At 42.8% G+C, this 121,896-nt stretch overlaps 2 protein-coding genes across 4 annotated transcripts; both read left to right on the top strand.

The window, feature by feature from the left end:
• Positions 1-1,763: 1,763 nt before the first annotated feature.
• On the top strand, positions 1,764-87,453 carry MYZAP (myocardial zonula adherens protein). Of its 3 annotated transcripts, XM_069459441.1 has the most exons (13): positions 1,764-1,945; positions 14,355-14,441; positions 26,923-27,078; positions 30,149-30,241; positions 33,571-33,684; positions 36,723-36,875; positions 39,140-39,265; positions 40,633-40,761; positions 44,684-44,763; positions 46,193-46,298; positions 66,473-66,556; positions 79,508-79,608; positions 86,497-87,453. In XM_069459441.1, exons 1-13 carry the CDS (start codon positions 1,871-1,873, stop codon positions 86,591-86,593), a joined length of 1,401 nt encoding a protein of 466 aa, XP_069315542.1. In that variant the 5' UTR covers positions 1,764-1,870; the 3' UTR covers positions 86,594-87,453. The 3 variants fall into 3 exon arrangements, with proteins under 3 accessions (XP_069315542.1, XP_069315550.1, XP_069315559.1); XM_069459449.1 differs by lacking the exon at positions 66,473-66,556; XM_069459458.1 differs by lacking the exons at positions 66,473-66,556; positions 79,508-79,608; positions 86,497-87,453 and adding an exon at positions 53,119-53,172 and having other exon boundaries at positions 1,871-1,945.
• Positions 87,454-100,014: 12,561 nt separating this feature from the next.
• On the top strand, positions 100,015-108,779 carry POLR2M (RNA polymerase II subunit M). The gene is made up of 4 exons (XM_069459471.1): positions 100,015-100,178; positions 101,976-102,626; positions 105,504-105,708; positions 107,600-108,779. The coding sequence occupies exons 1-4, from the start codon at positions 100,066-100,068 to the stop codon at positions 107,744-107,746; spliced, it is 1,116 nt and encodes a 371-aa protein (XP_069315572.1). The 5' UTR covers positions 100,015-100,065; the 3' UTR covers positions 107,747-108,779.
• The last annotated feature ends 13,117 nt before the right edge of the window (positions 108,780-121,896 follow it).

Below are 121,896 nucleotides of genomic sequence, written 5' to 3'. Positions count from 1 at the left end.
GGGGCTGTGTGGAATCAAATGGGAAGGCACCTCTCAGGAACGACCTCTTTTTGGAAGCGGTGGGTGGATGGAAGGATGCAGAGACAGATGTAGTAAAAAGCAGAAGGCCCGGAGTTAGACGACTAGACATCTGGTCCCAGCTGTTCACCACTTTGCCTAATGTCGCTGGCCTTAGTTTCCTCATTTGCAAAATGGGGGTGATAACAGCATCCACCTTATAGTGTCATCGTGAGAACTGGATGAGAAAATGCACATAAAATGCTTAGAGCACAGGCACAGCTGCAGGGAGAATGATGATGGGGATGGTGAAGAGCAGGCTCTGTGACGTTAGGAAAGTCACTTATATATACCGGTCTCAGTTTCCTCATCTGCAAAAGGAGTGGGTTTCACAGGATCATTTGTAATTCTGTGCTGCACCATTTCTTCAGCATCTTCCTTGTTGGTGACACCTAGGCATTCAGAGAAGGGTGAGGTCCAGACCCTGCTCTCCAGAAGGAAAGGGGACAGGCACACACAGATGACTCTAACAGATGATGTGGTCCCAATGAGCTGCTAAATTCCTGAGCCAGAGCATTTAGGGTGGAGGTCCTGGAGAGCTCAGAGGGGACACAGTGCTTGACCTGGGCTTTGAAGGACCAGTAGACAGAGACTGTGTCTTCCTTTGTGGAAAAACACTTTGTCCTCAGGATAAAGGCCACATCCTTTAGCTAAGCACACAGGTTCCTCATGACCTGGCCCCAGCTCTTTTCTGCTGCTTCTCCACCATTTGTGCCACGTGCTGTGATACTTCCAGTTCCTGAAAAATGTATCATGCTTTCCCCTGCCTCCCTCCCATCTCTGCATATGCCAGTTCTTTTGGCCTGGAACTCCCTCTTCCTTCTGCTAGGCCACAGCAGAGGGGACAAGCAAGGCACTAGGGTCAGACTGGGGGGTTCACATCCTACCTTTGCCCCAGAGTGGCCAGTGCGGCCCTGCTGTGTTACTCAATGCCTTGGTGAGTCAATGTCCTCATCTACAAACTGGGGATACAGGATGATAGTAGCACCTACTTCAAAGGATGCTTGTGAGGATTAAATGAAGTAACACATGCAAGGTGCCGGCCGGCCATGGCCTACGGTAATCACTGAATAAATACAAGAAGTTGTGAACACCTTTATGTCTGGCCTACTCGTACCTACCTGCATTCCAGGTCTTAGCTTAGTCATCACCTCCTCACCAACTTTTCTGGCTCCCGAGGCCGCCGTGTGCTCCTTTAGTGCCCGGTATCCCCTTTTCTATTAATACACAGTGCCAGCCAGCCCACCAGACTGCAAACTCCACGTGGCCAAGAGCCAGTCGACTGTGTTGGCTGCAGGAAGAGACATATGATAGGCACTCAGTAAATACTGAGTGAATGACATGGGGTGAGGGTCCCACTGATTCGAAGGTGCAGCAAGTGACTGTTGGGGGCAGCCAGGGGTGGGGGTGGCCCGCGAGGCTGAACGGACAGGTGGACTTCGACTCTGTGGGCGACCGAGGGAACCTGGGCGTCGAGGGTGTCCAGGGCCCCTTGCCGGCCCGGGACTGAGCCTGGGAGGGCGCAGCGCGGTGGGAGAGGATGGCGCTCAACTTTGGCCGGGTCTGCGCCCGGGGGAGAAAATGCAGCCTGACGGGTCGGACCAGCACGCTCGGCCCCGCCCTCACCCCGCCCCGGCCCGGCCCTGCCCGGCCCCGGCCCCGCCCCCGCCGACCGCCCCCTCCAGCGCCCGTCGCCGCAGCAGCTTGTGGCCCGAGCCGTCTTCGCGTCGCCCCCGCGCAGGGCGGGCCCCGCGCGCTTATTCGGCCCCCGAGGAGCGCCGGTGCCCAGCCTGCTGCAGGCCGCCGCTGCGGGATGCTGCGCTCCACGTCCACGGTCACCCTGCTCTCGGGCGGCAGCGCCAGGTCGCCTGGGGCGCCCAGCAGGAGGGTGAGTAGCTGGGGGCGGGAGTCGCCGCCGTGCTGGTGCGGTTCTCCCATCCTGGCTGCCCCCTCTGTAGGGGGTCTGCGGATGGGGACGCGCGGGAGCCAGCCCCTGTCCCCGACGACGTCTTACCCTGTAGGCTCAACTTTCCGGTCCCCTAGCTCGGGCTGCGACCCTCCCTCTCAAGGTTTCAGGGGCGCCCCACCGGCTGGAAGGAGAGGGCTTAGGGAATTTTATGGAATTCCCAGAAATTTCCTCTTCTTCCTGCCTCCTCTGTCTAGCCAAGTTTATTGGTGGCGCCAGTTTAAAAAGCAAGGAAGACATTTCGACAATGTCCTTACCTTGAGACCCAAAAGTAATGAAGGTATTTAAAACTCAGTCTGTCCTTCTTCCATTGATAACAGAAAGAAGGGGTCACTTGTGTCCACTGGTGATAGAATAACGCTGATTCTGTAGGGGGGTTTAGCCAAGGTGGGGCACCACTTTGCAAACTAGAGGTCAGCAGCTGGCCACGCAGGAGCCCAGTTGTGTAGGACTCTGGTTTAGGCAAACCACTTTCTTCTTTCTGATTTAAATATTAGCACAGGGGCAGCGGTGGCAGCCTCGAAAGCCCCGGCACCGTTTCCAGGGAAGGTTGCCCTTTGGAAGCACTGTTTCCCTGCCATCTTTGGTGCATCTTTTCTCACCGCTCCAGATGCTCTGTGAAAGAAATGCTAGGCACATGCAGGGTGTGCCTTTCACGCTCCGTGTTTTCTCCAGCACACTGCTAGAGGCTTGGTTTGCAGCTTTTTGATTCTTCCATTTATCACAATATTCAGTGCTTATCATTTTGGCACCTCTTCACTGTGATTGAGACTTCTGTAATCATGTTTCCCCAAGGTTTAGCCAAACAGGTGGTTAAGTCCAAATCAAAACCCCCTTTGGTACTCCTATCTGTTGGCTGGCCTTGGGCATACTTAGTTGCTTTTGCATACCTCAAGCAAGTGATGGTGGTCACCCCATAAGCTGTCTTTCTTTAGCTCTAGTAGAAAGGTGTTGTGTTACTCTTGGGTGTGGGCCAAGTGAAGGGTTGCTGTGTGTGTATGTGTGTGTGTGCACGCACACAGCAGACACTTAAGGTTGATGGAACTCCAGCTGTCCAGTCCTTAGCTTCATAGATCCACATTAGGTCCAAGTGGGTTTTCAGCCACAGTCCCGGCCTTACTCCAAGCTGGGTATTTGCATTTTTCTGTAGAAATCTTTCTCCATTTGCATTTTTCTATAGAAGTCTTTCTCCATTGGAACACAATCTCGACTGAGAAAGCATGAAGTCACTGAAAAGGTAGCCCTGAGCTATATGTGACCAGATTGCTTGAATTGCATGAAATTCTGTTAAGTTCCCCTCCAGAGGTGGGGACTGTTTGGGGTGGCTAACGTGATGTTGTGGGTGGGTACAAATGTGACTAGTATACCAGGTAACATTTCTGAAGATTCCTCAAATGTTTACTTTGGAGTAATTCTTTGGTTTATGAGTGTTTTGGTGTCTGGCACATAGTGACACACTATTGAAAAGGCCTTGCCTTTTGAATAAGATGGCAGAAATAGTTTGGACTGGAGGACTCAGGGCTCTGAATCAGACCATGCAGGGATGTCCACGTGTTCTGGAAAGAAGACATCTAAAGGTTCTAGGGTTCTCGCTATCTTTACAGTTTCCAACTCTGCTTATGATCTGCGGATGTCATAGCTATCTCTGTGCGTGTAGAGGGAGGCATGGTGGGAAGCCATGATCCGTTGATGAACTGGTTTATTAAACATTCATAGATCTTCTGTGTGGGGCAGGGCTGGGCATTGGAGTCCACTCTACTTGTGGAGGCAGACATTGTCCCAAACTACCATCATACAAAGTGATAGTGGTTGTAGTGGGCTGGAGGGTTTACAAGGTTCTGTAGAAGCTGAAAGGAAGGTCCTTCCTGAGGCATCTGAGGAAGGCCCCTCACTGCAGGTGGTGTTTGAGTGTAATCTTGCAGGATGAGTAGAATTTGTAGGGGAATTGACATTTATTGGTACTGAAAGGAGGAAATACTCATCTAAACGGAATCCTTGGCATATAGTCATGTGCTCCCTAACAACATTTTGGCCAACAGCAGACTGCATATATGACAGCGGTCAGAACAATCGGCTGTACCATACAGCCTAGGTATATAGTAGACTATACCATCTAGGTCTGTGTAAGTTTGCTCTGTGATGTTGGCACAACGGCAAAATCGCCTAACAATGCATTTCTCAGAACATATCCCCATTGTTAAGCAACACATGACTACTGTATGATGATGGCACATTGGATCTGCTTTGGGACAAAAATAGTTGTTTTTTAGAAAAACAAGAACAAGATGTCTTGAAAATAAAATCGTAGACCAAACAAGCAATCATAAAAAGTGTTCCTGAAGTTAAAAAGTTTTTCAATAAAGACTGTACTGTTCTGTTGTTCCTCTCTGATGATGGACAAGTGATGGTTTTGAACAGTAACATGTTAGCCATTAAAACTGTATTTCTGTTCATCCAAAGAGCTTATCAAATTAGGGACTGCAGGGGAAACCAGGCTACGTGGCTCTGGATGTTCCAGCCAACCAGAAACAGTGGTGACAGCTGACACTGAGCAGGGAGTTCTCTGGGTCAGCTGCCAAGGGCAGTGTGTCCAATCAGGTGGTCAACAGTTATCCTTTGTTCAATGGCTGCCACCTGCAATTTGTACTTTCTTCTTATCTGAAATCATCTCTCAAGGAAAAAAAAAAAACCAGTGGAGAGAGTAATTTCTGTCAGCTGATAAACAAAGCTCTGAGAGGCATTTGTGGATATCAACCAACAGGAGTTGTGAAATGTAAAAAAAAAAAATCTGCCTGCAAACCAGTTGTGCACTCACTAAAAATAGTTTTATCTATGGCAACAGCAGGAAGATAAATTGGCTGGAGAATACCACAGCCAGAATGGTGACCTTGGGGAATGGGGAAGCGTTTTTTAAAATATTGACATTGTTTCATGTGTTCGAAAGGAATTTAATAAATGCCAGTTCATTTGCTGGATGAGCCTTCAAAATGAAAGGCCACTTGTGTGGCCAGGTTGTGTGCTTTGGGGGAGGCACGTGTTGCTTTGTGGAGCCGGATGTTTTTGGCTGAGCTGTCGGGCCAGGGTGGTGTGAGACATGGACCTGACGAGGATTTTCTCCGGCACCAGGCTTTCTTGATAAGACCATGGGCTGGTGTTGCTGGTATCGCGGCCCCAGGGTGGCATATAAAAAAACAAAACAAAACCAACAAGGCACATGATAGGATTATCTCCTAGCCTGCCCTTGCTGATATTTCCTTCTATTTGGCAAAGGCTTCCTCTGTTAAAAACTGGAATGGGCCTGCCAGTCATTGCTCCCTGTTCCTGTGTCCCATTTCTGTCCAATGGCTCAAAAGCAAGAATTCTCGTTGGCTGGCCCGTGAATGGGTCCGACAGGTGTTTATCTCACTTCCCTTTCCCAGTAGACAGAAGCATCTGTACACATAAGCTCTGTATCATCCTCTGGGCTCTGAGGAAGGGACACAGGATGTTGTGGGACCTTGGCGTGTGGTGGAAGGAAGCTGGCTGCAGCATCCCCTCAGGGAGGGGGGAGGCGGGTCCCCAGAAAACAGACTGGCCGCTCACCAGGGCCCTCCTGAGCCAGCCCCCGACAGGCCACGTGGTGAGGTTTTGGAACCATGGCATCCCTAAGGCTTAGCCAAAAGTCTCTGCCACTAAAAAACGACAGTTGTAGGTTCAGAAAAAAGTGTCCCAAGCTCTATCCTTTTGTTCTTCCACCTGGCCATGTCCGATGTAGGATGAACAGACCTGAGCTCTGGGGACTGTTTAGGAAACTTGATTTCCCCAAGACATGAATGGAGATCCCACGGTTGTTTTACAAAGGGTGGGGAATGTGATTTTGACCCATTTCGTGTCTCCAGGGCACTGGGTCCCTGCTGTAGTTTACCTATCCTGAGCATCCGCATCTGAACGAGAGAACTGGAGACTGGTGTCGCCACCAAGCTTCTGGGTACTGGGGAAACCCTTTCCAGTGAGTAAGCCTCAAAAGTTGTTGTCTAATCAAGTTCGAGGAGCTGTGGAGCCAGGGCTGACTAACTGGAGACCGTGTTGAAATGTTTCCCCCTAAGATACTTTCAGCAGTTATGTGTGTTATGGCCTTAGAGTCCCCCTACTTCTCCAATGCACGGAAAAGTAATATGGCGGTGTTTACCTCTTTCCCTACATGTCGATCACACTCCTGACTCTTATTCATTCTTAAAGGCCAGACTGATCTTTCTAAAACACAAAATCTAGTCACCTGACGCCTCTGCTTCAAGAGCCTCCTCAGTACTGATGGGGAAAAGCTCAAACTCCTTAGGTTTGCACTGAGGCCCTCTGATCTGACCCGTGCCTGCCCAGTCCCCACTCCCCCTACACATACTCTTCTCAGCCTTTCCAATTGCTTGCCAGCACCCAAGCTTCCAATGCCGCTCCTCACCTCTTTGCCTGCCTTTGTGCTTCTCCTCTGATGAGGGTTTCCTCCTCCAGGAAGCCCTCCCTGAACCCTCCTTCCCGTGTTCCCCTAGGGGCCTGTGCACCGTACAATAGCTTGCTGCACCTATGATTGACTACTTGAGGAGTTGAGGGACCCTCCTTCCCCAGGCCTGGTGGGATAGGTGCTTAGAAGGAGGAGGCTCTCCAAGGTCTTAAAGAAGCCACATTAACATCGAAATGGCAAATGGGAAAACAGGAAGAGAAGCCTTGGGATAAAGCCAGCTCATCACCTCTGACCCACCTGGGCAGGAAACAGGTGACACATGCATGGGACTGCTGGCCCAGGTGAAGAGTTTGACAGTTCTGGGAAGTCCTCCAAATATTCCAGTTGCCTCATCCTGCTGCACAGTTGGAGTTTCATTCCTTTGGTTAAGTCAGTGGTTGTCAACCGTGGTTGCACATAGAATCGCTGGGAAGCTTAAAGTAGCATGTCCAGGCCCCACCACAGAACCCTTAAAGGAGAACCTCTGGAAGTAGAGAATAACATGAATATCGTCTACGAAGCTTCCCAGGTGATTCTAATGTGTAGACAAAGATAAGAATACTTCTTTAAGCATTGCACCCTCCTTACAGCTTTCTTGTAAAGGCAGCACTCCTGGGACAGGGTTCTAGAAAGGTCCCTTGGGCCTTGTGGGATGCAGGGCAAGGTGGTGGTGAGGGCAGCCTGGGGGAGTCGTAACACCCCAAGTCGCACTGGTATCTTTGTGTGCCCTCATGGACCTGTGTTTTCTCTCTGGATCTTGGCATTTCAGGCACATTGTGTGCCTGGTACAGACTTGAGCCAGAGAGAGCAGGAAGGAGAAGTTGCAATCCTCCTATTTATGAATTTTGTCCAAACACAGGAAAGAGGGTGCTTGGATGCTTTCTACCACCTGGAAAAAAATGTCCAAGTATGCAGATGGCGGCAGCCAGTTGCTGCCCCTGGGCCACATCTTGCCCTTGGCCTGCTTTATATGCCTCTGAGCTGAGAATGTTTTTTACAGTGGCCTGCAAAACCTAAATATTTACCGTCTGGCTCTTTACAGAATAAGTTTGCCCTACCCTGATGTAGATAATTGGGCTGCAATTTCAGGGCTACAGCAGAGCTAAGAAGCCTAATCTAGATGGCGCATGCTCCATTCTGTTGCCTGCTGCAGATCCCGGAGATTGGATACTTGTGCTGAGCAGAGAGAGTGTGGGGTCTGTTCATTCTGTCACACCCACGGGGGCCACACCTTCTGTCCTTAGGAGGAGTAGGGCAGGAATCCACAGTCACAAAGTGGACCAGGCCCCAGAGAAATGTAAATGCATTTGGCTAATTTCCTTAGGGAAATCTGATTGGCAAAGTGATTAGCAAGTCCCTGTCATATCCCTGGGTCATCTTCTCCCCTCTTTTTTTCTGAGATGGTTATTTTCCCCTTGGGCAAGACCCAAGCTAAGAGCCTGATGGTACTGGATCCCCAAGAGCACTCGTAGGTGAGAGACCCAGGTCCTCTGCCTCCACAAAGGGGATCAGAAACAAGGCCCCAGAGGACGCACTTTGCTCCCCAGATACCCTGAGTTGCAAACAAGGGCTTCGTTGTGCTTTTTCTCATGGAGGAAGCCTGAATGCTGCCTGCTCCTGCCTTGCTGTCCGTCCCAAGGGGTTGGTTTGCAGAAAGTGGAAGGCTCTCTAGGGAGTTTCAGGTATATTCTCCTTACTTTGTTTTAGTTCAACCTAAAAAAAAAAACAAACACAAAAACCCACCCGACATTATTGAGCAAACGCCCATTATGTGTTGATATCACACTGAGCACTGTAAGGGCTATAAAAGCCATTGCGGTACAAAGCTTGCTTGTTCTCTCCCCTGTGTCTTTCCTTCCATCCACTTTGTGGTGCATGGAACATAAAAAGTGCTTAATAACTATCAGCTGAATTATGGAACTCAGATTTGAATGTTTGTCTCTTCCTCTGGAGGTTTGAATGGCTCCTCTCGTCTTCTGACCAGAGTCTGTGCTTCTCCATCAGGCATTTGTAGATTGGTAGAGTTGGGTACGCACCTAATTGTCCATTTTCTTCTTCTGCTCTGGCTTTGGCTACTGGCCTGTAAAAAAAAAAAGAGAAAAATCTCAGGACCCACCAAACACCTTATGCGAAAGGGAAGGTCAAGCCTAGAGGCTGAGTCATGCAACACCCTCTTCCAAAAGAGTAGCTGTTACTAACATTATGCATTAGCCAGATCTCCATGGAAAGGTAAAAGGCCTCAGGCATCTACAAAAGACTGCCCTCTCGGACCATTCATAAGGAAATTCTTTGCTGGCCTCCTATGAACAAGTACATGCCAGTTGTAACTTTTGGTCTGCGGTCTAAGTCTAGCTCCTAAAACTAAAATCTGTCCACACTGATAATGTTGATTACAAGCTTATCTTCTCAGGTGCAGAACATAGACAAGAGAAGAGCAATCATTCCTTCACCTACCCGAGGACATCTGCAAAATTGATTCTTCCTTTACCCCTCTTTTCGGTTCAAATATTCACCTTATCTTATGTAAAATGTGGATTTCCTGGGCACTAAGTAAAGTCTCACAAGAATGTAACCATTTCACCTTACCGTCTACCTGCCCCTCTTCCCGCCCCTCTTCCCTACATGTCTTTCCCCCCTTTAAGGAAATGTATAAATACTAAACCTCCTAAAAACCTCTTTAAGAAAACAGCCACAGACGTGACTATGGCTTGTGTTTTCCCTAAATGTGCTCTAAAACTGGCTTAATAAACCTCAAATGATTGAGATCTTTGCCTTAGTGACTCATTTTACATGCTAACATCTGGACAGCATGGAACATCTTGCCTGATAGCTATCTATTGTTATGGTGATGGATTCTCCAAACCTCACTGACCTAAGAAGTCCTTTGTGTCTTTCTATACCCAGCTCAAAGGTCATCTCTAGGAGTCTTCCTATTGGCTCCCACTTCCAATTAAGATTAGTGTTCTCCTTCCTATATATATACATGATAACAAAGAACACTTACAAAGTGCTTAATATGTGACAGAAACTGTTCTAAGCCCTTTGCACATATTAGCTCTTTTAATCTTCACAACAGTCCTAAGAGGATATAGTATCATTGGCCCTGTTTTACAACTAAGATAACTGAAGCACTGAAGCATAAGTAGATTTCCAAAGGCTTTATAGCGAGTAGGTGTCAGAACAAATATTGAAACCTAGGAAGTGCAGTTCCACCATGCTTTAACCACCAAGCTACCCTGTCTCTCAGTACGACAAGTGTTCTTGATTGACTTGTTTGGGAGTATTTCTAGATAATGAGCTCCTGGGGGCACAGCTGTTTCTTTGTCATCATGGTACCTTCACAGCTCTTAAAATGTATTTTACAAGTAGTGGATGCTCAGTAACTGAGTAATGAAATACACTGAGTCCGGCTTCCTGCTTCGATCTGTTGGAAGGGACCCTTGCTTCGGGGACAGGTGGTCCAATAGCAGTGGTGTTTGGAGTAAGGTGCAGTTCTTCCTTTGCCTTGCTCAGAACACAAGGCCTGAACCAGCTGCTGTGGAAACCCCCAGGGATAAGTGCCTCTCAGGTACTTCCCAGTCTGGGAGAGCTCTCAGTTTTGTGTATCTGAGTTTCAGGAAATCGTGGAGACCAGCATCATAAAAATCTTAGCGGTAAGCAGCACTGTCTTGGTCTTACTCAGTGGGAGGTTTTCCCACAGGGAGGTTGCTCCAGCTGAATGAATGGATGGAGGTCGACTGTACCAGCTCAGCCTTGTGGGTGGGTGCAGGGGTTACTTTCCCTAGTGCTTCTATTGGGAATTCAGAGTACCTTCTAGACCTTCGGGATAGTCTCTTTGCTGCTCCTGAAATGGTCCTGTGGCTTTGGAAAGGATTCGTCCCCTTCTCTCTCTGTCTCTTTCTCTTTCTGACACATTCTCTTTCAATCTTTATTATTTTTCTAATTATACTACTATTATTCCTCTAATTATAAAACTCACACTTACTTGAAACAGTTGGAAGCAACACAAAAATATTTTCTTGAGATAAACACCATCAACAGTTGGTTGTGTTTCCTTAAGGATATTTTTCCCCCTAAATCTACACAAGTGTATTTAAAAAATAAAATGGGATTATTCTTAACATTGTCTTCTGCAGCTTTCTGTTTTCCCCATGGAAGTACATTTGGCCATCTTGTAAGGAAGATGTGTGATCCTGTTCCAAGATGGGTTTAAAGTGCTCCTAAACAGCCAGTCCACCACTGGGTCAGCATTTGCTAAAGAAAAACTAGCTGTGCTCCTTAAGGTTTCCATCAGAGCACCTCTATTGGCAAGAGTAAAGTTAGAACAGGGCCCTGGGGTGTATCCTCAAGCACCTGCTGCAACTGCCAAATATCTTTGAAGTCAAATATTTTATTTTACAAGTTCATTTTATTTTATGTGTTCTGTTTACCCTGTGGCTTTATATACCCCAGGGTATAAGTGGCTCAGTGTGAGAGCTTTATGTATAAGGTGCGCCCAGCTCTCCAGCTAGCGTGTCGAGGAATATCAAATTCTGGGTGGGCAGATGTAGAATGGGCTCAAACAGGAGGAGGGACCATCTCATTTTGGGTCATAGAACCCATGGGGTACCCTTTCTGAAAATTTTACCCCTCTAGAGTAATCAGCCAACCAATAGGCATCCCTTACAGTGCTAATGTCCCAGATCCATTGACCAAATTGTCATTTTTATGGAAACAGGGCTGTGAATTCAAGTAGGTCTGTTTCATTTTGGAGCATATAGGATGACAGGATGATGATAATACACAGATAATAATAAAAATATCCAACATTCATAGAGGCTTACTATATATGCCAGGCACCCTCCTGTTATCCCATTTTACTCCTGAGATTCAGAGAGATAAAGTAACTTGCCCATGGTCACACAGCTGGAGCCTGTGCGTGTGCATGCATGTGCATATGCATGTATGTATGTGCATGTGTGCACACACACACATGTATGTATAGGGGATATGGTGCCAGGAAAAAAGCACTTCCTTTTCCCAGTGGAATTATGCCATAGATTAGACCCAGCCTAATAGAGAAGATTGTTGAGCATTGCAGATTTGGATCGCCTACCTGGTGTGAGTTACACATGGATGTTTGTGCAAATGCCATGAATTCCCATCAGTGTTGCTGCCTGCAGGATAGAGCTACCTGGTGGTATGGCTTGGTTTCTTTCCGGCCAACGTGCCTGGTGGTGAGCTTTGAAGGTTGGTTGTAAAGTTGGCTTCACAAGAGGTGTTGATAGCTTTGGGGGATAGGCCATATCTGACCCTGAGGTCACTGGGGGATGAGGCTTACCCAGAGGAGAAAGAAGATGGGGTGGGGGTCTTGAAACCAAGTCATGTGACTTAAAGAACATGGCTAGTCCAGGATAAAGGAGGTTCAAGGGACAGGAGGACTGTCTAGAGAAAGGGGAATTCTGCTGCAGTCCGAGGACAACCGTGGGCCTCTTAAGTAGAAATTCTGAAGAAGAACCTGTAAACTCAGTGTCAGGAAGTTAGAGGTGCCTGGTAGCCTAATGGGATGCCTTGGAGGGAGGCAATGGTATATGTGGAAGTGTTAACCTGGATCTCAAACTTGGCTTCTCTAACCTGTTCATTGAAAATGAATAGGCTGGTTCTCACCTTGTTCCCACCTAGTTCCCACCTGGTTCCCAGGTACATCGTTGGGTGTGGGGTTCCTTCATGGGTGGGCAGGTTGGACTTAAAAGGTCTTTTACAATCCTGTCCAGCCCTGGGCTTCTAGGCGGCAGGGTAGTTTTGCTCAGAGGCCACCCTGTAGACCAGTGTAGATCTGTGACCCTGCAAACCAGGTCGGGGCGGGGCTGGCGAGGATTAGTTTGCTAGGGCTGCCATAAAAACTACCAGAAAGCTGGTGGCTTGAACGACAGACATGTATTGTCTTACAGTTTAGGAGACTAGAAGTTCAAAATTAAGGTGTTGGCAAGGTTGGTTCCTTCTGAGGACTGTGAGGAAATGATCTATTCTAGGCCTTTCTCCTTGGCTTTTGGATGGCTGTCTTGATGTTCGCATGGCGTTCTCTCTGTATGTGTGTCTGTCTCCAAATTTCCCACTTTTGTAAGGACACCAGTCATTTTGGATTAGGACCACCCTTATGATCTCATTTTTACTGAATTACCTCTGGAAAGATCTTATCTCCAAATCAGGTCACATTCTGAGATACTGAAGGTTAGCACTTCAGTGTATGAATTTTAGGGGGACACAATTCAACCTGTAATTGGGGGCAAGCATGTGGCATTTCAGAGAGCACAGGCCCTGGAGACTGCCTGGGTTCAAATCTCAGCTCTGCCATTTCCTAGCCATGTGACCCTTCGGAGACTTAGCTTCATCATCTGCAAAATGGGGCTGGTAAGAGGACCTGTTACCACAGGGTGGTGGCGAGAATTAGGTGAATAAATACATGTAAACACTTAGAACGTGCCTGGCATACAGCAAGTGCTAAATGCATGGTTAGCTATTGTTATTGCCCCCTTATACTGCAGATTATAGTAGTCTTTTTTTTTTCTGCTCTATTGAGTAGGAAAATGACTTTGTTTATACTCACCCTTTGTCGATAGGATATTCATAAATCATGCAAGTTGGAGCTTCTCTCAATGTGTAATTTTTTTTTTATTTTAAGAGAAATGGTACAGTTTAGACTTTTAATAATCATTTAGGAGCCTTTATTCCAATATTTCAGTGAACTTTGTGGCAGCCTTTAATAAACTGACATGAGAGTCTCTGTGATTGGTGACAAATATTCATGGTGGTGTAGTTAATCAAGGAGTCAGATGTTTTATTAATCATAATTACTGTGTTCTTATATGCTTATATGCTTTGCCAGCTAGCTGTCTTACTTTTAGTCTGTATTAAGCAAACACGAGCAGCTTTGGTTTTGTTTTTAAATTGTAGCAAAATACTTATGAAATTGACCATTCTAACCGTTTTTATGCGTATGGCTCAGTGGCATTAAGTGCATTCACGTTGTTGTGCAGTCAGCACCACCATCCATCTCTAGAACTTTCTTCATCTTCTGAAACTGAAATTCCATGCCCATTAAACACTAACCTCCCAATCCCCCATCTCCTTACCCCTGGCAACCGCCATTCTACTTTCTGTCTCTGTGATTTAAACTACTCCAGGTACCTCATATGAGTGGAATCGTATAGTATTTGTCTTTTTATGACTGGTTTATTCCAGTTAGCATAATATCCACAAGCTTCATCCATGTTGTAGCATGTATCAGCATTTCCTTCCTTTTTAAGGCTGAATCCCTTTCCATTGACTGTGTAAGTCACATTTTCATCTGTCAGTGGACATCTGGGTTGCTTTTACCTTTTGGCTATTGTGAATAATGCTGCTATAAACATGGGTGTTCTTTAAAAAAAAATCTTGTGTTAATCATGTACATGTCTGTTGTAGAAAAATTAAATATATAGCCAAGTAGAAAGTACTTTCCTCCCCCAATCAACTGAAGTCTAACCGCTTTAGAGAGAACCACTGTGTGTATTTAGGCCTCTATTGCCTCTAACAGTTTTGGACTATACTTGTAAGATGAGATTGTTTTGTACATATTCTTATGGAACCTGAGCTATTGTTATACAAAGTTTGAAATCTATGAAGTTATTCGGGAGTTCCCTTGTTTTGAGTGGCCGGTGGTGGGTGCCTGTGCTGGGCCCAGCAGAGGCACAGGCTGGCCTTGTCACAGTCTCCTGTGTGCTCGGTACATGACCCCATCGGAAGTTGGGGAACAGGCTGTGAAAAGCCCAGGGTCACCTGGCTCTTCCTGCCCCAAAAGCTGGCTCCTGCCTGACCTCTCCTCTCCACCTCTTCCAGGCCAATGTCTGCAGACTGCGGCTGACCGTTCCTCCTGAGAGTCCAGTTCCCGAGCAAAGCGAAAAGAAGGTTGAGAGAAAAGAGCAGGTAAGGCATGTCCGAGCCAAGGCTTCCACAGGTTCCGGTCCTTGTCCTCTTAACCGGCTCTGCCTGCTGTGCCCTAGCCGGGCTGTTCACACAGGCTCCTGTCAGCAGCCCTGATGAGGAGAAAGGCCCTCTTCACCTTCCCGCCTCATCTCCCGTCTTCCCAGCACACAGACTACTCTCCCCAGCTGGCTCTGCCGGCGGCGTGCCCTGCTCTTGTTTCTCGGTGAACACTGTGGCTCTGTGTTGCCTCTAAGCTGCAGGGACACTGGCCTTAGTGACAGGTGCTGTGGCAGGGTATGTGGGTTTTCCTGAAACAGCCCAGTCCACTTGAGTCAAAGGGCCCATTGTGCCCGCTGGCGGGGCCAGAGTCCTTCCCAGCAGCTTGGAGCAGCAGCCGGGCCCAGCTCCCAGGGGGCAGAGGAAGGCGCGGCGGGGCTGTGGCGTGGGGAAAGGGCACCTTCTCGGCTGGGGGGGGAGACGTTCAGCAAACATGTTTGTGCCAGCTTGTGTGCTAGTGCTGGGGCCATGACGATAAGTATGTCCTTGCCCTAGAGGAACTTGCACTTTTCCAGGTGAGACAGGTTTATTTATTTATTGTATAAATACACAGTGATGATGTGATATTTCAAGTGTTGGGATCCAGCGGTGTAATGAGGGCTCTGGGAACACGGAGATGGGAATAACTGCTTGGGAGGTCACATTGGAGCCGGGGGTTAAAGGGTAAAGAGGAAGTCCTGTTTACTTCTAGGCCTCTGGTCCTGGCCAAGCCATTTTACTCATTCACAAGCAATTATGAGGCACCTACTGTATTCCAGGCACTGTTCTAGGCAGAAGGAGTAGAGTAGTGAACAAAGCAGTAAACAAACAAACAAAAAATCTGTCATCCATGGAACTTGCATTTTGGTGAGATAAGAATGAAAATAAAGTAATTAAGTACATTTTATAGCAGTTAGGAGGTAGTAAGTGCTGATGGAGAGAAGAGGACAGGAGTGCCAGGGACTAGGCGTAGGCGTATTTTTTCTTGTGCATATATATTATGTGGATATAAAATAAAACAAAATAAAATGATATGATAGAATATAAATTTCGTAAATGAAATCATGAGATAGTGACCTCCTGAAATACAAGCCTTGCTTTAGAGTTAACCAATAATGTGGTCAACTATACAAAAGGAAGTTTCTTGTTGACTGCTAGGCGATTGATAATGCCCCTGGGTTTCCAGTAGGTCTCTGTGTCCCCTTCCGTCTCCTACATCCTTCCTCTCCCCGCTTCCTACCAAGGACAAAGAGCTGCCTGTGCTAGTGCAGATGATGAATGACAGGGACAGGAAGGAAAATGAAGTTATGATGAGAGAAAGGTGAGAGAATGTAAAGTTGCTGATCTGCCTAAAAAGAGAGGATGAGTCCCTCTAAAAGGATCCAGAGAAACGGCTGAGCATGGAGAGCACGAGGTGGGCCCGGGACACCTGGGGCTAGGAAGCAAGCTGGTGCTCAGAGATGAGTGGGGTCACAGCAAGGGACCCAGAAGCCGGTTTGAAAGGGCTCTCACTGGCCAAAATTGGAGCAACCTGAGCATGGAAAAGAATAATGACAGTAGTGTGTTATGACACATAGAATCATTTTAAAAAAATCCATATGCATATAGTGATAACTGGGAAAGGGGAGGTGTTGGAAAAGAGAAGGCTCTTCTTCATAGAACACAAGCTAATCCATTTAGAAAGTCTCTATTTTGCAACCCCCAGGTAGATTCATCAATAGAGGCAAAAACTAGTTGGTGACAGGTTATTGTGGGATGGGATGCTCACGTGGTCTTAGGGTACTAATTACCTCAACAGATTACTCCCTGATTCTTGAGAGACATGTTCCTTCACAGTGGAGTGGGCTGGCGGGCCACGTTTTCCATCACGTGATCCAGCCTAGCATCACCAGTCGTGGGGCAGCTGACGTTCCGGGACCTGAGGTGATGTGATGGAGAGGTGCACAGTATGACCTATGTAACGTTCATGCCAAACTTGGTTAATGGACTCTAATAATAAGGAAACAGAAGAGCCCAAAATATGGGACATTCTACGGAACAATTGGCTTTAACCCCTTCATAAATTTAATGTTATTAGAAAAAAAGATGAGAATCTGTTGTAGGTAAGAGAGACTAAAAGAGACTTAACATTAAATGCAGTGAGTCAACCTTGATTAGATCTTGGTCCAAAAAATCTCTAAAAGACATATTGGGATAAATTATATACTTTCAAATATGAACCCTACATCAAATATTATTAAATGTTAACTTTCTTGTGATAATGGTACTGCGGTCTTTTGGCTTCTCTGTAGATTTGAACATTCTCCAAAGAAAAAGTTTGGAGGTGAAGCTCATCCCCAAGCAGAAAGTGGGAATGGTCTGGCTTCTGCCACTGGACACTTGTTGATGAGTAGGATTGAGGGGCCCTCTGTTGCTGTGGGGGTGTCCCCTTCTGCCCTCACTGCTCCTTTCTCCCCTCCCTTTGAGAGCTGATGGCTTGCTCAGAGAAGTGGGCCTGGGCTGTATCCAGGGCGCACGGCTGCTTAGAACACTTTTTGAAGAAGGGGCCCAAGCTGGAGTGAGGGGCAGGACGAGGGTGCTGGCTGTGCCCGTCCGTATGCACGGGGAGGGAGTTGGGGAGCTCGGTCTCTTGGAGTCAGACCCGAGCTGCGTGACTGGGCAGATGTTTGTGAGGGGTTTCTGAGTGCCAGAACTGGGGTGGTAGGTGCCCTGGAGGGCCTGTCACCACTGAAGAAGAATCAAGTGCTCCCAAGGAAAGAGACGCATGTGTTTAGCTATGTCAAGTGGGGCTGATAACCAAGTTGTGTGCCAGTTTGCTTACTGGCCTTGAACAGAGCTTTTCAAACTTGTTAAAGCAAAAGGAGCCCTCTTTTTTTTTTTTTTTTTTTGGATCACAATGTTATACTGAATCCTCACGTGTAAACCAGGCAAAAGTGGCACTGGTGGGGGCCCAAGTCCTCCCAGCCTCTCTTTGCCCTTCGACCCCCAGGCACCCTCGTGTGGGTGCCCGAGAACTCCAAGGCTCTGAGGAGCACAGGACAGAAACCCCTGGGGTTTCGTGCACCAGATGCTTCTTACACAGGTGCACAGTCAAAGTGCCTGCCTGTGACGTGTTGGTGACTCACTGCAGAAGAACTAGGGTAGAGAGGAGGAGGGTGGGACGGCTGTTTCTCTGGGACTGAAGTCCTTGGGTGGTGGCAGCCCTTGTAGGTCCTGGTGGCAACTAGGAGGCTGTTCTGGGTGATTTTGTCACCATGTCCTGGCCAGGTTCCTGGCATGAGTCATTGGGAGCCAGAGGCCACGCACCAGCTAGGACACTCTGGAGGGGCCACTTCACCTGATGTGGTCTCAATGTGGCTGCCCCTCCTGGGACACACAGAATTGCAAGGTGCCAAAAGTGTTTTTTTTTAAGAGAGGGTCTCTTTCTGTCACCTGGGCTAGAGAGTGCAGTGACACTCTCATCATAGCTCGCTGTAACCTCAAACTCCTGGGCCCAAGTGGTCCTACTGCCTCAACCTGGCCAGCTACAGGCACAAGCCACCATGCCCAGCTAAGTTTTCTATTTTTTGTAGAGTTGGGGTCCTCATTCTTGCTCAGATTGGTCTCAAACTCCTGACCTCAAGCGATCCCCCTGCCTTGGCCTCCCAGAGTGCTAGGATTACAGGCGTGAGCCACTGGGCGTGGCCTCCATTCCTTTTCTGTTGCAGAGCTTCCCAAGGTGTCTTATTGATATCAATAAGGATCACCAGTGAGAACAAGTGTCCTTTTTAAGGTTTATGGTCTGTATTTCTCCTAGAGCCAGTTTGGGTCCCATTCACTTCCAGGGAACCTGTTGCAGTCATCTTGGACATGGGGCAGGGACATTAAGGGGAATACGTGGAGGGTAGGGGTGGGTGGGGGGAGAGCAGGAAGGGAATGGGGGAAGGAGCTGTTGGCACCCAATCCCCCGCCCTTCTCTGGGAGTCTGAACACCCTCTTCCCAGAGCAGATTCCCTCTGCCCCTCTCCCCTTATTTCCTCCAGAGCTGAGTCCCTTGTCTCTTAGAGCCTGATCTCTCCCTCTCTAAGATAATTTATTTTTACTAGAACCTTCTTCCTCAAACAACCCACCTGAGATTCAGTCCTGGGCCTTGACCCTCTCTCAGATTTTGCAATGGCAAATAAAGACAAAGGGTAAAAGAAAATGATGATATCTTTCCTTTTAAGTAAAATAACTATATTTTATTATAACAAAATAAATATCGAAATATTGGTATTGTGATTTTGTTCCAGTGTGACATCCTGCTTGGGCTGCAGGACTCAGACCCTGCTGGCCGGCTCCTCTTGGGTGAACTCATTTACCCCAGCCTCAGCCCATCTAAAACCAACTCAGTAATCTCTTGTTCACTTTTTTTGTTGGTTGGTTTGCCTGTATCAGACAGGTCCACTTACTATCTCCCAACATGGGGCATCTCTTCCATCCTCAAAGCCTTGCTGAGGCCCTCGCCCATGCTTGGGGTCTCTTCCCTGCTGTCTCTCAGTTTATCCAAGTCTACTCTGTCCTTCGAGGCTCAGCCAAAGGCCCACTTGTCCCCTCTGACAACTTCCCTGACTGCGGTGGGCTGCCATGACGACCCCTCCCTGGAACTACAGGATATGCTACCACTGCTGTCCCTAGCTGTCTACTGGCCATCTACTGCTAAGCACTCTACGTGTGCATAGATATGTTTTTCTGTGAAATCTGAATGTAATATGTGCTTAGCCATATCCGTACATGTAGAGAAATGAAGCTGTCTTTTTATTGTCTTCTCAGAGTCTAGTTCCCTGCTTGCACGTAGTAGGTGCTTCATGAATGGTCGTTGATTATGATGATTGCATTTTATATTAGCTCGCTAGGGCTGCCATAACAAAGCACGAAAACCTGGATTGCTTAAACAACAGAAGTGTGTTCTCTCACAGTTCGGGAGTCCGGACGTCTGGGGTCAAGGTGTTAGCAGGTGCTTCCCCAGAGACTCTGCAGGAGAGTCCTTTGCCTCTTCCAGCTGCTGGTGGCTCTTGGCAATTCTTGGCTTGTGGCAGCATAACTTTGGTCTTCACGTGGCATTCCCCTGTGCCTGTCTCTGTGTCCAAATTTTCCTCCTTTCATACGGACACTAATAAGATTAGATTAGGGTCCACTGTAATGGCCTCATTTTAACTGGACCCTATCTCCAAGTAAGGTCAAATTCTGGGGTACTGAGGCTTATCTTTTTTGGGGATATAATTCAACCCATAATAAGTTTCTTTGAGGGATATAGTCACCTTGAATTGTATTAGCAACTCAGATGAATTATCTATGGCTTTTATTTGTATATTAAAAATCATTAATAATACAAGAGAGGGAATGCTGATTAGTTTGCAGGCCCAAATTACATGTTGAGAAATTGATAAATGTGGAATATGATGTTTATAAAATTGTTGCACATTAGAATTAAAGTTAGTAGTAGATAATTTTGAATTAAATACCTGTCATTTTCAAAGAACTTTGTGAATGTGTGTATCCATATTCCTATGCAAATCCATATGCAAAGTATTGCTATGTGCATATGCAGGTATACACACACACACACACACACACACACACAGAGGAACAAGAGACAGAGCCCACGCCAGCTATTACAGATTTATCACGTTGAATGAGGGTTTCACTGCATAGCTGAATTTTAGGGAATCTGATTTGAGCTGGTTCTGAGTCTTAGTGATGGTGAAGTCCTTTGCAAATCAAAAAATAGCTGAAGCAGGTAATATTTTCAATAGCAATTAACATCCCAGCTTTGGAGGTGTCCTTTAGTGACCAGTTTTGTTTTTTTTTTTAAAGAAGCTATTGCTCTCTAAATCTTTGGGAACCCCGAGTGAGAAAGAACAGATATATGAGTATGGATGTAGAGTCGGGGACTTTCATAGCCCAATAAAATGTTGAAAAGGAGGAAACCCATGCCAGTAGGTTTTATAGTCCCCCTTCCTTTAAAAGCCCTGATGAGTAAGCCTGCTAAGTTCACGTCCTTGGCGCAACTGTTTATACAACATCTCGGCTGTTGCCAGGTACGGAACGTGCTGCCCTGATTCAGGGCTCCAGCTGGGAGCCGGCTGCCCTTCGTGATAGCATGCAGGGACTCTGAGTGCCTCTTAGACAGAACAGCCCCAGGAGGTCACAGCGAGGCCTGGGGGTCTGGTCCCAGCTCCCTCACTAGCCACTGCAGTAGCCAGGACAGTCAAGTCATCTCTGGGAGCCTCAGTTTCCTCTTCCAGTGAATGGAAATGTTAGCCTAGAGCCAGTGTTTTCCCTAACGTTTCTCTAGCTGTGGAACTCTAGTCACACTGCTGTGTGTGGAAGTGCCACTGGGACATCATCAAAGTGCAGTGGCTGTGGTTCAAAGTGAAGGTCACGGCTATGTTGGCTGCCTCCAGCAGCCCCCACCCCTCCACCCTACAGCCTCGTCAGACCCTGAGGAATATTGTGTACAAACCCACGGGCCTGTACACCTCTTCAATTTTTCTAACCTTGTGAGACTTCGTGATTCTCTCCCCAAGAACAGAAACCAAAGTCAATCTGGGGATGAGCATTTCACTGTCAGCCAATTTGCTGACTGTAATGAGAACAACAAAAAGACATAAGAAAAGAGGGGTGGACAGACACACAGAATCACCCTGATGGACATGTAGCGTTTACTTGAAACCCAGATACTCAGAAGTATAAAGAAACTACAACACCGATACTAGAAACTGCAGCATCTACCAGTACGCCATCAGCACACTAGGTGTTTGTGTGTGTTACTCCATGTGTTCCTTAGACTGGCCCCTGAAATTGGTGGTAGTATCCGCATTTTACTGTTCAGGACCCTGCAGCTCGGTGATGTACAGTAAATGACTTTGCACAGGCCACACGGCTAGTAGATAGTGCATTTGCAGTTCCAACTCAGGTTGGCCTGGCCATGTTGCCATGGGAACATCAGCTTGCGTGCTTTCTCCTATCAGGGAAAGTCTCTTTAGAATATTTACATTTTATCAGTCAAGGTTACCCAAGGTGTGTACTGTACCCCAGGTTCTAGAAAAGCAGTTCCTGATTTTTTTCCCCTCCCATGTATCTCCCCTTTTTCACTGGAGTTGTTGGGCCCATGCAGGTATCATCCACACACAAGCCGTAAAGTCGTAACTTGAAATTACCTCCTGTCAAGGCTGTCGTGACAACTGCCACTCTTTTTGGGACTTCTACTTGGCTGAAAGCTTTTCTTTTCCTTCTCAGGTATTCTAAGTGATATTTTTTCTCAGCATGAGTTTATTTAGGAAGTAGGTACTATTCACTCTGTGAGATAATCAGAAATAACAAATTAAAAAAATTTTTTTTTTTTTTTTTTAAAGAAATGAAGTCTTGCTATGTCACTCAGGCTGGAGAGCAGTGGCTATTCACAGACGCTGTCGTAGCTCGACTGCAGCCCTGAGCTCCTGGGCCCCAGCGATCCTCCTGCCTCAGCCTCCAGAGTAGCTGGGACTGTAGGCTCGAGCCACTGTGCCTGGCCAAGCATTTTTAATAAGCCAAAGGTTTTGATTTCTCTGACAATATGGGGCTGCCCATCTCCTCCCTATTTCTCTCCCAGGCTGTGGGGAGAAATTCATTTTTGTCACAAGAAGGCAAAACAATGTCAAGTGTAAATAACGACCTGGGATGAGTAATTTGCTAAGATGGACACGCAGGTCAGACAGGCCAGAGCACATTCCTGACAGTGCGGGCTCTGCCTGCAGGAGGGACAGGGTGCACGGGGTGGTGCCGCTGTCACACAGTCCCCTGGGCTGGCTGCTGCCCTCTGGCTGGAGAGAAGAGGTGCAGAGCAAGAAGTTTTGGAAATAACTTGACTTCTATTTTGCAAGGCATTCAAGTCATGTTCTGGTCCTTTTAAGTCACGTTGGCAGCCCGGACGTGTGACCGGCTGCCCGTCCTAGCCTCTGGGGCTGGGCTTGGCTGTGGCAGTCTCCCACTGTCAGTTCTGATCTATGTTGAGCTGTGTTTCTGCTGTTATTTATGCCCTGACAGCCCCGCTGACCAGAGGATTTTCTTCTTTGCACAGATGGATCCTCAGTGTCTGGGATGATCAAATACTCCACATATCCTGTCTTTCTTTTTTCCTTCAAAATGTATTTGTGGAGCATCTATTTATGCCGAGTACCCGGGACATAACACTGAATATGGCAGATACAGCCCCTGTCTTTGTGGAGCTTGTTGCATTGTAGGATCATATACTCTGATGTAGGATTGAGTAATGTCACTGGCCTTGTTAACCTAAGCTCTCCAGGGGCCAGTAAATCCCTTATACTAGGCATTTAGGCTGAGTTACTTTTCTGTAGTTTCTCTTTCTTTCTAAGGCAGTTGCTGCTAAGTGTATCTTTAGGGAAAACAGCCATAGACCCTGTAGGTAAATTTTGAGCTGTGAGCACTCGCAAGGAATAGCTTAATTGGGAGATTCTCTGTGTGTGTTACTGATTACACCTGTTGCTAATGCTGGTGCATTTCTCTTAGGGAATATGGAATGGCCTTTCACTTGGTCGTTTCCTTTTCTCTTCCTTGGTAATAATTTTCTTTTTATCCTATGCATTTATTAGGGCTTTTGTTTTCAAGGTGATTTTGCCTAGCATTGTTTCATGCCCGGGAGGCTTTCAGTAGGTTTGCTATACATTTTTAAAAATTTTATTTTTTCATACCAAGCAGCATTAAATTTAAAAAAATTTAATTTTGGAGGGTTTCAAACATATACGAAATGAGACAGACTAGTATAAATGAGCCACTGACCCTTCCCCCTTCCCCAACAGCCCTCAGCCCACGGCCAGTCCCGCCTCGTCTACACACCCATCTGCTTCCTCCACCCTGTGCAAAGAAATAAATAGATGTCATAAATATTGCAGCATGTTTCTCTAAACGATAAAGACTGTTTCTCAATATTACCACAATGCCATTATCATGCCTAAAAAAATTGAAAATTATCTTGTAGGGAGATATTTTAAGGGATATAAGAGGAGAAAAATTGAGTCACAAACACCTTATCCAGAATACCAGCTCTTTTCTTTTTTTCCCCATGTTCTCCAGTTTTTGACCAAAAGCACACTGACATTTTTTTCAAAGTGATAGCAGTCTCTGCTCCTTAGCAACTTTTCTGGGTATACATGTTGTGATTGGGGTAAAGATCAGCAATGTGTTCCTCCATCTAAGAAGAACCGAGGGTGTTCCCTGCAGCTGGACCATGTTTATGTACTCTGGGTAATTGCCCAGAGCCTCTTCCAACTTCTAAAGCTCCCTGTTCATTCAGCAATTAGGTATTGAGAATCTCGTGTGTCAGTCGCTGTTAGATGGTGGTAATTATAGTGGTAATTATAGTGGAAAAGATGACGAAGAAGGCCCTAGATCTGTTGGAACTCACAGTCGGTAGGGAAGCAGCCTCACGTACGTAAGGATACCAGCAGTCACTCAGCTGTGGCTGGGGTGGGTGTCGTGGAGCAGTGTGAGAATAGACCAAGGAGCCCTGCCAGGGCCAAAGGGTCAGGGAAGGCATTCTGGACGAAGGGGCCTTTCAGATTGGCCCCTAGAGGAACAGAAAGAAGGCAGAGAGTCAGGAGGGGGCTAGGGGTAGGGTGGGGATGTGGAGAAAAGCCCCCCATCCTGGGCCTGCCTCTTCCAAATGCCCCTGGGACCTGAGGGCCAGGCTCTCGGCTTCCCTACCCCTTGAGACTCTGAGATGCCACATGGAAATGTGGGTTCCAGTTCTGCTCCTGACTCTTAGCTGTTTGGGGATGTTGTAGTCCAGGAAAGAGCTTCTATTTGCAAAGACATTTGGAAAGCACTTGTAGGCTGCCACCTTGGAAGAACTAATAATATTTACATAGTAGGGTTATTGTGAGGATTAAAGAAAATATAATTTATAATAAATATATAATGAAATAATATATAGTAAAATTGCTAGCAAATATCTTTTCTTCTCTCTCACGGTAAGCGTGCCTTCCCTCTCCCTGTTGTGGCCGGGCAGCTCTGCAGGCTGCCTCAGGAGTCCTCTCCTGGAGTGGCCCATGCCATGGCTGTGGCCCTGCTCCTGAGCAAAGTCCTGGGGCTGTGTCCTTCCCAGGGGCCTTTTATTTAGATTCTGACACATAAAAATGACCAATTCAAACATAATGTTTTTAAAAATTTTTTTTTCCAAAAAAAACCTCAAAGGGTACAAAAGAGCATAAAGGAAGAAATAGAATCCCATTTTTAATGAGGAAACTGGTGAAAGGTTTGGATTCTATCTTTTTAGATGTTTTACACACATAAACACAAACATTCTTAAAACAAAAAATGGGAATATGAAATTTATTTTTTTTCACTTAATGCATCTTGGATATCTTTCCAGGGGCACAGCTTTTAGATCCAGGACCTCTCAGGCAGTGTTCCACAGACCCTCCTCCTTGCTTTGTTTGTGTTTTCCTCCCTCGGTGATGGGCCTCATTGCCCTAGGCAGGATCCTCTGTATCCAGCCACCTGAGTTTTCCTGCAAGCCAGACCACCCCTGAGAGTCTTTGCTTTGCAGAAATGCATGTCACCAAAGCCTTATGTCCTCCTCACCGTCAGCTTGTTTTTCAGGAACTGGGTGGAGTCTGTGACTGAAAGAACATGCTTTTGTTTCCTGGTATGTGGGGAGTTTCAATGGAACCCTTCCTCTTCCTAGTTTTATTTCTAGTAAATTGGGGATAACTTAATGCCAGCTTGTCACTCTACTGAGAACCATTAACAGCTCAGTTACCCAGACTGACACACAAATTTCCGAGGTAGCATCAGTGCCTGTGAAGCCCAGGGGTGAGGGACTCAGGTGGAAGCATTTACCAGAATCAAGTACAAAGTGTCACAGCCTCTTGCATCCCTTCTTTTCCCAAGTATGTGGAGAAGGGTGGGAAGCAATGGATATTTTGTTTTCTCACTTTTTAAAAAGCTCGCATTGTAAAAACAAAAACAAAAACAAAACAAAAAGCAATACAAAAGGGAAGAAAGACAAAAGTGAAAGTCATCCCAATCCTAGCACCCCTGCACCACAGCACAGTCCCCTCCTGAGAGAGCTCTACTACGAATAATGGAACATGTATCTTTCTTGACTTTCCTTTGATTTTATAAACCTTGAATGAATGGGGTCATAAAGTACTTACTGCTCTGCCATAATGAATGATTTTAAAATACAAACACAGTTTTGTATGTCAACAAATACTTTGTGAACACATGGAAAGAATTGATGCAAAGGTGGTTGAAAAGTTAGCTGGAGAGCGGTTACCATGACGGAACTGGGGCTTCTGCGCTGTGGGTTGTTGAGGTTCAGGGTCAGCCACAGGGAAAGTGGGGAGAAGGCCAGTTTGCCTGTGAGGTCTCAGTCCTTGGTGTTGGTTTGTTCCTCGCTTCTGTCCCCTCTGTGTTGTGGAAGCCCCTGCTCTGGCCCCTACATAGGACGTCACCTGCGGTGTGGGAGGTAGACCTACTGTCAGACGGAACCACAGAGCCAGGCTTGAGTCTAGCTGTGTGACTGCAAGCAAGTTACTTAACCTCTTCCAACTTCAGTTTTCTCAGCTATGAAGTGGAGAGGACAATTGCTATGTCATAGAGTCCTTGTGAACATTAAATGTGCTTAGGAACATTTCCAGCTTATAGTAAGTGCTCAACAAATCTTAATTTCACGTTCGCCTGCTTCCTGAGTCTTCATTCTATAAAGGGCTGTTAAGACTTGGACATCTTACCTTTTCTCAAGGGTATTTGCATTTAACAATGACCAAAGCTTTACCTGGAGGAATTAAAGGTTATCCAGCAAGAGCAGGGGGATTCTTTTGGGCTGAAGTCACACTGCCTCTGCCTGGCTTTACAGAAATATTTCATGAATGGTCACAGCCGGTTGTGTGCTAACCCCACTTCCTTTTCTCAGAACTTGGCCACAGGGTCAGCCCTATCCTCAGAGGACAGTTTGGCTGCCAGATGACTGCCAACCTCCACCTTATGCATTTCGGGCCACGTGTTTAATGATGAGGTTGAAGCCACACAGAGGAACTGGTATAAGGGGAAAGACAGCATTACTAAGAGCGTGAGAGTTCAAACACTGGTTCTTGTTGCCAGGGACAACGTAAGTCCATCCGGCACCTTTGTGAGAATTAGGAAAGAGTGCCCCCTCTGGGAAGATGGGGCCGTCCACTACTAGGTCAGTGGACGGGGTCTTATAGAAATTAATGAGAGGTGCTCTTCCTCCAGGGTGAATGCAGCCCCAGCCTATGTCAGGTGTGACTTGGCTGAATTTCTGCACGACTCTGTCCCCACTGCCAGGCACCCAGTGCTGGGCACAACTTGCATAATCACACACAGTGAGCCCATTATTACAGCTGTTTTCATGAGGCCTCAAGAGTCATTATGCTTTTTCTCTTTTCCTACCTTCTTTTAGCATGCTGAGCCAAGCAAGGGAGAACCTACCAGGAAACTTCCTCAGGGTGTTGTTTATGGCGTGGTACGAAGATCAGATCAAAACCAGCACAAAGAAATGGTGGTGTACGGCTGGACCACCAACCAGCTGAAAGAAGAGATGAACTACATCAAAGATGTGAGTCATTTAAGGATTTTTTCCCCCTGGTTTGTATTGTTCTTGTAGCATGTAAGAAGATGGAGTTGGAAGCATGGAGTCAGCATAATAAGGCATTTTGAAAGCATTCTTTGTGTTGCCATTTTAGATAGAAATGTTTCTATGTATCTTCATGGTAAAGTTAAAAAGTGTAGATACAATTCTGCAAGGAGAGATAGGTTGAACGTCTACAGGATGGATGTTACTAAGCAGGTGTACCCAGGAGACCAGTGGCTTCCTTCTTCTGGTACAGTATGGAGGCTCTTAAGTAGTTTTGCTTATTACACTGGACACACCTATTGTAGAAGTTTGGACAACTGTATACATTTGGATGCTTTTGGCTGCAAATAACAGAAAAGCCAATTCCAAAAGGAAATTTATCTCATATGGGGGCAAGTTTAGAGGTGTGTGGGCTCCAGGCAGGGCCCATCCAGGGTCTAGTTCTATTTCTCTGTGTTTACATGTCTCCTTCCTCCTGCAGCCTCAGGCTCAAGGTGTCATCTGAAAATGTGACAGTGTCTGGAGGAAGAAGAGAGGCCACCCACCTCTGGGTACTTTTCAGAGGCCCACCCTCCACGCCCACTAAATTACCCTTATGTCTTTGTGGCCAGCACTGGTGGAATGGGAAGGCTCTGGCTGGTTCAGGGCGAGAAGCCGGGTTGGAACTAATGCTGTGAAGTCAACTACAATAGCTGTTGTTCAACCAAGCCAATCAGTGCCATTTCTTTGCATTCAATATTGTATCACTTATTTTTTAACTACATATTCTTTTGAGAGAATTTGGGAAATATAAAAATATATGAAGGAGGACACAAAATCACCCATAATCTCACCATTCAACCAGAACAGTTGTGAACATTTTGGAGCATGGCCTTCAAATCTTTATCCATCTCCATTTCTTTTTGCTCCACCCAGTGTCACCCCAGATTGTCTAATGCCCCTGTTGCTCAAATCAGGTTGATTAGATGACAGAGGAAATGGCATGCCCTGACACTGACAGGCCCAGAACTCGGACCTGCGGCTTGGAAGGTGCTTGTGAGAAGCAGAGGCAGCGTGGGGCAGCTCTGTGAACTCGTAGGCCTTGCTTCAGGGCCCAGCTCTGTCTTGGCCCAGCCTGTCACTTGGCCCCATGTAGGCTTCAGTTTTCTCATGTGTAGATTGTGGGGACAGGGCTTAACTTCTAAGGTCAAAACCTCCAGCTCTGTGAGCCCCGTTTTAGTAACATTTGGTGGGCTTGTGGAGAAGAGGCAAAGCTACGCTGTCTTAGCTTTTGCATGAGTTGTTAAAAGGAACATTTCTTATTGAATTTAGACAATAACGATTAGCAGAACATATGAAGAAAAGCCAGAAAAGCTACACACACACACACACACACACACACAATGTGTGTGACAAACACCAGCCTCAAATCCTGGGTTATCCTATTCAGAGTGTTTCATTCCTGATTTCCCTATTAAGAACAGCTCAGACATTCTAAGTTTCCTGTATTTTTCTCAAGAAAATGCTTAAACCGTCCTCATTTAAATGCACCAAACAGCGTGGCATTGCTTTAGAGGTAAACCTTCTAAACGGAGTAGAAAGTTACAGATTACTTAAGATAAAGACAGCAGGTTCAGGCTGATCATGAGCTATGGATGATGTGTGCCAAAGTCACAGGGCTGGCTCTGACCTGGATTTGTCCACCTCCACTGGAGTCTGCAACTTAAAATTAATTTCCAGATCCCTCCTTCTGTAGCTGTTTTCAAATCTATCCCTGACCTGGTCATTCCTAAGTGTGTTTATGGGTGTGTCTGCCACCTCTCCCTCAGGATTGTCCCTCTGACCCTGTTGGCTTCTAGCCGTGTTTGTCAGTGGGAGTGACACCCAGCTCAGGATTCTGCCCACTCACCACCAGGGAGCAGCACAAGTGCCAACTCAGGGCCACATACGAAAGCCACTCTGCTGGCCTAGAATGAAAGTCGTGGTTTTGGCTTCATTTTTCCGAAGTGTTTGTAGTTAATGGCAAGAAAGTAACCTCTATTATTAGAATTCACCTGGGAAAGGCTTAGGGGAAGTCTTAGGGTCTTGACTCCTCCCTTCTCCCAAATCTCCATCAATATCCAGTCACTCCTAATAAACATGCAGTCTAACTTAAAACCATGTGCTTGCTATGTAAATATACCTTCCAAATTGTCTCCTAATACTGTCCCCTAACTCTTCCATTCTAACCAAACTGCTGCCTTTAAGCCCTTCCTAAAATAGAAACTCTGTCATGTACCTGGAGAAAACTCCCTTGAGACTTTCTGTCCTATTGAGGATTCCAGAGCACTTTGTCCATTCTAGGGACACCAGAAGAAGGAAGGAGACAGGGACTGTTTGTAAGGTTTTTGTTTTGTTTTTAAAGTTTTCAAGGCCTTGTTGTTCCTCTCCTGTCACTATAGAGAAACTTGAACAGTGTTTGTGTGAACAAGTTTTTTGTTTTTGTTTTTGTTGCAGTGAGCGCCTGTATATTATCGGTGATTATTGAGGAACCAACTTTCACATTTATGGGCTCTCCAGGCTCATATTTCCTGCCTTACATTCCAGATATTTAATTGCTCTTTGGCAGTCAGAGCAGAGAGAGGGAAAATTAGAGGTTGTGTTTTGATTTTGGGGTCTTTTTACATGAGTTTGCAGAGTCAACTTGTTAAAAACTTTCTACTTGTAAAAATGTGTGATAGGAAAGGAACAAACCTTGCCCAAATGTGGTTTGAGAGTGATAGGTGAGTTTCAACAGATCTTTCTTTCTTCAGAGTTTATTATTTGGATACTTAATATTTATTAATAGTTATGGTCATATGTAATCATAACATGTATATATAAAATTATTATTTGGATAATTCCCTTGGTTTCTAACCAGATGTCAGAGGTGTTCTTCTCCCTTAATTTCCTAAATGTCCTGTTCTTAAGATTATCTTTTTTTTTTTTTTTTTTTGTGGGACCCTTCTTTCCTTAGGGTTCCTTAAAAGTTTTGAAAATCTTGCATGCAAATGTTAATAGCTTGATCTCTAACTAGCCTCTTTGTGGGCTGCAGGTGAGAGCCACTTTGGAAAAAGTGAGGAAGAGAATGTATGGAGACTATGATGACATGAGAAAGAAGATTCGAGAACTCACCAAGGAACTGTCAGTAAGTTAATATCTCAGTGACTCGGAAATATGGAGGCACGGTAGAGCTCAGAACTGTCTCTCAGTGGTGTTTTTAATAAATGGAATTGCATTTTAAATGAACTGAGGGAATTTTATTACAGAATGAAGTTTATTATTTAAGGGAAAATTTTTGTGGCAAGAATAATAATTTTTATATTTGAAGCACTCCCACGGAAGTCAGGAACAAGACAAGGAAGTCAGCTATCACCATTATTATTTATTGTTCCTGAGATGCTAGCCAGTGGAATTAAACAAGGGAAATAAATTTAAAGCTTTACAAAGGGAACAGGTAGATGTAAAACTATCACTGTTGGCAAACTATATTATATACCTGGAAAGCCCAAGTGACCCAATAAAAAAAAAACTACTATAAATAATAAAATAATTCTGTAAGGGCAGAGTATAAAATTAATATATACGAAGAGGTTTCTGTAGACAAACAAACAAAAACAAAAACAGCTAGAAGAAAAACAGCAACAAAAAATATTAAATATCTAGGAGAAACTTTAACAAATGGAAAGACACACCGTGTTTAGAAAGGAAAATTCAACATCGTAAGATATCAATACAATCCGAGTTAATGCACACATTTATATAACTCAATAAAAACACCAAAAATACCAATATTACAACTGGACTAGGTGATTCTTAAGTTATATAGAAAACAAAAAGAGCTAAGAAAATTCTGGGGAAAAAAGAGCATTGAGAGGGACTATCCCTATCAAATGTTAAAGTAAACTGAAAAAGACTCAGAGAATAAAACAGTATGGTATTGGAACATAAGCAGACAGATATCAGTGAAAAAAATTCCCGAAAAGTACCCTAGTATATAAATGTAGCATCTCAAATAAAGGAGGAGAGTATATTTGTCTCAGTATATGTTGTTGGTACAACTTAAATGCTATTGGGACAGTCTCATACCTGGACAATCTCCAAATGGAGCAAAGATTTAAATGCTAAAAATGAAACTTAAAAATGTTAGTAAAAAATACGTATGAATTCATTTGTACTTCTGGGGTGGGAAGGCCTTTTCTTATTATGACATAAAATCCCCAAACCATGAAAGAAAAGGTTAATAACTTTGACTACCTTAAAATGAAAAACTTTAGCTGGTAAAAGTACCCAACTCAAACTCAAATGACAGACTGGGAAAAATTATTTTCCTTTCTTATCATAGATAATAGGCTAATTTTCTGAGTATTTAAAGAGCTCCTATGTATCAAGAAAAAGACCACAACTCATAAAAATAGGTGAAAGATTTGTAACAGGTAATTTATAGTAAAGGAAAGATGGAGAGCTTTTAAATGTATGATAAGATGTTCTGCCTCACTCACAATAAGAGAAATGCAGATCAAAACCATCCTGAGATATAATTTTTATCTATTAGACTGGTCAAACTGCAAGAATGGTGCAAGATACTGTCAACAGAGCCGTGGACAAACAGGCAGGTTGCTGATGGGAACGCAATTTTGTATTGCTCTTAGGGACAGCAACTTGGCAATATTTATCAAAACTACAGATGCCTAGATCCTTTGGCCCAGCAACTCTATTCCTAAGAATTTGTTCTACAGATAGACTCTCACATATGAGAAATAACAGATGGATGAAATTATTTATTGCAGCATTGTTTGTAATAGTAAAAAGATTGGAAACTTAAATGTCCCTCAAGAGGAAGGTAAAATAAATTGTATCTCCACAATAAAATACACACAGTTGTAAAAGAAATAAAAAGGTTAAGTAAGCCCTTTAAAAAGGGATATGGAAAGATTTCAAAGATACAGAGTAGGTGAAAAAAGCAAGATGCAGGAAAATATGTATAATTTGATAGCATTTGTATAAAAGGGAGATGAAAACATATCAGGATTGTTCTGTGCATGCACAAAAAATTGCTAAAAGGATAATCCGAAAAGTAATTAACAGTGGTTCCTAATTGGGGGACGAAGTGGGCAGGATGGTAACCCAGCAGATGGGATAGGAGTGACAGGGTGTACTTTTTAAGTCTTGGTACCATGTGAGTGCATTTCCTACTCAAAATGTTAAGAAAAATAACCTTCCTCTAGTTTAACCAAGCCAATGCTTGTGGACATTTAAAAATTTATTAGTAATCCTAAAGATAAAAGTCCACGTCTATGTGACATACCTTTCAAAAGAATTAATATCTGCAGGAAAGAAGGGCAGTTACTATAATCATGCATTAGGGTTCAGTTTATGGCTAGGCTGTGAGATTATCTGCTTAAGACTGACTGCCTTGGTTATAGGAGTTGGGTGTACATAAACATACCCACCTAGCCCATTCTCACTGGCATGTGGGAGACTTGTGAAATTCTAACCTATTTATGGAAATTCACTCTGTCATCCAGACACTAATGACTATCATCACAGCCAACAGATTGGATTTGCAACTGGTGCGTAAACAGGACTCTGCCCTTTGCTTTCCATTGCCATCTCCTACGCACCCTGATTTTCTCATGCTAGAACTGTCCCAGGAACCCTGTCTCCCTGCCTCCGTGTCTCTTTGTTCTCTAGACTGTCCTACATACTGCAGCCAGATTAAGATTGCTAGATTCCTGCCACATAAACATGGCCCTGAACAAGAGCATGCCACGTGTTCCTGGTCCTGGCCTGCCGTTTCAGCTCTCTCCCACTCCCCGGGGTGCACGCCCTGTGCTGTCGTGCCAGGCTGCTTCCCGCGGCTCCCACAGGCTGCACAGGGCTCTACCCCTGAGCCTTCCTGAGAGCCCTGCCCCTAGTCCTACCTGTATCCAGCCTCTTGCTAAGGTCTAGGTCAAGACTGGCCTCTGATGAAGCTTCCACAAACATGTTCAACACGCACACCCAATAAAGACAGCAAGAGCAAGAGCAGCGACAAAACAAGTCTTGAGAATTGGGTGAGCCCAAAAGTCTATTCTTTGGTGAGTAGACAGAGCAAGATGGCAGAAGAAGTTATTCCAACTGGGTTCTAGTTCTATTATAGCTATGTCACTTCTGAGCCATTTGTGAGCAAATCACTTAACCTCTTTGATTCTGTTACTGTCCTGGAAAGGGCAGTGTTCTGACCCCTGCACAGTGCTGTCGTGAGGGCTAAGTGAGGCCCTGTGGGGGAACGGTGTAAATGCTATGCAAAGGAAGAGTGTTCTTGTCCTTCTACTGTCTGGGGCATGCGGATGTTGACTTTTAATTTAAAGCTTTACTTTCAATATTGTTGAAGTGGCTGTGGCTGCTATCAGCAGGAGGTTGCAGCCTAACTGAAGGTTGCTGCGGGTGCGTAGGGAGTGATTTTGTGTGATTGTCTCCTCAATCTCTGTCCAGGTTTCCCAGGCTCAGCAGGACTATCTAGAGAACCACATCCAAGCCCAGTCGTCTGCCCTGGATGATTTTAATGCCATGAACTCAGCCTTGGCGTCGGATTCCATCGGCCTACAGGTACTCACCTGCTCACGGGTGGATGGGTCCCTCTGTTACAGGCCAGCCAAGCTTGGCCGAGTGTGGGCCCTGTCCTTTGTGGAAGAGTAAGTCACAGAATGTCCTTAGCTCATTACTCAGAACCTTTTCAGCAGAGCCACAACAAAGACTGTGCCCAGAAGACGGTGAAGGCAATTGAAGGAAGCACTTCCAAGCTGAGATTCTAAAGCTTTGTTTTTGCCCTTATTGAAATGGGAGTTTAGATCCTGCTTTCAGTGTGATGTCACTGGTTCCACCAGATGCCAGGTGGTCCTCAGCGCAGTGCCCAGGACAGCACATCGGCCCCCTTCTCCCTGCAGCCCCAGTGTTACAGAAGTGCAGCCAATCACAGAAAAGACAGACTAAACCAAAGTCAGTCCATAACCTTACATGCAAGTCATTCCCAAAAGCTCGTGAGCACTTTTTCTCAATGGAAATTATTTTGCATCAGAAAGAATCATGTGTATTCCAAAGAATGTCTTATAGTAGCAGAGAGGAAAGCAGGAAGACCCGGTCTCCTGCATTGGGGAAAATGTGTGTTGTCACCCACTTCAAGGGACTGTTGTCTTGATTAATTTGATTTGCTTGGAGCTAATCATTCAAATGCTTCCCACTCTAACTCTTCCAACCAAGTCCCCTACCTAACATGCGGATTAACTTGCAGATGTTCAAAACAAAGTGTTGTATTCACTTGAAATAGCTTCCCTTGGCCTCAGTTTCCAAACATAAGAACAATAGTTTCTGCCCCTCCTCCAGCTTTACTTGGCTCTTATCTTTTTACCCTCCTCTTAAAAGTTCCACAAACGATTTCTGGTCCTATATAAATAATTTGCTAGGTAAACAAACACATTTTCATGTTGAGATTCTCCGCATCCCCTAGAGCCTAGTATTCTCTAACAGCAGCTGACAGGGCAGTGGTGACAACAGCAGAGCCGGGCCACTGTCCAAGAGTGGGCCTGGGCGGGCCCCGTGTTTGGGTTTGTCTGGGATGCCCATTTCTGGTGGGGCCCCCCACCCTTTTCCTGGCTCTCTGTGGCATATGCCAGTTTCCCCCTGGCCTCCCGCCAAGGCCCGCCTTGGGCCTGGTTCACCCAGTAGCCTTTGTTTTCCCTTCCTCCTGTCATCAGGGGGCTTGCCAGCCTCCCTTCCCTTCCCTCGCAGACGTGGCCTGCTCCCACCCAATCAGGAAGGGCTTCACCTCACCTGAGTACAGACTCCATTGCTATCTATATTATGTCTCTGGTTTTTCTTTCCAGAAAAAAATATTTGCAAGCATTTTCTGGCAATTCTTCTGATTTGACATTGACCGCAGAGCTCAGCTGTTGGAAGGGTCAGCCCCAACCCAGGCTCCCTGACTGATGCCAGTGTCTTAGTCCTGGGCAGCCAAAGGAGCCTTATAACTATGAGATTAAACATTGTTACCAGAGGCGGGGGCGGGGGAGGAGCAAGGCACCATCTCACAGCAGGAAACCCAGCCCAGTCTGAAGGTGGAACAGGGTCCCAGCCTCTTCCACTGGCCCATCCCACCCAGGAAGCCCAGACCCTGGGTTTTATTCCACAGAATGTTAGATCAGAGCTAGAAAGAACTGTCGAGATGATCTCCAGCCACTTTGCCTTATGGATAAACACACTGAGGCCAACAGAGAGAAGTGACACGAACAAGGTGCCTCTAGCTAGTGGCAGAGCCAGGATTAGAAGAATCCCGGTCTCCTGGGCCAGAGTGTGGGGTTTTTGTAGAGATGTAAGAGTAGTGTTTGTGAAGCCAGTAGGCTTGCAGGAGGGGGTGATTGGACTAGGTGGTTTCTAAAGCTCCTTGAAGCTCAAATGTTCTGTGATTCCATGTTTCCAAATGTCTTCAGTATTTCCTTTAATATGTAATTACCGCCTTCAGAAATCCTTTTTCCTGATTCAAGTATATTTAGGAGAGAGAGGTTTATTATGTCCCACTTCTCAAGAGAGGTTTATTATTGTCCAAAGTGGAGGTTGAGGAGTTGGGGAAGCTGCAGAGTCTAATCATCTAACAGGGAGGACAAAGGTGTTAGAAGCCGTGTCCAGCACCGGAGTCACCCAGTCTTCTAATTTGAAGTTGTAGATGATTTGGGGAGCTGGTAGGTTTCGCTCGCAACCCAGTGTCCAGTGGTAGGAATTCTGTGGAAGCCATTTCTCCCTAAGAAGAGCTAACCAAGTAGAAACCAAAGCAGTAAATAGCAACATTATTAATTTAAACATTCTTGCTCCAGTGGGTGGCCTGGAGCAATAATCAACAGGCTTTTGACACTTGTCAGGCACTTGTCTAAGTCACCAAACTTTATTCCTTGGCACTTCTTTGTCACCACCCATCTCTGCCTGAGGGAGGAAGGTGAAGCATTTGTAGGCATGGGTGTGACTTCAGCCATGTTGTCACTACCCTGGCAGGCAGTCTAGACGTACAGAAGTGACAGAATCTCTCCAGTCTATAAAGCTTAGATTTTGTTTTCTGATTTCACTGTGTGAATTTGGAAAATACAGAAAAAACAAAAAAGAAAATAAACATCCATAATAGTATCACATATTGAAAACTATCACTTGGATTTCCTCCTAGTCTTTTTTTATGCGTAAACACATATTTGAACAAATGCTTATACGTATTTTTCAAAATGGGATGTATTATGTAATACTTACTATTTTCAAATCTGTTTGTTTTTTTCCCCCACGTGAAATGAAGTATTATGAGCACTTTTCCTTGGGAAGACTCCATTTTAATCCATTTCCACCCATCCTGAGCAGTGGCAAGTGGTGTTGACAACAGTGGTGGGGTGTTATGGCAGAGGCTGGCTGTCGCCCCAAGCTGCAGGGGGACAGACCTCCTGACCACGGTGGGAGGCCCGCAGCCCCACACACAGCAAGGTCCCAGGCTGGCAGCTGCTGTGGCCTGACGTCTACCCCGGTGGTTAGTGTTAAAGGGATATCCCACTGCATGGCTTCGGCCATGACTTTTCATACCACGAGATCTGGTTTTGCTTTTATTTTCATCCAAACAGAAAACCCTCGTGGATGTGACTTTGGAAAACAGCAACATTAAAGATCAAATCAGAAATTTGCAGCAGACCTATGAAGCATCCATGGCCAAGCTGCGGGAGAAGCAGAGGCAGTTAGAGGTGGCGCAAGCTGAAAACCAGCTTCTGAAAATGAAGGTAGAGTATGTGAGCTCAGATTTCCTACTGACCTTTCTGTTCTCTCCTTCTCTCTCTCCTCCCATCTTCAATGCTTCTGTTTCCTGTTCTCCGTTCTCTTCTTGTGGCCAACTCCATCGGGCTTGGCTTGAAGGCACTGAGAAGGTGTCTGTGTTCACAGTTGTCTGTCCAGATTGCCGGTGCTCCAGAAATGCCCCCAGTGGGCACTCCTGCCCTGGGCCCCAGTGGCCTCAAGGGCTGCTGAGACCGTCACATGGCAGTGCCATTGCGTGCCTGAGAAGGCGGTTGGGATGCCCACAGGTCTGGGACTTCAGAAGCTTTGGAGATCTCTCCCTTTCTGTTTAGATTTTCTTTGAGGTCCCAAGGCATATTGTTCCCTGGTCCTTGGGCTCTGGCCCCTTCTCATGGAGAAAACTGAGGGTGCCTAAGGATTCTGGGGGTGTTCCTCTTGCCTCCCAGGCTGTGTGTATTCCTTAGCTGGAAGCATTACTGCCCCTCCCAAATTTGACACATGCATAGACTTTTTACCCAGTGGCAGGAGCAGACCCGTAAATGGCTCATAGAAGGCACTCAATAAACTATATCCTGAACGGATTCATTTTTATAAGTGTGTGGTTTTAAATTGTGTTCAGCACAGGCTTAGGCTATCGTATGGGTAGTGTAACCACATAATTTATTGCTTAAACCGGAATATGTTAGAGTGTGAAAAGTGGTGCTATTAACAATTAGTTAGGGAAATCAACTAGGAAGTACGGTGCCCCTCCCTGGGGGCTGCCTGAGGCGGGGCTGGGTGGCGTGGTGGCTGCCACAGGGCATGGCCTTGTCTCTGTATCACCAGCCTTGGGGATCTGCCCACACAGTCCGCTTTGGCCTGGCACGGCCATCCTGGGAAGCTGTAGAGGAGATCATCTCCCCTTTATGTCGACTTTGAATGGGGCAGCTCTTCTCTTTACTATGTCGTATGTTGTATTTCTGAGTAAGAATTACTTTGCAAAAAAAGTTTCTTGTTGAAAAAGTCTGAAATTACTGACTTAAGTCTTTCTTTTTTTTTCCGGCTTAGGAGCGTTTATCCAATCATCCATTGCACAAGTATTTATTGAGTGTCTGTTACATGTATCTGTCCTGTTCATTCCTGTTTGTTCCAGAGGTGGCATGCCATCAGGCATCTGGGGACATCATTAGGTTGCTTCCAGGCCTTTAAGTCCAGCCGACAGTTGCCTGTGTTAGAGACTGATGCTTATTTTTATCCTGACCAGTGGCGTTAAAGAGGTTTTCCCCTACTCTTCCTCTTATTTTATGCCCCGATAAAAAAAGAGTCCCAGGGACTCAGGGTATTTCACGTGATCTGGGTGCACAGTGGACAGGCCTCCAGGGACAGAGCCCTGTGGAGCAGTCTGTGTGCACAGTGGACATCGAGTCCAGGGTGCACTGGGTCTGTCTTAGCTAATGACAGCCTCTGCTCAGGATTTTCCACTGGGGACTTCTTGGTGCCAACACTTGCCCAGTGCTGAGAAGGGAGAATTAAAGGGCCTCGAAAGAGATTTCTCGCACCTTGATATAAACATCATGTAACCTATGAAGGTTGAACAACACCTCTCGTATCCAGAGGTTAGGTAGCCAACAAACCCAGCCCTCTAGAACAATCAATAATGTGGAAGGAAGGGACAAGAGCAAACCTTCAGTAGTGTAAAGTCAATGGCACGAAGTCCGCATGTGGGGACGTGGCCTGGGCCAAGAGGAGACACCAGCCACCACCAGCCTAGGCCCTGCCCGCCCTCAGCTCCACTGACTTCGTCTCACCTCCTAAGCTGGGCCTGCTCTAGCCACTGGGGGTGTCCACTTAGTGTTCCCCAAGCTAGGTTGGAGTGTTTCCAGTGGCAGCATTTAGGAAAACACAAAGGCATGGAAAGGATTTCTTATTTGAGCTCGACTGAAGTCTTACCTAGAGACTGGCGTGGCCAGTGCAGTGAAGGGGCCTGCTTAGGGAAGGAAGTTTCCACCCTCTGAAAGATTCACCCATATGAAGAGCCTTTGTCCTGGTAGTGCCACAGGAGTCAGTGCAAACGCCACTTTTTATTTTCCTGTTGCTCTGCTTACCCCTCTTCCTTCTATGTTTTCCTGTAAGTTCCTGCTTCTCTCTGCTACAGAACCGGGTTGGTGGGTTTCCCACCTCTGAGAGTCCACACGTGATATGTACAGAGCAGAAGCGGCTGATTCTCCTGGAACCTGCAAACGCTGTAGCTCTGAAGTGAGTCTCTTTGCAGGTGGAATCGTCCCAAGAAGCCAATGCCGAGGTGATGAGAGAGATGACCAAGAAGCTGTACAGCCAGTACGAAGAGAAGCTGCAGGAGGAGCAACGGAAGCACAGTGTGGAGAAGGAGGCTCTTCTGGTATGTATGTTGTAGCTGCCAATGTAAGTTAGCCAGGAGCCCTTGCTACGTTATTGCTGGTGAGGTTTAAATAGTAGAGTTTTTGCTTAGAGGTGAGTTAGTGGACTCTAGTGTGGGTCTCCCTGCCTTCATTCGACCCCCTCCCTGCTCAGAAGAGCCCACGATCTCTGTGTCTAAATACGTACCTTTCTCCAGCCCATCTGAGCATTGGCCAGCGTCCACGCAGATCCTGGGCTTGCCTGCAGCTCTGCCCTTCCTCTCTCCATTTGCCCCCTTCTCCCTGAAATTTCCCCTTTCCCTGTCCTTGATCCTAGCTAAACTCCCTGAAAGCCCTGACAATGCCACCCTCTCCATGCATGAAGTCTCTCCCATCCGCACAGCCAGAAGTGTCCTCCGTCCTTGGGAAGCTCACTCTCCCTCTCTCTGCTCTTTGCTGTGGAATTCTCTTATGCCTGTCATTGGAGCTGGCCTGTGTGTCTCACCTCTTGGTTTCTCTAGGGCAGCATAAGTTCCTTGAAGGCAGGGACTCCGTGTCTGGCTCACCTGTGTGCTTGGAGGCTAATAAATGTAAACGTGCTGAGTGAGTGGCTGGGTTTTCTCCTTTGGAGTGAGCTGGTGCAGTGCAGTGTGGGAGAAGGACCTGGGGGTTCTGCATCCCATTCCAGATCTGGCCCCAATCCCCTTATGGCAAATAGAATGACACTCTGAGTGTCAACTCAATGTTATGTAAACACTTGCAGGCCCTTTTGACACCTTTTGTACATAAGGACTCAAGGAAAAAAAGTAGAAAAAGTAACGGTGCTCATTAAAAAGCCACAGGCTGGCCAGGCGCGGTGGCTCACGCCTGTAATCCTAGCACTCTGGGAGGCCGACGTGGGCGGATCATTTGAGCTCAGGAGTTCGAGACCAGCCTGAGCAAGAGCGAGACCCCATCTCTACTAAAAATAGAAAGAAATTATATGGACAGCTAAAAAATATATATATAGAGAAAAAATTAGCCGGGCGTGGTGGTGCATGCCTGTAGTCCCAGCTACTCGGGAGGCTGAGGCAGTAGGATTGCTTGAGCTCAGGAGTTTGAGGTTGCTGTGAGCTAGGCTGACGCCACGGCACTCACTCTAGCCTGTTCAACAGAGTGAGACTCTGTCTCAAAAAAAAAAAAAAAAAAAAAAAAGCCACAGGCTATGTCTTTATCCATAGGTGAGAACTAGAATCATGGAAGTTGGGTCCAGGATCTGTGAGACACGTACAGGTCCCACGGTCACGCTTTTAAAGAGAAATCATGATTTATCAAGGGCGGTGCTGCCTGGACCCTGGCGAGTAGCCTAGGCACCCCAGGCCTGCACTGAGAGAGTGTGTTTCTTTTGCAGGAAGAAACCAATAATTTTCTCAAAGCGATTGAAGAAGCCAATAAAAAAATGCAGGCGGCAGAGATCAGCCTCGAGGAGAAAGACCAGAGGATCGGGGAGCTGGACAGGCTGATCGAGCGCATGGAGAAGGTAAGACACAGTCTCGGGCCCATTGCCCACGTGCCCACTACCCTGCTGCCCACGTGCCTCTCAGGCCTGTCTGAAGATACAAGATGCCCTCAACACTGATCCCTCTACTCCCTCCAACTTGTGATTAAAAAAAAAAAAAAAGACAAAACTACAAAATGAACTATGAAGAAGTTCAACAGAGTTCTAATTTTTCTCTTGGTAACTATTGTGATGCCTTTTAAAAAATATTACGTAAGAAATTCTGTGCAAATATATTAATATTTTAGCAGCCCTGCTTTGCTGGTGTCCCAGACATGAACTTAGTTTACCCTTTGAGTAATCAAGCCCTGTTTAGATGTTACATCATCACTGCGACCCTGTTGTTTCTGGGGCGTGTGTCTCAAGGGTTGGCGTTTTTCTGACATGCCAGGGACGTGGAGGAGTGAGGAGCCCCCATTTCTCTGGGTGTGTGGTCAGCAGGCTGGTGGGTGGCGTGGGGGCACCTGTGGAAGACAGGAGCTCAGCTGAGATCATGAAGCCAGGCCGGAGAGAGGGAAGGGGCTGGAAGTTAGGCAGGAAGTGGAGAAAAGGGGGGAAGCGGTGGGAGAGAAGAAAGGAAAGGAAGGGAAGGAAGAGAATGAATGAGTGACCTTTAGCAGGTGACAGCTGACTTCTTGGGGAGGACCCAGGAGTTTAGGGCCCCAAGGCTATGGCTACTTTCTGGAAAATGACTCTCTAACTGCATATGAGTTTGCAGAGGATGGTGACCTGCCACAACTGTGACATTATTAGCACCCCGTAACTCATTCTGGGTGCTGAGAATCTCCAGCCTGATGATGGAGGCCGGGGATGACAATGTGAACAAAGTCCCTGTCTGCGCTTCCGTGTGATTCTGAGAAGAGGTCTCCTTGCCCTGTCATGTCTGCAATATGGACTCCTCTGAAGTCCCCTGCCAAGGCAAGGTGTCACCACAATGGGAACTGAATTAAATTCAATGCTTTGAAACTTCAGAGCTCACCAGGGGCTCCTTTTTAGCTAATATTTTTATATGAGAGAGACTTGAGCAAACTAAAGAGTCATTTACAATCTCCCCTCTACCCCTTGGGAAAACAGAACCTCATCTTTTTTTGAAGAGTAGATGATTGGCTCACTTAGGACTAACATCAGTATTGACTAGAGTAGTGGTAAAGATTGGGCAACGAGGGAGCTTTCTAGAACTTGGGTGAGCTTTCTTCCACTTTACCATTCTCCTGCAACAGCAGAGGATGCTGGTTAACTCAAATGCTAGGTGACAGACGCTAGGTGACAGATATTCCTGTGGAATAAAGAAGCAAAGTGAGCATGTAGCATGGGGGAGGTGGCTTGGGCGCAAAGCGTGTAGTGGTTACGAACATAGTGTTTAGAATCAGGCAGACCTAGGGTTTGAGTCTTTGCTTTTCTTTCTAGTTGTGGACAGGTAGTTACTTGACTTTTCCAAACCCAGTCTCCTGCTCTGTAAAATGCTGATAATGATATTTCCTATTCTTTGGCCTTTGGGAGAAATAAATGAGAAAAAATCGATGCCGAGTGCTAAACACGGTACCTGGCACATGGGAAGGGCTCGGTCATTTGTGGCTATGGCTTTTACTTTGTTACAGTCTTGCCTAAGTGTCTGCCCCCAGAGTCAGCTTTTTTTCTTTTTAGCTGGACCCGATTTGTAGCTTATCTTCTTGGTGCCCTTGGGGTTCTAGTTTCTCCCTCTGGGTTCCCCCTGGAGCCCTTCCTCGAGGTGAGTGGGCGAGGAGCCAGGGTGGTGGGCAGGCCAGCTCTCTCTGCCAGCCTTCGCTAACACAAAACTTTGTTCCCCAAGTGGTCTTGGCTGCTTCTTTAGTGGTTGAAAATTTATTGTCCTTTCTCTAAATCTTCCTTTCCATTTAGGCTAGAGAAACGCTTTGTTTATTTAGCTGAGGTCAGATACACCAATTTACACTCTTTCCTTTTCATAATAAATCCCTGAGAGCAAGAATCCGGCCAAATCTCCGCCACACACTATGTGAGCAGCGTGGCCACAGGCGGGGACTGTGGCAGCGTTTGTGTCCTGTTGTCACTCACATTTGGATTTTGCTCGAGGACAAACCACGTACTTTTGAATGGCTTCTCTACTATTAATATATACCTTAGTTTACTGTTTCTCTTACTGAACGTTGTATTTGAAACACCTTTTTACTGATCAGTATAAATCTTTTCAGAAGTGTGTTTTACCAGAGACCCTTCTTAGGAGCAGATAATATTCTGTGCCTTAATCTGGGTGGCGGTTTCACAGGTGTAAGAAATTACGGAGCAGTGGACACCTAAAATTTATTGTACCTCAATTTAAAAAAGAATTGAATTTTAAAAGTGTGCTTATAGGTTAGGCTTTGTCCTACTTTATGACAGTTTATTTGGGGGGTTCTTACTCATGGAAGTCTCATCACTATTGTTTCAGGGCTAGTGTAAACTTCCAGCTGGTGGCGTGCCACGTGGGGGCAGGGACACATTGCCCGGGCCAGGCTATAAGAGTGTGTATTTGCTGCGGAGACTTAGAAACAATAACAAAACCCCAGTAAAAGTTGGTCTGTCTCCGTTATTCTAAATATGTCGGTGATAATACACTTTCTGGCCAGAGCGGACTGCTCCCTCATACCCTCCGCCTACCCCTTGGTATGTCTCTGCTTACAGCTTCAGAAGTTGTGGGAGTTAAATTTTCCATGATTTGATTTTAATAATTTCACAGGAAAGAGGTTTGGAATCTATATAACTAATAAGAATTTGCTGGGTAGAATTTCTGAACAGACAGATGAGGTACAGTAGTAGTTCTTAGAGGAGGACCTAAAGTAAAATAATCTCCTCCTAGTTAGTGAGCAGGATTTGATAAGCTTCTATTTTACAGAAATTTATTATGCTAACATCTGCAATGTATTTCTAGCACAATTTCTGTTATGGTGGGCACCATGTTTTTATTAACATTTTTCCACTTTGTCCAAAGAAATAATCCCAGACTCTTGACTTTTTTTGGTAAACTTCTAAATTGACATATATACAGCAAAGTGTGCAGAGCACACAGCCTCATACCTGCATGCTTCCTATGGCTGCTATAACAAGTTACCACAAACTTCATGGCAAATTTATTATGTTACATTTCTAAAGGTCAGAAGTCCTACAATCAAGGCGTCAGAAGGGCTGGATTCCTTTTGGAAGCTCTAGGGGAGAATGCATTCCCCTGCCCTCTCACTCCTCGGCTGGTGGCCTCATCCTCTAGCTTCAGAGCCAGCAGCAGGGCACCTGCCAGTCTCTGTCCCCTGATTGTAACCTTACTGCCTTTCCCTTATGAGGACCCAACTGGATGGTCCAGGATGATCTCCCCATGTTAAGATCCTTAACGTAATCACATCTGCAAAGTTCTTTTTTCCATGTAAGAGAACATACAGGTTTCAGGGATTAGGATGTAGACGTCTGTAGGGGGCCGCCATTCTGACTACCACAACACGTTTTCACAAGTGAACACACCTATATAAATGCTACCCAGGTTAGTATATAGCATATTCCCAGAATTCCAGAGCCTCTTTTCTTGATGATTCAGAAAATAATAAAGAACTTTGTAATATCGCCAGCCACTGTTTTAGAGTATTGATTATCCTTATTTAGAACTATAAGACATCTGAGCCTGGGCTGATGGAATACTTTTTAAAAATAAATCTTGAATGATTTTATTGAGGATATTTGTCTCTAATTCATAAATACATCTAGAAATACACACCAACAGGTCTGGTACTTCTGAGCTTTTGTTTGGACTCTGGGTGAGTGGGTGTGTAAAACCCAAGGAGTATTATATAGACTTGGACTCCCTAGTGCTAGAATTGTTTATATACGTTCTCTGTCCAACTTGGGTTCCATTGATTAAAAAATCAGTTCCTGTTTGTTTTAGGAACGCCATCAACTCCAACTACAACTCCTAGAGCATGAAACAGAAATGTCGGGGGAGATAACCAATTCTGACAAGGAAAGGTAAGATGTGATGCCCTTTGTCTTGCAATAGATTTAGATGGTGGACACTCTGTGTTTTTGTGGGCCCATTTGTCCTTTGCGTTTTCATTCACATGGTTGTCTCTTATAATGGACTTATACATGTGTAACGTTGGGCTGAGAGCTGCCAGCATGGAGTGAGTTTCTTTAGAAGCTCACAGCCATGTCGTACAGCCCATGGCCGGTGGTTAGTGCAGTGGAACATATCAAAGACTGTCACAAGTGCAAAAGTTCAGTCTATAAATGTTCTCCATAACCTTGAATTCCACAGGATACACCTTGTTGATGAGAAAAGTCATCAACTATGACTCATACCATTTGTCCTGGAAACTAATTTTAAAATGTCTTTCTTTGTTTCCAAACCTTGCTTAGTGAAACTTGTCCTCTATATACTCATATAGCTATGAGTATATAAAGCTTTGTATAAAAACTATGGGAGTAGCACATGGTCTCTGCTAAAAATCAAAAGGCAGAGAGGCCATGCAAGGTTGGGATGATTTGAGTATTTTGGGCAAGTTATTTAACCTCCCTGAGAGTCTTGCTTATCTGTAACATGGAAATTCTTTTTCAAAGGGGGAGAGGGTTACAGTGAGAAGAGTGTCCATCTCATTGGGTTACTATTGTGAGGGAACTGTTGGGTGTGCTGCTGCCACTTAGTATGTGCTGAAAAAATGCCCCTTTTCCTTCCCATTTGCAGCCTCAGAGTTTTCAATATTATAGGGGGCTTTGCTGGTCTTTAATATAGTGCCAAGAAGGGACCTGGCAGAGCGGGGAAGTGGGAAATAGACTTGCAGACTCTTCCTCTGGTGCTCTGCTCCAGTGGCCCCAGAGAACTGAAGAGTCCGTCTGTTGCTTCCTTTGGTTTCTTTGAACCAAGCAAAGTCAGAGAATAATTTGTGCTGTTTAGAAGTATGGACTGTTTTGTGTTGTGGCCTGCTCTATTTCGATGCCCATTTACCCAACTTGCTCAATTTGTTCCCCATTTACCCCAAATAAATGATGTGTAGAGCAACTATGATTGCAGACTTTCTAGGACTCTGCCATTGATTTTGGTATTTTTTGTGTTGCTAGACCCCTCCTTCTCTGTCTTTCTAATCAAGGTGATTTGCTGGATGTTCCTATATTTTATTAACCCCCAAACAGAGAGCCTCTTGTATCTGTAAGTGGTGCAAAAAGTGACTGTCCTTGTACAGGCTAAACCTTGCAGATGGGAACTTGCAAAACAGTCCTGTTCTTCTCTGGTGGGGTGGTTGGTAGGTAATTAATCACCTAGGATACACGCAAAGTAAGACAGATGCATGTTAGGGTTTCATTGCTTGTTCTTGGCATTATTCTTCGAAGCTGTGACTTTTTATGCTGATGTTGCTGCTTTGGTTTAGGACTCATTTGCAATTTTCTTCTGTTTATTTAGGTATCAGCAGCTGGAGGAGGCATCAGCCAGCCTCCGTGAGCGCATCAGACACCTAGATGACATGGTGCATTGCCAGCAGAAGAAAGTCAAGCAGATGGTTGAGGAGGTGAGCACTTGTGAAAGGCTGTGGGTCCGGGATTGCTGCCTGTGGTGGGGCAATGTCAGCCCAGAACAGACCCCACTCTCCACTCATTTTCCTGTGGCTCAGAGTGAACTTGCTCAGCCACGGCCATCTTGGCCCAGAGCGGGATTTCCTCGTTGGTACCCTGTGGACTGAGGGTGACCCCTCTAAAGGGAGTCTTTCCAGATCCTGGGGTACAGTTGAGAAAGCTGGGAAGTGATACCCTATGTGGATTTCCACAGCGCAGAGGACAAAAGGGAGTGATAAGCAGGTTGATGTTAGCTCGGGTCTCTGCCTCCTCGCAGACCTGCCTCTCTCTCCTGCCACCACACATGTCCTTGCTCCTTTTTTGGGTGTGTCTTTCGATCCTGTCTCTTTCATTTCCACTCCCTTTCCTCGTTGGTTCCTCTCTCTTCTTCTCCCTCCTCATTCTCGTCTCCCACTCTTGTTTCTTCTTCATCCTTTCTCTTTTCCACCGTCCTTTCTGTCCTTAACTGTCTATGTAACAGGAAACCAAGCTGTGTATTACTGGACTGGACATAGTTTACTATTCTATTTTTTCTAAATGAAAAAAAAGGAAAACCCCAGGTAAGTTGATATTTCTCTAAGAGGAGAAAAAATTCTTTACACTTGTATCAGCGTAATCTGCCTCTCTTTCCTATGGTGGTGCTCGATCGAAGACAGTCTGTGCTGTGGTAAAGCTAAACACATGTTATTGTAGTTTCTTCTTGTTCAGTTAAAAAATCTGATGGAAACATCTGATAGAAAAAGAACAGTACTAACAGGGTTATGAGCATTCTCTTGGGTCTAATTCTCTGGCAAAGAAAAGAAAAGGTTTCAATTTCATTAAATATTTGGTTGGCAGTGGAAAACTGAAAAAAAAGTTTTCCTTATATTAAGCACTACTCTAAACAGGTGTCCGTTTTATTCATGAATTGTTAAAATTAAAAGTATATATCCTTCTAATAATAATGTATAGACATGACAGATAAAGAGAAGATTAAGTCTGTCTATTTTATTAATCCATAAAATGTTGGGGATATTAGTGTGGTGAGGGAATTGTCAGTATGGAGAGGATACCTTTTATTATTGTGTGGAGGATAAAGACACAATACATTAGATAAAGTCTTGTCCCCAAACTAGAAGTTCGGCTATAATGTGCTGAATCCTATACGCCTTATATTGGTTCACACACAAGTTTAGAGGGAGCAGTAGAATAGCAGAGGAAGCCATGTAGCACCTTTGAAGTCCCTTTGTGCACCCAGGCAGGAGCACCACCCATGACAGTGACAGGGAGAGAGATCCTACCTGATATCAACACTAGGCAGATGTCAGGAGTGTGTTTCCCAAGGAAAAGCATTGCTTTGTCGTCATTCATTAGCATCTCGGTGAACCTTGGCTGTCAGACCATAGGTTTTCTGCTTCTGCATTCCACACACATGAAGTCTGGGGCAAGGGCAATCCCTTATTTTCCCCCATGGGACTCCTTAACTGGGGGGCCCTCCATTTTTTTCACCTCACCACAAGGGGTGTCTGTGTTGTTCTTGTATCTAATATCAGAGAACCATTGAACAAAACCTCATATTAGTTGGCTTCTGATTCAGTTAAACCCTTATCTGTAAGGGGTTAAGACTGGCACCAAAATCAAAGACACTTTATTTTATTTTATTTTATTTTAGAGACAGAGTCTCACTCTGTTGCCCAGGCTAGAGTGCCATGGCGTCAGTGGCGTCAGCCTAGCGCACAGCAACCTCAAACTCCTGGGCCCAAGCAATCCTTCTGCCTCAGCCTCCCAAGTAGCTGGGACTACAGGCATGTACCACCATGCCCGGCTAATTTTTTTCTATATATATATTTTTAGCTGTCCAGATCATTTCTTTCTATTTTTGGCAGAGACAGGGTCTCGTTCTTGCTCAGGCTGGTCTCGAACTGCTGAGCTAAAACGATCCGCCCGCCTTGGCCTCCCAGAGTGCTAGGATTACAGGTGTGAGCCACCTTGCCTGGCCTAAGACACTTTATTTTTAAGATACTTTCAAGGACATTTAGAATTCTCTATTTTCTAACCTACTTGCAGAATAAACAAGCATATCAATTTGAAGGGGGGAATATATATATCATATATGTACATATATGCACATATGTATAACATGTGTCCGTATATAAATAGGGATGCTTATACAGATTACTGCTCATGCCTTGCTTTTCTACCTGTGATTTCGTATCTCCCAAGTAAGCTTCTCTAAATTCTGATGTTGTGGTCTGGAAGACCTAGTCATTGGAATGAAATCATTGCCTAAAACTTAGGACGCTACCATCGGAGTCAGCGCCACCTGGGGGCTGGCTGGGTTTCAACAGTGAATGGAGACAGAGAAGAAAAAAAAGAGAGAGAAAGAGACTTTTTATTCTTACACTATCTAAATCAAGTAGTAAAATTTATTGTGTCTGTCCCGTATACCATGTCAACTTACACAAGAAAAGGATGGTTAAAATCTCAATTGTTACAGCCATTTATGTGAATATGAGAAACACGGAGAAGGGACATTGACAAATGAGCACATTCAGAAGAGCAGGACCGGGATGGAAAGGAGCTGAGAACTCCAGTAATTCAGGGGATGGTGGAGGGAATTGGGACGGGAGAGCTGAACTCACATGTTAGAAAACGATCACGGTCTGGAGGGAATATACTTTTCTTTTAAATTTCAATGCAAAGCCAGCCCAGAACCACTGGCTGGCACTTTCAAGAGGCAAATTGCAGCTCTTCATTCAGAGTAAAGAAAACATTTCTAATACAGGCTGCCCTGGGAAGATATTTAGCCCTTCATCATGGGTTTATACTTATGATGTAGGAAGTTGATTTAGAAGCTCTGTAGTGTTCCTCCAAAATTCTGCGTTCTGTACTCTGAAGGACGATGTGGAGGAAACCTGGTGACTTTGGTAAGTGTTCCTTATGTGAAGGACTCTGTTGTGTACTACGCTGTGCCTGTTATTATGATCTCAGCATTGTCATTACTTATACTGAGCAAAATCAGCAAAGTTATAATTAGGTCCCTTCAGATCGCTTGGACCAAATTTTGAAAAATTCAGACTACTGATTGGTCACTTATCAATCTTGAGCTCTGACTTTCGAAGAGAAGTATATTTTTGTCCGTGAACTCCAGCTACCCAGGCGGCCTTTAAGTGTAGCGGACATTAGGGACGGTTTTCCTTCCCCCCTCATGCAGTCTGAAAGCTCTTCTGCATCATAGCCTCACATTCCCCAGGGACGGGAATCTAGACTACATCCATTGTTGGTATCATTTTGGTCATAATGTCTGTGAAGAAATTAGTTTATTCAAATCATTGGCTGCTTTTTCAGCTCACAAATTTCCAGTTATTACTGCTGAGGTTCTTGCAATCCCTAAAGGTTACCCGATATATTTCTTCCCACCTCAGTGTACCCTCATTTCATAATAAGAATAATAAACCAAATAGCAAGTAACTGGCCCAGGTTTCGTAGTCCTTGGCTCACTAATGGCTTGATTTGCATTGTGTGAGACAGTTAGGACTTGTGCTAGGTAAGAAGGGTGCAAGGGGAATGGGCCCTGTTGAAATGAAGGATTAGTGTATACCTCTGCTGCTAGTTCTTTCAGCTGGTTCTGGCCCTGACAAGACAGAAAAAGCCTCGTATGTGTCCCTTTTAAGACTTTTAAGGGCTTGCTAAAAAAATACAGAGAAATACCAAGGGATTAGGAAAAAAATAGCACTCAAGGGGAAATTCATTCATCCATCCATTCAGCAGGTGCCCACCAGCACCTGCTCTGTGCCAGAGCCCTTCAGGGAGCCGTGCAATAAGGTCCCTGTCATCATGAATCTTGCCCTCTGGTGTTACCAGAGGTTCGGGGTCATCCTTGCCTTGGGCTTCGTTCATCTGTCCAAAAGCTTTTTTGGTGTTGGTCCTTAACCTTGAATCAGGCTGCTTGCTTAGATTGCCAGGCAAGCCACTAGGACAGCAGGGAGGAGGAAAAAGCTGGGAGGATCCTGAGGCCAGAGCAGTGCTCCAAGCACATCTTTAAGTGTGACTTCATCAGTCAGCAGGGCCATCCATACCTCTTTACCTGCTGTCACCAAGGCCCAGGCTGCTGCCAGCCAGAGAGCTTTCCCACCAAGGGGAAAATGATCTGGAAGAAAAAAATGAATTATTGTTTGCCCTCCAAAATTTGGGTGGATTTACATTTTTGCCAGCAGGCAGTGATATAATTCAGCTGAATAAATGGTAATTTAATAAGAGTTCCTTTACTATTTTCCAGTTCAACCATTAGGCGTCCTTTCATTTTGTCCTGTCTTTCTTCTGATTTTCCCATTGCCATTTGTAATATGGGAAATGTTTCTTCCAACAAAACGTTTCTGAAGGGAGTTTCTTTTCAGCTGCAGAGATGCATCATTTCTGTAGACTTCTGCGGAAAGCAATTGCACTTCACCTCTCGGCCCTGGCCTTTGCTGTAATTTAGATATTTAACAAGTGCAAAGGTGCAGGGAATTGATTTTGTCCTTAGTGCTTCTCCAAACAGGCTGCACATTAGAGTCACCTGGGGAGCTTTAAAAAATGCCTGGACCTGGCAGATGCGGGTGGAAGCAGACCTGATGCTGGGGGGTTTTGTTTGTTTTAACTCCACAGGTGGTTCCAGTATGCGGCCAGGACTGAGAACCGGCCAGGACTGAGAACCGATGCCCTGACTCTCGGTCAGGGCAGTGGCGTGGCTCTCCTTGCTGGGTTCCCAGCGTTCATGTATTTGGCCAGACTCCCCCGCAGCTCCTGCACCTGAGGTGGGAAGCTAGCTGGTTGAGAACTAGGAGTAGGAAGTGCTTCACGGAAGAAAGCCAGGGAGACCAGCCACCAGGGGCCACGAGCACAAGTGAGAGAGCTGGTTTAAGTCTGTGACTGTCTGGGCCCTCTCAGGGGACTTTACTTCTTGCCAGCCAGGATTCTGTGACAGCTTAATCTTAGTAGCTATACTGGCCTGGCAGTATCCAGATAAGAAAAACTTCCCGGAGCTTTCCATATCCATCTGGAGAGAAGGTGTTACTCACGTAGGATGAGATAACACTTGTTAAATGAGTGTTAGTAGAGACTTTTAAAAAGACAAAATGCAATTCACCTAAGTTCTTGGAAGCTGGGAACCTACCACTAACAGACAATAACTGGTTCTCATGGGTCCTCTTCCTGCTATGCAATTATGTGCGTGCCTGCCCTCACCCTGGTTTAAATTATCCACTTCTGTCTATACAGAAGACCTTACACTTGGCCACACCGTACCTCTTAAAGAGAAGAACAAAGCATCTTGGTGAAATAATACTATTAACAATGACCATTTCTCAAGTGCAAGACAAAGCAGAAAGTTTTTGCAATTCCTGAGAAATGGTTTTGAAAGTATTTAATGATCGTCTCTTAGATCTTTTAAGAGCAATGCTATTGCCATAATGCAACAGTTGCTTGGGGAAACAAACTGCATCAGGAAGAACAGATGATGAATAATAACTCTTTAGAGAGTTGAGGCTTTGAGTTTCTGGCTCTATAGCCAGTGGGAAAAAGAGGCTTCTCTTATGACTTTTCAAGGCCCCTTGACTTACCTCCCCAGGCCCTAAATCCACATGCACCCCTTGCACTTAGAGACGTGTATGAGCATGCAATGAAAGCTGGCCTTGAAATATGGCAATGAGCATGGACTTTAGAATCAGACAGACCAGCATCTACTAGTTGTGGGACCTTTGAAAAGTTACTGGTTTCCTTGTCTATAAAATGGAATTCATAACAGTATCTGCCCGAGAGGGTTTTTTGTAAGTGTGAAATGAGATGGTGTATATAAACCAGTTAGCATGTCACTAAGTGAAAAAAGCCAATCTGAAAAGATTCCAACTTTATGATATTCTGAAAAAGGCAAAACTATGGAGACAGTAAAAAGATCAGTGGTTGCCAGGGATTGAGGGGAGGGAGGGATGCACAGGGGGTGCACAGGGGATTTTCAGGGCAGTGGAACAACTCTGTAGGATACTGTCATGGTACATACATGTCATTGTACACTTGTTCAAACCCACAGAATGCACCAAGAATGAACCCTCATGTACACTATGGACTTCAGTTAATAATAATATATCAATATTGGTTCATCAGTTGTAACAAACATACCATGATAATTCAAGATATTAATAATAGAAAGGGGAGAGGGAGGATATATGGGAACTCTGTGTACTTTCTGATCAATTCTAATAAACCTAAAACTGCCCTATAAAATTTTTTAAAAACCTAGCATGTTAATTAGAACATAAGAAGTACCCAACAAATACTAGCAGCTATTGTCATGATTACCAATGAATGAGTTCCTGCTGTGTACACCTAAAGTAAAGTAGATTTCCGGACTGATAACATAGTGCTGCCCTTCATTCTTCCCTTTGGGGGTCTTGTGGGCCGAGTTTGATCTTTGGGGGCACTTCTCTCTTCTGTGGTCTGTGCTGCTTTCTAGCTTACCTATCAGTCTCTTGTGTATCAGTATTTATACACAAAGCAGTTTTTAAAATTGGAATTCTCTCCATTCCAAGAATCTTCCATTTTAAGCGGTTCAGCCACTTGCAGGTACACAATCTATTTTAAAACTGTCATGTGGTGTGCTGAAGTGTGCAATACACAAAAGTACACTTTTGCCAAATGCCCTGTGTTCAGAGGATCCCGAGTACTTCCCGTCCCTGGGGATTAGCTGAGTGGGGGGGGTTGGGGAAAGGATCTGCAGCCCTGAGCCCACAGCCCTAATCCGCTCAATTGAACTGTCTCCAGATCATGTCGCACGAGCTCTTCTCCAGATTTAGTCTCCGGCTCTTTGGAAGATGATCCATTGGTAGCCTGCTCTGGGTTGGAAGCGATTCCTTTTATTGTTCCTGATTAGAAGAACACTTGTACGCTCTGCTGGGAAGAGGTGCTATTTATCTGTGACGGGCAAAACAGGAAGGACAAGCTCTTGGAAGGAAAATTTGACCGTGTGGGGCTCTCGTTTGTGAAAGCACCCACATACTGCCCCCTCAGCTTGTACACCCTCAAACCGCAAAGCCAGGAGACCCCCAAGATCTAAGAGTGTTTTTAGAAACTTGGCTTCCTAGACATCAAGGAAGGAACTGCCATGAAAAAGACTGCTAAAAAATTCATTCAGAAAGTCCAGGTGGAGGCTGGCCTAGGAGCTTGGAAGATGAAGCTTTATTGATGGAAAAGCTACCCAGGATGTCTGCTGAGGAGACGGGCAGAGAGCTGGAAGAACATCAGTGCTCTGGGAAGGAAGTGCACCCCACCAGGTCACATCCCAGAAAACACGGAAGCAGCCAAGTGTCCACGTAGTTAGATCCCATTTGTATATGGGAAGTCGGCCTGAGGGTGTCTTTTCTGAATGGTTATCAACACTCGTCATCTTAGTACTCTTCTAAGAAAAGTTTTGTTTGTTTTTATCACCATGGGCATTTTGCCTGAATAAACAGTTCAGCCAACTTCAGGAAAAGTAGTATGTCTGATGAAAGTAGAAATTTATTTGGCTGAAATATATTGAAATGAACTATATACTTCATGTGTGCTTTATTTTTATAGAGGTCTGCCCCGAGACAGCCACAGGTGCTGGTATTTCGTCAGAACGTAACAGTATTGCTGAGAACCAGCAGTAGCAGCAGCCGTAGGAACAGGTGGATTAGCCTATGTAAGCTAGTGGACTGCGCCAACAGAGTGAGTTCATTCCAAGGCCCAGGCGCCTCACATGTTGGCTAGTTCAACACTCCTGAGTCTTCTCCATAGCAAAGCGAGTATGTAGATGCTTTCTTGTCAATATTTGCCTTTGATCTTTCATTTAGATGCTTCTTCCCAGCTTAAGAAGTAGGGAGTGGATGGGAAAGGAAGCAGATGAAATAATTTTCCGCATTAGCCAATAACTGTTAATGTCCTTAACCTGCGCATGGTGCTGGGTTTAAACGCAGATCCCCAGATACTCTGCTGGGTAGTGAGAGTTCTGCCAGGGAGGTGGAGTCGGATTTGAGAATCACTATCTAGATGTTGCCCTGGCATAGTTACCTATTTTGTTTCTAGGAATACCTGACTGCTCTAGTGTTTCTCTAAGTCTTTGGTGGGAAAGTCACTGTCATATGTTCTAGTGGCATAGATTCATTACCCAGCTTCAAAAAATGAAATAATATGAATTAAAAGAATGCAATGACCTTTAGAGAGTGTGGATCACCCATGTGAGTCTCTCTCAGGGTGGTATGCTCTCCCCTGCTCTTGGAGTTTCTTTTCTTTTGGGGGCTATGGACAGTACCTGCAGGCCAGGTAGGTCTTAATAATATTTTGTGCAGTAGATAGTGAGTGAGGTGCCTAGAGTGTCTGCATGAACCTGAGCATGTCTCCTAAATATGATGCCCTGGGTGTTTCCTGTACTTCCCCCTGGATCCTGGGCTGCCCGGAAATCTCCTTAGATCTGGGTCCTTGCTTCACAGCACCTATCTCAGCCTGCTCTTCTCTGCCTTCGCTGGTGTCCCTTGATTCACCTCTTTCCTGCCTAGACTGTGGTATGGTGTGAACTTACTGCCTGTCAAACCTGAATTATGTGCTCAAATCTTACCTCATCGCCCCATCCCCCTCCTCCCCTCATCCTGGATCCTTCGCCCTGAACTCAAGGCTACGACTCTGCCTCATGGCCACTTGTGCCCCCACCCAAATGGGGTGCTCCTCAGAAGGTTGAGAATTGATTTCTAGCAGATGAAAATGTTATGATTTCAAATTCTAGTGCTAACATGGGATTATTCACTTCTTTGTTTTAAAATCTTAGATACTTTATCTAAAATGTGCAGATTTTAGAAGGTGTCAGAAAGAACATGATTGGGTCAGCCTTTTTCCCCTCTATTTGTTATAGAAAGAACTACTGTAGGTTCATTTTGTGGCAGGTATTGATTAAAGCATTCATGATATAAATTGTCTTTTCAAACAAGAAGTTCTTTTCTTTGGAAATGTCATTGAACCCACATTCTCTTGAACTGAAATTGTTCTAATTGGCTTTGAACTATTTCCCAGAGACCTGGGTGCCAGTTTGCCCATAGAAAGTATGTAAGTATGTGAGGCTGCGTAGTTCATGTTCCAAGTCACTACCAGTTACTGAGTGCTTCTCTTCTTTCAAGGCCATGCGTAGGGATCTCACATTCCCACATTAACCCTCTGTGGGAGGTATTATTTGTCCAATTTTTTTAAGCACAAGAAACTGAGGCTTAAAGTCTTAAAAAATAAGTATCTGGCAGTCTCTCAGAAAATAATGGTGGTACTGGGCTCCACACTCAGATCTTTGAGTCTAAAGCCAGCCTTTTTTCTTTTCTTCTTCTTTTTAATTAGACAAAAATTTGAATTATAGAAAATTATAGAGAATGATGAAAACAAAAACCCCTGTACCCTCCTGTAGAATTAGAAAACAGTAACATTTTGGCATATTTGTTTCTGGTTTTTTATTTTTAATAAAAGATACCATTATAGATATATAAGAGGTTCTCTTTTTCCTCCTCCCCAATTCTGTTCGTCTTCCTTCGTCTGCCTGCCTTCCTTCTTCAGAGGCAATTTGGTCTCCATGTTTCGATGCTTTTATTACATATATGTATCTATTATGTGCTTAAAAATTTACTTAGATTTTAATTTATAATATAGAAAATAAATCTTATTGTACATATTTTGCAACTTACTCTTTTTCCCAGTTTTGTTTTTGATGTTTTGTTTTGTTGTTATTGTACATAGATCTAAATTATTTATTTCAATGGCTGTCTAATATTCTTTTATATAAATGTATTATAATTTACTTATCCTATTGATAGACATTTTTATTCTTGTACAAACAATGTCAAACATGTCCTAGGAAATATACTTAGAGGAGGAATTGCTGGGTGTGGGGTTGGCACAGTGTCATCTTTCCTGGGTGCAGCTGAGTTGTTCTCCAGAGTGGCCATACGTTTCCACGAATCACATATGAGGGGACAGGTTTTTCCAAATGCTCACCACCACTTGGCACTGTGCGGACTCTACTTTTGGCCAGTTATGAAATAGCATCTCGTCTTAATTTTAATTTGCGTCATCCTGATTACTACTCATTACGAATTGTGAGGCTGAGAAACTTTTCATAGGCTTATTGACCAAAGGTTTCCTCCTTTATGAATTGGTTGTTCATATCTTCTGTTCATTTTTATATGAGGTTGCTTATGTTTTTTTTCCTGCTGATTTGTAGGAACTCTACATAGTACCAGTATTAATCATTTATCAAAAAATATTTAGATGCCATTATCTTCTCCTAGTCAATGGTTTTTGTTTGTGGTGTCTTTTATAATATATAAGTTTTTAATGTTGGTAGAGTTAAAGTTAATCTTTTTGGCTGTGTTGTGTCTTGTCATAAAGATATTTTCTATAATAGTTTTGAAGTTGTTTTTCATCTTTAGGTCTTTAATTACAGCCCTCACATCCATCCCCTCCAGCCCCTTCCTTAGTCTGTCTTTGTCCATGGCATTGATCCCCTTCTAGTAAACCGTACGCTTGTCTGCGCTGCTTATTTATTTTGTCTGCTGTCTGTTTCCCTCGCTAGAATGTAAGCTCCGGGAGAGCAGGGACTCCTGTCTGCTCTGTTCATGTCTGTATCCCTGACACCTGGGACAGTCACTGGCATATGGTTGGTGCTCAATAAATATCTGTTGGACAAATAAAGAATAATCTATGTGGAATTTATTTTTTGTGTATGTGATATAAATAGGACTCTTTTTTTTTGTTCTTGGCTCACAGAACGTCTGTTTCTCTAACAGCATTGCCTTACTGATCTTTTTCATGTCACCTTTGTCAAGCTGGAGTTGTCTCCCCTGTGCCATTGTCTTTGAATATTCCTTGTATCCTGCCCCTCTGCTGAGGACTGCAGGAAACCCAGTCCTTGGGCTTGGGCGTGGGAGTGGGGATGAGGAGGAGAAGCCAGGAGCAGCTCATGGGGAGCTCTGCTCTGATGGGACAGTCAGGAAACATTTACGAACCGAGTGCAAAAATGGGTGTGAGTTTCTGCTCTTAAAGAACTTTCTGGCTGATGTTTAAACTCCTTAGGATTTGAGGCGAATGTGCTAAGTGCTGGGAATGCAGAAGCTGGAGAACACAGCGGTTAAGTTCATAGGCTTTGAGTAAATTACATAACCTGGTTTTGTTTCCTGCCTCTGCTTCTGACAAGGCTTTGTATCTTGAGCAAATTACTATGCAAGATTCAGTCTCCTTATTGATAATATGGGAATGATCGTTACAGTATCTCCTCCAGTGACGGTTGTGAGGATTGACTGACATGATGCATGTTCAGTGTTTAACACGGTGCCTGTGAACATAAACTCATTCTGGTGTGGGTGGAGAGTCTTTAGGGAGGAGGTGGTGTTTGACCAGGTCTTGCAGGATGGGTTGGATATTTCTAGGCAGGGATTGAATGGGTGGACATGTCAGACAATACAGAATAAATAAAAGCGAAATCATGGAGTCCAGAAAGTGTAGGGTGAGTTCAGGGCGCATTAATCTAGTTTGACTGGATTGCAGGAGGGAGTGAGAAACGAAGTGGCTGAAAATGTGGGCTGAGACCAGTTGTATCAGCACCAAGCCAAGAAAAGTATCCTCTATTATTCTGCTCATAATTCCTCCATGGCTCCCCATTGCCTGATTGGATCTGAGCCTCAGAGTGGTGCCTCTGGCAGGGGGTGCTGGGCAGAGGGGAAGGGGAGGTGCAGGGAGGGCGGCTAGAAGGCTCCCAGGAGAGCCCTGGCTAGTGCTAGAGCAGGGTTTGTATTCCAGGCACTTGAACTTTAGGAACAGTTTTTAAAGTACTAGTTTTTAAGCATCAGCTTTGTGCCAGGTGTGGAGCCAGGTGCTTCCATATATATTTATGACATTATTCCAAAACAATTCTCTCCCTGGGTATTCCTGTTTAGGATATGGTGAGTTGTCTCTGAAACTGCATCCTTTGCGAGGAAAGCATGGGAATAAATAAGCAGCTCTCCCCCCTCTCCATTCCACCTGATCCTCTAAAGCCAGACGAGGAAAATAGAACAGCCTAAAGAACGAGGGCCCCAGCAGATCCTTAGCGAAAGAAGTATCGCATGTCCACGTTCTTCCCAGCCCTGCCTAGCTTCTGGGGCAGCATCGCAGCGATAGGTGGTCATCACAGGGAGGCTGGAAGCAGGCAAACCTCTGAACAGCAGTACGGTGTGAGTGAAAGAAAGAGCCTGGGCCTTGGCCTCAGACACTGACTTGGGTTTCAATCTCGGCCCCACCAGCATCTGGGTAATTGTTGACTGAATGATGGAAGTCCTGGAACCTCAGTTTCCTCGTCAAGTGGGGGTAACCACTTAGGGCATCATGAGCTAACCCAGCAAAGTTCCCGGTACCCTCTACACCCCCTTCTTCCTTCTCAGTGAATGCACTCAGGCTGGGAAGCCAATTTAACCATCCTCCCTGACATTTATATAGCCAAGCCATTTGGGGCCACCCAGGAGAATCAGAGCGCTGTTCCCCTCCTTAAAGAGAAGTTGGGTCATCTTTAATATAAGATAGAAATCCAACCAAATTAGATTATTTTACCTCAGAAGCCAGTTTCAACTGATCTTTTTGAATGGTGTAGTTCTATTATTCTATATTACATATTACTTCAAACTTAATAGAAAAAATTGATTAAAATATGTGCCGTGTTCATATCTAGCCTGGCTGAATGCCACAAGACACATTAATTGAAAATGAATTTCCACAAACCCAATCAAGCATCATGAAGATGAAAAATGTAGCTTTTTCCCCTCCATTCCCTCATTGATTTTTCATTTTCCCCACTCCGAGCTTCATTTAGCAATTTTTCAGTTTCGTTTTGTTGCGGCCTTAGTTCATTCCCTTCACTTCCCCCCAAATGAGATAATGTTCCATTTTCCTCCTGCTTATTAAACTGTCCTCTCGTGCTGCATTAGTGCACGGCAGATTCTGATCTTGTCATATTTCTCCAGGCATTATTATTTTTTGTTAAAAAGAGGCTAAGCTTTATTCTTTTTAATCTTGCATTTGGTGGTGGCTTTTATCAAGGAGAATGCACTTTAAAAATATAATAACTATGAAATTACAGTGTTACAAGACATCCAAAATAGAATTAAGGGAAGCTGTAGCAAAAATAATAAAAAAAAACCTTTTCAGAGGAAGAGTATAAAATATCAATTATTCTCATTTTTCACAGTGGGGTATATGGGAGGATCAAACATAATTCCTCTCTTGCTGGGGGAAATGGAAACCGCAGTTGGCCGGATCACAGGGGGTTGAAGCAAAGGGAGAGGGCGGCTGAAGCCTGCGTGAGCTCGAGAAGGTTCTTGGCAGTCCTGTTCCATCCCTGCCCCAGTCTTTGCGCCAATTCACGGGATTTCTAGGGGTTTTGAAAACAAGAATAAGGATCTTCAAGCGACTCCGGTTGTCGTGTGGCACTCCCAGTGTATGACAAAGCTGATTTGCACCTTTCACGTGCTCTGTTCTGCTGTGTTTCCCATTCTTTGGTGTGTGAGGCATTTTTCATGTCTATTACCATTTGCCGACTAGTGAAAGAAAACACCCAAAGCACAATTTTTTAACAACCCATGGCCAGTGCTGTCTAGTATTTAAAACTTAGTTCCTGCTGTATTTCTTCATTAATTTCTCTTCACAGTCCCTGAGTTCAAGATTGAGTTATAGTTCACGAGTCTTGCACGACTGGGTACTCTTCACATAATTCCAACTGTAGAGCTGTGTCATTTTCTGACATCTGATGTGAAATGGCCTGTGTCCTATATGTTACTAATGGGAAAAAATTCCCTTTTTGTGAGAGCTGAGAAAACTCACAACTTCCAGGGTGGCACTGAGTTCATAACAGGACCTTACTAAGTTTTTGTACAGTTTCATTTTGGTCTGGTGGACATACCAGCTCTTTTTGGAACAAATTGGAAGGCATCCTTTTTACCAATGCAGTCTGTTTCCAAAGCAGGTCATAAAATGTGGATTGATAAAGGTGATTTCCCCTCTCAAGATAAATGATGTTTTATATAAGATCACTGACACACTGAACATTTGTTCCCGGTGAGTCTGGGGTCTAGTGCAAGGGAAGGACATAAACAAAGGGTGGAATAACAGTGATGTTTCCTGCTGGGGTTTTGTTCAAAGGGCAGAGGTATCGCAGAGGAGGGAGACACAACAGTGGAAGGATCTCCTGGGCCACACTAGGGAGTTTGAACCTTAGAAGCTTGGGAGCATTTTTAAGTAGGACAGTGAGACACTCAGCATTTCTGGAGCCTGGACCTAGATTTCTGTATTTCGTAAAAGTTCCCTCCAAATGATTCCAGTGTATGGCTATGGTTAAGGACGACTGCTTAACTGAAACATGCAGGGAACTCTACTGTGGCTGATATGGAAAACAAGCCATTATCAGTTTGAAGAAGCTAGAACTTTTATTCCTCCCCCCATCCTTGAATATCAAACCTGCCTGTAGTCTTAGAGACTAACAGTCTGCATGATTGATCAGGCTGAAAGGTACATACTCAGTTTGAGTCACAAAGAAACATGCTAATCAAGACAAACTTTAGAAGAAATTAACATCAGTTAAAAGGTTCCAGACTTTACCAAGATGTGCCTTTTCCCTCGTTCTCTAAGGGGGTCTACTATTTGGTATTTAAGCTTAGCTGTTGCAAGAAGATTATGTTCTCGTATAAATCATACAGGGGGGTGAGGTGTGAAAATGAGTGCTTCTAATTTCTCAGTTCCTAATGCCCTGATTTGAGCCCTGTAACTTGGGCCATTTACCACCACCTGGTGACAGCTAGCCCTAAATGCAGCTTTGTGAAGGATAAATAAACCTTGTGAAGGTTAAATTTACACACTTAAATGCATCAGGAAGTAAGAGTAAAGGTGCCTAATAGATTTTACTTGCACATCAGCTGCAGCATACCCTGAATTTTGGAGTGGCCCCCAATTTGGGGGGTGGTTTGGGGACACATGGTTAGCAAGGCCATCCTTGCCTCCAAGAGTCTGTTCCACACAGTTTTCTCCCTGAAGTCTAAGGGACGGACAAATGGATTTGTTGATTCATTCATTCATTGTCTAAGAATATAAAGATGGCCAAGGTCTCTACTCTCTGTCTAGGGAAGGAGAAATACCAGTCATCACATAACAGTAGCTAACTTTTGAGTGCTTATCGTGTGCTAGGTGCTACAAGAGACAATATTTCAAAGCTCTTTGAAATTGGTAGTCAGAAATCATACCATTTTCTATGTAGGTGTGTGATTTAGAGATTGTGAAAAAAGAACCAAGGACTTGGAGTCAGGTATTACTAGAAGGCTATGAAACCCAGAAGCAACTGAGTCTGCTTATTTTAGAAGGATGCCTCCCTTGGGGAAAGGCATGCCATGTGCTCCAGGGCAGACCCCAGGGGAGACTAAGTTGTGATGCGAGGTTGGCACCCTCGGAGGGCATGCAGGGCCAGCCTCAGCATCCTTTTTTCTCTAATCTGAACAAGTCAACCCTGGGCACAGGATATATCGGACAGGATGCTTCTGTGAGGAGTGCTCAAGGATGAAAGCAAACGTGCGTGAACAGCATTCGGTTAGCACAGTAGCACACTCGCTTCTTGGAGCATCATTTGCTGAAAATCACACACCTTGTTGGAAGTGTCAGCATCTCCAAACCCTTCTCCTGGCCAGCTCCTGCGCCCCAGACCCGGTGCCTCTTCAGCCTAACATCGGCCCTCTGCTCTCTCCCAGGAACTTCCAGGGGTCTCCTCCCTACAGGGCTTTCTCTAGATAATGTCTTTGCCTTTTAAACTGAAATCTAAGGGCCGATGATCAGCAGAAGAGTCTTGCTGTCTCCCTAGTCTTGCTGTCTCCCTAGAGCTGTTCATTAGGGTATCATTCTTAAACCACATCTCTTGCTTTCCTTGACTTACAAACCACGCTGATTTCTTCAGAGATAGTGAAATGGCTTTTTGTTATTTGATTAAATATTATCCCTGAGCTTCTTGGAACCTTTTAGTTAGTTTCAGTACCCATTGTGCTTATCATTTAAATATTTTAAAAGTCAGATTTAAAAAATCTTAATACTATAGAAAGGAATGAAAAAGGAACACTATGGGGATGATTTTTGAAAATTATTCCCACAGCAATTGAAGGAAATTTACACAAAACAAACTTTTTTTTTTTTTGCCGTTGTCCCTACTGCAACCCCAGAAGTGTTTCATTTATCTAAGTTCTCTTCCAGCTTTTACTTTCATTGTTATAAACTTTTGTTTTTCTGTCCCTCGAGGCTTTTCGTAAACACTTTTCCATTTTGCAATGTATTTGTTTTTAGTGTTTGTGTAATGTACTCCATCAAATTGATATTTCATAATTTATTACCCGTTCCTTTAGTGCTAGACATTAAGGTTATTTCCATTTTTCTCTCTTATTATAAATAATGGGAGCAAGACTATCTTTATATATATATATAGCTTTTTTCCTATGTTTGAATTATATCCTTAGGATAAATTCCCAGGAGTGGGATTAGTGGGTCAAAGGGTATGAACAGCTTTATGGCTCTTAATATTTATTGCCAAATTGCCGGCAGGGTCGTTCTAATTTACAATGCCACCTGCAACACGGAGAGTAGCTGCCCCCTCAGCCCTGCCAACGCCCGTTGCTTCAGTCAATAGTTTTAGGCAAATTTAATAGGTATTCAAGGGTAACTCATTACTGTTTTTAATTGGTCATTTCTTTAATTTTTATCGACATTGGACATTTTTTCTTAAGTGCGTTTCTATTCTATGTTGTATGGTTTGCTTTTCATGCCAGAAGATTATATTTTTTGACACCACGTGGAATTTAAAGTATTTTATACTGAAAATGCCAAATGCATGCAGAACAGAGAGAATAATTGATGGAGCCCCCTACATTACCCAGGTTCAACAAATAGCAAGTTTTGGCCACATTTGCTTTATCTACCCCTTCCTTTCCTCTTTTTTCCCCTCTTTGTGCAGTATTTTAAAGCAAATCCCAGGCATTCTGCATATATTTTCTATATACGTCACTATGCATCTCTATAAACATATGGACTTTTTCAAACAAAATTAATGATAATTCCTTGGAATCATTTAATACCAGTCTGCAATGAAATTTTTCAAAGTGCCTTTTTCCTGATGCTTTGTTCCAATCTGCATACATTATGTTTACATTTAGTTATGTTCCTAAAAGTCTCTTAATCTAGAGCATGCTGCCCATTCCTTCCCCCCACCCCCCACTTTTACCCCTACCCAGTGACTCAGTAGGAGCTGAGTCAGTTGTCCTATAAAAATTCCCACATTCTGAATTTGATGTTCTGTATTCTTATTAATATTAGCTCTAGAAGCTTGATTAGGTGAAGTTTCAACTTTTGGGTGGGGGCAGGATTATTTCAGGTATGATGCTGTGTGCTTTATTTTGTATCACTTCTGGGGCATATAATGTCTGATTGTTCCACTTTGGGTGATGCCAAGGCTGATAATGGCTTCAGGTGGTGACAACCCAAAACACGATTGTCATCATTTCTTACCATCACTGTTAAATCTACTGATGATGGTTGCTTGAAGCAGTTATTTCAGAGAGATTGCAAAATTGTTATTTTCTAATTTTATCATTCCTTCCTCATTTATTAACTGGAATTTTTCTGTAAAATAAAACTTTTCCTCATAAACTAAGGCTTTTAGAATCTCAAAATGCAGTTTGAACAAGTAAGGCAAGATAAATGCCTTGTTTTTTCCTATAAATTGCTAAGTTTCCAAGTAAGGCGTTGGTCCTTGTTGCTTTTTTTTTTTTTTTTTTTCCTTTTCAGACAGGGCTGCATTACAGCTCACTGTTGCCTGGGCTGCATTCTGTTGCCTGGGCTGCATTACAGCTCACTGCAACCTCAAACTCCTGGGCTCGAGCGATCCTTCTACCTCAGCCTCCTGAGTAGCTGGGACTACAGGCGTGCGTCCCATGCCTGACTGATTTTTCTATTTTTTGTAGAGATGGGGTCTTGCTCTTGGTCAGGCTGGTCTCCTGCTCCTGAGCTCAAGCAATCCTCCTGCCTCAGCTTCCCAGAGTGCTAGGATTACAGGCGTGAGCCACCACGCCCAGCCCTTTGTCACTTCTGATGGCATTCAGTGGAATTATAAAATACTCATGTTCTTTAATATTTATATATTCCGTGTGTTTTACTCAATTACATCCTTTATTCTTCCTGATGTTTAAATTGTCCATCCTTGGCCCAAAGGGAAACCCTTCCTATCCTTGTTTTCAGGCATGACAAGGTATCTCAGGTTCATCTAGTTTATTTTTTGCCTTCCAAAATGGGCCATTCCTTCAAGATGTCCTGTGTTTTTCTAGTGAGGAATGGTATTTAGGGACCACAATCTGGATATATTATGTTCTTATTGTTTCTAAGTTTTCTCTGCAGATAGAGTAGGAATGCATATTTTGCAAAAGAAAAGAGTTAATTCTGATACTGTCATTTCAAATTTAACAAAACTCTTTTTACTTCTTTTGATTTGTGTTTCTTTCTCTTACAATAAAAACCTTGGTTCCAAACATGATTATACTACAATATAGACCAAATAGTTTTAAAATAACAATAGCAATATTACTACTGACAGTTTTGCTAGTATTTGGTTGCAGCTGTTTTTATCCTTAGAATATATTTCATTAAAAATATATAGTCAAAATACCTTGTTCTAACAACACTTGATTTGTACTTTCCACCAATTTGATATGGTTAAGTTCCTTCATTTCAGTTTGTTTTCAAATTTTAGGGTTCACTTTTTTTCTTTTTGGTTTAATATTATTTTTTGAATCTATAAAATTGCTTTCAAAGTTAAATCCACATAGCAAGTTATCATCAGAAGTCTTTCTTCCATCTGTCTCCTCCACCTAAGTTCCTCCCTCTCCCTATTGGTAACCATTTCTTAATAATTCGGGTTTATCTTTGTAGTGTTTCTTTTTGCAAATATATATGCATTCATATGTCACCACCTGTTTTTACACCAAAGCTAGCATGCCATATGTAACTTATAATATGCTGTCAGTGTTTTAGAGACCTTCTGCATTTTTTTTTTTTGAAGGTTACACCAACCTCCCTTCTTAGGATGTACCATGGCTTATTTAACTAGCCAATTACTGATGGAGTTCTATTTTGTTTTGTATTTTCTAAAAAACCAAAAATCTTGTGTGCAAGTCATTTCCTATTTTCACCAGTGTATCTTTGGGATCTATTCCTAGAAATGGGGTTGCTGAATTGAAGGGTAAATGAGTGTGTACTTTTCTAGATGTTGCTAGGGATTTCCTAGATCTTGCTTGGGATTTTTTTAAATGATTTTGTAAATGCTAAAATTCAGTATGCAAGATTGTTGGAAAGTGAGTGCAGTATTTATTGAACCTATGTACTGTTTCCCCCCTATTGTCCAAGACATGGCCTGATACAGAGTACGCTGGTTCCTGCTTTTAGGGAACTTACGGTTTGTCTAGGGAGACATGATATATGAATAAAAAACAGAGTAGTCCAAGATAGAATATATTATAAGAACAAAGATAAAAGCCCAGCTCAAGCCTGTTTAGGAAGACTTTCCTGCTTACTCCAGGCTACACAGAGTCCTTAATCCTCCAAATTTCGTTAACACTTTTAATGACACTTTTAGTGATCCTTTTCCCAAACCAAAATTTTTAACACTTGGTTGAACAAATATGAATGTTTTAACAGGAATGACAGAGCTGAATGTTTGAAATGCGGGCTGCCTCGTAAATTCAAGCTGAAGGATTATTTTTTTGTAGAGTTGAATCTGCATGTTCCAAAGGGTATTCTCTGGAGGGTCTGTGGGATGTTTTTAAGGGCTCCACAGCAAAATCAGCGTGGAAATGTTGGGTTAATGAAACCTAATGAGCCATGACTCTAAAATCATGTCTGACATCTTACCTGCTCGCATAATCTCCTGTTCATGAAGCATCTCATGTTAATACTGTTAGGGGAAATAACAGTATTAACAGGTTCTGTTTAAATGAAAACCAAAAGCATCTCTTCCAGTTGAGGAATGTGTACTTATACAGTTCTATATTTTTGATTAACAATTTTCCATCTGTTTTTTTTCTAGATTGAATCATTAAAGAAAAAGGTGCAACAGAAACAGCTCTTAATATTGCAGCTTCTAGAAAAGATATCTTTCTTAGAAGGAGAGGTAAGAAGCTGGGTTTCTTTAAGTTGGTGTCTTCTCTACCATTCAATTTTATGTTGCTAAGCCTAGCACTGGCACTTAATTAAAAATATGGCTATTTCCTGGCCTTATAAAATTGATCGAAGGTTAACTGCCAGCCCTGCAAATGAGGTTCTGACGGCTGGTGTTCCTTTAGCACCGGACTCTCCTCATTCCAGCTTGCTGCTCACCTCCACGTTTTGACTCTAGTTTTTCTTGTTCAAGCAAGTCTGATAAGCTGTTGATTAATACTAATAATTTCCCACATTTGTGTAGTGCTTTATCATTTGTGAAATATTTCTCACATACATTCCTCACATGATTCTCTCAACAACTTGGAAACAGGCAAGACAAGGATTGTCATCTCTGTGTTAACAAATAGTCATCTCTGCATTAACAAGTGAAAAAACAGAGGCACAAAGAAGACAGGTGGTTTTGCTCAAAGTACCCCAGCTTAGTCCACACCAGAGCCAGGCTGGAAGACAGAAACTCCTAATGCAGTGCTCTTCCACTGGGTGGACATGTTTTAGAGGGGACTTAATTTTACCTGAAACTTTATGATGCTAAGTATTCTTGACTTTCTGGCTTTTTGAAAGTCATTTGGAGATTTTTGTGTAGGTTCCAGAGAAGGAAATTATGGGGTTGGAAGAGCTCTAAGAGGTTAGGTATTAATAGAAGCAGAAGCCAAAATCCATCTGCTCTAAAATCTCCTTATTAAGAGCTTGGCAGTGAGCCTTTTCCTTTTGAGACTCCATGAAAAGCTGGTTTGCCAAGCACCTGTCCTTGTCTGTCTTCCTCAATACAGTCCTTCCCCGGTGAGACAGCCCGGGAGACAATGTCGAAGTAAGGAGGAAGGGAAGAAATGACTTTATCAAGCACCCAGTGTGTGTTGGGCCCTGCTAGTTATTGTTCGTGTGTTCTGTATAACATGGCAGTTAAGCACGGAATCAGACTTACCCAAGCTTAAACCTGCATCTGCTTCTTATTAGCTGGGTGACGCAGGGGAAGTTTCTTATAGTTATAAAATGGGGATCCTAACTGCACGTATGTGTGTGACAATGAAATGAGAATGTGTAGAGGGTGCCTGGCATATCCCACACATGCGATAATTTTTAACTTCTTGTTCCCTCTTTGTTAAAAGGGAAGCCTTCTGGGTTAGATTGTATTTCCCCCATTTTATACCTGGGGAACTGACATTCAGGGATATTAGGGAACCTGCCCAAGGTTAGAGTAGAGATGAAGCCTGAATCCAGAGCCTGAGCTCTTCACCACCATGTTTGTAGGAGTGGCAAGCTGGGTCTCCATGGACCCTGTTTTTGGGACTGTGTACAATATCACAACTGGAAGTCCCTCATGGCCCACAGGAGCCTGGTACCACATTCAAGGCCCCAGAGTCTCAGTCTCTTGAAGCTGAGCATATGGGTGTTTTCCCCATCCCCACTCCTGTCATCTCTTCCATGGCCACTGTGCCCAGAGCCAGCCTTATGAATGAACGTTTCTATTGCTAAGACTTCCATCTGAAATTGCAGCTCCCCATGGGAGGAATCATACCTTTCCCAGGGAGAGTCAGAAAATGAGTGTCCTGGTGGAAGTCCTTGTGTCCAGAGAGAGGGTAGTTCCAGGAGAGAGGACAGAGATGGCGACAGAAGAGGCAGAAGGTCCCCAAGACAGTCCCCTTCACCCCCACTCTGTGCTGCTCAATCAAGCTCTCCTGAGATGATTAAATGTCCAAGGGAATCCTGTGTGTGAAGAGAAGCCTTATAAGTGTTTGTGCTTTTTTTAATGCTTGACTTATCAAGCCCATCTCTCATCTTAGACCCTGAGATGTGGACATGAGTCCAGATAGGAGGTGATCTCAGGAAGCCTCAGTAGGGGAGTGGGGAAATTCGGCAGGGAAGGGAAGAAAACCAGGAGTGGTGCCTTATCAGGGAAGTCACCGCTGTGGGCAGCTGAGGCTCACTGGCACTGGGGACCTCTGGGGGATGCTGTGGAACTGGCCCCAGAGTTGTGATATACTGAAGTCGTCTTTAGCACTGTTAAAAACTTACACATTCTTTATTAATATCTTACCATACTTAGTTGGGTCATGTAGAAATTTTATCTCCTAGGAGATGAGAGATTAAGTTTGAATACTTGGTTTTCCTCTTTGGCTATGTGAGTAGTTCGTCATCTCACATGCTCTGCTGACTGCCGTTCCTTGCTAATTGCTATGACCAGTAGCGCTGATGAATTGCTGCCCTTTTTCCACCTGGTGGTTTTATGACTCCCGATGCCAAGCGGTCCTTCCCTGGGCCCTGAAATCCTGCAGTGACTTATATTTCCCTTGGTTATTCTTTCCAACTTAACACAGAGATTTTATAAACAGACATGTAATTAATACTCTATAAAAGAAACTACATACCCTTATATATTAATGCCTCTTATTTTAAAGAAATCAATAAAAATTTAACATATCTTATTATAGTCACCTTTCTTTTCTATTTAAATTATCTTTTTGTACACTTTATATTAATTTTCCCTTGGAGCGACATTATGAACACAAGGCATTTCTCAGACTTGTCTCCATAATCATAATAATTATTTCCTTCTCTCCCTCTTCTTGTTGGTTTTTTTTTTTTTTTTTGATGCTCAAATTGTCACAACTTAGCCAGGGAAAGTTGGCATACATGAACTTCTTTGCCATGTAACAGGGCTTCTGATGTTCTTGAAGTCACCTTGCTATTTGGCAATAACAAGGTGTTTTAGACCTGTCTTGGTTTTTGTCCTGTTCCAAGATACAGCACTGGCTTGTCTCTGAGGAGCTCACGTTCATTTTAGTGGAGAACTATACTGAAGACCCTGTCTGAGCATGAGAGTTGGTAGCGGACAAAAGTACTACTCCTACTGTTAGGCCAACTTTTTCTTTTTAATTGACAAGTAAAAATTATATATATTTATGTTGTACAACATGATGTTTTGATATATGTATACATTGTGGAATGGCTAAATAATTCAAGCTATTTAACGTATCAGACCAATTATAATAGTGACAGAATTGGGGGGAAATATATGTCTTTTTTAAGATTGTGAGGTCACACTGATGTTTTCCAAATTTATCTAATTATTTTGCTTTATAAGACAGGATCCTGTTGGCCACTGAGAATTTCTATTATGTTGACCACTTGTGACACCAGTAATTTTTATACCAGGACATTCCCTCGTCTACCTTAAACCACAGTGATGCCAATGATGGTGTTTTAGGCAAATTTTTGGTAGATAAATCTGGTAGCTTCCCATCTTATTAGTAAGGAGCTACTGTTGGTTAAGGGCCTGATTGCGGACTCTGGAGCCAGACTGCTTGAGCTCAGATCTCAGCTCTGCCACTTAACAGTTATGTGATCTTGATTAAGTTACCCACCCGTCCTGTGCCTTAGTTTGCTCATATGTAGATGGGAAGCCTGTCTGTCAAATGGCATCCTTTTCATGGAGTTGTTGTGAGGGTTATATTAGTTAATACTTAAGTGATTAGAAAAGTACCCAGCTCATAGTAAATGCCATATGTGATGACTGTTTCTTTAATTACCTGGGTCCCAGGGATTCCTCTCATAGTCATTGATATACAAGGGCTGTCTGGAAAGTATCCAGCCACGTAACTGTTCTCGTTATATTAACAATGGCTGGATACTTTCCGGATGGCCCTCGTATGTTTCAGATTTACAGACATGTCCCATAATGATTCTTTCAGGTTTGTTCATCCCCAGGGTTGGAGACCATCAACAAAACTCGCTGTGTGAGAATTTAATAAACAGAATTTTACACGTTGGTGAACAAGAGCAGGGCTTGGGCAGACCAGGTGCTACTCGAAGGCCATAGGGCCCAGAAGTCCTTTGCCTACAGCCAAGAGTTCGTCCTGGGAGGGCGAGGCTGAATATGAATCTTATTGGCTGGCAACATTCCATCTTCTTTTAGCAGTTGGACCCAATATTTGTAGAATTCATAGGTGTTTGGGATCCATATGAAGTCTTGGAGTTTGAATGTCATAAGCTGAGTATCTTATATGATGTCATTTCTCCTATTAATTGCTCTGGCTCCATGCCCAAGTGGTATTTGGGGATTTATTGATCACATCTGTGTTCCTCTTAGCACAGTGCTGATGGTTTTAAAGAAGCAGCAGTTACTTATCTTAGTTTCAGACTGAAGAGCCTTGGTTCTTACACATGTCCTCATTTAGTCCAATCTTACCTGTTCCCCAGGAACATCTTAGCTCTTCTCCTTGAGCCATGGACTTTAGGACTGCAGGGTGTATCCAGTGGTGTGCTGGAGCTGCTTCATACTGGCTCAGGAAAGCTGAATGTGCACATCACTTCTCAGTTCTGTGTTCAGTGATGTCATGTTGGTTGCTTGAAATTAGCCATGGGAGGAAGGAGTCTTTACACCACAGAAATGGGCATATACCACAAATCAGGGCATTTTCCCCTAGAGATCCTATTGTTAAAAATTTACTAGCACACTACTAATATAACTCTGTAGTTTTTTCTAAGGGTTGTGGGTTTCGATCCTGACACCTCTACACACAAGCTGGAGCTACTCAGGTCAAGTGACCTTTACCCCTCTGAGCCTCAGCTTCAGCATTTGTAAAGTGGGGGTAATCACACCCACTTGAGATGATTTCTTTTAAGAGTAAATAAAATAGTGTATACAAAACACTTAGAATTGTGCTTGGCATAATGTAAAAGACTGAATGTCAATTCTTTTTTGATTACTCAGCATCTTGGAAACTTAGATTCTTATCCACATTCTATTATCTATGCATGACCTTGGGCAAATCGTGCCACCAACAACCTGGGCTCAGTTACGTCATCTTTGAAAAAACGGGAGGGGGAATAACAGAAGGCTTAGACCATCTCTGAGATTGCTTTTATTTTTAATGTTTGAAAACTCTGTTGGTTTTTTTTTCCAAATCATATCAGGACATGGGCAAACAGTAAAGGGAAAAGGCCAGGCCAGGCCCTTGCCCAGGTGGGCTGACAATCTCAAAGTCATGTGGATTACTTTGGACCTTGGATTCATCATTTATACTTGCCTATATTTAAACTCATTAGATTTTGAACTGCCTCTCTTCCCCCAAAACACACATCAGATTCCTAAAAGCTTGCTCTAGCCTGGCTCTGTCAGACAACATTTTCATCAACCAGTTTATAGTCTTCCTGCTAACAAAAATATGCACGTTCTTTTTTTTTCAAACAATTTTTTATTTGTTCACCTTCTGGAGAAGAAATATCCCATGCCCTATTTCCAATATAGAAAATGTTCTTAAAATAAAATTGCAAGCATTTATCTTCATAGGGTCGATAAGGTTTCTGAAACTCTAAACAGATTCCATTACATTTTTCTCTGCTGAAAGTCCTAAACTTACAACTAAATTCAGAATTCAGAGGAAAGGAGTCAAATGTCTTGGTTTTGTCCATCCTGAATTTAATGTGTGCTGTGTGGTGTATAAACCTCTCAGCGTGTCTGTAGTGCGTCCTTGGGACTATTATTAATTTTCCTGTGTAATATTGGGGCGGCAGCGCCAGGCACCAGGGCTCCCCATACGCATTTTATTGAACACACGTTCTTATTTAGTGCATGTGCTACAGCTCCTGGCTGCTCCCTCCCCTGGGCTGGAGGAATTTGGGGGAGGAGGTGACTGCTACACATTTGTGATATTATTTCCAGAAAATGCCCAAAGGTGCCACACCACGTTCTTTCTTTGTGAATGGCACACAAGACTCCCAAGCCGCTGGGTGGTATTTATTACACATGTAAACACAAGGGGGTGGTATTTGAAAGCAGGAAAACCCTGCGATTTGATTCTCAATTCCAGAAGCAATCTTTTATGGTGCACGGTCCAGGCGGCAGTGCGAGGCTGTTCTCTGTCATTCACATTAGTCACATTCTGCAAGACCGAGAAGAGGAGCAGTCAGTCCTTGTTTTATTGTTATCAAGCCCCATTCATCTTATTTTTTGAATATTTCTTAAATCTGTCCCTCCTCTCTAACTCTCATCCCACTGCCCATGTTCAGGCTCTCATCATCTTTTATTTTTTCCTTATCAGCTTTGTTGTATATTAATTTACATAAATAAACTGCATCTGTTTAAAGTGTATACTTCAATGAGTTATGACAGTTTCTATAATAGACCTGTGAAGTCACCACCACAATCAAGACACAGAATATTTCCATGCACCCCTGCAAAAGAGTCTCTGTTCCCCTTTGCAATCCAGACAACTTTTGTTCATCCCAGGCAACTCCTGGTCTTTTCTTTGGGGGGAGGGGTCACTTTTTATCACTATAGATTTGTTTACATTTTATATAAATGAAATCATACAGTCTATGCTCTTTTGTGTGTAGCTTCTTTCACTCAATGTAATGATTGGAGACACATCTAAGTTGTTGAATGCATTCCTTTTTTGTTGCAGAGTAATATTCCATTGTATGGATATACTACAGTTTAGCCATTCACCTGACAAAATACATTGGAGTTGTTTCCAGTTTGGGGCTGTTGTGAATAAAGCTGCTATGAACATTACTGTAGAAGTCATTGTGTGGACATATGTTTTAATTCCTCTTGGGTAAATTCCTAGTAATGGGATAGCTGGGTTGTGGGGTAGGTGTAGGTTTAACTTTTTAAGAGACAACTTTTTCAAAGGGGTTGTAATATTTTACATTCCCACCAGCAGTTTGAGTATACCACTATCTCCACATCCTCACCTAGACTTGGTATTGCTGGCCTTTTAAATTTAGCCATTCTAAGGAGTGTATAGTGGTATCTCATTGTAGTTTCAGTTTGCATTTCTTTGGTGACTAGTGATGTTGAGCATCTTTTTATTTTTGAGCACCTTTTCACATGCTCATTGGCTATGTGTCTCTTTTTTTAAGTGTCTGTTCAAATATTTTGCCTATTTATTGAGTTTTTAGTTTTTTTATTATTGAGTTGTAAGAATTCTTTATATATTCTGGATTTGAGTCCTTTGTCAGATATATGTACTGTGAACATTTTCTTCCATTCTGTGACTTGCTTTTTCATTTTCTTAATGATATCTATTGAAGAGATTTTTATTTTTGGTTTTACTTTTGATAAAGTTCACTGAATTAATTTTTTCTTTTATGGTTTATGCTTTTTGTGTCCTAAGAAATCTTTCCCTACAGCAGGTCACAAAGATTTTCTCCTGTAGTTTCCTTCTAAGAATTTTATAGTCTTTGATTTTTTTATTTAGATGATCCATTTTGAGTTAATGTTTGTGTTTTCTGTGAAGTAAAGGTATTGATATTCTTTTTTCTACATAGATGCCCAATTCTTTCCTATTAATGTCCCTTTAATTTTTTACATTGATTATTTGTGTGCGTTCTTGTTTGCACAGGGGTGCACGCTCGCTCTCCTTTCACAGTCTAGCTAGGGGATTATCAATTCGGTTGATTTTTTTAAAAAAATTAAAATAGCTTTTGGCTTTATCAATTTTCTCTATTATCTGTTTTCTATTTTATTGAGTTTTGCTCTGATGTTCATTATTTTCTTCCTTCTAATTATTTTGGGATTACATTGCTCATTTTTTCCTAGCTTCTTGAGGTAGAGCCTTAGGTCGTTGATTTTAGACCTGTTGTCTTTTTTAATATAAGCCTTTAAAGATATAAATGTCCTTCTAAGCTCTGCTTCAGCTGCATCCCACAAACTTTGATATGTTGTATTTTAATTATCACCCAGTTCAAGATATTTTCTAATTTCAAACCTTGAGATTTTTCTTTGATTTATAGATTATTTGGAAGTATGTTTAACTTCCAAATGGTTGAGCTTTTCCTTGATATGTTACTGTCTTTTTATTTCCAATTTAATATTGTTATGGTCAGAGAACACACTTTGTATGATCTTCTTTTAAATTTATTGAGACTTGTTTTGTGACTCAGCATATAGTTTCTCTCAATTAAATATTGTGAAAAAATATATTCTGTTGTTGTATGTACTCTATAAATACCAATTAGGTTTAGGTGGTTGGTAATATTGTTCAGATAACTTATGTTTTTCTTGTTTTTTGTATAATTGTCCTATAAATTACTGAGAGAGAAGTGTTAAAATTACTTACTATGATTTTAGACTATTTCTTTCTTTAATTGTCAGTTTTTACTTTATGTATTTTGAAGCTCTGTTATTAGCTATGTACGCATTTTAAATTGTTATGTTTTTATGATGAATTCACCTTTTCCTTATGAAATGTTGGTCACTACGTTTGTTAATACTCTTTGTCTTGAAGTTTTTTTTAAATCTGATATTAATATAGCCATTCCTATTCTTTTATGTTTACTATTTACTTGGTATATCTTGTTCTATCCACTTAATTTCAACTGATCTGTATCTCTGTATTTGAAGTGAATCTCTTATAGACAACATATGGTTGGGACTTGCTTTTTTATACATTCTGATAGTCTCTGCTTTTTGATTGGAATATATAGTTTATTAACATTTTATTATATTGATATGACTGGATTTAGGTCTACCATTTCATTATTTGTTTTCTGTTTGTTCCCTCTGGTTTGTTTTGCTTGCTTGTTTGTTTTGTTTCTCTTTTCTTGCCTTCTTTTAGATTATTTCAATATTTGTTAGAATACCATTTTAATTTACCCATTGACATTTTGCTATATTTGTTTTCTATAATATTTTAGTGGTTACTCCAGGTATTACAATATACATCATTACCTGTTTGTAGTTTACTCAGAGATAATATTGTATCATTTCTTGTAAAATGTAGAAACCTTGCAATGATATAAGTTCATTTATCCCTCCCCCTGCTGTTATAATTGTCATATATATTGTATTTACATACATTATAAACCCACAATGTATGGTTTTCATTTTTGCTTTAACAATCATATGTACTTTAACGAAATGAAGAGAAACTAAAGTCTTTTATATTTACTCCTATACGTTCTATTTCTCATCCTCTTCATTCATTCCTGAAGGCCCAAGTTTCTCTCTGGTATCGTCTCTCTTCAGCCTGAAGAACTTCTATTTAGTATTTTGTGTAGGGCAGGCCAGGTGGTAAAAAATTCCCTTAGTTTTTCTTATCTGAAAGTAAGTTCTTTATTTCATCTTCATTATTGAAGGATACGGAGCTCTAGGTTGACAGTTTCTTTCCCTCAGTGCTCACTGTTTCTGGTTTCCATGGTTTCTGATAAGAAATCTGTGGAAATTCAAACGGTCGTGTCCCTGTATGTAACAGGCCGCTTTCAAGATTTTTCCTTGGTTGCGGTTTTTAGAAGTTTTACTATGATGTGTTTCTCTTTGAATTTATCCTGTTTGGGGTTTGCTGAGCTTTGTATATTTGTAAATTTATATCTTTCACCAAATTTGGGAAGTTTTCAACCATTATTTTTTAGAATATTATTTCTACTTTAGTTTCCCTCTCCTTTCTTTCTGTGATTCTGATATCCTTACATTAGGCTTTTAAAAATTGTTTCACAATCCATGAAGCTCCATTTGTTGTTTTCATTCTTTTCTTTTTCTACTTTTGATTTGATGATTTCTATTTACATATGTTTAAACAAGTTTACTGACCTCTTTTATCATCTCCAGTCTTTGCTTAAGTCCATCTAGTGAATGTTTTTTTTAAAGATTCAGGTATTGTACTTTTTTCTTCTAAAATTTCCATTTGGTTCTTTTTTATATTTTCTATTGATTTTTTTACTACTTCATTAATTATAAGCGTCTTCCTTTGCATCATTGATCATAGTTAGGATACCTGCATTAAAATCCTTGTCTGAAAATTCCAACATCCAAATCATATCAGGATTGGTGTCTGTCAATTCTCTTTTCCCTTGCGAATGGTTCGTATTTCCTGACTCTTCATATGTCATGTAATTTTGGATTATAATTTGGACATTGTGAATTGTGGAGTCTTTGGATGCTGTTTCATTGTTCTGAAGAGTATTGCGCTGTTTGTTTTATTCATTTTTATTTTATTTCAGAGTATTACAGGGGTACATACATTTTGGTTACATAAATTACTTTTGTACTGTGTGTTTATTTCAAAAGACAATGAATTTGGTTAGACCCAACTACACCCTGCTTACCTGTGATAGGTGATAGATCAGATCTCAGTTCAGTTCTATAGGCATTAGCTGCAAATTTCTATGTTTTCCCCACACATCAATGGTTCAGGGGTCTACCAGAGGCCTGAGCTGACTCTATCTATATGCAGAATTTGGGGTTTCCCCCTACTCTCACTCTCCTTTCTTGTCTTCCCTCTTACTCTTGGGAACCCAGGGCTCCTTCTTCTAGTTTCTTCTGCCAGGAAGATGGTCTTTTTATTGACTTTTCACTGTATCTGTGCTACCACCACCATGACTGTGCTGCTCTCAGGGCAAAGCTGCAAACAAAAAACAAAAAAATGAACAAAACACAGAGAATACAGAGAAGTGTGTGTCACTTGCTCCAAGTTTCACCTCATCTCCAACACTTGCCTGTCTTCTTTCAAATTCTCTAGAGACTTCATTAGTTGTTTTTGTATCTTTTATTCAGAGTGTATAGCTATCATCTGCAGCAGGGTCAGTGTGCCGAGCACATACTCCTGCATACTGGAAGTGCAGCTCTCTTTCAGCTGGGTAATTGCAATGGCTTTCCTGCTGTCTTTAGTCTTATTTCCCTCTAATCCAGTTTTCACTTTGGAGCCAAGTGATGAAAATGGATTCTGGTGCTGACCTTGCTCTTATATAAGATTAGCTTGTAACTTCTCGTAATGACTTTCACAGGCTTTCATAACTAACTCCTACCCACCTGTATGATGCGGGAAGCTGCCTTTTCTCAACCCAGTAGGTTTCCACAACTCTGGAATACTCATCCGCTTCATTTTTCTTACTTTATTTCCCTTGCCTAACTCCAGGAACTCCAGTCCCTCTCCCCATTTTGAGTTGGAGGTCCCCTCTGAGTTCCCTCTTAATATTCTGTGGGTCCCCTTGCAGTGGGACTTACCACATCGCTCTGTTATTTTCTACTCAGTTGTCTGTACTCCCACAAGACTGGGCTCCTCAAGGTTGGCAAATCATGTCACACCTCTTTAACTGCTAACTATGTCCCCTCACCTAGTTTCACACACTGCATAACATATGGTAGATACACAATAATTTTTCTACTGATTGCATTAAATTTCCATGAGTACAGATCGTTCCTTTCTGTGCCTCTGTGGGTGTCCGATGTGCACACAGAGAGTTCTCATGAAATAGAACAAAGGATTTGAGGCCATTTGTCCATTATTCACTGTGTATTAATTGGAGCATATTCCCTAACCTCATCTTTTATGCCCCCTTACTATAGGTACCACACCTAGCATTCTGCGAAATGCTCGTGATTAAAGTCTGTACACTAAGGAGAAGGCACTGGGGTTGCTGGAGCTTCCAGCAACGGCAGGCCTCTTCTGCCTTTCTCTTTCCGTGTGAATGGGAAAGTTCAGATGTTCCGGGGAAGCAGTGTGTGTGTGTGTACGTGTGTATGAATGTTGTTGAGCCCTGGCAGTAAGCCAACACCGTTCTTCCATCCTGAGGATCAGGTGATAGATTCAGAGCCCATAGATCTGTCGTAGCTTGTCAGCTGCTAGGGATTCTGGAATGCATTCTCTTCCTTTACACCATTTCCTGCTTATCAGAAGGGACCCAGAAACCTTTACATCGTGCAGAACGTAGGTTTGCACAAGAACTGCTGCTCTGCTCCTTGGTGTCACCCCTTCAGAGCAGGAGCTACTGAGCTGTAACCCACATTCTTTCTCTCAAAACAAATGAGCTTCTATTTCCATAGAACTTTTAAACTTTCACGTGTTATCTCTTGTCTCAGAAGAATGCCCCAGCTTCAGCTCCCACGTAAAAAGAAAAGACACGTGCTTTAATTTTTTCTAGTTATGCAAATAACATGCTCATTGTGAAAGCTTTTTTACATATCTATTATTTCAATAAATATTTATCTTGTATCTCGTATATGCCATGCTTCAAGAATACGACCAGGAAGATAGATATGGTCATTGCCTCATGAAAATTTAGTGTAGCATTACAGAAAATTGTATAGAAGAACTTTTTAAAAAGCATCCAAAAAACTCAATACACAGAGATAAGCACTGTTAACCTCTCTCAGAGTTATTTTGTGTGTTTTTGCCCTTGGGTTTCAGGCACCATCGCTTCATCTATTTTCATTTCAATATCCTCAACGCTCTTGCTCCTTCATCCTTCATTTCCCCCATGGGGCAAATTTCCAATTCCTGAGCATCTGATCTTCAACTTATGTAATGGTTGACTCTGGTCTGAAAAGAAACTATTCAGAATGCTAATTTGAATCCCAAGGAGCTTGTTCTACTTTATATGTTTGAGATTCTGAATTTTCCACACCTATGAAATACTAATTATTAAGTTATAGAGGTACTTCCCACTAAATTAAATTAATAGACTGACTCACTTTATAGCTTAATGAGGAGGTGTTAAAAGTTGAGCTGCACTTTATTTATAATGGCAAGGAAAGTGACAAATATCTAAATGCCTATCAAGTGACTAATTAAATAAAAAATGTATCCATACAATGGAATACTATGAACTAACCAAAGTAGTTTGTTGATGTAAAGAGAAAACTAGTAAACATGGAAAGATATATACCACAAATTGTTGACTGGAAAAAAAAGCAGATTATAGTATAAATTAGGATATTTTGTTTGTTTTCATTTATGTAAAATTGGATGCTCCTGTATGTACATGCACAGAAAGCTATCTATAAGGATTCAATCAAAATATTTCTTCATTATATAACTACTGTGTAAGAGATGCGCAATAAATACATTGTGATAAATTTCCACGCCATGGGAGGAGATCACACAATACATATAAATTGTATCATGTATATTGGTGGGGCAACATACTTTTTTTACTAAAAGCACTTTTTTTCCATCTCTAGAACAATGAACTACAAAGCAAGTTGGACTATTTGAGAGAAACCCAGGCCAAGACTGAAGTGGAAACCAGAGAGATTGGAGTGGGCTGTGATCTTCTACCCAGGTATTGAGGAATTTCCTGTTTTTTGTACTAAAATTCCTCTTTGACTTAAGAAAATACTTTACTGGGCTGTTCTTAACAGAATTGCATTCTTTCTATCAAAACTATTTCTGCAAAACTAAATGGTAGCTGCTGAGAGGTTCGACTGATTTCTGTGGGATCAGGGGCATTGTGCAGGTGGAGGGGAGAGTGAAGGGGAGAGGGGTTGGCCCTGGCAGTGAGCGCATGCATTTGTTCATTCATTCATTCATTCATTCAGCAAACAGCTGTTGAGCACCTTACCTGTGCCAGACAGTTATGACACAGAGAATGAGATTTGGTTCCTGCCCCAGAGTAGAGTCTGGAGGGAGAAAGAGGGGTCCAGGCAGAAGATACTTGTGATAATGTGAGACGGACATACAAGGTGCTGCAGTGATATAGAAGAGGGAGGGTCTCAGTCTTGAACAAAATTCATCTATTCTCCAGTGCTGTTAACAGTATTGTGCAACACTGGATCCAGTTCATAAATAATGATCTGCTTCAGTCATCAGCAGATAATGTGCTAACTATAACCCGGTGTGTTCTGTTGCTTTCCCGAGCTGGAGGACCGACCCGTTCATTGCTGAGCAGCTCCCATGCCTGCGTCTCTTCCTAGTGAGATTAGAGCCCACTAACCTGCCTTTGGCAACCAACTCACCATTTCTAGGTGCTCACAACTGTGCCTGGCCTAACGAGGACACAAAATAAGTTTACAGCAAGGATGCTAATGACATGTGATTTGTGATTTAGGCAATCAGAGTCACAAAATGTGTGTTATCCTGTGTGCAGGAGGGGGGTTCTTGTGTAAGCAGAGGCATTTGTGTGTGCTGTGCTAGACACAGTAGTCCAGAACAGTGTTGAATCCTGGAATCTTGCATGGTCACATATGGTGGGAACCCGCGATGAGCTGGTCACCAGGCTGGGATGTGGAATAGCTGGTTCTAGTCCTACCCCCCAGTGGCAGGATGCCTGCAGGCAGGTCTTTCTTTGCTGGGGCCTCAGTTTCCCAATCTATAAAGTCAGCGGTTTGGCCTGCTGACTTCTCAGGTCCCTGCCAGTTCTAACGTTGTACAATAAGGCCTCATTTCCCTACTTTACTTATTTTTATTCATTACCAACATAGTCTTTTTTGTTCATTAAAATGAGCCACTTTCAATTCTCAAAGAATTTACCAAAAGCAGCGTTAAGCTCTTTCACTGACAAGGTTCTCATTTACATTGCTTGCCTTCTCATAAAAGCAAAGCAATTGTATCATTCTCATAAGATTAACAAAAAATTTTAAAAAGAAAAAAAGGAAAATACCTAAATAGACTCTGGGTTTCATCAGTGTGTGGTACAAAGTACACGATGAAAATATAACTGAAAAGAATGATCAATTGTGTTCAAGCCCCCTTTTGAAATATAAATAATTTGGCCATTTCCCCCCTTTTTTATTTTTCAAATCCAAGTGGCTTAGTCCACTCTAATTGCCCACATAATAAATCTTGTTTGGCTAAGACGGGTACAAAACTATGTCTGAAAACAATAAATTGTTTTCTACTTCCCACATTTTGGCTTAAAACAAGCTTTTCAATTTGTATGCCCAAGTATAGCCTTGAGCCAACTTTTATGGCTGAGTTATGAAACCACAAAGCGGTTTTCATAATGGAAGTGCTGACAGACCCTTAACTTATGGCCACGGTGAACTTGGAAGCCACTTCAGGATCTAAAAGCAGCTTTTCCATAAATGTAACATTTGGTTTCCCCCAGGATCCATCTTAGCAGTTTAACTACCTAGGTCAATCAGCAGAGGAAATGAAAACTACATATCCGCGTTTCCGAAAAGGCAGAATAATATTTCATTCGTTTCCTCACAAATATTTATTAAGTGCCTACTATGTGAAGGGCGCCGGGCACGTCTGGGGGGCGAGTGAGAGATGCCTTTGGGGCAGTAGCTTTCCACCTGCACCTCTTGGGACTGCTTTACTCTGAGCTGGGGCTCCTGGGGAGGCCTTGGGGTGTCCCAGAGGATGAGGGGGGTAGTGAGGAGCTGGCCTGTGGGACCCCCACCCCCAACACCCTGAGAAAGTCAGCTTTCAGTCTCTTTTGTATATTGGATTCCAAGGTAGATTTTGTTAGAATAAAGAGGTCTATGATCAAAAACAAATTGGAACCCCGGGTCTAGTTTAATCCCCATGTTTTATAGATACCAACATTGAGACCCAGAGAGTCAAAAGTGATTAACCAGAAGCCACACAGCCAGGATCAGAACCAGGCCCTCTTGAGTCTTGGTGCAGTACATCTGTGCTTTGAAAATACGTAAGACATAGACAGTTGCTAAATGGTGCTGTGTATGTGCCAACAGAATTCCTAGTTCCTACATGGACTTCACATTTGCATCTAACTACTAAAAGATTCTATGGTATTTTCCAGAATAGTTTTTAAAGCTTCCTATTGATTGTTTTAGATCAATGAAAATATTGAATGAAGCCTCAGTTATGCAGCAGTGTTTTGTTCTTACTCCCCGTTCCTCTCCCACAAAGCACTCATCAGTGCGGTCCAGTCGGGGAGGCTCAGGCTGCCTGGGTTCCCTGCCCAGCCAGCTGCTAGCTGAGCGCAGCTGTGGTCAGGCTACTCAGTCTCTCCAAAGCTTCCACTCTTTCATCCTTAAAATTGGAATGAAGATGATAATGTCAAATCTCACTGGGTTTCTATGAGGATGAAATGAAAATGTGTATATAAAGCATTTAACATGGTAACCGGACCAAAGTGAAGCACTTAATAAACAGTAGCTACTATTACTATTAACTGAACCAAACCTCTGATTTGACATGCAGAATACTGTATCAAATATAAATGTCATTAATTTGTATTGGTGGTAATTAGTGATTTTATGAAATGGATTGATGGCCTAATTAAGTGTATAGTGCTTCAGTATGTATGAGCTCTTCAGCTGAACTATCAGTGGTTTGAGACCCCCTCTGGACACTGTGTAAAACCCCGGAAGGCCCAGTGCTTGATAAGGTTTCTACCACCTGAGACAGAAGAGGGTCCCTGTGTGTTCCAGGCACTGGGCTCACATCTCAGTGTAGAGTAGCATGACATGTCCTACACACTCATCCCAGACAACTGCAGGTGTTATATGCTGTGCTCCTGCTAAAGCATTTGACTTACAGCTATAGCTGCTCTATTTTTTTTTTTTTTTTTTGCTCTGTTGAAAAAAATTTACATTTAGTTATGCTCAATAAACATTTGTTGGATGAATGAATGAAAGGTACACACCAAATGGGGAACTTAGGCATCTGATCTCTTTTATAATATGATTTAGTTGTTTAATAAAGGCCTTGGATGGAGTGATTCCTGCTTATGTTTTACTTCTTTGTGTTTCTCTTTCTCTCTCTCTGTCTTCACTAAAATGTAAGCCCCATGAGGGAAGAGATTTTCGTCCATTTCATGAATTGTGGTCCCCCTGGGGGGCGGGCACTCAGTCAGTATTCATTGAATGGAGCCGTCTCCCTGCAGCATTCTGCAGTCCTTCCTGAGCAGAGGGAAGTATCCTAAGCCTGCTTCTTACCTTTGGAGAACTTTTCTCTCCTGGTTCTCACCCCACCTCCCTGGCCTGTCCTTGTTCATCTTCTTTGATGGCTCCTCTTCCTCTTCCAAGATCCTCACTGTGGGCGCTCCTCACAGCTCTGTCTTGGCTCCAGTAGTTCCTGCAGAGATCGCATCCAATCTCATAGCTTCCCCCCTCCTCCCTGTGGCTGAGCCCCAAGGAAGTGCTCACCTCTCTCTTGAGTACAAGTCCTCCTGCTGGGTGCCCCCTGCTGGTGTCCGCTTGGTCTCCAGACTTGCCATTGCATCGCTGAGCACGCCATCTTCTCCTTCAAAGTCACTTCCTCCTAGCAGTGGTGAAGAATAATACTGGCTTGAAAGTTAGACCTGGGTTTGGGTCCTGGTTCTGCTTCCTGCTACATCTGTAGCTTTAGCAAATTCCTAGCCTCTTTGAGTCTCAGTTTCCTCACCTTGAAAAGGAAGATGTTGGTGGTAACCCCCTCAGAAGCTTACTGAGAAGGTGTAAGTGAGACAACAGGCACAGAGCACCCAGTGTAAGTGGCTGCACTTTCACGCCTCTGTAGGTGCTGCCACGGCTTTCCCAGTGCCCTGCGCTCAGTGTATTGCAGGTGCTTCTGAGCCGTGGAATTGTTTTGCTCCCAGACTCATGCACTCACACGGAACATTCCTCCTGCCGCCAGCCTGCCTGAGACTGGCCTTGCCTTAGTCTGCTCTGTGCAGAACCGTCTCCCTGCCTCCACTTTCTCCTCCAGGGCTCCCCCTCCTTCGTCTAACCTTTGTGTTACATACATTTCTAGTGAGCAAAGATCTCATCAGAGAGGAAGGAGAGAGGGAAAGGGTGAGGAGGGACTGACTGTGGGTGCAGGGCCATTTAAACATCTATTTTTTTTTTAAAGACTCAGAAGTTTGGATTGAAAAGTTTGATATATTTTAATTAAACATACTGAGAACGAGTTCACATCATCTAGCCTTCATTTACAAAGAAAAGGGAAAAACCAAAAACCAGAAGACAAGAGACTTTTCTTTCTCCTGTCCCTTAGTAAAACTTGGTTTCCAGCAAACTCACAAATTATGTCTTAAGAAGTCCAATTTGATGGAAGATATTCCCCATGGCCATAAGTGCCTGGCACGTAGTAAGTGCTTTAAAATGCTTGCATTTTCATATTTCTGTTGCAAAGACCAGAACACAAAGTAGCTTTTTGTCAAAGCTTCATTTGCTGATTCTGCTATTGTTCCTCTCAGGGGAACTGCCCCTTTATGGATTAATAAAAGGTTAACAATAGCCTGAATGTGTTAAAGAAAATGGTTGGATTTCATTTCTGTGCTTGAAATTGTTTATGTTCTTAAAATCCTAGTGTTTCCCCATGATCAACTATATAAAATACCCCGCTTCTTTTTTGAAAGTTTGGGATATGAGAGTCTGTTTTTGAAACCCAGAAGGTTCACCTTTATAAATATTTCTGCATTTTATGGGCTTTTAGGATATTGTCACTGGAGACCATTTCTGTTATGTGGAATTTTCACAGGAGTTGGCACAAATCGCCATCTGGCTCTTGCCCCTGGCATTCCACTAAGCTGCCTGCTCAGGTCACTGGGGACTCCTGAATTGCCACATCCCACAGATTCTTCTTTGTGGCAGGTGACACTAAGAGCACCACTGCTTGCAACTTCCTCAATCATTGGTTTCCTTTGACCTTCATATGTGGAGAAATAGCTCCGTGCCTGGCCTTTGTGAGATGCTGGAGTCATTAAGATGATGAAGATGTGTTTTTCACCCTTAATTACACCTAGCAGTGGAGCCAAATGCATACACCAGTGGGTGCAGTAAGATGCTTCCAGTGGTGTGTCAGTGGGGAGCCTGCATGATAGTTGCTCCATAGTCAACCCTCAATGGTACCAGAGGAATCTTGCTAGAATAAAACTATGAGCATACCATGCCCTTCCTTAAAAACCTGTCACGGTTCCCTGACCCCGGGGCCCTTCTCCGTGGGGCCCCATCTGCTGCTGCTTTCCGCTGTGAACTCCTTGCTCTGGACATACCAACCGTGTCTCCGTCCGGCATCCACAGACTGAGTGTTCACCTTTGCCTTTGTACATACTATTCCTCCTGCCTGGAATTCCTGTCCCCTCTTTGCCCACCTGATAAATGCCAGGCATCCCTAACACTCACCTTCTCTGCGTGAATTTCCAGACGTGAATTTCCTGGTGATGCTAAATTGTTCTGCCCTCAGTTTGCCCATAATGTGTTCATTCTTATATTGCTCAGGGTCCTGGCAGGAAGGGAAAATTGAAGAGAGTTAAATGAAGGGATGATTTATGAATGTTTGGGCAGCTTTAAAGGAAATAGACGAGGAACAATGGCATGCTCTGGAGCTAGTAAGAGTGGCAGCTGTTACCACCCTGTTCTTGAAGAGGCAGGGGGAGGGACCCAGGGGAGCTGTGCTGTGGCTGCAGCCTGGCTGGGAGGGGACAAATGTCCTGACCTCTCTGTTTGCTCATTCCCTGAGCCTCTGCTGCCATCTCTCAAGTGCAAGGAAGGACCTGGAAGCCCATGGATGCTGGCCTTCAGGTCAGCTTCCCAGAGCACAGAGCAGGGTGGAGAAGGGGAGGGCAGATCTGGGTGCCCAGAGAACATCCAGCACAGCTCTGTCCGTCTCTGTGATAGTACCTAGCACAGTATATTAAAATTATTGGCATACGTATCTTTTCCACCAAATTATGAGTTCCTTGAATGCATGTTTTATATTTTTCTGAATCATGGATGCCTACTACAGCCTTTAAAAGTTAACAAAGATGATGGTTCTGTCACAGTCTGTTCAGGCTGCTATAACAAAATACCCGAAGCTGGGTGGCTTATAAACAACAGAAATTTATTTCTCACTGTTCTAGAGGCTGACAGTCTAAGACCAACATGCCAGCAGATTTGGTGTCTGGTGAGGGCCCACTTTCTGGGTCACAGACGGCACCTTCTCGCTGTGTCCTCACATGGCAGAAGGGATGCCGGGTCTGTCAGAGGCCTCTCTTACAAGGGCACTAATCCCATTCGTGAGGGCTCCACCCTTATGACCTAATCACTTCCCAAAGGCCCCACCTCCTAATGCCATCACCTTGGGGGTTAGGATTGCAACATAGGAATTCGGGGGGACATAAACATTCAGTCTATGGCGGGGCCCTTTTGTAATGTTTAAAGGAAATATTAAAGTGCATTATTCCAGTCTTTTTAATAAGTGCTTAAACACCATTTCCTAGAGTCGCTTTATCACGTGAAGAAGATGGAAAGTTTTGTCTCATCTTCTTGACCTGCTTTTTCTCATTTCTCAGCCAAACAGGCAGGACTCGTGAAATCGTGATGCCTTCCAGAAACTACACCCCGTACACAAGAGTCCTGGAGTTAACCATGAAGAAAACTCTGACTTAGGCACTTGAAGACACGCACTTTTTATAGACGGACAAAGGCCCTGGAACCCTGTGGCTTGAAGTCCAGAGAGGGTGGCTGTTTCCTCGTATACACAGAGTAAGCCAGGATGGACACTGCTGAGCTTCTGATCCGCTTCCGAGACAGGAGGGAACGTGAAGGTGGAGGGGGCAGGTGAGGGGGAGAGATACAAGGTCACATTTCACACACACACCCGGCATACGCTGCTGTGCTGCATCATCATTTCTTCTCCATGTAGACACTGAAACCCCATCGGGAGATTCCCTCGCAGTTTATTTTCTGTTTTGCTAGACTTTGGCTGGGAAGGAGGAGGGCATTAATTTGAAATTTCATGTTATTCACGCCAGGAACATTCGATGCAGCACGAAGGTCTTGTTTACCCATAAAAGTATTAGAGGCAGTGTTTCTCTGGTACAGGGAAGCCTGTCTGCAGGGAGCATGGGCACCTGGCAAAACTTGAACCTGGAGGGAAGGATTTCCAGCCTGCAGGTGCTCTTACCTCTTGGCCCCGAAGATCTGTGCAGGGCCGTGGGAGCCACGGTTAGAGACTTGTGTGGCCCAGACAAGCTTCATTCTGATGTGCTAATCTCTTGGTTTCATTTGTGCCTTACGCCTTTATTGGACCAGCTGAAATCACTGTATTTATTCAACTTGTGATTTTTTTTTTCTTTATCACTTTAAAGAGAATTTTGTATGTCGTGGAAATTTAATAATCGAATGTTTTCAGTATCAATGGGTGTTTTTGTTAAATGAATGAATAATCTGTTCATGCATGCTCTACTTTGATATCATAACCTATGTCCACATATGTTTAATAAATATCATATATTTTGTTTTACTAATGTTTCTCTGTGTTTCTTCCACGACTGTGTAGAAGCGATAGGGAGCAAATCAGGCTCTGGAATGAATGTCAAAGTCAGATCACGTGATCCTTCAAGCAGCACAATCTGCAGGCGCATTTATAAGCCATAAGATTGTGTGTGTCTTCTTAATCCCTGAAATGTATTTAGTTAACCCACCTTCTGGAAAGAGTAAGATACATTCATGATCACAAAATACAAATGTAGTTTTTACTTTTAAGAATCTTCTCTTTGCCTAAACTCCCCACCTCTTGCTCTCCACACTTCAGAAATAAAGAAAAAAGAGAGAAAGAAAGAACATAAGCAAAGCAACTCAGCTGGATACATCACTGTGAGTCAGGATAGCGTAAAGAAGAAAATGTGCATTTTGGTGCCAAGTTTCTATTTAAATTCAGTCTGTGGGACCTTGGACAAGTCATCAAAGCTCTCTGAATATGAGTTTCATCCTCTAAAAATCGAGGATACTCACGCCTACTTGATAGGTTGCTGTGAACCTCTTGAGGTAATTCCCACAGAGGGACTAGCATGCTGGGCACATAGGCAGCACTTGTGTCATCCTGGAGGTTTGTTGGAAGCACTGTCACCCTGCTTGGCCCTCACTAATGGGGGTGTTTCAGCACGGGAAGCCATGCCCTGCAGCAGTCGCCCAGGAGGAGCATTTAGTGAAAAGGCCTGTCGTTAGGACCAGGAGATAGGGAAGCTGGACTCCAAGAATGGCAGAGGGTGCCAGGAGCCCATGCCCCTGGCGAAGCAAGTCTGAAAGCAGTTTCTAAATGAAACACAATGACTTAAAGAATATCGGTTTTAATGAGATCAAGGCAGAAATGAAAACAGCTCTGCAAACACTTCCATATTCCCTCCCTTCTCTCTCAAAACAAGCAAGAAAAAGAAAAACTTAGTAATTTTAAATTTAAAGAATGCCGGGGATCATTCTACAGCTGGGGGCTTTGTATTTTATAATATACCTTCAACATACGGAAAACTCTAAACATGATGTAAACTATTCAGAAAGACTATTACAGAGAATTCCTAATTTGTACAGATGGAAACTGAAAGAAACTGAGAGACGATCCTTTGTCAAAACCAACTCTAGTGAGCCCCCAGCCCTCCATCAGAAAGGGTGAAATTCATCAACCTCTTCCTGAGCAAGGGTATTATGTAAAATTGGGGGGATGAACTCTAATATTACACAGTAAACTTACCTCACTGAGATGAAAAGCAGCAGTGTATGTAAGGCTTTCTTTAAATAAAAAATAACATCTTATAATAATGCTTCTAATTAATATTTTCATTCCAGTCCTTCCAGACTTTCTTAAAACATACATGCACACATAAACACACCCTACTTATTTTGTTTTGTTTTTAAAACAAATATGACCCTATACTGAGAAGCAGAATCATGTGACTTTTAAGAACGTGGGACGCTCTGGAGTACAACTGCCTGAGCTCAGTCACTAGTGTGCATGTGGGTAAGTCACAAATCTGTCTGAGTCTCCGTGAAATGGAAACAGTGACAGTTCTTTCCTAATGGGGTTGGTGTGCAGAGTAAATGAGTTAATCCCTGTGCAGTTCTTAGAATAGAGCTTGGCACATGGTAAGCTTGTAATAGATGCTGCCTGTTATCAATATGTACTTTTGTAACCACTTCTTGCTCATTATGTTATGATCATATATATATCAAAGATTATATACATGATCATTACATACATATACACAGACTGTCTATATAATCTACAGTATTGCACAATTAATTGGCTTCCATTGTATTGATACACTGTGATTTACTCAACCTATCCCTTAATGTTGTAATTTTGGAAGCTGTCTTTACTCTTTCTAAAGCAATCCTCTGATGAACCATCTTGCGCACATGTCTTTGTACACTTCCTTAATTATTTTCTCCAGATAAATTCCTAGAAGAGAAATTGCCAGGTCAGAAGTCATGCAACTAGTGTATGTACTCTACTTGGTGCATATGGTCCAATTTGGCCTGTGGAAATTTGTATCCATTGAAATTCTCCAACAGGTTGAGAATGTAATTTTCTGGCCCCCTTGCCAACATGAGAAATGCGCAACAGAGTGTATAAAATTGCTTTCTGTAGGCACAGCTACCCCACAAACAGGCAGTGAAAAAAATTCTTTCAAGATATTGCCTTTGGATACCAGAGCTCAGGGACCTACAGAGGTGAGCGGGGGGCCTAGAGGTGTTGCTAGGGCCGGCGAGTGCCTGGGCAGCTGACAGGAGACAGGATGGGGCTCAGATGGAGCAAGTGTCTCTAAGGATCCAGAAATCAGGGAAGGCCTGATGCTTCGTGAGCCAGTTGTGGAGACAGAAGAAGCTCAGGCCACGTGCCTGAGATGGGGTTTGACTCTGGGTGGGCCATGCCCCATATTTCAGAGAGAGCCTGGGAGAGAGGACCAACATTTGGAAAGTGCTTGGAGGGTGCATCAACCAAGGATGAGCCCTGAGCTGGTCCATGTGTCTCCTCTGAGCATCCACCTTCTCCCCAGTGAGTGCCATCTGCCTGCTCCAGGAACTCTAGGGAGGTTACCAGGGCAAGGAATGGGGGTGATAGGAAGGGCAGGATTCCTTCTGGTCCTGGCTCAGGCCACATTGGGCCATGGTGCTGTTCTTGATACCCAGACATAGAGGCCCAGTTCGGTTCAGCCAGCACATGCCAGGTGCTGGGAAGACAAAGATGGGCACCTCAAGACCCTCGTGCTCTCCAAAGGCTTTCCCAGAGAGTCCTGCTCCTCCTGATTTTTCCCATCTCTGAATCCCAGGGCCACCAATTCTTGGCCCCCTCTTTATTTTTACATCTCATAAATGATCATCATGTCCATTTCCTGTCTCTCCAATGACGTAAGCTCCTCAGGGGCAGGGACACCGCTAGTCATTTGGAGGGAATCCATTCCAAACCTTGATAAGCAAGAAGAATTCTACAAATGAAAAGTATTCCAGAAAGAGCCTCGCTGGGGGGGAAGTAGAGGAGACCAGGATTTACTGAGCTAGACACTGCACATTTACACTGAGCCTTTACCACGGTCCTGCCTGGAAGATGTTATTATCACCATTTGTGGATAAGGAAAGTGAAACTCAAAGAGATGTGCAAATTGTACAAAACCACTCAGACCTATCTGATTTCAGAACAAACGTGAGAGGCCTGGCCGGTCCCAGGTCTGCCACTGAATCACAATGCCCCCTGGTCAGATCCCTGCAGCACTCTGAGACTTCATGCCCTCGAATGCAGCTTTGCCTGTGAAGTAAATGGAATTGCATCCCCCTGCATAGGCTTGCTGTGCAGATCACGTGACAGCATGGATAAATGTCCCAGCACTGTATCAGAGATATGCCAATAACTGATACCGGCTATTATTGCTAATAATTACTGGAAAGTGGTATTGCACCAAGAATATTTGCAAACCCAAGGAATTCCTCTTACTGGACACATATTACAGCATGCTAGTGAATACTAGTGTTTGTATTACACTTAATGAATACCAGTGAATAGGATCGTGCAGTAGAAAAATAGGGGCAGGGGAAATGTGGCTGGATAAACGGGAGATTAAACAAACTGTATCTCCTTTTCCTTACATGTGAATTTGAGAATAATCCATTTGACTTTGTCAGGGAAGGAAAGGCCTAAAAAGGAGATGAAGATGAGTTTCTAAAAAGAGAGACCAGAGGCAAAGAGACCGGAGGGAGACTGCTGCCAAAATTTAGGGTAATTTGTTAGGCAGGATTAGATACCTAATATATAGTGTGAAGTATATAGTGTTTTTTTGGGTTTTTTGCTTGTGTATATCCAATTGTTTTAGCATCATTTTTTGAAAAGACTACCCATTTTCCACTGAGTTGCTTTTGCACCATTGTTGAAAATCAATTGGCCATATGTGCACAAATCTATCTCTGTACTCTCTCTACTGCTATGTTGATCGAGTTGCCTATCTTGACACCAACACCACACTATCTTGATTACTGTAGCTTTATCATAGTCCATTATGTCAGGTAGTGTAGACTTTCCCATTTTGTTTTTCTTTTTCAAAGTTGTTTTGGCTATTCTACGTCTTTTGCATTTCTGCATGAATTTTACAGTCTGTCATTTCTACAAAAGGGCAGTTGGGATTTGGATGGGGATTGCACTGAATGGACAGATCACCAAGGATAGCACCAAGACCTCTCTGTGAGTGTCAGGTCAGCTGTGGCAACACTGTGGGGTACTGGTCAATACTAGTCAGGATGTCAGGGGCTGCTTTTCTCTTCCTCAGCTGGAGAGGTACTGGCATAATAAAAACTTCCATAACGTATTTTGATAAAAGTATAATACAATCTTTGTGGAATTCCAAACAAAATATTATAAGAAACATTCATTTGTGCCCAAGGGCCATAAAACTGATGTAATTTGAATGTAATAAAATATAAATAAATGGCAAACAGTTCTTGAGGGTTTTCTCTTAATTTTTCAGGTTTTAACATAGAGCATTTACAGGATTCACCTTCCTGAATCAGGGGTGGGAGGGGGGTTGAGAAATAATTAGTAGGCAATTTTTTGGCCCTGGGACTTTTCTTGTAAATGTTTTCTTTGGCAGCTATACTCCTGAGAACAGGAAGTTACTCTCTTGTTACAGATTTAAGACTTTTCTGAGCCAAATAACAGAAAGCAGGATTAGTTCTGAAATGAAGGGGGAAGAAAACAACTCTATGCTCTTGTTGGAGATTAATGACATCTTGCAAATATTTTAATTCTCCCCTTTCCTCTTAATTTGCCACCTCCTAAACAAAACACACTCAGACTGAAGAAAAACTTAACTGGTCACTTTGTAGCCCAACCTTAAAATAAAATATTTTTATGGTACCCAAAAATTTATTTCATCATTTTGGGGAGGGGTTAGAGGGAAGGAAAGTAGGGCTGTCTCAAGTTCACCTATATTTGTTATAAAATCCCCAATATGAAATTTAGAGTATAAAATGTAGTTTTATGTAAAGATGCTAATGTTTCCATGGTAATCATAAAGATTCATGATTTTCTTTGACCTTTTTAAAATGGCTTTTGTTATAGATAAAATGTTTAATCAAGCTTTGTAAATAATGCCTACATATTGTTTGAGATTATAGCAAACAATTCTTCAGGAATTATTCAAAATGGCAAGATTATATCCTTTGACTAGAGCACTTATTAGTCTGACTATAAAACAAGGAAACTGAAAAGACTAAATCCTTATGGAAGGGCCTGCTAAGATAAAAATTCAATTAAAATCTAATTTTTATACTTGATTCTAAAAAAAATTTGTAATTTTGGTGAAGTTGATAATCTGGAGGAACATTAATTCCAGGAATTATCTGAGAACCATTTGGGAGGGTTCTTAAAACACAGGAGGCATAAAGAAAACTGAGATTTAGAGGTAAAGGACACTTTCCTGTAACAAGTGTATATCTTCTAGTGATCTAGGAAGTTTCCATGGTATTAATTGTAGCCTCTCAGGAGAGAAAAGAGTTGGGCTAAATTTTTTTATTTACATTTGCCCCCCTTCCTATGTTCAAACTCAAATGCCCTGGTACCCAGGAAGTTTGCTAAAGGTGGAAAGGTTGGGGTAATGGGGGTGAGCACCTGTTGGGGGGGATGGGGAGGATGCTCTCCTGGACTATGAGTACCTGCTCATCCTAAAGTCACTCAAATTCATAATTTTGAAAAACACTGTGCTGCCAAACAAATCCATCTATAGATTGGATATGGCCAAAGAAATACAATTTGCAGCACTTGATTTACATTACCTAATGTTTTTCTTTCTGTGTATGATAAAGAAAATATTTACTCCTTCAAACTAACGTTTTCTTCAGTCTGCTTAAAGTGATGTTCCTCTCACATCATTCATTATAGTTTGCTTGTCTTCTACTATTTTGGTGACTTCACTTTTTTTAGCCTTATAAACAATCTTAAATTGCTCAGAGCTGTCATCCATTAGATATAAAAATTAAATTAAGCCCAGGAATTCTAGGTGATTGAAAACATTATCCAGTCCCGTAAGATATGAGCAACTAAGGGAGTGTGGTGAAGGTTGATAAACCCAAAATTTCATCAATGTTGGATGAGTATTTATTTAAAGGGAGCTACCTGCTTCCTGGTTTGACTGCATACCAAATATTTCTTCTCAACATTTATGAGCTTAAATAGATGCAGATGTTGCCAAAGAATGTATCATAACATTAATCATCCTGGAATCATGTAATTTAAGTGTTGAAAGGCATCTTGGAGTTTGTCTGGTTTAATACTCTCATTTTAAACAGGAGGAAAGTGAGGTCCAGAGAAGTTAACTGACTTGCCACAAAATTAGTGGTACACAGCCGCACGCCCCTAAAAGCAGGGGCGAGGACTGACCAGTTTTAGACCACCACCTTCATGCTCTCATCTGGGTTGTCCTATGTACTATGCTTGACTATTCTTGCCTCCACATTTTTGGGAAGAAAATCAAGGAGGATTTTTTTCCTGAGTAATTCTCCCAACTATATATTTCATGGACATCCCTTATTCCTCCTCTCCTTCTGCCTCTAACTGACGCTTTTCAGAGCTGTCTTCTTTTTATGCAAGACAGAAATCAAAGGTGATCAGGCACTTGATTTTGGGCAGGCCTAGTGAGAGGAGAGGGGTAGTCAGCTGTCTCTAACCCAAGCCTGCTAACGATCAACAGTTTTTTCACTTTGTGGTCTCTGATGTACATCAGACTCCAAAGACTGAGAGCTGTGATGTGCTGACACTGCAGTGGACACCCATTTCTTCTTTCCCTCCACTGAAGGGACAACTCCCTCCCCAGAGAAACCTGAAAGGATAGAATGAGGTCTCACCCTATAGTGACTCTGCAAATTGCCGCCCTTACTTCTTTTGTTTTCTCATAAATATATATGCAAGCTGTCTTTCCTCAAGCACAAAGGAAGCATAAACATGGTTTATCTGATCATATTTTATGAATTAGGTAATTTTTATAGCCAGACTTATGATATACAAGGTTCTGGATGTTTTATGAAAAATCTTAGATGAAGTCCATTTAATTAGAGGACACTCTGCTCTGCGGCATGGAATTTGAACCAATTCTAAGCAATTCTAAGGTGTTCATGTCTTCCTATTTTCCTTTTTATTTGCCCTACGTATTCTCCAAATCAGGGAGATGAGGTCCTTTGGGGTCTTCCTACTACCCTAAACTCACTGCTGTAATATTCTCTCTGGTTTGTCCTTTTTCTCAGATTGCTCAAAATTCTATTTTCTCCCTTTCTCTCCTAATCAAATTCCACTTTTTTTAGTGTAGGTCATCACCTCAGCTAGGTTTTTATGAGAAAGCCACTTGGAACTAATTCATGCTCATATGTAAATGACCAATAGACCACAACCTTTCTAGAAATATCTATGGTTTCAAAGGAAGATCCTTGTTAACCAAATAATCTTCTTATTGGTGGAATTTCAGCTAATTTGTCAAAGGGGAGCAAAATAAGTCAAGGCAAAGGGAAGGTATCTAGATCTTGTTTAAGATTTTATATCCTAAACTGAGAGGAGGGGCCTTAGCCACAATGTCTATATGGTCTGTGCTACAGATCAGTACATGTGCTCTTTAAAGGACGTTTTTTTCCGGTTTGTGACTTGATTCATATAAAAACAAAAATCTTACCGAGGTTTATTATTTGATCACAATTGGTCACATATCTAACCAACAATCTTTATTAAATTTGCTAATTAAAGACTAAAATTACATGAAATTTCAGAGAACCAAACATTTAAAAACTATATATATGTATATATTTTATATTGTGTCTTTCTACGCTATCAAGATCATAAAACACAGTAGTGGTCTGAAATGGGACGTTTGTCACTAAACAACACTCAACCACGTGAAGGTCTGAAGAGAAAAGAGTTTTTTTTCCTCCAACTTGAACCTGAGATTTTCTCACCAGAGTCTTTGTATTTTTTTTTCCGTGGGCAACTGCCCCCTTGATTAATCCCATTTCCCTTAGTCCTGGTTTTTCCAAGCAGCTGAGCAAACAAAGATGCAGGCGGCCATTTTAACGTGCTTCCTCCCTCAGACCCTCTGGGATGGGCCGTCAGTTCATCCTGTTCACAGACCAGCCGCCTGAATGGCTCGGAGAAAGCAACGAGGATCTTCTGTCAGGATTAATTTTAATAGGCCACAGTCTGTCACCCGGGAGCCATAGCCCCAGCAAATGGCTTTAAATTTACTATTTGCTGATAAAAAGGGAGATATGAGCTGAAAAGTTGGTTCCTCATTTTAAACAATTTGGATAACTAATGCAAGAATTTACTTTCAGTGTGGAGTGCATGCACTTTACAACCTACACCCTTGAGTAGCTGAGGAAAATCTTTTGTGGCCATGGGATCATGGTGAAATATAAAGAGGGGCAACGTGACATTTTTGCAGAAGTATGGAATGTTAGAGGTGGAAGGGAAATAAGTTGTCTATCTGTGAATTCCTAGGGACTTATGGAGCTTGATGTTTCTGATTTCTGTGCAGAGAAATGTTATTCCTCTTTCTGCCCCTTCCACTTTTTTGTCTCCCTCTTTGCTAGTTCCTTTCTCTTTCCTTTTTTCACTGTTTTTCTCATACCCCAATTCCAGTGGCCTGTCCCCTCTCTTGTTTCCTTGCCCCTAGCGGGCCAGACTCCTGCTGTGTGCCTGTGAGGCTCTGCGCTGAGGGTACCTGGGGCAGTGGGGGACAATGGCCCATAGATGAACCAGTCCAGAGGTCCTAGTGCTTGTCTCTCCCCCTATAAACTGAGAGGAAGCAGTTTGGGGAATTGACTGGAAGGGGAGGTTTGGTAAAATGGTACACAAATGCCAGCCATTATTGTTCAATAAAGTCTTAGGTGTGCTATTCTTAATTAATTTTTCATTAACTATGGCTGTGGTTTGGTTTGTTTAAAAATTCAGCATTCCCAACTGGATGCTTCAAAACAATCATGAAAGAAAATAGAATTTGCTTCCTTCCTGTTTATGACCCTTGGTTCCTTCCCATCCTTTCCCTTCCAACCCACCCCTCTCAACCCTTGTGGATTATGTCACTTGTTCATAGAGAAAATGTTTTCCACGTTCCTTTTAAAACATAGTTTATAGCATAAAAAATGTTTGGTGCAAGTTCTGTAATCCTTCTTACATGTCTGAGCCAGAGCACTTGGGCAAGAAGGCTGGTGGCTAAAATTAAACAAAACAAAACAAAACAAACAAACAAAAAACAAGTGCCAATGAGGATGTGTAAAAAACGGGAACTGTCAGACATTGCTGGTGGAGAGCAAAATGGTACAAGAACTCTGTAAACAATTTGGCAGTTTCTTATAAAATTAAACATTCATGTGCCATAGGACTTACTGATCCCACTCCCAAGAGAAATGAAAACTTATGTTCACACAAAAACCTATACACAACTTTTTACAGTGACTTGATTCATAATCACCAATAACTGAAAACAATTCTTCAACTGTTAAATGCATAAACAAACCCATACGATACTATATCCACAGAATATAATACTACTTAACAATAAGAAGGAACAAACTCCTGAAACATGCAATGGCATGCATGAATCTCAAAACCATTATGCTAAGTGAAAGAAGCCAGACCCAAAAGGTTACTGTATGAGTCCATTTATATGACATTCTGGAAAAAGCAAAACTCTAGGGACAGAAGACAGACCAGTAGGTGCCAGGGGATGAGGTTGGGTGGAGCAGTTGACTACACTTTTTTGGGATGATGGAACTGCTCTATGTCGTGATTGTGGTGATCATCACAGAACTGTATGCATTTGTCAAAACTGAGACTTATACACTAAAAAGGGTGAATTTTACTATATGTAAATTATATCTCAATAAATCTGACTTAAAAGAAATACACAGTATTATGGTTTTGTGGCCATTCATGCCCCAACTTTGACAATCAATGTGGGAAAACAGAGGAGAGCTGCCTGTAAGCCTTAAAGATTGTTAGCTTTTATTTTTAACTCTGTAGGGACAAATGGAAATCATTCCCAGGTTTTGTTTTTGTTTTTAATCATGTTCGAACAATGTTCTTGCGAAGCTTGGTGGCAATGGGATGTCTATAAGTCATCTTGGTAGCACTTCATGTGACTGCTGGAATTTTCCTTTCAATGTTTTGTTTTGAATTTTTCTTCCTTTCAAACCTAGCCAAGTTCATTAGTTTACTATGAGGGCAATATTCAGGGGATTAATCCAAGTACCATTGGAAAAGTGATTTAGATTTTTTTTTAATTTAATGAGCATTGAAAAACAAACAAAACCCCCAAACACTTGTCTAGATTCATTTCTATAACAGATGAGCGCTTTGACATGCAACTGGAATTCTTTAGCGGAGAATATCTGTCTGTGGTTTGTGGGTTCCATTTCTTCTCAAATGTTTGCCTGGTTGGTTCAGCTGCAAACAGGTAAAACCTGGGGCACTCACTGTTTCTCTCTTTGGTCATTTCTCCATTTTATATCCTTTCCCCTGGACACTGTTGTGAAAATTTGTGTTCTAGATACTTACCTTTTGTTTGTTTATGGATGATAAAAGAACACTTGGCCTATGTTTATTCTGAAGTGCAAGTAGCCTGCTTTTGTTGAAGGGTGATGCCTTCTGGTTATTGATAAGACTAGACAGTTTGTGCATGGATATGGATAGGAATTCAGATTTGTATTATGACATCTTGAAGGCCTAAGCTATATTTTACAAAAGATTCTATCCCAAAGTACTGAAAATGCCTTCACAGTAATCATGGTTGATACTTATATAAAAAGCTTAAGATCTTTGTATCAGGGACATTTCATTAAGAGAAAGAAATATGGGGAAAAGGTGGAGAAAAAAATTATGAGGGAAAGAGATCCTGTCAATTAGTATCTGCTATGTGCATCAGGGGAGACAGAAAAGCACAATCAGAACTCTCTAACAGAAAGGACTTTACAACTTTGCTAAGGAAAGGAAAAATAAATCACTATGCATAACACAATTAGAGAAGCTTGATGCAGTGAGGTTCCAAGTTTAAGCACTATGGTTATGCTCAAAAGAAAGAAGACTTTGGTTTGGAATAATCTAGGAAGGCTGAGAGAGGTGAGACTTGAACCGAGATTTATAATTGGCAAGGGGAGAAGGAAGACAGAAGCGGACAAAATTCTGAGGCTTGAAAGAAAGGCATCCTTGCCTTGAGGACAGCTGTGGCTCAGGATCAGCAGATGGGAGTTCACTACTACGTGAGGGAAATAAGGGCCTCCCCAGCTAGGGCCTCGGGGTGGGATGAAAGAGCCTTGGGGGCAGCTTGCCAAGGAAAACCACCTGACTCAAGCGTCTTACTTAGGAATTGAGAAAACTTCAATTTTCTATATTAAAAAATTGGGGTTGGGGCAGTGTTGGAGGTTATGGGGACATCCAAACCTCCCTAGTGATATCTGTTGTGACTCTGCATGCTTCCTATTCTATTGTGATGCAGCTCTGGTAGCTGAACTGTAAGAAGGTAAAAGCTGGGTCTGATGCTTATTACATTGCCTTCCTCTTCTCACCAGCCAGGAACAAATGTCTTTTCAACAATTTTATACATTTAGAAATAGGTCTAAAGTGAAGAGAGGCATTTTCAAACTAATGTGGTGGAAAAAACAGCTAGGCATTTGGATTTGAAATCTGGAGCTGTCGCTTACTGGTTTTGTGCCTTGGGAATACTTACCTCAGTTTTTGTGCCCGTTTTTCTATAGGCAAAATGGAAAATTATAAGATAGGTTCTCAACCAGCTTGTACAGCACCTCCCACCCACCACCACCTCTCTTATGGGCTTTTGTGCGTGGAGGGTAGGGTGGGTATTTGCATTGCTACAATGACCTGGGAGTGTCATAGCAACCAGTGGCAGAAGCCAGAGATACCAGATGTCCTGGAATGTCACGGTGCCCCAAACGAGTAAAGTCCTGTTCCAAATGCCATAGAGCCCCAGTAAGAACCGCTGATGTTCTCTAAGGAACTTTGCAACTTTTAACATTCCAGGACTTCACTAAGCTGAGCTAGGAGGCACCACACACAGGCCAGGGTCTCCCAAATCCTATCCTGCATTCTCCCCTACCTCACTAATGGCCAACTCATCCTCCAAGTTCCGACTTAAATTTTCATTTCTTAGAACCTTCCCGGATGTCCATCCCAGTTTTATTAATGTCTATCCCCTCCACCACTTTGTAAAAACTCCGTAACAACAGAGGCCGTGTTTGTTTACTAATATACGCTGTTTGGCTAGGTCACAGTGGCACTCAGTACTTTTTGTATAAAACGATGAACAGCTGACAAACGGACGGACCCACACCGCCCGCGACCGCGCGCCAACCCGAGGCGCTGACGCCATGATACGTAACTTCCTCCCCTTCGCGCCCCGCCGGACGGCCCCTTCTCCCGGCAGATGTTTGTTTCCGGCGTTTCAATAAAGCTCGATTCGGCTCGAAGAAGACCTGTTCTTCCGGGAAAATGGCGACTCCCGCCCGTGGCTCCGAGTCGCCGCCGGCCGCGGATCCGGCGATAGCGGCGGGGCCTGCGGAGGAAGCCGAGTGCCCGCCGCCTCGCCAGCCTCAGCCCCCTCAGAATGTCCTTGCTGCCCCGCGGCTTCGTGCGCCAAGCTCCCGAGGACTTGGGGCTGCGGAGTTTGGCGGAGCTGCGGGAGATGTTGAAGCGCCAGGAGAGACTTTTGCGCAACGAGTAAGCTGGGGTCCTGCTTAGTCACCCGCCCTGCCCCTTTGGTTCAGGCACCGTGGGACGCTCCCCTCCCTTCTCCCACTCTGTTCCCTTCCCTGGAAGGTGACCTTGCCTGAGTCAGATTCATTTCAGTCCTGTGGGAGAGTGGACGGCCTGCGGCCGGAAAGCCTTGCCGCCTCCTGGCCAGGCTAATACCGCCTGCGAGGATGGCCGGGGAAGCTGCATAGTGTTTCAGCTAGTCAGTAGCTCCTCGTTGGTTTTATTTACCCAGCTACTATGTCGGTTTCATGAAGCGAGAGTCTGCATTCTAAACCTTTTTGTCCTCCCTCCCCGTCCCCCAGTCCCCGTCCTAAAATAAATTGTCAAACTTCACCTCTCGATCCTATTCTTATTGGAGCTGTAGGAAGTGGGAAGAGTGGGATATAAAGAGTGGTTTATTAGGCCGAGAAAGTTCAACTCTCATTCAGCTGGCAGACGTAACAGATTTTACCAGGGGAGCGATGTGATACAAGTGATTTTTTTTTTTTTTTTTTTAAAGACAGCTTTGTTTAGCAGCTTGGTGCAGAAAGGAATAAAAGGCAGAAGACAGTAGGAGGATATTTTCAGAGAAGTTTCCAACAAGGGGGTTGTAAGAAAGTGAACTAGTAAGGTGACTGGGATTGGGAAAACTTCATCAAGCATGGAATAATTTGACTATGTCGTTGACAGAGATGGCCAAAGTTTCCAATCTTTATGGAGAACACTAACAAAAATAAGAAAATTGGGAGAGAGGAATAGATCCAAGGTTGATTTTTATTTAGGGTGTGCTGAGTTGAGGGGACAATAGGGCAGCCATTTGGTTATATAAAAACTGAATACTTAGCCAGACAAACAGTCATGAGGCTCAAGAGAGAGAGGAGAGAGCTGGGAAAATACAGGAATCTAAACTGCAGGGAATTAATAGTTGAAATTGTGGGAATGAATGTAGTGTCAGAAAGAATAGAGGACCTAAAATGTAACCTTTTCCTTTTCTTCATTTCTTATATAGCTAAAGAAAAGGGAATCAAAAAAGGGACTTCTGTCACCCAGCAAAAGGGTCCAGTGATCACTTGGGGGCTTTCTAGTAGAGACAGGTGTTTTGACTTTGTGAGAGTGGGTTTTTAATCTATAGCAGCAAATTAACTTTTTGGTCTCAGGACCGCTTTATAGTCTTTAAGAATTATTGAGCATTCCAAAGAGCTCTTGGTTTATGTGTGTGATATCTAGTGATATTTATTGATTTATCAGAAATACAACTGAGAAGTCTGTAAAACACAAGGATACTTAAGCACACATTTCCATTCCAGAACAACGATATCATTACACATCATTTAGCCTCTGGAAAACTCCACTGTACTACCCGTGTTAGAAAATGAGAAGGAATTGATTAATAATGTCTTAGTATCATTATGAAAATAGTTTTGACCTTACTCGTTTCCCCACTCCCCCAGGTCTTGGAGATCACACTTTAAAAACTGCTGATTTTTTTTTTTTTTTAATGTTTTGTGCGATTATTTGCTTAAAATACTTTCGCTGAAATTCTAATTCTAATTAGATGAGTCAAATGAGGTGAATATTCCCTATCCTTTCGCATCTCCTTGTTTTTTGGGTATTGGGATAATCACTGTCTTATTTGTTTTATTCTTGTTTCCGGGCAGTTAGAGATCAGATTTGACTTAAAAATTAGCTTTTCTCCCTTTGAAGATAATGATTTACATTTTAAATGTTATATCTCAGGTTTTACATGGCTATAATGTATACATGTCCTTTTCCATTTGACAGAAAATTCATTTGCAAATTGCCCGACAAAGGTAAAAAGATCTTAGACTCTGTTGCCAAACTGAAAGCTGACATTGCAGAATATGAAGAAATTATTAGAGGACAAAGTGAACTGTTTCGTCCTGTTAGTGTAGACTGTAAGCTAAGGCAAAAAGCAGTTGCAGAAGTTGATGTGACCACAGGTAAGGCCCAGAAATCTGACCAGATACTTGATACTTCATCATCAGTTCCTGGCAGTTCCTCTGTAGATAACATCAAGTCATCTAAAAGAACCTCACAAAAACAGGGACTTGTACGTCCTACTCGCAGAGGTGATGAAGACACTCCAGAGGCTGAGTGTGTAGTGAACAAGTGCCCAGCTTCCAGAAACAGAGCCAGGCCACCTTCTTCATCTGAAGCTAACAGGTGTCTCCCTCAGCATTGTGTTTCAAGTCAAGCAGAAGATATCTCCAGCAGCTTTGACAGTCTGTTTATTGACAAGTTACAAAGAATCACAATTGAAGACCAAGGTGAACACCACTCAGAAGAAAACATAAGTGCTGAGAACTTGACAGATCTTTGTAGTGGGACTCAGAAGAAACCTCATTACATGGAAGTGCTAGAAATGCGAGCCAGAAACCCAGTGCCCCCACCACATAAGTTTAAAACCAATGTGTAAGTACCATTGAAAACAAGCCTATAACAGAAACATGATATTTGTTAAGCTCAAAATGTTAGGAGAATGCTTTAAGCTCAGTGGGCTTTGTGTGAGAAGTACTTGTAGTTAGGGATGAACAAACAGTTGAGACCAGCCTGCCTGGAGTGGAAGATTCATGTTGAAAAATACTACTGTAGTTTTGAAACCAAATCATTGAAAAGGTTTTTATTTTATTTTTTATTAGAGGTAGAATCTTGCTTTATTGCCCAGGCTGGAGTGTAGTGGTTTGATCATAGCTTACTGCAGCCTTGAACTCCTGGGCTCAGGCTCCTGAGTAGCTGGGACTATAGGCACATGCCACCATGCCTAGCTAACTTTTTTATGTTTTGTAGAGACAGGATCTCGCCGTGTTGACTAGGCTGGTCTTTTTTTTTTTTTTCTTTTTTTTTTTTTTTTTTTGACTCACTCTGTCACCCGGGCTAGAGTGCAGTGGCATCATCACAGTTCACTGCAACCTCAAACTCCTGGGCTCAAGCTATCCTGCTGTCTCAGCCTCCTGAGTAGCTGGGACTACAGGTGTGTGCCACTGTGCCTGGTTAATTTTTCTATTTTTTAAGTAGAGACAGGGTCTTGCTCTTGTTCAGGCTGGTCTTGAACTCCTGAGCTCAAGTGATCCTTCCCCCTCAGCTTCCCAGAATGCTAGGATTACAGGCATGAGCCACTGTGCGTGGCCTGAAAAGGTTTTAAATAGCAGATGGAAGAGTATTAAATTTCAGGATGCTTAGCTAATATTTCATAATAAACACAGTTGGACAGAACATTTATTGTGATTTTTTTTTCAGAACCCCTTTGATTAGTCTGTAAACAAAGGGAAAAACAGTTGTAGGAGCTGACAGACTTTCCCAGAAAAAAATGTTTAGGTGCTTACTATATATAACCCACAGATGCTGTGGGTACACAGTGAAGTAATGATTCTGCTGCTCAGAGTTTAAGATCTAGACCAGGACCCAAGGTTTATACACTTGGAAAAAAGTTAAACTATGTAATAATATCAATTTCAGAGGGAAGGGATCTGAGAGGGCGTTAAAAAAAACTGAAAACAGATTCGGGCAGGATGGGCAAAGACCTTGCTTGCTTGTAAGTTCCTGCCATAGTTGTGTTTCTCAGTTTCCAGAAAAATAAAACCTCTTTGAAGTAAAAAGAATTATTTACTTTTAGCAAATGTAACATTCAAATCTGGTAACTGATACCTTTCTATATTGTATTTACAAGGATATAACATCAGATACAAAGTCAAACCACTACTATACTATCTTTCTTTGAAAATGTCTAGTTAAAAATACCTAAAACATGCTTTTTTGTGTGTTAGAGACTTTAACCCTACCCCACCATTCATTTTTTTTTAACCTCAAAATGTTTTATTTCTGCTGTATAGAAACCCAGGATTATACTACATTAATTGATCAAGTAATCTCTCATCTTGTATGCAGTGAGGTATCTTTCTTCACTTCTAGGAGGACATTTTAGAAAACAAGAAGCATCATGTAGTCAATAAATAAACAAAGAATATGTTGGCCCAGTTCTGTGTTATGGTCACTTAACTGGGAGTGGGAGGAAGATAAGGGAATAGCAATGAGGGCTACCAAGAGTTAGGAAGTTTAAGAGAAGGAACTTCCTGTGCAGTTAGAGGAGATTGGGAAAGGCTGGACCAGGGGGAGTCCATAGGCCGTAAATAGAGATTCAGAGGCTTCCATGTGTGAGAAGCAGCTGGCAAGTTAGAAAGTAGGATGGGGTAATGTTGTTTGGCTCTTTTCTGCTCTTCCTTTGGCCTTCTTCTGCATGCTCTTTTGGCTTCATGTATTACCTGGTTGCAGGAGGCCCCCCCATCCACCTGTAGCCTAGATCTTCCCAGAACCTTAGGTTTACAAGGCCAGTTAGCTATGAGACTTGGCCACTTGGATGCTCTGTGGCACTCAGTTTCATCATGTACAAGGTAGAACTCCTGTTTGTTCCCAAGCTAAGGGTCCCCTGTGTTCCCTAATAGTGCTACCACCTCCTTGTTTTTTACCCCCTGAGTTATCTTCCTTTTTCCTTATCCCCATATATTTCCTTAATCTTTATCTCTGTAATCTTTCTTCATCCTCTCTCCTGTCAGAATGAAGGCTCTTAACTCTCTCTTGGGCTATAACTGTGGCTTCCTCCTGCCTCTGGTCTTAACTGCCAGTCCCTCTTCTCCTCTGCTATCAGTGTAAATTTGTAAGCTGCAAATCTGAACCTCTTACATAGAGTAAACTCTGCATTGCAGTGTGGGCCCAGCCTACTCCCTAGCTTGCTTTCTGGTTGCCTTTTCTGTACTCTCTACCTTCTGTGCTTCCTGTATGCTGTGGCCACGTTGCCCGTCAGTCTCTGTGCTGCGATGTCCTTCTCCCTTCATTTACATGGTGAGCACTTATTATTCCAAGACTGTTCGAATTTCGCTTCTTTGAAGCTTTTCTGACAACCTTCCTGTCTCCCACTAGAACTGGCAATTTCCTTTATGTTCCAGGGTATTGTGTAGAGATGTCGCAGTACCTGTGGTATTATATTGCACTAAAACTACATGTTTATTTCCCTCTGCTGGACAGTAAGCCCCTTGGCAAATGCTCTTTGAATGAATAAATCAAAAATAGCTTAGTTTAAGTATAAAGATAGAAGAGGGATGGAAAAGTCAAAGAGCCTGTATATACATATTCCCCATTATCTGTTAGAGGCCTGAATATGGTAAACTGCTTACTGTTACCTTTATAGAAGAATTAATTGTTAAGGTTAAAGGCCATTTGTGTGTGTGAATGTTTTAAATGTGTCTCTGAAAAGAAAATAGTCTGATCGCATAACACAAGCTTTCCGTCCTTCAGATTACCTTCTCGACAGAATGAGTCATCTAGTCATTGTCAGAGGAGGGGGTCTCCTATTTCCTCGGAAGAGCGGCGGCGCAGGGATAAGCAGCATCTTGATGACATCACTGCAGCTCGGCTTCTACCGCTTCACCATATGCCCACACAGCTGCTCTCCATAGAAGAATCTTTGGCACTTCAGAAACAGCAGAAACAGAATTATGAAGTATGTAGAGTGTTAATTTTTTCTTCTCTGTAGGTTTGATGCTGCTTACCTAAGTCAGAATTTACTCCAGGTAGTTCTAGGAGGAAGGGATTTAATAGAAGGGATTAGGTGCTAGAGAAATGGCTAGCTAATGCCATTAGCCCTCAGATATGTGTCACTAATTTTCAGAGAGTCACAAAGTTGCTAGAACTGGGGGAAATAGCTGGAGATGATCACAGCTATCTGCAACATCAAAGTGGTGATTTGCCAAGAAACGTGGGGAGAGTACTGTAGAATTTCACTTCTTAAAACTCATGAATCTGCATGCTTCTGTTAGGATAGCAGTAGAATTTTTTTTCTTTCTTCCACCTTGTAAAACCCATGCGACAGCTTCTCAGTAGTGGAATCTCACCCAGAGCCCTGCTAAGAGAATTGGGGAAATACAGTTCCCAGGCTTCCATCTCCTGCAATATAGCAGAGGACGTAGGGTAGGTGGGAGGACAGTGTTGTGTTGCCAACAGACAGTGGGACGCCATGCTTCAAAGCATAGTCTGCAGGCCATGTGAAGAGAGAAGACTCTCTTACTTTTGGTAACTTAATCGATTTTAAATAGCACTTTCTCCAGAAATCCATGTCTTTTACATAGAACCTTAAATATGTATGTTGAGAGTTTGTGTACAGAATAACGGATGGGTGAAAATAAGTGTGAGGACTATAGGGGGAATAGAAAGGGTTAGATAACACTTAGTAACAATTTGAGCCTTCAGGAGAACAGTATCCTGTCTCACTTCCTAGATATTGCTTAGCTAGATTTTAGCGTATACTATGCTCCAACTAGTATAAAACAAGACAGTTAATCTGCCTTGGCTTTTCATAAAAGTGCAATTGGCATGGATTGGTATTTTCAAGGCATTCATTTTTTAAAAGCTATTTTTCTTCCTCTCAGGACATTAAAATTACTGCCTACTTAAGACTCTAGCATTGAGAAGTGTTTTCTAAGTTGTCTCTGGGATCTTAATGCCTGTCCCAAGGAATTTTTAGGTTGAATTAAACCCTTCAGCTTGAAATTGGTTTTCTTGGCAAAGTAGTAGTTCCCTATTTATGCCCTGAGGGGAAGGATATCAAGAAGTTCAAGTGAAACAGGGAAAAACAGGAGAATTAGGAATGAGCATTGCCACTTGCTATCAGGTGGTAAAATCGTTGGGTGTACATAAGCACTGATGTGTCTGAAATTTACTTGGACTTTTTCTTGGATACTGATTTCTGTAGGACTTTATTTGGAGAGGAATAGGCAGCTTTTTAGTGTTAATTTCTTGATTTTGTGCCATTGAAATATAACTCTCAAGCCTAGAAGCCATGATTTAATTGAAGAAAGAAGGTTCGGTCAATTAGAGAAATCAATACAGCAATAGTGATTTTTGACATTTGATAGGTCAGATTTGTACGTACGTACGTGTGTGTGTGTGTGTGTGTGTGTGTGTGTATAAGGGCTGTCCAGAAAGTAGCCAGCCATTGTTAATACGGCAAGAACATATCACATGGCTACTTTCTAGATAGCCCTTGTACATGTGCCCACATGCTTAATGTGTCTGTGTTTATAACTGTTGTAGTGCTAAACTGATTACTCGATTTCTTGTACAGAGGTAGGATATTTCAGTGCAATCTCGTTTATTAATGGAAGTTGGTAACTACAACTGTAGCAGGCTGGTAGCTCTCAGAAGCATTGCCCTGTTGTACCTGTGGTAGGTACAACAGGGCAAAGCTATCAGTTTTGTATTACCAGAAAGAGCACTAAGTGGCTAAGGGGGGTTATGCCCCTCTGTTTCTGATTCTGTCTGAAAAACTTTGCATTGAAAAATTGTAAGGAGGAGATGTGAATGTGTAACTTCTTGCTTTGCTCTTTGTTTTAAAGGAGATGCAAGCGAAGCTTGCAGCGCAAAAATTAGCTGAAAGACTGAATATTAAAATGCAGAGTTACAATCCGGAAGGGGAGTCTTCAGGAAAATACCGAGAAGTAAGGGATGAAGATGATGGTCAGTCCTCTGACGATGAATTCTGAAGATGGGCGTTGGAATAATCTAAGTCACCAACTCTTGAGGTGTCATTATCTTACATCAGACTTTCTAACAAGTATCAAGATCAGTGTCAGACATTGTTGAGGGAAAGAATTTTATAAGGTTACACAAAGGTAGCATTTAAAAAGCCCAGTTTGTTGACTTTCAGAAGACTTTCATGTGTTTGAAAAGTTTAATATTTGAATATTGTGTTTAACCACATTGTATTAAAGTTTTGCAGTATATGTCGTGTGTTGGTCTGATATTTTAGCATATAGTAGAGCATACTTTTTTTCTTGAAGCCAAATGAAAGCAGATAACTTTGCTTTTTCCTTATTCTTACCTCTATCAAATAGCGTTTATTACATGTCTTTCAGTGAAATACTTAGTTGTCCCAGGCACTTAAAATGAAGTAGGAACATATAGTTCCATCCTGTTTTTCAATAACGAAGGGAGCAATCTAAAGAATTGTATGCATGTTTGCATGGGGTATTGAGATATTGGATGTGAAATACCTAGGAGGACAATCATAGAAAATGCTTAACAAACGTTTGTCTCCTTTTTCTGTCTTCCCTTAGGAAGAATGTTCTCTCCTGATCAGGAATAAGGAGTATTCTGAGTAGATCTGGAGGGTGGAGGGTCTTTCTAGATAACCAGATTTGCCTGGACTGGAATGAGGTATAGGAAAAGTCCAAGCTTCCCCTGACTTGAGTTCATTGCTCTCACAGATGATAGGTTCATGTATGGGACAATAGGGTTTGGTAAAGAAACCAATTTTTTTTTTTTTTAATTACAATCGACATGTCAATACATTGCTTTTTTTTCCCCCCAAAAGAGGCATATATAGGCTGCAGAAACCTCAATCTCATATATACATGTTCATGTCATTTTAAAGGATTATATAGTTGTCGCCAGAGAAATTAACACCTATGTTATCCAAAAATTCTGTGTAATATGTTGGAGTCTTTAAAAGTGTTGAAAGGAAGAATAAAATATTAATTAGATCAACTTCAGATGCTAATGGTGATCTTTCACTGGTGCTTAATTTAACTTTTTTCTTTGAAAGATACTGTTCATATATGAAATCTGACAAAATACATTTAGGTCAGATGCATGTATGATCGGAAGGGCTCCCTTCTATGTCAGATGCTTCTAGGTATAGTAACTGCTTCCCACCTCTCTTTCCAAAAACAAATGTGAAAAACATACTGAGCTAACTGGCTCATTATTTTTAGTTTTTAAAACTAATAGTAAATGATTTCACAACATAAAGAGATTTGATATTCTTTCTCTATAGCAGCGGTCCCCAATGTTTTTGGCACCAGGGACTGGTTTCATGGAAGACAGTTTTTCCACTGGACCTGGGTTGGGGTTGAAGGTATGGTTTTGGGATGATTCAAGTGCTAATGCAGAATCAGTGGGAGCCCTAAGCTTGTTTTCCTGCAACTAGATGGTCCCATCTGGGGGTGATGGGAGACAGTGACTGATCTGACAGGAGGTGGAGCTCAGGCCATGCTGCAAGCGAGCGGTGGGAAGCGGCTGCAAATACAGATGAAGCTTTGGGGCCCGGTTCCTAACAGGCCATGGACCAGTCCGGGGGTTGGGGGCTGCAGCTCTACAGAATGAAATAACATGTCATTTCTGGAAAGCTGGATAATATGGAAATGTTCACGTACATGCACACAGAGTTCACTGTAATCCTCCCATGTAGAGACACCCTATTTCTGTTAACATTTGGGTGTTTGTACTTTCACTTATTTTTCTATGCATAGCTATACATTCATATTTTCAAAAATGTAATCATACTATACATTGTTTCATAACTCTATACATTATAAACATTTTCCCACATTAAATATTTTTCTTTTTAGATAACTGCAGAATATTCTACTTCCTGGGTGTACTATAACCTTAAAATCATTTCCTATTGTTTAACATTTGATTGTTATAATGTAATCTGTAAACAATGATACAGTCAACGTCTTGAAAATAATCATCTGTACAAAATGACTGATTTCCAGAAGATACCTTTCTAGAAGTGAAATTGCTAGGTGAAAGGGTATGTAAGTTTTTGAGAATCTTAATGTGTATCAATCACTGTAGAGATTGTGTCCATTTACATTCCCCCTAGCAATATATCAAACTCTCAGAATTGAAAATTACTACTTAAAATCTTTGCAAATTGAATAATTGCTGAAAAGGGCTACATTTAAAAATACATGTATTGTTTTGATTACTTAGTGAAGGCTGTTTTTTCATGTTCATTGGCCATTTTATATTCTTTTGAGAATTGCTCTTTCATATTTTTTCTGTTATTGGAGCACTTGCTCTTTTTCTTGGTTTGTTAGTTCTTTATGAATTAAGTGTCCATCCTTTGTCATGTATTGTAACTTTTTTTTAGTGTGTTATTTGCCTTTTAATATAGTTTATGGCATTTGAATGTAGAAGTTTTTTTTTTGTTTTTTTTAGGAGTCTACCCTTACATGTGTGTTTTTCTTAACCCAAGAAAGGGTAAATATCCTTATTTTCTTCTATTTTTTATTTCACTTTTTACACTTTAACTCAAAAGGAATTTTGTTTATATGCATTAACTCATTTAATCTACACAACTTTGGAGTAAAAAGGAAAATTTTAATGCATCTCAAATTTATTTGGGGATATTGTATGAGATAGAAGTTTGATTTTAATTTTTGCAAAGAGTTTAATTGTTTCAATATCATAAATCATTATTTGCCCTCCTATTTGTAATGCTATTTTTATAGAATATTAAATTTCTATGTATCTTTTGTGTCTTGGGCCTATTTCTGGGCCTTCTAAGAATAATTACGGCTTTAATTGATGTTAATATTTACTAGTATGAGACTTCCTTTTTTTCTTTTAAATTTTGTGAAATACAACCTACAGAAAAGCACATCAAGCAAATGTGCAGTTTGATGGATAAAGCAACAGCTATGTAATCACAAACCAGATGCAGAGAAGCTACTTCCAGCACTCTGGAATCTCCCTGTGTGTTCCCTTTTGACACCCTCTCCATCCCCCAGAAGTAACTATCCTTTAAAATCCTTTACGATTTTAAAGTACCTATCCTTTATGGCAATTCTCCCCTCACTTTTAAAAAATTATTTTGCCGGTTATGTATGAAACAATATGGTTAATTTTGCTTACTTTTGGCTTATATAAAAATAGAATCATACTGTATGTTGTGTCTGGTGTCTTTCACTCAACATTTCTTATAAGATTCATGTCACACATGGGTATGGCTTATTCATTTTGATTGCTGTGTAATGTGCCATTTCATTAATACCACTATTCTACCGTGATGGGCACTGTGTTGATATTTTCAGTTTTTGGTTGTTACAATCAATGCTGCATTGAGCACCTTTGCTCACATAAACGCATTTCTATAGGACATATACCTAGGAGTGGAATTGCTGGGTTATAAGGTATGCATATCTAACACTGTATGGTCCTAGCACCACTTCCAGCATGTGAGAGTTCCAGTTGGCCAACATTTGACTTTAATTTTAGCCAACATGATGTTCATAAAGTAGAAATATATTGTGGTTTTATTTTGCATTTCTCTAATTTAGGAATGGCATATGAGCATCTTCATGTTTATTGGCCACTAAATTTCTTCATTTGAAAAGTGCCTGTTGGAGTTCTTTTGTCTATTTTTCTATTGTGTTGTGTCAGCTGTCTTTTTTCTCATTGATTTGTAGAATATATTCTGCATACTAATGTTTGGTATTCAATCAAAGATTTTGGTATTTGGTATATTTGTTGTACATACCCTTTTCTGGGGATTACTTTTCAATCTCTTCATGATGTATTGGTAAAAAACAAATTCTTAATTTTAAGAATCTATCAACATTTTATGTTTAGTGCCTTTTGTGTCTTGTTTTAAGGAATCTTTTTCTATCCTGAAGTCATGAAGATATTCTCTTATCTCTTAAAATCTTTATAGTTAAAAAATAGTTTATAAGTTTTCCTTTCACATTTGGGTCTTTGATTCTACCTTGAAGATACTCACATATTCATGAGAGAGGAGTCCTCCCGGGCAGCTGCTTGTCCTGGCACTATGGAGCTCAAAGATGGTCTTTCCCAGCTGCTCCTTGGTGCACTTCTGCCATATATCAAACACCTGTATGTGTCTGTTTCTTTCTGAGTTCTCTCTTCAGTTCCATTAGTGCTAATATTACACTGCCTTATTCATGATATCTTTATGATAAGGCTGGAGCAAGGCCTGTCATCTTATTCTTCAAAGTGGCTTGGATATATTTTGGCCTTTGGATTTTCACATAAATTTTAGAACCAGTTTATCACATTTCACACACACATAAAATCCTTGGCAGTGCATATCTTCATTCACTTTCAAAAATGTTTGATATTCTGTCATTAGTGAACTTTATTCCTAACCATCTGTATTTTGAAACTTAGGGGATTTGGAATCTTGCCATTTACTAAAGTACACTTACTGTTTCTATGAGGATTTTTCTTTGAGTTAAATAGAAGATTCAGAATGCTGTTTTAGTGTGAGTGAATACCTAAAGTATTGTGTAGTTTTTATTGAGAAGATACAGCAAGGAAAAGATTTTTAAAAAGTCAAGTTTAGGTTTAAAACAGGAAAATGGAGTGAATCTGTAGGAGTCATGAACTCTTACCTTCAATTTTCAAGTGACTATGTCAGGAGAAGGAAGTAAGCACTAAAGCTGGGAGCTTAACCTGAACCGTGGAACACATTATGAGGATTAATCTCATTTTATAATAGTCATCTATACGAGTAATAATTTTTCATTTTCATAGGACCTGTCTCCAATCTACATTGCATTCTCTGAGGAGTCAGGAGGATTGTCGTGAGCCGTTGTGGAAGGTAGATAATTTGTGGGATTATCTCTTTCCTGCAACTGGGATGTTGAGGGGATTTGCTCAAGGTCACTCAAGATTCTGGGCCCAGGACTGCATGGCCTTGCAGGTGAATACCACAAATCAAGATTGCATTCAGGCTTTAAAAAGTGCTAATGCTAGGCAAGAGCTCAGCTTACTATGAGGGTATTTGTCATGTGTCTATGACATACTATAAGAGACCTTTTTTTCTTCTGATGATTTTTGTATTTGGAATTTTTTTTTTTTTTTTTGAGAGACAGAGTCTCACTTCACATACTCACATTTGCAATCTTTTTTTTTTTTTTTCAGACAGAGTCTCACTCTGTTGCCCGGGCTAGAGTGAGTGCCGTGGCGTCAGCCTAGCTCACAGCAACCTCAAACTCTTGGGCTCAAGTGATCCTCCTGCCTCAGCCTCCTGAGTAGCTGGGACTACAGGCATGCGCCACCATGCCCAGCTAATTTTTTCTATATATTTTTAGTTGTCCGGTCAATTTCTTTCTATTTTTTGGTAGAGATGGGGTCTCGCTCTTGCTCAGGCTGGTCTCGAACTCCTGACCAGCGATCCTCCCACCTCGGCCTCCCAGAGTGCTAGGATTACAGGCGTGAGTCATTGCACCCGGCTGGACTGTTAGTTTTTAATCATCTTAGGACTGTATGATCATTTTAACCACCGCTGGAATCTTCACTCTTCCCTCCTTACTTGATAGTTGACTACATAAAACTTTTCAGAAGAGACGTGAGAAAGTCAGGTATCAGGCTTTACTGAGAGAACCAGGTAAGTCTGGCAGTTTACCCTTTCCAGGTTTAATGACATAGTCTGTAACACTAAAAGAAAATAAAGTTAGGGAAAAAAAAGATTCTTTCGACAGCAAAAGTTCAGAGTGCCTGTGCTAAAAAAATAAAAGGATTATATATCTGGCTTTTATGGGGTGCATATACAGTCATTTACAAAATATGGCAAATCACATTATTGGCTAGCTGCTTGACCAGAGGGGGAGAAACTTTTAAAGCTATTTTAATTTCTGGCTAAAGTGAGGAAGCTTTGATACGGGGCCGATGAAATAAACCTAGTGCTGGGTAACACTGAACTAGAGCCAGACCACAAATCAGACGTGATTCTGAAAGCACAGCATAAAAGCCTGAACAATTAAATATGATCTATTACTTCCCAGATGAGTTTAGAAAAACTTGGAATAAAAAAAAAAGGGCGAAAAAGAGGGTAAGCCACTGGAATAGCATTAGATTATTAGATTTAGGATTTAAATGCCACTATTTCCTTTGAATCCAGGGGGAAGTTATGTACTCTCATGACTATTAAGTCTGTAAGATGAGGTCACTGACCCCTTATCTAATGTATGGGGTATGTTTTGAGAGAACAAAATTTCAAAGTGTGGTCTTTATAGAGCACTTTGAGGTCTAAAAGTTTCTATATGAAAACCTTATTGTAACGTTGGTAACAATTATGATTAAAGTAGTTTAGGAGGTACCTTTTGCCATATGAAGTAAAATGTTTTAAAATCACCACCATATGAAACTTTTAATTTAGTGTTAAAATTAACTGAGAACAATACGGACTCCCTAAAAAGGCTATTTAGACAAGGGGAAATTAGGACATTGAGCTAAGGAGAGACCCAGCTTCATATGGAAAAATTTCACATTATTAAGGGAAAAGAATGAGAGTTGTAAATCAAGTCCTTATTTAGAGCATACAGAAATACTCCTTAAAAGATGGAGCCTTAGCTTGGTGCTTGTAAATTTTGTCTGAAAATATTGCTAGTAAATACATCAGTTCTCTTAATCAGTACCACATATATTTGTATTGAATTAAATAGCTTTTCTAGTGATTGTGTTGTAAAAATGAAAGCATATCTTCCGTAGATTATTTAGATTTTTATTAAAAATATATATTTTTTCTCCCCTTTAGCTACTTTTAGTAGGGTCAAAATGAAGCACTATTAGGAAAACTGTAACTAACTATAGAAAGCAAATCTTGTCATGAATTAACATAGTTTTTTAGGAAAGGAAGGAAGTTTAGCTATCATTTGTTCCATACCCTATAAATGGGGAAATTGAGGCACAGGAAAGAATGGAGACTTGCCTGTGGTTAGGTAGCTGGTTCTTTTTTTTTTTTTTTTTTTTTTGAGACATAGTCTTGCTCTATCACCTGGGCTAGAGTGTCGTGAAGTCAGCCTAGCTCACAGCAACCTCAAACTCCTGGGCTCAGGCGATCCTCCTGCCTCAGCCTCCCGAGTAGCTGGGACTACAGGCATATACCAGCACGACCAGCTAATTTTTTCTAACTTTAGTAGACACAGGGTCTCACTTTTGCTCAGGGCTCAGGCTAGTCTTAAACTCCTGACCTCAAGGGAGCTTCCCGCCTCAGCCTCCCAGAGTGCTAGGATTACAGGTGTGAGCCACTGCGCCCTGCTGGGTAGCTGGTTCTGACAGCACCAGCCCTTTCTTCCCTAGGCTAAGGCTCTTAGTGTAGAGTCCTTTCATGAGTCTTTAACATGTTTTAGTAAAATTACAGAAAAAGCACAGTGCCAGAAATCTGTTTTCTGATTTTAAAATTATAGAAATGTTTAATTTCTTTAGATAGCCTTAACTATTACAATGAGGTACAGTTCCTACAATTTTCTTGAAAGTGGATAATGTGCTGCCCATTATTTATACATGTGACCCTGTTTTTCCTTTTCACCACCTCGCTGGGTCTGCTTTGAATGTGCTCATTTCCACAGCACCTCTCCCTTTCAGTCTTCAGCAGTTCCTCTCCCACCAGCCCACCAAAGCTTCCCATCCGTGCTGTGACATCTCGCTCTTCTACTACCCTCCAAAAGTGACAGGGGTCTTGGGGTCTGAACATCATTGTTGGCAAATTAGCAGCAACAAACTCTGGTTACTTAATCTTTCAGTGCTTATCAGTTTATTAGATGATTTTTTCCTGAAGGAAAGTACGGCTTAGAGGAATGGGAAATGGAACAGGCAAGTTTTGGGGAGTTGGAGGGCAGTAGAAGAGCAGAGGGAAAATGGGGAATGAAAGAGGAGCAGGTAGGACAAGGAGGAGACAGGATGTGCCCTAACAGTTCAGGGGCAGCACAGAAGTGAAACTTAGAAGAGCTGTCCATCACACTGTCTTCAACTCCTCTCTTCCTATTGTCTCTCTCTCTCTCTCTTTTTTTTTTTTTTGAGACAGAGTCTCGCTCTGTTGCCCGCCCTAGAGTGCCGTGGCGTCAGCCTAGCTCACAGCAACCTCAAACTCCTGGGCTCAAGCAATCCTTCTGCCTCAGCCTCCCGAGTAACTGGGACTACAGGCATGTGCCACCATGCCCGGCTAATTTTTTCTATATATATTTTTTAGCTGTCCAGATCATTTCTTTCTGTTTTTAGTAGAGATGGGGTCTCACTCTTGCTCAGGCTGGTCTCGAACTCCTGACCTCGAGTGATCCTCCTGCCTCGGCCTCCCAGAGTGCTAGGATTACAGGCATGAGCCACCGCGCCTGGCCCCTATTTTCTCTTGAATCCATTTCAATTTAAAGTTTTTGCTCCCGACATTCTCCTGAAAAAGCTTATCAAGATCACCAGTGAGCTTAATGCTGCTAAATTCAATAGTCAATTCTCAGTTCTACTTTCTCCTGACCTCTCAGCAGGATTTCACATAGTTGATCACTCCCTCTCTCATGAAACATTTTTTTTCTTGGTTTCTGGAACACCACTCCTGTTAGAGGTACAGGCATACCTCATTTTATTGCACTTCTCAGATATTGCTTTTTTTTTTTTTTTTTTTAACAAATTGAAGGTTTGTGGCAACCCTGGGTTGAACAAGTCTATTGGCACCATTTTTTTCCAACAGCATGTGCTCACTTTTTGTCTCTGTGTCACATTTTGGTAACTCTCACAATATTTTAAACATTTTCATTATTATTATGTCACAGTTATAAGGATCTTTGATCAGTGATCTTTGATGTTATTGTATTAATAATTGTTTTGAGGCCAATGTATAAACCTACAATGGCCTCTAAGTGTTCAAGGGAAAGGAAGAGTCTCAAGTCTCTCATTTTAAATAAAAAACTAGAAATGATTAAGCTTAGTGAGGAAGGCATGTCTAGCCAAAAGCTAGACCTCTTGCACAAAACAGCCAAGTTGTGAGTGCAAAGAAAAAGTTCTTGAAGGAAATTAAAGTGCTGTTCCAGTGAACACATGAATGATAAGAAAACATAACAACTGCATTGCTGATATGGAGAAAGTTTATGTGGTCTTGATAGAAGATCAAACCAGCCATAACATTCCTGTAAGCCAAAGCCTAATCCACAGCAAGGCTCTAACTATTCAATTCTATGAAAGCTGAGAGAAGTGAGGAAGTACAGAAGAAAAGTTTGAAGCTAGCAGAGATTGCTACATGAGATTTAAGGAAAGAAGCCATCTCTATAACAAAAGAGCAAGGTGAAGGAGCAAGTGCTGATGTAGAAGCTGCAGCAAGTTATCCAGAAGATCTAGTAAGAACATTGATGAAGGTGGCTACATTAAACAACAGACTTTCAGTGTTGAAGAACAAGCCTTCTATTGGAAGAACATGCCATCTAGGACTTTCATAGCTAAAGAGAAGAAATCAATGCCTGGATTCAAAGCTTCAAAGGACAGGCTGACTCTTGCTAGGGGCTAAGCAACTGGTGACTTTAAGTTGTAGCCAATGCTCATTTACAATTCTGAAAATCCCAGGACCCTTAAGAATGATGCTAAATCTCCTTTGCCTGTGCTCTGTAAATGGAAAACAAAGCCTGGATGATAGCACATTTATTTACAACATGCTTTGCTTAATATTTTAAGCCTACTATTTAGACCTACTGCTCAGAAAAAAAGACTCTTTTCAAAATATTACTGCTCATTGAGAATGCACCTAGTCACCCAAGGGCTCTGATGGAGATGTACAAGGAGATTAATGTTTTCATGCCTGTTAACACAACATCCATTCTGCACCCATAAAACTTGAGACTAATTTTGACTCTCAAGTATTATTATTTAACAAATACATTTTAGATTGAGTGCAGTGGCTCACATCTGTAATCCCAGCACTTCGGGAGGCAGAGGCGGAAAGATTGATTGAGTCCAGGAATTTGTGACTAGCCAGGGCAACAAGGTGAGACCCCATCTCTACAAAAATACTTTTTTAAAAAGAAGTACATTTCATAAGGCTGTAAGTGCCATAGATAATGATTCCTCTGATGGATCTGGGCAAAGTCAAAAACCTGGAAAGGATTCTCTGTTGCAGATGCCATGAAGAACATTTGTGATTCATGGGAGGAAGTCAAAATATCAACATTAACGGGAGTTTGGAAGAAGTTGATTCCAACCATCATGGATGACTTTGAGAGGGATTCAAGACTTCAGTGGAGGAAGGAACTGCAGATGTGGTAGAAATAGCAAGAGAACTAGAGTTAGAAGTGGAGCCTAAAGATGTGATTGAATTACTGCAATCTCATGAAAAAAGTTTGAACTAATATGAGTTGCTTCTTATGGATAAGCAAAGAAAGTGGTTTCTTGAGATAAAATCTGGTGAAGATGCTGTGAACATTGTTGAAATGATGGCAAAGGATTTAGAATATTCCATAAACTTAGTTGATAAAGCAGCAGCAGGGTTTAAGAGGCTTGATTTCAATTTGGAAAGACGTTCTTCTGTGGGTAGAATGACATAAAACAGCATGCCACACAGAAATCTTTTCTGAAAGGAAGAGTCAAAGCAGCAAACTTCACTGTATTATTTTAAGAAATTGCCACAGCCACCTCCCGATCAGTCAGCAGCCATCAACACTGGGGCAAGACCCTCCACCAGCCAAAAGATTATGACTTGTTGAAGGCTCAGATGATCATTAGCATTTTTAAGCAATAAAGTATTGTCAAATTAAGGAATGTACCTTATTTTTTAGAATCAATGTTATTGCACCCTTAAAAGACTATAGTGTACCTATAACTTTTATATGCACTGGGAAACCAAAAAATTTGTGTGACTTGCTTTATTGTGTAATGTGCTTTATTGGAACTGAACTCACAGTATCTCTGAGGTGTGCCTGTACTCAATGGCTACTTCTTCTCAGTTCCCTTTGCAGATTCCTTCTCATCTTCCCTTTCACTAAGCATTGAAACGCCCAGGGTTCTCTCTCTTCTCTGTCTGTGCTCACTCCCTTGGTGACCTCATCCAGCCTCATGGTTTTACATACTATTTATACAGGATGACTCCCAAACTCTTATCTCCACTCAGGTCTCACCTCTGAACTCATCTGCAACAAAAGTGCTCTGAGGAGAGCTGGAGCCTCTAGGGCGGTGGTGAAGGAGGCAGAGTTCTTGCTTTGCTGTTAACACATTGGATATCCTTGGCCAAGTCACTCAGCTACTTGGAATTTGAGTGTTTCACTTTCTAAAATGAGGGATTGTACCTGGTCGGTATCTCCCAAAATACGTGTCTTCAAAGAGAAATCTTGAGAAAACTGGAATGTGGTGTTCAAATGAACCGCCACACTCCGTTGCCTGGTCCCTCTGCCCACGCAACAACGGAGTCGCAGCACGGCAGCCAGCGTTGAGTTTTAAAGACAGAAGTCGGATCAGGCCATTTCTCTGCCAAATCCCTCCAGTGGCTCCCATCTGACTCAGAAGAAAAGCTGAAGTCCTTATGTTGACTTACAAGCCTCCATGTGACCCTGCCCTCAGCTTCTCGGACAATATCATCCCGCTCCGGCCACACTGTCCTCCTCGCTGCTGCCCTCACAGGTCAAGTGTGCTCCCTCAGGGCCTGTGCACCGCTGTTCTCTCTGCCTTGAATGTTCCTTCCCCAGATACCAGGAGGGCGGTTTCCTCATTTCCTGCAAGTATCTATCCAAATGTCACCTTATCAGGGATGCCAATGGGTACAAAATAACACTTCTTGCTTGCTTTACTTTTCTCCATACAATTGTATGTTTTCCTGTTTGTTGTCTGACTTCCTCACTGGACTATGAGAACAGGGATTTTTATTTGTTTATTGCTATATCCGCGGGCTAGAGTAGTGCTAGACCCACAGTGGGCACTCAGTGATACTTTGATAACTGAGTGAGTGAATGCATGAAATGAGAGGAGACAGTGAGCAGAGGGAGAGGACGGGTGGGCTTGGGGGGCCAGCGTCTGCGCAGACCGGAGTCCTCCCTTCCGCACGGGCTGTGCTGTCTCCCGACACTTAGCAATTTGTCTGTCAGGAAATGATTTCACACCTGCGGTGTCTCTTAACTCTCATTCCTGCCCTGTGAGGTGGGTATTCTTACTCCAGCATCCTCCAGGGAAGGAACAACTTTCTTAAGGTCACACACTAAGACCTGCATCTGTTTCTCCGAGTCAAGTGTCCTTTTCCGTTTCCCAGGCTGCCTTTCCTAGAGCGCTATTTGTCTGAATTCCAGACAGTCAGTGTTTGGCTGTCACTGGGGGCTGGTGAGGATGGAGTGAGGAGGAACCTAGATCATGTCACCAAGGCCCTCACTGGGCCCCAGGTGGACCCTCCCCTGTGGTCCTGACAGCAGCACTGTGGCAGGCTGCAGCTTTTGACGATATCCTTCATGATAAGGGAGAACAGGGGAAACAGGGCAAGAAGCACGGCAGAAGCTCAGGGATAGCCCCTCTCTAGCTCGACCCTCCCAGACCCATGTTCCATGGCCACTGCTCACACAGAGGACCCGCCCCGTACTTAGGCGTCTGCCGGAGCCTGCAGCTCAAACCCACCACTTACTCACAGGGTGACTCTGGGCAGGTCACTTAACCGCTCCGCTCCTCCATCCGAAAGGTGGGAAGAATCACAACAGTATCGCCTCCATAGGCTCGTTATGAGGCAGAGATAGTCCTTAGGAACATAACGACTGTCACTCTTCCTGCTTCCAGACTGTCTCTGGAGGAGGGTTCCACCTTCCCACTTGCTCCCACTCTGATTCACTGCTTTAGAGAAGAGAAGAGTCAAGTCGCCCGCCTGGAGCCCCTCCACGAGGCCTGGCTTCTTTGCCCCTCAGTCCTCCAGCGTGATCCTAATTCATAGAGTAAGGCCCAGACGTTCCTTCAGTAATGGGGGTGGTTCTATCACACTGCGGTGCCTACGTTTGGGAGCCAGGGTGGAAGGAACTGAGTTCATAGGACCAGAACAGGCTTGAGGGGATGACGACATGTGCATTCGGCTTTGGCCTTGTACCTGTGTGGGTCCTGCAGGAGGCCTCGCAGACAGGTCTGGGGGCCACGGGAGAGGCAAGGACAAGGTCCCCTGTAAGAGAAGGTGGGAGAGGCCCACCAGTTAGAAGCCCAGGGAGAGCACCGAGCAGGAAGAGAAAGGACCAGCGACAGAACCTCGGGGACCACAAGTGCGGGGGAGCAGGGGACTCCCCCCTGGACCAAATACTGCTCTTGTGGACCTTACGGAGCTGCCACATGCACACAGCATTCTTATTCAAAGCAGACAGGCCCAAGGGACGAAGAGAGGAGCAAAGACCTCATTTCTAGACTCTGGGCCAGGAATACTCCGTGAGGAGGCGTTTGAACCATGGGTGGGCTGTGGACTGGGGGTGGGTGGGGAGATGGTCAGACAGCATTGCGAAGGCAAGGAAGTGAGGTCTGGGAAACTGCCACGTTGGTTGTATCTGGTCAGAAGGACAGATAGAGTAATGCAGAATTGAATTAAAATTCAAGAGCAGTTTTTAAAATACGTGAGTCACAGATTAAAGTTTAGAGGGAACTAAACTAAGAGTATAGTGAAGTGTATACCATCGTGGCAGACGCTGAGAGGGAGGTCAGCGTGCAGGACACTTACGAGGGAGGGCTCCTGAGAGCAGCACCTGTGAGAGGGAGGGAGGGGAGCAGCCCTGGGCTCAGGAGAAGTTGGGCTGTGACGAGCTCTCAGCAAAGGCCTCGGGGCCTCACGGGAGCTCTGGAGCGTGGGCAGCCTTCAGAGCGGTTTCCCTGTGGGAAGTGTAGTGGGTTGAGTAGAGGCCCCATAGAAATATCCTAGTCCTAGCCCTCGGTACTGGTGGCTGTGACCTTATTTGGAAATAGGGTCTCTGCAAAGGTAATTAAATGAAGGATCTCCAGATAGAGCCATGCTGTCTTGAGAGTGGACCCTAAATCCAGTGACTGGTGTCTCATAAGCGAAAAGAGAGGGAGGTTGGACACTGACACACGCAGGGGAGAAGGCCAGGTGAGGACGGAAGCAGACATGGGAGTGACGCATCTATAAGGCAGGGGATGCCCGGAACTGCCTGCAGCCACCAGAAACTAG

This window comes from Eulemur rufifrons, chromosome 2, assembly GCF_041146395.1.
Source record: "Eulemur rufifrons isolate Redbay chromosome 2, OSU_ERuf_1, whole genome shotgun sequence".
In the NCBI taxonomy this organism is placed as follows: Eukaryota; Metazoa; Chordata; class Mammalia; order Primates; family Lemuridae; genus Eulemur; species Eulemur rufifrons.
The sequence above is the reverse complement of the archived record's forward strand: the minus strand, read 5'-3'. Positions and strand labels throughout refer to the sequence as shown.

Bases quoted from the DNA above. Each gene is read 5' to 3' on its own strand.
- MYZAP (XM_069459441.1), top strand. From the start codon at position 1,871: ATGCTGCGCTCCACGTCCACGGTCACCCTGCTCTCGGGCGGCAGCGCC. The intron at 1,946-14,354 runs GTGAGTAGCTGG...CACCTCTTCCAG, and splicing joins CTGGGGCGCCCAGCAGGAGG to GCCAATGTCTGCAGACTGCG. The intron at 36,876-39,139 runs GTAGAGTATGTG...GTCTCTTTGCAG, and splicing joins ACCAGCTTCTGAAAATGAAG to GTGGAATCGTCCCAAGAAGC.
- POLR2M (XM_069459471.1), top strand. From the start codon at position 100,066: ATGTCCTTGCTGCCCCGCGGCTTCGTGCGCCAAGCTCCCGAGGACTTG. The intron at 100,179-101,975 runs GTAAGCTGGGGT...TCCATTTGACAG, and splicing joins GAGAGACTTTTGCGCAACGA to AAAATTCATTTGCAAATTGC. The intron at 105,709-107,599 runs GTATGTAGAGTG...TTTGTTTTAAAG, and splicing joins AGCAGAAACAGAATTATGAA to GAGATGCAAGCGAAGCTTGC.